At 36.1% G+C, this 142,273-nt stretch overlaps 12 protein-coding genes and 2 long non-coding RNA genes across 32 annotated transcripts in view; 8 read left to right on the forward strand and 6 right to left on the reverse strand.

The window, feature by feature from the left end:
- Window positions 1–351, reverse strand: part of vps18 (VPS18 core subunit of CORVET and HOPS complexes) — a 9,271-nt gene extending 8,920 nt beyond the window's left edge. The window contains exon 1 of one of the 3 annotated variants that reach the window (XM_077510469.1): window positions 153–351. The gene's annotated coding sequence lies outside the window, so the exon portion shown is untranslated. The other 2 variants (XM_077510467.1, XM_077510468.1) reach the window with 2 other exon arrangements.
- The window catches only part of rhov (ras homolog family member V), a 3,778-nt gene extending 19 nt beyond the window's left edge, over window positions 1–3,759 (forward strand). Inside the window, exons 1-3 of the mRNA XM_077510470.1 lie at window positions 1–295; window positions 978–1,036; window positions 1,799–3,759. The exon at window positions 1–295 is cut by the window's left edge and continues 19 nt beyond it. Of these exons, the coding sequence (XP_077366596.1) occupies window positions 91–295; window positions 978–1,036; window positions 1,799–2,245 (711 nt within the window). The 5' untranslated portion in view covers window positions 1–90 and the 3' untranslated portion in view covers window positions 2,246–3,759. The remainder of the gene's footprint in view (window positions 296–977; window positions 1,037–1,798) is intronic.
- An 8,596-nt stretch (window positions 3,760–12,355) lies between these two features.
- On the reverse strand, window positions 12,356–15,951 carry pigh (phosphatidylinositol glycan anchor biosynthesis, class H). Its single transcript, XM_077511463.1, has 4 exons — window positions 14,726–15,951; window positions 14,237–14,446; window positions 14,071–14,154; window positions 12,356–13,991 (listed from the first exon to the last, which is right to left on the reverse strand). The coding sequence occupies exons 1-4, from the start codon at window positions 14,900–14,902 to the stop codon at window positions 13,920–13,922; spliced, it is 543 nt and encodes a 180-aa protein (XP_077367589.1). The 5' UTR covers window positions 14,903–15,951; the 3' UTR covers window positions 12,356–13,919.
- On the forward strand, window positions 15,551–26,091 carry zfyve1 (zinc finger, FYVE domain containing 1). Its single transcript, XM_077511459.1, has 12 exons — window positions 15,551–16,852; window positions 16,915–17,158; window positions 18,981–19,241; window positions 19,311–19,525; window positions 20,453–20,559; window positions 21,828–21,936; window positions 21,995–22,092; window positions 22,185–22,302; window positions 22,379–22,549; window positions 23,764–23,944; window positions 24,009–24,122; window positions 24,194–26,091. The coding sequence occupies exons 1-12, from the start codon at window positions 16,364–16,366 to the stop codon at window positions 24,427–24,429; spliced, it is 2,343 nt and encodes a 780-aa protein (XP_077367585.1). The 5' UTR covers window positions 15,551–16,363; the 3' UTR covers window positions 24,430–26,091.
- wdr21 (WD repeat domain 21) lies at window positions 21,020–33,048 on the reverse strand. Of its 3 annotated transcripts, XR_013281391.1 has the most exons (15): window positions 32,595–33,048; window positions 32,412–32,500; window positions 32,164–32,321; window positions 32,009–32,091; window positions 30,407–30,488; window positions 30,195–30,341; window positions 29,988–30,037; window positions 28,975–29,045; window positions 28,767–28,859; window positions 28,583–28,683; window positions 28,339–28,503; window positions 28,160–28,274; window positions 26,517–26,800; window positions 24,148–24,401; window positions 21,020–22,546 (listed from the first exon to the last, which is right to left on the reverse strand). XR_013281391.1 is itself a non-coding variant. In XM_077511460.1 (13 exons), the coding sequence occupies exons 1-13, from the start codon at window positions 32,711–32,713 to the stop codon at window positions 26,586–26,588; spliced, it is 1,488 nt and encodes a 495-aa protein (XP_077367586.1). In that variant the 5' UTR covers window positions 32,714–33,047; the 3' UTR covers window positions 26,143–26,585. The 3 variants fall into 3 exon arrangements, 1 of the variants encoding a protein (XP_077367586.1); XR_013281392.1 differs by lacking the exon at window positions 24,148–24,401; XM_077511460.1 differs by lacking the exons at window positions 21,020–22,546; window positions 24,148–24,401 and having other exon boundaries at window positions 26,143–26,800; window positions 32,595–33,047.
- On the forward strand, window positions 32,837–50,042 carry dpf3 (double PHD fingers 3). 2 transcript variants are annotated; one of them, XM_077511461.1, is made up of 12 exons: window positions 32,837–33,759; window positions 39,314–39,474; window positions 41,478–41,585; window positions 43,625–43,758; window positions 43,879–43,974; window positions 44,153–44,225; window positions 45,203–45,244; window positions 47,323–47,463; window positions 47,570–47,698; window positions 48,564–48,676; window positions 48,750–48,831; window positions 49,013–50,042. In XM_077511461.1, exons 1-12 carry the CDS (start codon window positions 33,455–33,457, stop codon window positions 49,078–49,080), a joined length of 1,452 nt encoding a protein of 483 aa, XP_077367587.1. In that variant the 5' UTR covers window positions 32,837–33,454; the 3' UTR covers window positions 49,081–50,042. The 2 variants fall into 2 exon arrangements, with proteins under 2 accessions (XP_077367587.1, XP_077367588.1); XM_077511462.1 differs by lacking the exon at window positions 45,203–45,244 and having other exon boundaries at window positions 32,838–33,759.
- Window positions 50,043–50,784: 742 nt separating this feature from the next.
- Window positions 50,785–60,466, forward strand: ttc13 (tetratricopeptide repeat domain 13). 2 transcript variants are annotated; one of them, XM_077511075.1, is made up of 23 exons: window positions 50,785–51,036; window positions 52,044–52,138; window positions 52,219–52,294; window positions 52,377–52,447; window positions 52,546–52,611; window positions 53,142–53,234; window positions 53,363–53,479; window positions 53,668–53,778; window positions 53,953–54,035; window positions 54,118–54,259; window positions 54,867–55,041; window positions 55,120–55,276; window positions 55,471–55,601; window positions 55,693–55,825; window positions 55,914–56,006; window positions 56,091–56,174; window positions 56,945–57,029; window positions 57,111–57,220; window positions 58,010–58,145; window positions 58,571–58,650; window positions 58,852–58,930; window positions 59,009–59,088; window positions 59,171–60,466. In XM_077511075.1, exons 1-23 carry the CDS (start codon window positions 50,847–50,849, stop codon window positions 59,283–59,285), a joined length of 2,502 nt encoding a protein of 833 aa, XP_077367201.1. In that variant the 5' UTR covers window positions 50,785–50,846; the 3' UTR covers window positions 59,286–60,466. The 2 variants fall into 2 exon arrangements, with proteins under 2 accessions (XP_077367201.1, XP_077367202.1); XM_077511076.1 differs by having other exon boundaries at window positions 57,114–57,220.
- Window positions 60,467–61,377: 911 nt separating this feature from the next.
- On the forward strand, window positions 61,378–64,678 carry selenol (selenoprotein L). Its single transcript, XM_077511417.1, has 9 exons — window positions 61,378–61,619; window positions 61,825–61,903; window positions 62,004–62,057; window positions 62,418–62,463; window positions 62,553–62,683; window positions 62,884–62,998; window positions 63,085–63,207; window positions 63,408–63,545; window positions 64,020–64,678. The coding sequence occupies exons 1-9, from the start codon at window positions 61,514–61,516 to the stop codon at window positions 64,284–64,286; spliced, it is 1,059 nt and encodes a 352-aa protein (XP_077367543.1). The 5' UTR covers window positions 61,378–61,513; the 3' UTR covers window positions 64,287–64,678.
- An 831-nt stretch (window positions 64,679–65,509) lies between these two features.
- On the reverse strand, window positions 65,510–69,117 carry c21h1orf198 (chromosome 21 C1orf198 homolog). The gene is made up of 6 exons (XM_077511418.1): window positions 68,585–69,117; window positions 68,048–68,098; window positions 67,719–67,841; window positions 67,348–67,515; window positions 66,910–67,242; window positions 65,510–66,352 (listed from the first exon to the last, which is right to left on the reverse strand). Exons 1-6 carry the CDS (start codon window positions 68,888–68,890, stop codon window positions 66,296–66,298), a joined length of 1,038 nt encoding a protein of 345 aa, XP_077367544.1. The 5' UTR covers window positions 68,891–69,117; the 3' UTR covers window positions 65,510–66,295.
- On the forward strand, window positions 68,359–70,926 carry ost4 (oligosaccharyltransferase complex subunit 4 (non-catalytic)). Its single transcript, XM_077511419.1, has 4 exons — window positions 68,359–68,506; window positions 68,581–69,841; window positions 70,230–70,366; window positions 70,836–70,926. Exon 3 carries the CDS (start codon window positions 70,231–70,233, stop codon window positions 70,342–70,344), a length of 114 nt encoding a protein of 37 aa, XP_077367545.1. The 5' UTR covers window positions 68,359–68,506; window positions 68,581–69,841; window position 70,230; the 3' UTR covers window positions 70,345–70,366; window positions 70,836–70,926.
- Window positions 70,927–71,193: 267 nt separating this feature from the next.
- On the reverse strand, window positions 71,194–83,433 carry agbl5 (AGBL carboxypeptidase 5). 8 transcript variants are annotated; one of them, XM_077511407.1, is made up of 17 exons: window positions 83,335–83,429; window positions 82,034–82,159; window positions 80,776–81,035; window positions 80,212–80,383; window positions 79,972–80,138; window positions 78,313–78,490; window positions 78,008–78,186; window positions 77,377–77,905; window positions 77,091–77,260; window positions 76,887–77,022; window positions 76,568–76,785; window positions 75,400–75,596; window positions 75,106–75,309; window positions 73,438–73,562; window positions 73,298–73,350; window positions 72,862–72,965; window positions 71,194–72,642 (listed from the first exon to the last, which is right to left on the reverse strand). In XM_077511407.1, the coding sequence occupies exons 3-17, from the start codon at window positions 80,985–80,987 to the stop codon at window positions 72,563–72,565; spliced, it is 2,724 nt and encodes a 907-aa protein (XP_077367533.1). In that variant the 5' UTR covers window positions 80,988–81,035; window positions 82,034–82,159; window positions 83,335–83,429; the 3' UTR covers window positions 71,194–72,562. The 8 variants fall into 8 exon arrangements, with proteins under 8 accessions (XP_077367533.1, XP_077367534.1, XP_077367532.1 ...); XM_077511408.1 differs by lacking the exon at window positions 82,034–82,159 and having other exon boundaries at window positions 83,335–83,433; XM_077511406.1 differs by lacking the exon at window positions 83,335–83,429 and having other exon boundaries at window positions 82,034–82,539.
- On the forward strand, window positions 83,182–93,393 carry selenoi (selenoprotein I). Of its 3 annotated transcripts, none has more exons than XM_077511415.1 (10): window positions 83,182–83,757; window positions 86,103–86,171; window positions 87,474–87,582; window positions 87,678–87,752; window positions 87,827–88,089; window positions 88,173–88,281; window positions 90,030–90,078; window positions 90,162–90,342; window positions 90,462–90,644; window positions 91,988–93,393. In XM_077511415.1, exons 2-10 carry the CDS (start codon window positions 86,142–86,144, stop codon window positions 92,093–92,095), a joined length of 1,107 nt encoding a protein of 368 aa, XP_077367541.1. In that variant the 5' UTR covers window positions 83,182–83,757; window positions 86,103–86,141; the 3' UTR covers window positions 92,096–93,393. The 3 variants fall into 3 exon arrangements, with proteins under 3 accessions (XP_077367541.1, XP_077367542.1, XP_077367540.1); XM_077511414.1 differs by lacking the exon at window positions 83,182–83,757 and adding an exon at window positions 83,773–84,112; XM_077511416.1 differs by lacking the exons at window positions 83,182–83,757; window positions 90,462–90,644 and adding an exon at window positions 83,769–84,112.
- A 1,159-nt stretch (window positions 93,394–94,552) lies between these two features.
- LOC144010728 (uncharacterized) lies at window positions 94,553–102,189 on the forward strand. 2 transcript variants are annotated; one of them, XR_013281308.1, is made up of 4 exons: window positions 94,553–94,736; window positions 97,209–97,270; window positions 99,098–99,171; window positions 100,510–102,189. It is a non-coding gene; the product is annotated as an uncharacterized LOC144010728 (long non-coding RNA). The 2 variants fall into 2 exon arrangements; XR_013281307.1 differs by lacking the exon at window positions 94,553–94,736 and having other exon boundaries at window positions 95,714–97,270.
- LOC144010726 (uncharacterized) lies at window positions 100,339–102,246 on the reverse strand. Of its 3 annotated transcripts, XR_013281305.1 has the most exons (7): window positions 102,098–102,246; window positions 101,797–101,830; window positions 101,499–101,559; window positions 101,097–101,209; window positions 100,910–100,977; window positions 100,615–100,705; window positions 100,339–100,546 (listed from the first exon to the last, which is right to left on the reverse strand). It is a non-coding gene; the product is annotated as an uncharacterized LOC144010726 (long non-coding RNA). The 3 variants fall into 3 exon arrangements; XR_013281304.1 differs by having other exon boundaries at window positions 100,910–101,209; XR_013281306.1 differs by having other exon boundaries at window positions 100,910–101,263.
- Window positions 102,247–142,273: the final 40,027 nt, after the last annotated feature.

Raw genomic sequence — 142,273 nt, forward strand, 5'->3', positions numbered from 1 at the left:
TCCCTTTCGAGTCATTCCACAGAAGACAGCAAAGACACCTGATGGTGAGAATCGCGCCCGCGCGGTGAGAAGCAAAGTTTACGGCCCGACATGCCACCTCACATGGAGTACTTCTACCACGAGTCCCGCGTCTCCTCCGGTTGCGGACTGACCCGGGACGACGAGCTGGAGCCGGGCGTCGTCAGCTGCATGTTGGTGGGCGACGGCGCCGTGGGCAAGACCAGCATGATCGTCAGCTATACCTCCAACGGATATCCGGTGGACTACAAGCAGACCGGCTTCGACGTCTTCTCTGGTAAGATATTTATTAAAATGAACTCAAAATGAACTTAATTGGAACAACCATTTTATGTCATATATTTTCTCATAATACATTTATCCATTTAAATAATAATAATAGGAATAATGTGTAATATAAATGTAAAAATCCTCACATATAAGGAATACAAAATAATAAACATACATTTGTTTTGTATTCTTAGAACCATAACATTAAGTGGATCGCCAACTTTTTTTTTCTTTTCTTTTTTTTTTACAAAAGAACAGAAAATATTTCATCATCATCTATTAATTTGTATGAGTTAAATTAAACCAATAAATGGGGAAATGTTGGTTTGAAGGCTTAACTTTTGACTTTTTTTGTTTTGTTTTGTAATCACTCATTTCAGTCCTTTGCTATACTTTTGTTCCCCATTTATGTAACAATCAATCATCACCTTCATTTAATCAGAGAATAACCCATTGTGATTGAGGTCTCTTTGAATGGTGATCTCGCCAGGAAGGCGGAGCACATAATACTAATACATAAAAGAACACAGTATAGCTATATAAAATTATAGGGGGAAACGCTCTGTATGTATAAAAGAACACAGTACAACTACAAAGAGAAAACTGTCGATATACTACCATCCACCCAGAACTTCACATTTTAATTATGTACTGCATGAACTATAAATAGCATTACTGGTTTCCAACAGGTCAGGTCCAAGTGGATGGATCCCCAGTCAGAGTCCAGCTGGTGGACACTGCAGGACAGGTAAATCTAAGTTCCCTATTTTTTTCTATTTATTTTACTTTTTTTTTTTTTTTTTTTTTTTTTGTCAGACTCAAAAACAAAAAAATATATCTAAAAAAATGCATCCCCTTAAGAGTAGTCATTCACAATATGATAATATGATATAAATGGCCAATATGATAACTTTTTGATATATTCATCCAACCGACCATGGATTATTATCAACACAGTTGATAACTTCCCACCTTGGTTGTGTATCTATCATGAAAATCTTTCAGTCTCACATCGTTCTTTGCATGCTAACAATTTCCTCTTTGTGGCAAACAAAGAACTGTGTGTCAATTTGATTTAAATAGCTCCAATTCACAATAGCCACTGGAGCAGGTTATACGGCACGACTGCTGCTCATGGGTAGTAGTTGTTAAAACAGCTTAAAGTGACTTGACTTCCTCTTTAAGACGTGTGAAGTGTTTGTTTGTTTTTAGGATTACTGTAATGCACTTTGCTTTGGAGTCAGCCAGTCCTGCCTCAGTTATCCAAAATATTGTTTCTCGCCTCTTACCTGGAAGATGTAAGAGCACATAAGTCCTGCCCTCCCTCCACTGGATCCCTGTTTACATTAGAATGAATTTAAAGATTCTGCTATTTGTCTCCAAATTTCTAAATGGTCTCGCCCCGCCTTAGCTTGCTGAACTTCCATCACTACTCCATTTACAGTGGGTGCAATTTTGCTGTTGATGTTTGCCGACAATTACATTGACTCACATTCTTGCTGCCCTTCAGGAGGAGTTTGACGAGTTCCGATCGCTGTCCTATTCGCACACGGACGTCTTCTTGCTGTGCTTCAGCATGGTCAACCCCGCCTCCTTCCACAACATCACCAAGAAATGGGTGCCCGAGATCCGCGCCTGCAACCCCACCTCGCCCATCGTCCTGGTGGGCACTCAATCGGACCTCCTCCTCGACGTCAACGTGCTCATCGGCCTGGACCGCGCCAGCGTCAAGCCCGTGGCCAGCTCGCGGGCGCGAGGCATGGCGGAGAAAATCCGGGCGGCGGACTACGTGGAGTGCTCGTCGCTCACGCAGAAGAACTTGAAGGAGGCGTTCGACGCCGCCATCTTCGCCGCCATCAAGAACAAGGTGAGGCAGGCCAAGAAAAGACGGTCGTCGGACAGGCGCACCAAGGCCTTCTCCAGGTGCAGCTGGAAAAAATTCTTCTGCTTTGTCTGAGCCGACACAAGTTCTTAATTTATATGCAGCTTTGGTCTGTGGAAGTGACATTCAGGCAATGGCATCAGGAGAATGTTATGGAGCCCCACCGAGCGAGGACTGTTGTCTTGTTTACAACCACTTCAGCTCAGAATACGCAGTTATGTGAACCATTACGCTGACGATAGTTCTTCTGGTTGACTTGTTACACTGGAAAATGTGTAAATGAGTTACCTAGCTGCAAATTGTTACTGAATTTGCCCCGGAGTCAGAACCTATAGCTAACCTATGCTAACACAATAGCAAAGTAGTAATTCTTTCGTGTATGGAAACACTTCTAAAATAATAGGAAATCTTGAGGATCCCTAGTAATCATACCTCCTCTCACCCCATGCGAACTTACAGACTGTTCGGCCATTTTGTTGAAGGACAACATGCAAATGACATCGATTTGCATGCTCGTACGTGCGTGTGGTGAAACACAGAGGGCGTGAAGCCCGGTTTCAGCACACGGGCGTCAGTAAGCGCTGCTCTTTTGTTGTTTTTGTTTTAAACGCGAGAGCCTCCGCGTCAGGTTGCGGTGCAAAAAAGTGAGGTGCCACATTCTTACCGGAGTGCTAAAGGATGCTGCCCAGACTGGTTTTCGTGCCTCAATTACGCGACGGGGACTTTTTGCAATGTTGCGAAAAGGAACGCACGTACTGTATCGCATTGACTCAGTTTTAGGTTTGAAGAGCAAGAAGCAGGTTACAAAAGGTCAGTCAGCTTTGACCTTCAGCCATGTGATGGCTATCAGGCTAAATTCTGGAGATCACGGACTTCAAACAAATTTTTGTCACGGAGCATTAATAGTTACTCATCTCATCTATTATTTTGCCTTTATTTGATTTGTTGTTTGGTATTTTTAATTATAAACTGAGTTAAGTCATGGAAAAATGCAGTATTTATTTTTTAATTAATATTAAGGGATTTGTTAAACGTAAGGAAAAGGGCAATTTCATTTAACATGAAATGTGAAGTAAACACATTTTAAAACGCACAAATCTAAGCTTCCGATTGGTCTTCCAACAATTATTTTGATTACCACAAAAATAACCAAAAGCAAAACTTTTTTTTTTTTTTTTTGCATGCAATGAATTTTCTCTAAAATTCCTACTTTGCAAGAAATACAAGCGTTTTTTGTTTGTTTGTTTGTTTTTTGTTGTTTTTTTTAACAGCGCCTTTACAGATCTGGCGGGGCATTGCCCTACCTGCCCCTAATGCAAAAATGAGTCATATTTTGCACTCCAAATCTAATCATAACCTTACATGTATATATTATTGATCAGAACTGGACGTATATTATGCTTCTTGTGGAAGTGGTCCGAATGAATTGTGTTTTTTCAAACAATTGTTGACACGAAAGTGAATTTTCAATGTAAACGTTTTTTTTTGTATCACTTATGTGCGATTGTGCCTCACTCTCCTCTAACCCGTGTGTCTTGTTTTTTACATGTCAGAGCGATGTGACGCAAATAAATGAAATGCAAATTACAGCCTCTGTGTTATGTATATTTTTAGACTGAACAATTCACAGCCACCTGATAAGAGAAGCTCCTTTACATCCGGGGAAAACTTTATTTTTGGGGTGGGGGGGACCACAGGAACTGAGGCAGCGATTTCTGCTCTCCACGGGGAAGTGGCATAATCTCCCTAGGCCACAATAGCCACCTTTCCTGCACCGTCTCCCACCCCCAACCGCGTGATAATTAACCTGGGGCCTTCAGTCGGGCCCTGGTGAGGGGGTGATCCTTTCTAATGCGTGACCGCACCATGCTGGGATGGCTTTTTTGTGACTGATTGTGTCACTTGGAAAAGTCTCAAAATTAGATTAAGGAGGATCCACGAGGCATGGTGATTGATGATAATCATCCACAGAGAAGTGTCTGTGTTTGTGGGGAAGCCTCACCCACATGAGGTTGGAAAGGTGTGACCAGTGACGGGAAATGTTAAAAGAGTAATACATTGGTGGTTTTGCCCACAAATTATTTAAAAAAAAAAATTGGTATCCCTACGGTTAACAGGCATGTGAAAATAATTATCCAGGTGTGCCATACTGCAGTTACGTCACCAGGTAATGACATAATTAGCTTTAAATATACCGCCAAAGTGGTTAAATAGTTCTGAAGCGTGAGCTTGATTTTGCACTTCCATTTCTCTCCATCACGTGCGCACTCGCGGCTGACAATGAGGCGCTCTAAAGTGGCCACTCCAATGGACGATCCAAATGGAAGATGTGTTTTCAGGGTGTAAGCATAGCTAGCTAGCTAACTGCATAGGACAATCACGGCTGTTGGCCGTTAATGCTAACAGAGTAGCGCAAGCGCTTATACTGTATAATGGGGGGAATGGTGGAAAATTTAACGAGTGAAAAACAGTTTAATGCTGTAGCTCCACAGCATTAGTTTTCAGAAAACTTCCAAGCACATCCAATGTATATTTGAAACAAATCCCAGAAGTCACGTTCCAGGGTCTCTAAATACACAGTGTGCCTCTTCCATATTCTGTTCTCTCATTCGTGCTCTGCAGCACATTTGCTGTGAACATGTCGAACAGGAGGATAAAAAACAATACGTCAGATGTTTTCTATTAGTCACGCATCCATCATCGGTTACGAGGCAGTTCCCGTCTTAGTTGAACAACTGCTACCAGCAGGCCCCTAAATGATATTCAAAGAGAAGCACCCACACTAGTATTTGACTTTTGACCTTTTATCTATATTCTAATTGTGTTTTATTTTTATTGAAAACTGACTTATCGATGCAAGCTTGTTGACAGTGTCATTGGAGAATCTACACAATTGCTCTCTTCCTTGGTCCATGATGTTTTGGGGATTTTTTTTAAATTTATTTTTTGCTAGCTTTAAAAGCTCTCATTGGAACTTCAAGATTTCAGAACTTGACAAAAGGGTGTGAAGCACTCAATAAAAATGACCATTTAGACTTTTATCATTGCACTTTCCTAAAAGGAACACATTTAAGCTGTTTTCTAGTGTTAAGTGTATTTTTGAATGATTATACAGTATACGTTGTTGTGTTTAGATATGTTTAGAGCTGTTCCTGGTTACCCAAAAGACATGAACTTTTAAGTTTTACATTTGCTCCCTTACTGTACCCAACGTGGACCAGACCATGACCTTCAAACCAAGACGGACCACATTGTGATCATTATTTTTTTATGTTGCTTTTTAGAAGACTCACTTATATTACCAAAACTTCCATAACTCTTCTGTCCAGTTGATAATTTTAGATATCAAGGACTTGACAAGAACTGGAATGGAACATTTTTGTGTAGGACACTTTGAAGTGCTCATGGTTTATGTGAAGGTCAGCGGTGTGCTGACCCTCAGATGGTCAAGACCACTTCACAAATGCACTTCGTATTATTTATTAGGCTTCCCCCACCCCCCACCCCCATTCAAGCCATTTTACGGTCTACCGTTCAAAGCACGCATGCTTTACCAAACATCAAAAGGGGAAATTGTCATCTTTTGAATGTGTTCGTACAAGTGAGTGCCTTGTCGTTGTTGGACCAGTTTTAGGTTCTCTGCAACGCAGCTCAACTCTCTTTCTCATGGGTTAGTCATATTTTTCTCACCGGGGGCTGGTTCCTTTCTCAGGGTCTTCCAGGGTTTGTTTCAGGAGTCATCAACTGAGTCTTCCCCTGGCGGCCGGCCAGTTTCACTCTAGTGAAAAAGTTGGCAGGCAGGCCTGGAAATCAGCAGGTGCAGCGACACAGGTCTGCCTGGCTTTGTGGTTCTTAATGCCTTTCAAAAACCACCATTGTTACCTCTCCCAAACACAAATCCCAAGAGGTGAGGGGTTTAATATTCTAGCTGTTGATCTATTAATCTGCTCAAGCTCCTGCAAAAAAAAAAATAAATAGAATTTTGTTTACAAAACAGCACTGCATTGTATTATTTTTTTAAATTCTCTATAAAGTAAAATTACTGTACATAATAGATATAGAATTTATTCACTGTTTGAACCACAATGGTGTGAATATCCTTTTCCGCTTTTGGTCTGTTGGCGTTCCCACCAAGCAAACTGTCAGTTTCGGAGAAATGTCCCAGATTGCCAGTACCCAGCGGCAAACCCCCCCCCCCTCTTTTGTCACTTGCTATTGAGTAATACACATCATTTATTTGTGGGTGTGAAGTTCAGCATAGTCAAGCAATGGCACCAAACTCACCGAAAAGCATCTGTGGCAGGCTTTAACCTGCAACCAACCAAAGAGAGCATCAAAGTTCATAATCTTGTTTCACTGAAATGGTCAAACAAATTTTAATTTTTAATGAAAACACATCTTGCAGGGCATTTCTCTTTGTTTTATATCAACATTATGCAAATCAATTGTGGCCCATGAACCAGGAAATAGCCTGCTGGTTAACAAAAGGAAAATTAAACAATTGGGTCCCGCGGTTTTTGTTGTTGTTTTTGTTTGTTTTTTCTGAGTCACCATGGAAGCTTTCCACATGCACCAGAGTTCAGATTTTAGTTCCATCTATTTTTATATGGCTAGTGAAGAAATTGTGGACAAAGAAACAAATGTTGTTTGTTACTACACATTTTTTTTTCAACATGGAAAATTTCTTACTGTCCCAGAATTCAGATGTTCCAGTCTCATCCATTAATTCCTGTCAATTGCCAGTGAACCAGCAAGTACTCTATTAGCTAATGAATGGAAGCTAAATATAGCTACACAATTTTTACTTGACTTTTACAAAGCAAATCTATTTTTGATCACATTGCTGTAAGATGTTTTAGCCACTGTAAAAGTTGTTAGCATCTTATCAACACGCTCACAGGAAACATCAGACGGGCCATTCACTTGCAGATCAACGAATGCATTTCCTCTGCAGAGTAGAGATCAGTAGTGATCAAGGACCTTAGCACCTTTTCCTTTAAATGTAAAAAAATTAAAAAAAAGTGTGAAACTTTCGTGCTAGGATTGATGTGAATAATCCACATTATCAAGTGTGAGATACACAAAGGTTGTGGATTAAAAAGCAAAGGAGCGTCTCTTCTTGAGCTACAATAAACACAAAGATCCCTTTTGATTTTGAATGACGCATTACAAACAGTGGATTTGGAGTCAAAGATGAAATCGGTGCATTTAGCGTCCAGTCTCATTCCCAGATCGGTTACTGTGGGTTTGAAGTATGGCGTCAGAGCGCCCAGGTCAACATGACCTGGGGTGACATAACGAGGTCCAAATGACATGACCTCGGTCTTTTTAACTTAAAAAAAATAAAATAAACAACCAAAAGATTAAGAAATCCATGCCTTTATTTCCTCTGTACACACTAGAAGGTTTTGTTTTTGTTTTTCTTTTTTACAAAGTATGCATTATGGTGATTGAGTGGCATGTAATTTGTGTATAATCCACATAAGAATTAAATCAGATGACATGTTTTTTGATAATTGTAATTAATGAACATTTCTACTTGTACATTGCTATTTATTGTACTTTGTACATTTGTGTATTTGTCTTATGTGTCTAGTTTGTGATAGTGTCTTTTTTTTGCAAAAGTACAAGAGTGACTAACTACCGCAGAAAAATGTATGCAGTTTTACAGACAGTCAATTATGATGATTCAAATAACACTTACCATAATACTCGTGATTCTGTGGGAACTGGTGACAGTATTTTTTTTATTTTTTTTTGATGGCAAAAGGTTGATTGAAGGCGTAACCATGTCTGGGAATTAAGGGGGTGAGGTGTTCTCACACTGGTGGCATCAGCAGGTGAGAGTGGGGAAGATGGTGGTGGCGGGTGGGAGGACTTACAATGTTCCTGAAGTGTAGATGGGAATACAGATACAACATAATACCGACATTATTAGTATCACTATACAGTTAATTGATATAATAAATTGAAGACTATCGTGGATTTTAGCAACATCAGCAGCACGCCAGTAGCAGCCGATACTGTGATGGCTTCCCAGCACTTGTGCAAATAAGGTGTGTCTGGACTTGCTCTCGCATCGAGAGTGACTGTTGCCGCGTCGTCCGCTTTACTCACAACAAAATAAATCATCTCGTTCAGCCTGTTTGAGTCACCCTCACATGAGCGTCTTCATGGATGAGGGGGGAGCGGTATCGATACAAAATCAAGGATGAAGCCAGGTCTGAATGATGTCATGTCGTTTTTGGATTACATTGTATTGACCTGAGAGCTGTTTGTAATATTGTGTCCCTTTCAGCAAAATGATGTCAACAACAGCTCTCAGATGCCCTGCCTGTTATAACCACAATGACAAACTCTGTTAATTTTTTGACATGAGCTGCTGAAAGATGCTGGCAATGCAACCGGGGATTGTTTTGATGTACTGGTCCCAAAGTTATTTTTTTAATCAAGGTATTTGGCAAACTGTTTTCGATATTGTTGGACATAGCCTACTCAAAAATTCTGCTACACTCTAAAAAGAGAATTAGCGAACCAATTTAAGTAAGATCAGTATGATAATTATGAATGTATGAAATTTAATGGATTCACTTTGGATTACCATTGGATTAACTTAATCCAAGTGAATATATCACATTTAATGAACTCATAATTAATTAAACTTAATATATTCACTTTGTATTGACTTCAATCATGTGTTACCAATTGAAGCAATTTTTTTAAAGTTGGTCAACAATTCAATTTATAATCTATTATTGGTTCAACAATTCTCTTTTTAGTGTATGGATTGCAACACTATGCTTTGGTACAGCTGTTCTATTGTATACTATACTGTACTATATGCAGGTGTGCCTAAAGTTATGACTGGTGAGCGTTAAATGCTTGCATGATAAAGATCATTGTCGAGTATGAGGTGCTTTGTGATGAAAATGTCATTAGAAATGCTTTCGTCAAAATGTGTTGTAATATGTACAGTATTAAGTGGACGTTACATAAGAGAGATGTAAAGAGATATATAATATTTGCTTTAGGGAAGTAGTCAAACACCAAAATCAGTACTTAATTTACTCAGAACTGTACTGTATTGGAATAAACTTGACTACAGCTTGTGCATAAAGCATGTTATGTAATACCTTACATACCAGCATTCCCGAGTGAAGAACGTGGAGTACTTTTTACGAGATGACTGTGTGATGTTAGAATGTGGCCTTCATTGCAAAACTAAATCAATCGATTGATCTGACTTAATAAAATGAATCAGTCATTGTCTGAGTTATGTGAATTGATACCGCAAAGGCACATACCTCACTGGTGCTGCACAAACCGTACGTTACTTTTCATCATCATCATCATCATCGTTGTCATGATTAGAACGCATCTAACATGCATAGCGAGCGTGCGTCATCCGGCGGCGTGACTATGTTCAGGCATGACGGAAGACGTCACCGGCTTCCTAAAAGATCAACGTTAGATAAAGCTTCATCATGTTTGAATACAACAAACATAAGGCTAAGTTTAGCTAAGCGCAATAACTTAATAGCTAAAACTGATGAACTGCATTTGATTAAACCAAAAGTTGGCTGTTGTAAGGCTCTTCTGCCCCCCTCCTCTTCCTCCACTGATGACAAGCAGAACCGGTTAGTCTTCTTGCATCTTATCTGCTGCCAGCTGGTCTGACGGGAGGCGTCTCGCTTTGCTTACGTCTCGCAGGTGACACTGCGAGGGAGCGGCACATGCACTCATTGGCCCAAGATGCATTTAGACATTATTATCCAAAAATGTACTGAGGGAGTTATGTCTGAGCATCAAATAAACATTTTCCTTAAATGTTCTGCAGTTGAGCAAATAAGTCGCCCGCTCCGGAAAAATGCACAAGTTCTTGTGTTAAATCTTACGCTGACCTAATAAAATGGCCCGTGAGTGTCACTCAACACCGTGTACAAGGAATGACACATCATCTTTGTACACAAAAGGTGGAACAACTACTTCCTGTCCATCACTCAGCACAGGTGACGTCGCCTTAAAGCCAACAGTCTCATGACAGGACCGGTTCTACTTCGCCACCCGATGGGAATCGTGCGCGTTTCAGATTCAAATCCAAACTGACGGCGAGTTGCACCTGCCTGCCTGCGCGGACCGTTAAAACGCGGATACATTTCAACAAAAACCATGACTCACTTTTCCTCTGGCAACAATACTGATGACACTTAACACCACAAAAAAGGGATTGTGTTGTGTCAACAGTGCACGTGTATACATTTACAGGTGGTATATACAATTAAAAGTACAGCAGAGCCTTTAAGAGGCTAGTCCTTGCTGATTTGTGCCAATTTTTGATCATTGGAATGGATCATTCCTGTCAACATTGTAAAACTGTAAGAGTTGAACAATTTGACAAAAAAATAATAATAAAATAACTGCTCAGTGCAACATTTACAACAGTGAATGATAATGCTATAAAATGCACACAAGTGTCATTTGTTAATGCTATGGCTCCATCTGAATAACTCGGAAGAGGTTGTTTAAATCCAGGCAACAAGAGTAACAAAAGTATGTCACTAGCCGTGACGCTTGCTAGCCAGAGGCTGAGCTGCATTGTGCTTGTTTACAGAGTCAATGTGTTGTTAAAGGGCGAGGTAGTTACACTTTGTCATTTAACCTTACGTGCTCCTGTGGGAAACTTCTGAAAACATTGTTACACCTCCTCAACAAAAATATAAACACAATACTTTTGTTTTTGCTCCCATTTTTTTACGAAATTAACAGAAAGATCTAAAACTTTTCCCATACACCAGTCTAAATCTGTAATAGCGAGCACTTCTCCTTTGCCGAGATAATCCATCCCATCTCACAGGTCTGCCATATCAAGATTCTGATTAGACACCATGATTAGTGCGCAGGTGTGCCTTAGACTGCCCGCAATAAAAGGCCACTCTGAAAGGTGCAGTTTTGTTTTATTGGTATCTCGGCAAAGGAGAAGTGCTCACTATCACAGATTTAGACTGGTTTGTGAACAATATTTGAGAGAAATGCTGATATTGTGTATGTAGTAGAAATTTTAAATCTTTGAGTTCAGCAAAAAAAATAAAAAATGGGAGCAACAAGGGTTGCGTTCATATATTTTTTCTATATTTTAAGCAATGGCAGTGTGCTTGCTTCACATTTTGTTGTGGACATTTTAAAATAGTAAATGCAGATTTGTTTAGGACGGACTAGAATATTAACTTCAAAACGTATGGATGGCTGAGTGTATTCTAAACTAGGTGAACCACTTTGCGATTCCGCTCAGAGAAAAATGCCATAAAATAAAACTTACAAAACTTCCTCATCATCTTCTCTTCTTCATAGAACCTTCTGATCTGATCTGATGTGATCTTCCTTTGGGAAGAAGTGTAACACAAAAAAAAAGCTCAAAAAGACAGAAAAAGCAAAACGTCACTTTTTTTCTTTATCTAAAATTTCAACTATGACTATAAATAATTTAAAAACTTCAAGCAAATAACAAGACCAGTACTGATTTTTAGGGCTCAAGACAGTAATCGCCTGCGGACGAGAAAAGCTCTTATTCTCAAACGGATTTTCACTCTCGGGGATTCTTGCTCAGTATTTAAACACTATCATCTGTTACTGCTGTGTAGAGGTCCTGTTAAATTGGGGCCCCCAGGTGTTAGGGCCCACACCCAACTCCGAGGGGAGTCAGACAACCCCTCACCCGCTAAACAACATGCTTCTCACGCCGAGATTTCACACGTCCAGCAGGTGGTGACTGATGCTGTTCAAGGTTCAGCTACAGGTTGAGAAGATATTATAATTACTTTAAAACCCAATCTAATACTGTAAGGTAGAAAGTACAAGTAATGGGTGTGAAAAAGGAGTAACTTACAGTCCACACCTTTGCCTAGAGAAATCCATCGAAATGACCTATAATTTACACTACGCACCATTAGATGTAAGCCTCGAGGCCCATTCTGGTTCCCGGCTGTTTCGCACCTCCGAGGGGGGCACCATTACGCTGTCAGGGCTCGCTCTTCACAGGGCCATAACGCTTTTGCTGTTAAAAATCACACCTTGTTGCTTGTATTGTCGGATTTGGATGCCGGGGGTTCAAATGGAGGTCCAACTCAGGGGGCCGCAGATGGTGGGGGCGAGAAAATGAGGTAGGAGAGTAAAAACACAAGGTAGTGATGAAGACTGGGCCTAAAGACCTTGTTTAATATGAGCATTATGGTAAAATAATATAAACATTTTAATAAAGCTGTACTTTCTATATGAATGACATCGCAGTAAATAAACTCACAAAAGATTCAAGTTAGTGTGTGGTGCAATGCTGCCCCCTACTGCAGGAATAGGCATACAACAGCTCAGGCCTTGTTCTGGCATAGATGCAAAACTTTTTCATATTTTTTTCAAAATATTTAATAATTGTCATGAACACACGTGGAAAACGCGCCAATCTATAATTATATCTGTTATTGTTTCATTACAGTCGCTCAACAAAAAATGTGATTTATTTATAGATCTTGATGCTAAAATCTAAAAGGATTTATGTCTAAAAAGGCAAAACAATGCAAACAAAATAAAGATTCTACTACGATAACAAATGACTAACAGGACAGTTAGGTACATCTGTACAATCTAATAATCTTCAATTCCCTCTTAATGCCATATCCATTGCAGGTAATATGGTTGACCGACCCTTGACCTGTTTGGCAAAAGGGTCAATTGGATTAACAAATATGACATCACAGCACTATGTGCAAAGTGCAACAAGAGACGTTTTAGAATTTTGTTTCTAAAATAATAATAATAATAATACCACCATGTTTCATTTCTACATAAATTTTGGTCAAGTTATCATCTAGGTATGTCAACATTGATTACTGTAATGGAAGGGGTACATAATGTAGTGCAAGTGAATTCATGTCCGTAGACTATGTTCAGACTGCAGGCATATCTGACTCGAATCGGATTCGTCCTCAAATCCGATTTTTATGGCTGACTGTCCAGACTGTTTTTATTTAGCAAGTGTCCAAATCCGATCTGGCCCTGTTCAAACTGAGCCACATTATTGACCCATCTGACAGTTTGCTGTAGCAATGACGTCTAACGGAGGTATCATGTGACGTTCTTTGCCATTCCTCGCATGCGCGTTAAGCGGTTTTCTATTTTTCTTTTTTTTTTTTACGACCATCTGTCTATAGTTGGGGGGGGATTTTGCAGTGTATCCAAAAAAAAAAAAAAAAAAAAAAAAGGAAAATGCGCATTTTGGCGCTGGATAGGTTTGTAGTCACAAAAAAAGGGTGGTTGACAAAGTAAGATACGTTTGGGGAGACGAACAAACACGATTCTTTTTATAATTAATTAAAGAAAAAAAAAACATTAATGCAATTTTTTTTATATCGCTTTATTGATACTAGCTCTCAGTGTAACAACACACAAATCCGGTCTGAGTGTTTTCGAGCTTATCAGACGGAGACACATCCTGTCCAAATCGGATATGAATTTACCTCCGGCATGTGGTTTCAATCTGTCCCCCAAAAATCGGATTTCATGTGCTTTGTGACTGTTCAGGCTACAAATGAGCCATCCACTTTCAATCTGGATGGGCTAAAAATCGGATTTGGGCTGCCAGTCTGAACAGGCCTTAGTAACAGAGGAAACACATGGCAAAATCCACCTCTTATTATTAAATTAGTAAATAATATAGTCAATATAATAAAGAAGGATCTGGCCTGGCCGTATGTCCCTATCAGCACTTTGATAGAATCTCCTGACAGCTTTTGTACACTTTAATCAAGCAGTTCAGCCTTGGCTTTGAGCTCTGGAAGACAAAAAAAAAAATGTTGGATTACAATATCTGACAACTGTTTGTTAATGATCAGATACTGCTAAATTCTCACCTGAAACAACGGCACCACGCCTGACACATCATCAGGAGCTGAGGGGTCCTTCAGCAGTATGCAAAGGTAGTAGATGATTTGATGCTGCAATTAAAACAAACACTTAAGCTTTGCGTTATGAAGCGTGAAACGTGTCCCCCCCCCCAAAAAAATCATTTTTAATCACCATGTAAATGGCTTCATTGATGGCCACATCCTTGACTTGGCTCATCTCAATGAAGGTGCTCGTCTCCCGTCCCGACGCGTAGCTGGAGGACACCTGGATGCCCACCGAGCCGATAATGAGAATCGACTCGTGGTCCACCTTCACCAAGTGGATGTGCAGCATCATTCCCAAGAGGGTAAGCAGAATGGCACCAGTGAGCACGGCTGTGTTCTACAAGTAGAGGGAATATGGTGGGTGGATCAATCATTTTATATACAGAGGTTGGTATTGCTGTTCCAATACATGCCCCCAAAAATGGATACTAGGCCAGTTGTCTGTTAGTATCCTGGCGAGATGGAACTCCTTCCTCCACTTCAACATAGTTCATTGGCACCAAAATAGTGAGAGAATAACATACTCCACAACAAGCAGGACATGTGCACTCATACATTTCATAGGTAGGCAGTTTCTGGAAACGCCATTTTGTGAAGTTAATAATTCTATACTTACTTCTGTTAAGAAGAACACCGTATAGGCAGCTAACCAAACGGTGCATGTGTACGCCATCACCTTGCCAATGGACACTTTGGGCGAGCTGACAGTAAACTCCCGGCAAAAGCTGCAGTGCTTTTGACAGTCCAGAGATATTGGTTTTCCATGAATGTCCGTGTAGGCTTCATCTTCCATTTCCCTCACCAAAATAACTACAAAACAACTTAGAACTGAAGCTAGGGAGTAAGCATCAAGCTATAATTGGCAACCAAGGTCAGCAACAGTAAACGAATGTTTCTATTTTTTATCGTCACAATGGTTTAGCACAAGCAAGAACAATTTTTAAACGTGTTAATAAAGACGAGCAGTTGTAAAAAAACAAGGCAGATATACGTAACAACATTAAAATTAAGGCAATTGAGAGGAAAGACTGGCCAAGCACTGGGTATTTGCTGTGTTCACCTGGGCGTCCCAGCACGATCCAAGTCAGTGTCAAAATTATACAATTAAGTAACTATTTGTTAGTTACTAGCAACAAGCAGTTAACACACAATAATGAACTTAAAATGAACATGTCATGAACTTATTACTTATAGACTTATTAGATATAGACGAAAAGTTGCGTTACAAAACAACATCGACAATAATCCGGTGTATGCCATACTATGTAACAAGCACCCTCTTGATAGGTGGGACCGCAAAGCATTGTGGGAAAAAATGAAACCGTCTGATAAATAAAATTAAAATATCACGACTTAATTCAAAATTTATGACTATTATTACGAATAAAAAAAAAAAAAACATTTTTAAACATAACAACAATTAGGCAAGCACTGTAGTTGGTTTAGCTTAGCACCCGTCCTACATTTCCCAGTATGCATTGCTCCCCGATTGACTTCTCAACCCTGGATAAAAACAAGCCGATCAGCTGACGTAAAAACAACATCATCTCCTCCCGTGGTCTGACACAGCAAGCTAACTTTCTTGCCGAGGTTAGTACGTGGCGGCATCGGGGCGCCATGATACGTTATTATTAGCCAGCGTGCACTTTTAGACTGCTTTGAGGTAGCAGTTTAGTAATGTCGAGTCAGTCGTTGTCGGCTCGTACTGGTAACCGCCGCTAGGTCAGCCGACTGACACGAAGGTTGTTGTTTTCCTACACAAGTATGACTACATGTACTGCTAATTGTTATTAACGCAATATTCATTGAGTATATAAATAATCATGGTCACAGTAGACGGCGTTGAGCAGCTTGGCACTAACCCATTTAGATATTAACAAGGCAAAAAGATGCTGGATAGATGATAGCTTCAACAGTTTTTTGTTGTTTTTTTTTTGTCAACATTAAAGCATAAGATTTTTGGATAGATTTGACTACTTTTTGGGAGTATTGATTTTCTTAAGGTGCTCAGGGCATGATTGTGAGGTTGCTGGAGTAATCATTTCTTTTAACCATTTGGCCAAGAGAGAAGCAGAAGAAAGGATTAAAGCAAACATTGCAGATAGATAAAACACTAAGCAGAATCTGACTGGATGCTATGAAAGACAGTCCAGTCATTATTGTAGTGGAAATTTAGATTGCCAGAACTATTTTCTCAGTTTTTAGAAATTGTCAAGGTGTGCTGATAGTCTAGTATAGTCCTCCTTTGTCAACCATGAGTGGTCAAGGTCCAGCCGGAGATAAAGGCATGAACACACCACTAGTCTGTCAGGAGAGTTATGCCTGCGGTGGGTCCGACGAGGCCTCCTTCGAATGTGACGAGTGCAGCAGCCTTCAGTGCGCCCGCTGTGAGATGGAGCTCCACCGACAGGAGCGCATGAGGAACCACGACCGAGTTCGCATCGCCCCGGGCCATATCCCCTTCTGCGACTCGTGCAAAGGGGACGGCAGCGGCTCGGTCACAGCCGGGCGGCTGCGAGCGGTCGTGCGCTGCCAGGGATGCAAGATCAACCTGTGCTTGGACTGCCAGAAACGCACCCACAGTGGTGGGAACAAGAGGAAGCACCCTCTCACCCTGTACCCCCAGGTCAAAGATCCCCTGGAGAACAGCGTGAGCGCAGGGGAGTCCGAGCTGGACATCCTGAAAGACCAGCTGGACAAGGTGTGCAGCTTCCTGCTGGTGGACGAGAAAGAGGAGATGCAGGTGAGTTCTTTGACTCTCTTGATAGATGTGGAGGGACTGATTAATCTTGAGCGTTTTCCCAGGTGAAGAACGAAGAGGAGTTTGTGGACAGACTGGGATGCGACGCAGATGAGCTACTCAAGGTGGTCTCCATCTTTGGGAATACCGGCGAGGGGAAGTCGCACACGCTGAACCACACCTTTTTCCTCGGAAGGGAAGTGTTCAAAACATCCCCGACGCAGGAGTCCTGCACGGTGGGAGTGTGGGCCGCCATGGACCCGCTGCACCGTGTGGTCATCATTGACACGGAAGGACTGCTTGGAGCTGGTAAGATGTAAACATTATGACTTTATAACCCACTTCTGGTTAGGTCCAAAAGTATTTGGACACTTTTTGCCTTGATAGACCACCACAATGGATTAAGATGTAAGTGCATTGTGAACTTTTAGCACTGATCTGAATATATGACTTGATAGCTATTAGCCCATGCAAGCCATTGAAGTCACAGGGCGGCCATCTTGCTCATCCCATCTCGCGAGCATACTACTGTATAAACTACACCTACAGATGAGGCGGGTGGTCACTATTTTTTAACAAGTAAAAAAAATAAAATAAATAAATGGACGGTATGTCCTGCTTTGATGATGCCTTCATGTGGTATCGAAATTATGGTAAATACCAAATGTCGAGTAGAAAATTGCACGCGAACACCCCCTCGTATTTTCCACTGGAATTTATATTGATAGTTGATACCCGAGTTTCCGAGCTAAGAGAACTATTCAAGTTTCAAAATGGCGGACAGCGCAGAAGGATTCGTGAATGGCAAGAAATATTAAACACTTACGAGGGCGTTATCGTCCGCTAGCAGGTTGTTTTAGAAGCTACGCAATTACGTAGCATACACAATTCAATGTCCTGTCCTCTACAACTCATTATTTGCTGTAATTGTTCAGTTTTACGAGCAAACAGTACGTCAGCTTCCATGTCGATTTTTTTTTTTTTTTTTTGCGATAACAACATAAGCACATGAATAGAACTTGGTTGTAATTAGGAGGTCCATCTTTCCCATAGGATGTGAAGGAAGGGTGAAGACTCCCTTTTTCTTTTGTCGCTCAGTTCCTTAAACCCCAATATTAGATTTGGCAGAGGCATCTTTTGTTGAATTGCAGTTATAATTGTTTAATTTAAAATTTTTTACAAGTTTTCTCCTGTTAACATCATCAAATATTTAATTTATAGTCATGTATTTAAGGCAAGTTGTAAAATGAAGTCCTCTTGTTTACGTTTAGCAAATTTAAAACATCATAAACCATGCTGTTTCTACTAAGTGCAGTCTCGAATGTTGTCAAATTTTGATACTGTAAATAAGGGGTGTGAATTGCCTAGTACCTGACGATTCGATTCGTATCACGATTCACAGGTCACGATTCGATTCGATACCGATTAATCCCGATACGAATTTATAAGTCGATTGTTGCGATTTTTTTTCATTCAAATTTAGAAAATACTAATCAGTAAGCTTGTAGAGTTTAAGATTTATATGAAAATGTATTATTTATTTATCTGAAATTTCAGTCTTATAGAGGTTGTAATCTGTTTCATGTTTGAACAGCATTAAAATAAAATATTAAGGCTTAATGTTCCGTTCATATAACATTCTTCCATGCTCAAGGTGTGAATCCTAACCCGAAGTCAGACGTTTTGTTGAATATTTTTCCATTAAAAATGGAAGTTTAAAAATCGATTCACACACACAAAAAAAAGAAAAAAGAAAAAAAAAGGCAATGATGATAAGACGTTGAATCGGTAAGACTACCAAATGAATGAAATTATGAGCTCTTAAAAAAAAAATAAAGAAAGAAAGAAAAATAAAAATAACTATAGATTTTTTTTTTATTGAATCGATTCGAGAATCGCGCGATGTAGTATCGCGATATATCGCCGAATCGATTTTTTTTAACACCCCTACTGTAAATGTATACGATCGCATGCTGAGAAATGTTTCTTGGGAGGAGCAATATGGCGGCTTCAAAAGTCTTGGCCTATCGGCTATCCAGTCATATATGCAGATCAGTGACTTTTAAAGACAGGCCAAGCAATTATTTCCACATTGTAAATAAGTCATTATCACCTCTATTTTTTGACTCAGGATCCAGCCAGGGTCAACGAACCCGCCTCCTCCTCAAAGTCTTGGCCATCTCGGACCTCGTCATCTACCGGACGCGCGGCGACCGCCTCCACGACGACCTTTTCAAGTTCCTGGGCGACGCCTCCGAGGCCTACTTGAAGCACTTCGCCCGCGAGCTGAAGGCGACCACCACGCGCTGCGGCCTCGACGTTCCGCTGTCCACCCTGGGCCCCGCCGTCATCATCTTCCACGAGACTGTGCACACCAAGCTGTTGGGATCAGGTCGAGTACCAAAAACGAGGCGCTAAACCACAAACGCACGGCACTGATGTGACTTTTTGCAATCTGTAGACAAGCCGTCCGAGTCGGCAGACCGCCTGCTCCAGGAGCGCTTCAGGAAGCTGGCCTTGTTCCCCGAGGCCTTCAGCTCCATCCAGTACCGCGGGACTCGTACCTACAACCCACCCACGGACTTCAGCGGCCTGCAGCGTAGCCTGGAGCAGCAGCTGGACAACAACGCCACCCGCTCGCCCCGTTCCGCCGGCGTCATCTACAAGGCCCTGCAGGTACCTCTGCCAATAGAGCAGTGCAATTAATTGAAATTAATTATTTATTACACTCCAAAATTACAAAATCAGCATAAACGCAAAAAAAAAAAAAATTATAGTAATTTTTTAGTTAAATTTATACATTTGCACCTTTTTACCATTTTAAAATAACTAATTAAATACATTTTGTTTTATACAAAAGAAAATTGTATAATTATAGTTTTTCAAAGAATTTTGTCTTAATATTTTTTCATTTGTTTTTTATGTTTGAACATTTTCTTGTTCTGTACCAAAAAATAAATGATCATCCTACTGCACAGTGCACATGCTGCATGCACTCCAAGTTTCTGCCAACATAAATAAATCAATGTGTATTATTATAAATATATATTATTATAATTTCTGTTTGGTCCAAAAGCAACTTACATAATTATAGTGTTTATATTTTTTTAAATGCCTAATCATTTTCTTGTTTTATACCAAAAATTAAATAATCGTTTGAATAATCATGATTTCAATTATTGCCAAAATAATAGTGATTATTTTTTCCATAATATTTTTAAATATGTAAACATTTTCTTCTGTTGTACCAAAAAATAAATGATCGTCCTACTGCACATGCTGCACTCCAACTTCCTGTTTTTGCCAACATAAATAAATAAATATATTATAAATAAATAAAGAAAGAAATTATTATTATGAATATATATTATTATAAATTCTGCTTGGTCCCAAAGGAACTTACATAATTATAGTGTTTCTATTTTATTAAATGCCTAAACATTTTCTTGTTTTGTACCAAAAATTAAATAATCATTTGAATAATCGTGAATTATTGGCAAAAATAATCATGATTATTATTTTTTCCATAATTGAGTAGCCCTATCTGCCAAGGAGTGATGTTAGCCAGAGAGACTCATTTTGATGACTGTTGATTCCCTCCAGGCGCTGAGCGAGCGTTTCAGTGGCGATATTTGCGATGAACACTTGACCAGTAACTCCTTCTTTCCTGATGAGTACTTCACCTGCTCCTCCATTTGCCTAAGTTGTGGGTATGTACAGTCCAGTCATCTACTATTTACCAGCGACTGGGGCAGAGTTCTTCATTGTGTACCAAAAAATTAGGGCCCGACCGATATGCATTTTTTGAAGCCAATACCAATTATTGTCAGAAAATAATACAGACTGCCGATTATTTAAAAATGCATAAAATGAACCCCTTCCTCAATTCCTTTTCAATGGGTGCCGCTTATACACAAACTTTCGGTATTAAGATTTGAATGACAAGTTCATATAAAAAAAAAAATTTTTTTTTAAAAAGATCAAGGTCGTTTATATATTTTTACTTTGTGTTATTTTTACAAGTCTTGGGACTTACTGGGCTGACCTCGGACCTCGGGGATTGTATTTCGTGCCATGTCGTGTGGAAATGTGTGTTAAGATAAAAAAAAATAATAATAATAATCCTTGCGCGTTTGCATCCTTGAATTTTGAGAAAAGAAAATCGTTGAATGCTTGAAATATCAACTTTATAATATAATATAACTTCAAAGGACAATGACAAAATAAAAACAATAAGAAAGTGAAATAAGAATAGAATAAAATAATAGCAATTGAAAAAAACAATAGTGACTGTTCCTGTGCGTTTTGGCCTCTTGGGGGCAGTGTGGTGCCGTGCATCCATTGGCGTACACACTTAAAGTGAGTGCAAAAGAAAGTTGCAATTGAATTCTATTAAAATAACTAGTTTTTCACACATTGGGAAGAATTTGTGCCTTTGCGTATTGTTATCTCATCTGTGGGTATGCCTTCCCATAAGATTTGTATGTGGATATTCGTTATTTGAAGGAAAAACACTCCCAAAGTCGATGTTAACTTTCTGTTAACATATGCTAACTTCCTGTTAGCGCTTGGCTAGTAATGTTTTAAAACGGAAGCATATTTTGTATTTAAATATACAGCGGATGTAATTCTTAACATTATGTTTTTAGTTTTATTATTAACTCCAACTGTGGTGTCATTAAACAGCTTAAAGGATGCTTAAGGATAACAGAATAACATACGCTACACACTTGCGAGTTGATAATGCTACGCAAGCAAAATGGTGCATTCAGGGTACTTAGACAGCATCAGAAACTTCGGTTTTCTTTAACGTTTTAAGGGTGGCCAATAATCAGCCGATTATAAATTTAGCAGTTTTGTGGACCTTGCATAAAGATCACAAAAAAATACAAATAGGCTCCATAGAATAAAAAATGTAAATAGGTGTGTCTGGTTTTTTTTTGTGACTAATGATTTAAAAGTGAATCTTCACTTTTAGGTCCGGCTGCAAGAGAAGCATGAATCACCTCAAGGAGGGAGTGGAACACGAAGCCAAGCACCGATGCCGCTACTCGGCGCAGAACGACAACCGCATCTACACGTGCAAGGTGAGCGTTGTTCATGTTAAAAAAAGCATGCGAGCGTCTACATTGCTCAACTTTCCAGGCCTGCTACGAGGAAGGGAAGGAGGTGATCGTGGTGCCCAAGACGACGGCATCGTCGGACTCGCCGTGGTTCGGCTTGGCCGTCTACGCCTGGTCTGGGTGAGTAATGGGGAAATATTGCCAGTGCTTAGCACTGCTTACTGTTTAAGAATTTTTTCCAATACTCACCGTGATATTTCTTTTCACTTTAGATACGTCATCGAGTGTTCCAACTGTGGCGTAATTTATCGAAGCAGGCAGTACTGGTATGGAAACCAGGATCCGGTGGAAACGGTGGTCAGAACCGAGATCCAGCACATCTGGCCGGGGGTGAGGCCACACTCAACTCAAATGCGTTAGCCGGCGAGGAACGCGCCTTTGCTTGACGCGTTTGTTGTCGTTTCAGTCCGACGGCTTCCTAAAAGACAACCACAACGCCGCCCAGAGGCTGCTGGACGGAGTCAAGTACATCTCCCAGTCCGTGTCGGAGCTCAGCGTCAAGCCGGCCAAGGCGGTCACCTCCTGGCTGACTGACCAGATCGCACCAGCGTACTGGACGCCCAACTCCCTCATCCTGGTATGGACAGTGAAAAATGAAGTTAATAATTCTGTTTGAGAAACATTGAGTTTGGTGCTGAACACGTTGCATGTTTAAAATGTGCTAAAGAGGAAATTAAATTATTTTAAAAAAAAATAAAAAATAAAAATAGCAGCAATTTGATTCATTAGAAACAATTCTGTAGTAATCTGTTACGTTAAAATGTCTAAAATATAATTTATGAAATACAAATAGTTGATGAATGTGTTAATGTTAAATGAAAATGCATGAAATACATTTATAGACAAATTACATAGAACAAAAATATTTAATAAAAATTGATTAAATTTAGCAGTTGGGTATTTTTTGAAGGAAACATGGGTAATATATTTATATTTAATTATATAATTATATTTTTTATATAAATTCAGTTGTACAAACAATACAATTACAAGTGGAATTTAATTAAAAGTAAATCATCTTCTAATATTTGGACATGCATAATGTTAAAAAATGTGTAGTTATACAAATACAATCCTGAAGTTTTTTAGCATAATTAAAAGAAACATTTTAATTAGGGTTGGACAATAAATTTAATTAATTTGATAAATCGGCATTTTGAAAATGGAATGGTTGAACATTTGCTAAATCGTGAAATGAAATTTTGTCTTCTGGATTATTAATAGCTGTTGTTCTTATGTTCTATTACATCCAGATGTTATTGTGAGTTGTAATTTTGCTAACCATGAATGTTAAGTTTGTTTAAACTGATTTTGAATCAGTATACATTATTGTTGTCTGAACATTTTGCATAGGAATTATTTTTGAATAAATGACACCTTTTAACTACCGTAAATGTTTGTTGGGTTTATTAGATTAAAAATCGTAATTGTCCTGAATGATTTATTTTTTTGGGCCGTATCGCCAGCCCTCACTTTAATTTCAAAAAAAGAAAAAAACATCTGGCAGGTATATTGAAGATTGCGTGTGTACATTTTCCAGCATCAGATTATTTTGGCTTGTAATGCTTCTTGTAACCTCAAGGGGTCCATAACACTCCATTTTTATTGATGCCAATTCATCCGATTTAAAATGTTTTTGTTGTGGTTTAGCCTAACTATGAATGTATAATTGTGAATGCGTAAAAAGAAGTCGCTTTTTCCTGCTGTATGCATTCAAACTTAAAATTGGAACCACAAATTGGTCGTTTGTGTCCCTGTGACCAATTAATGTCATTGTTTTGCATCCACAAGAAATGCCACAAATGTGCGTTGGACTTCCAAGCAAACGACACCAAGCACCACTGCCGAGCATGCGGCGAGGGCTTCTGCGACGCCTGCTCTTCCAAAACCCGCCCGGTCCCGGAGAGAGGCTGGGGTCTGGCGCCCGTTCGCGTCTGTGACGCGTGCTTCCAGAACAGAGGAATCCCCACCGGTATGCAAATTTAGCATCACGTCCACCATATAATGCACGGCTGACGCGCGAGTGTCTGCTCTAGAACTCCTGGATGAGGCCTTGGAGGAGGAAGGCGGCACCCTGATAGCAAGGAAAGTCGGGGAGGCCGTTCAGAACACCTTCGGCGCAGTCGTCGGCGCCATCGACATACCGCTCGGTGAGAATTTTCCCCAAAAACTTACGGCGAAAAGATCCCCTTTGTGTTGTAAACCTCCGTGCGTCTGCCAGGTCTGGTGAAGGAAGCCGCCCGTCCCGCCTACTGGGTCCCGGACCAGGACATCCGCGCCTGCTGCGGCTGCCAGCGGGACTTCACGGCCTCTCGCCTCTCCATCCACCACTGCCGCGCCTGCGGTCAGGGCGTGTGCGAGGACTGCTCGCAGGAGCGGCGCGCCGTGCCCTCCCGGGGTTGGGATCACCCGGTCAGGGTCTGCAGCATCTGCAACCAGAAGTGCGGGGAACTCTAGCAGGACTTGAAAATCACGCGGACCACCTTTGTGTCTGGTTCTTCCAGTTGCGTTTTTGATGGCGTTTTGTGTTTTAAAACTGGTCAGTTAATGAAACTTGAATATCGTGAAGGAACTCGAGAGAACAGTTTTGGACTTTCTGCTCGAGAAGATCTAGATTGTTAGGAAAAACACAACTAAGTCCATCCATTCTGTTTCTATACTGTTTATCAGGGTCAGTTAGGGGGCTGAGAGACACACAACCATTCACAATTACAATTTAGTTGTCATGGTAAATCATGAAGGTGACTAAAACAGTACTGTGCAAAAGAAATTGTTAGTCATGATGAAATAACTTTACAGTGAACACCTACTGTGAACCTTGTGATTCAGCTATCCATATTTTGTCGCTGCTATGTGAAAAACATTTCTGTCCATTTCTTCCCCCAATTTTTTAAAATTATTTTTACGATTTTGTGATGGAACTGAATGCAGACATCCCAAAAATGTAAAAAAATAAAATAAAATAAAAAAAGGGGAAATTGAGAAAAAAAATGGACATGAGGGGAAAACACTTATCCATTTTCTTCCTCCATTTTTTTTATGTTTGTTTTTGCGATGAAACTGAATGCAGACCTCCCAAAATTGTAAAATAAATAAATAAATAAATAAATGGGAAAAAATGGACATGAGGGAAAAACACTTGTCCATTTTTACCCCCATTTTTTTATTTTTACGTTTTTGCGATGAAACTGAATGCAGACATCCCAAAAAGTGCATTTAAAAAAAAAAAAAAAAAAAAAGTAGTTTTCACACAGCAAGTGACAATTTGCTGTTTTTGTACTCAGGCCAAAGCAATAAAAGTATTTATTGCCATCTTGGTGCCAAGAAACTATTAACTGAAGTAAGTGAAGGAGCTTCATTTACAGTGTTCCCCTATTATTTTTTTCCAATGACCCTCTGCATTTTCAACAGAACTTAATAGGCTATTCAAATAAAAACATTTCACTATGTTTCTGATTTGAAAATGGCATTTATAGTGGTGGAACTCTTGAAAAATCAGACTTTTGCACAGTACTGTTTTTTTTGTTTTTTTTATGTTGGTAAGAAACCTTATGTCCTTGCCTATGCGCTTTTTTTAAGAACCATCCTAGTTCATTGTTATACCTTATACTGTAGATGCATTCCATTATATACAAAAACATTTAGCCCTATCCACTCTAATAACACCGAGAGCCTTTCGTAGTTTTTTTGTTTTATAAAGGCGGACATTAATAGAAAAGCCTTAAGACAAATTGAAATTGAATACAAACATATACATACAAAACACATTTATGTTTACACTGTTGGATGAACTTGTTAGCAATACGACATTGTTGAGGCTGGACCCTCAAAAACCTCACCTCACCTCTCACGAGCGAGATCTTGCAATGACTTGAAACTTAAGTGATGCAAAAAAAATACAAGTTGTGCCAGAAAAGTTCCAGGACAGGTGTCACAAAAGATATATTTCAACTATGCGCTTTCCCCTCCCTTTTCCACCTTCTTTCTCACCCCGCCTGTCTCTGAAATTCCCCCTGCCCCCTTATTTTTTGAAATCTGGATGACCAGCCCTGGAACATTTCTGAGAGGATTTATTTTTATTTTTTGGACACATCTTCAATATATCTGCCAAGGATACCATTTGCATGTGTGGATGGCATTTTCTGGGATTCATTTTGATGACAAAAAAAATATTTTTTCCACAACAGTTTAATGTCAGACGAAGCAGCTTTAACTTTGGTTTGTGAACACTTTACAACAACAAAAAAAAGAAACAAAGTGCTGTGTGTATATATTTTTTTTAAATGAACAAAGTTGAAGACAACACTAAAACAAGGGCACCATGCTCACGGCTTAAACAAATAACTTCTTTTGATTTGCTCATTCAAGTATAAATTGTAAAACTTTCAGTTATACTTCCTGTTGTAAAATAGAAAAAAAACTATTTCAAGGACTTCAAAATACAAAAAAATAAAAAATAAAAATAGCTCTCACCATATTGCACTGTGGTTCAACACCACTGCAAGCACAATAAAAAAAAAAAGATTTGTCAAATTACTACTCACTGTGTTCCTCCTATGTAGGCAGATGTAATTGTGCTGGTGTACCGAAAGAAGCGTCCCGTTCCGTCAGCTTTACTGCGGCTCGGTCTCATCTGTGTTGTAGGGGAAGTAGTAGAGGTCGTTTTTAACGGCCATCAGCAGGTCGGGGACGCCCGTGTGGCCGCCGAGGCGGGAGGAGAAGACCACGCTGGGGATGGCGCTGTTGGCGGCCGGGTGGGGTGACGGGATAGTCCTCAAAAGGTGGCCGTCCCGCAGGCTCCAGAACCTTGTGTAGCAGTCCTGACCCACTGTGGGCCATAAGAAGAATTTCATGAACATTTTTTTTATTTTATTTTTTAAACACAAATATCTGTGCATCTGGGCCCGGTTCTTCAAAACTCGTTTCTGCCTTCATGATGCCCGTTGAGCGCAAGAAAGTCTATCGAGGGCTTGACGTTGACATTGGCGATTATTCTAATGAAGTTACGCACACGCTACCGATTAACAGTAATGCAATGCCAAGTCTCATGCCGAGTCAAAAGACAAATAATAAAAATGTTTTTTAAAATTAGCTTGCCCATCATTTAGTAATAATCAAACAACACTGTAAATAGCGGCTAATTTAATTTAAATTAAATAATACAGTAATATTTTTTTAATTAAAAGGGACACTTGACTCATTAAACAATTTTCAGCAGTGACAAGTTCAGATTTTGTCCATAATGAATTTGATAACTTCATTATTTTCATGTAAAATGAAAAGTAATTTTTCTACTTGCTGTTGACTGATGATGACATCACCTGTGCTGAGGAAGCAGCTAACGGCCAATCCAAAACCTGTTTTTCTGGTTTTGGTCAGTAACCTGAGCCATGATTGGTCGTTACATACTTCCTCAGCACAGGTGATGTCATCATCAGGCGACAGCAAGTAGTAAAATTACTTTTTAAAGGTATTAATTGTACGTGAAAAATAATGATTTTACCACATTAATTATAGACAAAATATTCACTTTTTTACTGGCTCAATGAGTCAAGTATCCCTTTAATTTAAAACAGTAATTACAAATATTAGTAATAATTACAAATAGGTAGATTAAAAACTACACACATTAGATGTTAATATAACAACAAATAATTAAAAACTATTAAAAATATTACAAAAGAAAATAAAAATCAGTCAAAAAAAATATGAGAAACAAAATCAGACAAAAACATGCATTATATGCCACAAAAAATATTGACAAAAATATTACACAAAATATTAACGGAAAATACACACAGTAGAAAAAAATTATAATGAATTTAAAAAAATGTAATAAATAAAAATTGCTTCAACCCTTGATTGAATAATGTTTTCTTGGTCAGCAGAATGTTTTTTATTTTTTATTTTTTTTAGCTAGTGCCAGGGATCGTTTGGATAGTATCTATTCCACTTTCATTTGCTGACCCGGAAGTAAACAAAATGAGGAATTGTGGGCTATAACGGTGCTAACCAGTGACGTAAATGGCATGGTTAACTTTGACAGTGCTGTTCACAAACAGCCTGACTAACCATGTTTTCAACAACGCATATTTAACCGGCGGTTAGGGTTTAAACAGTGGTTAAAATAACAGAGAATTGAACAACCGGGCCCTGAAGTACAACATGCGAGTATCTTGTCCCCTACCAGCCAAAAGAAGCCCCTCAGTCTCGCTGACGTGGATGGGAAGGCGGGCATGCTCGTTGTAGTGGCCCCGGTACTCCTGGACTGGCTTCCTGGCCCGTATGTCCCACAACTTAATCTGGGAGATCACACAACTTGTGATGTTCCTTTGGTCAAGGTGTGATCAAAGCATGATTCCTGACCTGGCCCGACATGTCGGCAGCAAGCAGGTAGTTCTCGTCCCGCAGGATGCGCAGCGACGTGATGGCCGATTCTTGCCGAAAACTCGTCCCCTTGCGTCCGCTCGGCTCCCGTGCGTCGATGCTGAAAATCTCCCCTGACCGGCAGCCGTTGAACACCAAGGGGACCTGGCCCGGGTTACTTGTCATATTATAGAGACTTTTCCAGCTTTATGATTAAAAGTCATTAAAAGACGCCCAAACTCACCCCAACACAAAACCGCTGAGCCAAGACGTCACTGTCGATATTGACTTCTGTTTGTTTTTTGCCCGTGACGCCGTGTTGCAGGATCACCTTATGAGACAAACCTGCACAAAAAATAAAGGACAATTACACCTTCAATCGAGACATCTGACATGGACAAAAAGCATCGAGTATTTTTTACACTGACCCACACTAAACCACTTGTCAAACTGTGGAAGTTCACACCAAGCACAGCACCAGGCTGCGGGGATGTTAAAACGATATTGGGTCCCTGGCTGATCTGTGGATAGGAAGGGGACATTTCATTAGGTACATTACTCTGCTGTACACCACAATAAAGGGTAAGTTCGATGAGAGATAAAAAAAATAAAAAAAAAATAAAAACAATGATTAACCAGAGTCAGTGTTGCTGAAGAGCGAAGCTGGATACAAAGTGACAGAGAAATGCGGCTTGTCCAGGCACAGTCTGGACAATTCGGGCTTCAGTTAAGGAGATTAAGGAGCCTATGGACCGAAGCAAAACATATATGTGCATTATCTAGCCATCATTTTCTACAGCGCTTGTCCACGTTACAGTCTTATTAAATGCATAATAGATAAACACAGTTTTGCTCTAAAACAGCTATACGAATATGAAGTCCAAAATAAACACCAATCACTGATTAATAAACAGTAATCAGGGGGGGGAATGCTTTTGAAATACACTTTAATGCAAATTTAAAATGTATCCGATTAGTCAATTACTCAATTTAAAAAATATTCAATAGTGAAAGCATGAAAACAATATTTCAGGATTTTTTTTGTGGTAATAAATAGGGATATAACGATATCCAAACATCACGAGACACACACATTATTGTGTTTTGTACGTTACAGGCAACAATGAAAAATATAAAAATATATTATAAATTATATATATATATATATATATATATATATATATATATATATATATATATATATATATATATATATATATAGGCACTAACACAAGCATTACAATAAATTGATACATTTTTATTAATAAAATTTATAAATTAATAAATAAATTAATTAAATAAGAAATTAATAAATACAATAAATTGAGTCCCTACACATACTGACTCCCCTTCATCTGACCATTAGTGTGGATTTTAAACATAGAAGGGCCAAAACATGCCTTGTAAAAATTAAACTGCACTAAAAAAAAAACAACTAGCCACCAGAGGGTGCTAGAACTACACAAGTGAAAATCAACCCAACTTTTTGAAAAGATGTGCTGCTTTTAATATCGTGACATGACGACGACGATATATTGTGGCAGTTTTAATATCGTGATATCACAATATTGCCGTTATCGTTACATCCCTAGTAATGAATGGGGTTCACTGTACATTAAACATAAGGCAAAATCATCAACAGAGGATACAACACGTGAGAGTCTGGATAGTTGAACGAGGCCCAGCAGAGGGAATTCACCTGAAACACATGAATGAGGGTGTAAAAATACAAAACATTGCTCTTACTGACTATGGAAAATTAGGTACCACGACTTGAGGTTTTGATGTTGTCATCATCACGTGTTAGTTTGATTATTTTATCACCTCATTTCTCAGCAAAAAACGCATTCATTCACCTTGCAGCTGGTGACATAAGGGCTGTCAAACGCTTCCACGGATAGAGAGCCACTTTTTCTGCTTCTGCTGAAGCTCACGGAACCGTACTTGCAGCCCCCGTGAGACATGTCGCTGACAGCAAACACTTTCTCGCGGTTGGAGTTGGCCTGTGAGAGAAGAATGATGGCATTTTTTGGTTCGCCGCCGCGCTTGCTTCGGCGAGTTCACCGACCACGATGGTCCTGAAGTTGTCTGTGCTCTGGTGCTCCAACTTGTGCCGTCTCACGGCGCTGATCTTACCCTCGTGGACCTGCCTGAAAGTGTATTATTGTAACCCCTTTAAACTGATCATGTGTTTGTCAATTCGGGATAGACCGATTATCGGCCGGGCCGATTATCGGTGCCGATTCAATTCAATTCAATGAAAAAAAAAATTATTTCATTCTTAAAAAAAGAAATGAAAGGGGAAAGAAAGAAGTAAAACTTGTGGCATCTGCACCTGATCATAACATAAAATAAGATAAAAATGAAAAAATAACAACAATAATAATAATAATAATAATAATAGTAATAATCAACGCAAAATAAATGGCAATCAGTCGAGTTGTTGCTGTTTTGGTAACAAAAAAAAAACAAAAAAAAAACACACACACACACATTAAAAATAAGAAATTATGTTGGATAATGATTTTTGGAAAACTTTATTTACAGTAGAAAATTTTAGGGAACTATTTACTTGCTTAGTTTTTAATTTAGCTAAACACATGCTGATGACACTCACTGAAATTTGTGTTCTACTTTTTAAACAAAGCTGTCAATTCTTTACATTGTTTAAAATGAAAAGAAAAAGTACATTTTTAAAATTCTGATTGTCATGTGGCGTGTGGACCCGATTGGACTGGACTGTTCTCGGCGGTTTGGCCATGATATTCCTCGAGGGATGGTGTCGGTGCCCGGCGGCTGCGCCCACTCAGCCGCATGCCTGCACTAGCACGGTTTCTGATGGGGGAGTGTCGGGGTCATCCGACTGCTCCACCGGGCACCTGCGGTTGTGTTTTTTGCGCCAGGAAACAGTCAGCATTTTTCACAGCCCTTCTGCTCGGAGGAAAAGTCGGCGCCACTGGACAGTCTACGCTGGTGAGCTAGGATGGATGGCGGTGGAGCTAAGGACGCAAATGTCGCCGCTGGTGGTGTGGTGTTCGCGGGTCGTGGACTGGATGGAGGTTCGGTGCTTGGAGGAGAGGCAGTTTGGATGGGACTGGAAAATTGGACCATTCTTTTTGTGTGTATGGTGCTCATCAAGCGACTGCTTGTTTGTGAGCTAGCTTAGAAGCAAACTTAGCTTGTAGCAAACCTGTGTGATGTCATGCATGCTGAAATCACATCTCTGATCAACTGCTGAAAAGAGACTGATTCTGTCTTCATCTAAAAACTGCTTCAAACATCAAAGCGTATGGAAGCGGATGGAAGAATGTTGATTTGTTGTGATTGTATTGTATTGGTGTTAATGTTTTATGTTATGTTTTCGTTTTTTGTGTTCTGTAAAGCGCTTTGTGACAGTTCAGGCCGTTTGAAAGCGCTATATAAATAAACTTGAGTTGAGTTGAGTTGAGTTAACCGCTTGCTCCTCACAAGGGTTGCGGGGGTGCTGGAGCCTATCCCAGCTGGCTTCAGGCAGTAGGCGGGGTACACCCTGAACTGGTTGCCAGCCAATCGCAAACATTTCATACAAATTTACATAATGCTACAGCTTATGAGTGCAGTCTAAGTACAAACGTAGTCTTCACAGGCCAAAATTAAAATCCGAAACTGAGAATGAACAGCAACACAATACCTGTAGAAGGACACCTCAGGTAGCAGTCCAAGATGGCGTTTCTGTAGAAGCACGGAAGCGTTGAGGCCTGCCCTTGGTGCTTTCTAGAAGCAATATAACACATTTCACCTCGTTGGATAAGCTCCATAAGAATGGAAAGTACGCGGTGGTAATACTTTTGTGGGCTTGTCATCCTCCGCAAGCATTCTGGCTCTCTCTTTCTCCCGTTCTTTGTCCCTCAGCTGCTCTCGGGTCAGAGGGTTGCAGTTGTTGTGGCCCGGCAACAAGCGGAAGTATCGGTTCTTCTCTGGGTCAAAGTAGAAACCTGGCAGTTCTGATGATGAAAAAGAGTTTGGTTTTTGCTTGGAGTGTATCTCAAGTCAGGGATTACTCTTATGAGTACATTTAGATGCCCGGTACTGACCTGGAGCCGTGCTGCTGTCTGAGGAGGAAGATGAGCTGGCTTGGTTGTCAGATCTCCTAGACGAAGGACCTGCATCACCATGCCCATTCCTGTGAACACAAGATTTGCATAACAATTGCAACTGTTGCATTTTCAGCAAAACAGAAATTTCCAAGTACAAAAACTAGGCTTTCAACGCATCACCTGTCGTCCCACGACGGTCTCCACTGCCTTCCCCGGTACCGTCCACGTTCAGGGTGCCCAGTGTAACCTTGCTGTCGTCTTCGGACTCGTTGGCCCTCTTTCCAGTTCCACTTTTTCATTCCTGCACTTTGTTCCAACCACGTTAGACACCACGTTGTGGTTTGTTTTTATTGACACTCAATGCCACGACAACGTGTTCCAGCGTGGAGCTAGCTAGACTTTAGCCAAAGGTTGCGAGTTGTTGTGATTCTTGGCTAATTTAGCGGCAACGATAAACCTTAAGTGTCGAGTTTTATTTATATGTTGGTAAGCTACATGCCGTGTCAAAGAATTGGACGTTTTCGTAGTTTGAAGTAGTTTCCAAGCTTGAAAAACTAGCTTTCGAGCAACTGAGTTTCCGCCATTTGGTTCCGCCTTGAAATGATCGTCATTGGTTGGTCGTTCACAAGATATGTGACGTAAAGAGCTGTTATTGGTTGTTATTTTTCCTGCTGGCTTTTATTAGTACTAAAATGTCGATTTTGTTTTATTTTTATGTTAACTGTCAAATAATACTCAAATGTGTGGCAAATTATTACTATAATATATTCATCAAATTACTAACTATCGAATAGAGGGTATTGTTTTGGTTTTGACAATGACTGGTTGCCATTGGTCGATTGGGAACAATAGTAAATGACCTAACGCGCTCCCATTGGCTATTTTCTATATTGTAGATTTCAGGTTTTATCAGTTCGTTGTCCCAAAACAATATAAAGTGATATTTTATTGCTATCATATGCATCAATATTTTTTTTTATAGAATTATTCAGCATAGTGTGTTGTTGAGTTCATAAGTGAATCGCAAGGTGACCAAAAAAATGCAATGCTACTTATTTCAACAGTGTTACGTCCTAAAACGTAAAAATATAAAAAAAAATTATTATGTTTTACTTCTGTTGATTTTGACACCAATTCCGAGGCCGCGCCCACTGCCTCGACGACGCTGTTGTAGTGGTGGTTGCACACATTGGTTGTTCTTGTGGGTCAAACCGCACACTCCTCCTCCTCCTCCTCCTCCTCCTCATTTTTTTTTGGTCTCAAACTACATCGAGATTTGGAATACAGTATTACGTTCCAAGTCCTGCTGGAAAATGGCGACTGCAATCCAGAATCCCTTAAAATCGTAAGTAAACCTTTGTTATTTACATGCTTGTCGTTGCATGGGGAGCGATTGAGTGAATGCAAAAATGGGAGTGCGCGTGCTTTGCGAAAATCCAAATAACATATTTGAACGATGCTATTGTTGAGACCTGGCCATTCTGTGCACGCGTGTCTGCAGGTAATGTATTAGGCATGCGATTTGACGTATTTCGCAATGATGCGCGATGGAAATACAAATATGCATTCGTGCTTTTACATTCACTTTTACTTGAGAAAAAAACTTCTCCACATTACACTCAGATTCAAGCAAAAAACTTAAGTAATTACTGACAAATTTTGTACCACAATTTCAAACCGAGAGTGCTCCAATTAAGGCATCCATGTGTTTATTTACTGTTTTTGTATTTAGTGTTTTTGTATTTTACTAATTTTTACCTCGATAATTGCAGTTTTTAACAATACCAAATCACAGTGGCATGAATTTTTTTTTTCTAACGAGGTCATTTCAATATGTGGAAAATTAAAAAACAAAAACAAAATAAAAACAACAACAAAAAAAACTCAAATGAAAAAATGTACTCATTCGAAAATGTTTTTTTTATTTTTTTTATTTTTTTTTATTTATGACCATTTTATTACTTGAAGGGTAAGGTTTTGACCTTAGAGGATTCCTTAATTAAAAAAAAAAAAGAGACTCAGCTGTGGAAAATATATTGTAAAAATGCATTAGGATAAGAAAATAGGAAATTCAAGCAAACAATATTTTCTGTTGAATTCCACACATAACCGAAAAGACCTATCAAACATTAGGGGGAAAAAAAAGTGGATTTAAAAATAAAGTGCTTTCGAATAAGGCATCCTGTAATTAATAAAATTAAGTGTTTGTTTGTTTGTTTGTTTGTTTTTTTATCATAACAATGAGAATTTGAACATTTTGAGTTGCTGCATTCTTCCTTGAGTTGCTTTCGCTCTTTGACAATTTACAGAAATATTTTGGATGCAAGTAATCCGGTGTTGCAAGTGGTTAGCATGTCTGCCTCACATTCTAGGGATCCAGGTTTGAATCTCAATTGGAATGTTTAAGTCTACGCCAACTTCCTCCAACATTCTAAAAACATGCATGTTGGCTTCACCGATGAAGTCAGTGACTCCAAATTGTCCACAGGTGTGAATGTGAACGTTTGTCTATACAATGTGCCCTGCACATTGATTGATTGATTGGCTATGATTAGCTCACCTGAGACAGTAATGAGGGCAAACACGATGGATGGATGGATGGATGGATGGATGGATGGATGGATGGATGGATGGATGGATGGATGGATGGCCTAAGTACAGTTTAGTAATATTTAACTTTTCAGTAATACATTTGCATTTCATCTTTCAGTTCTTGTTTATCTAGGTTCAAAATGTCATGCCGACCAATCTTACTACATGATACTGGGAATGAGTCAATACGACATTATTTCATGGAGCATGTTTGTCTTAAACTCTTCACCACAAATGTTTGGATGGATCGCAGACTATTCGAAATCTTTCCTGCTTTCTCTCAACGCTCTTTTTTTTTTTTTTCCCCCCAGCAGTGCACTCTCTATTCTCAGTGTTATGTTCACTTTCCTGAATTCCTAAGTCAAAATGAATAGGGGCATGATGACGCAGACAGAGACATAAACAGGCTGCACGTTAGCACACCGATGGCGCTTTAAACTCTTGTGTTTCTTCAGAACAGCTTAGGCCACAAACAGTGTCGAGATACTGGATTGTGGTTGTTTTTGTTGTTGTGCATGTCCGAACAGCAGATTATTGAGCATCCTGGGCCATCTGTTGTCATAGGAGTAAGGGAGAACGACCAGGAGCTGATGCTGGGGTGCGGAGGACTTCCGCCAAATTGGAATAATCCTTATTTGCATCTGCACCTTCATTGATACAAAAACATTCATGTGATACAGACATCATGGCTTGGAATATTAATTTAAACACAAGTGGCGAAAGAATCTCGATCCTCCACAAGATTCCTTGTTGGAGATAATAACAGGAAGTGATCCAAAGGCCCTTGTGACGTTAGAACAGTCAAGCTTTAGGGGCAGCAATTTCTAGCATATTCAGTCATCATATTGGCTTTTTTATTGCCAAATGTTAACAGAGCCTTCTTTATTGTGAATATGGTGGTAGTCATTAGGGTTGTGCACTATTTATTTTTTATTTTTATTTTTTTACAGTGTCTTTGTTTAGTTCGTTGTGGCAGAGGAAATCATACTCCAAAGAATGTCTAGGATTCCTCTGAAAAAGCTAAAAAAAATAAAATTAAATTAAAACAAAAATCCAAATTGTATGATAATGTTGATTTAGTCTAAAAATTAAAACAAAACACCTGGCTGACCAATAGAAAGCTCAGAATACAATGATTGTTCTTGTTTTAGTCTAATCATTCAAATTTACAAAAACACCAAAAAAATTCCAAAATATATTTAAAAAAAATAATCTGCAAATGTTTTGATGTTGTTGCTGCTTTAATCTGAAATAAAAAAGCTGATGATAAACTCCAAAACCTAAAAATTTTGTCTTTTTTTTGCTTGTTTTACACCCCAAAAAATAAAGGTAAAAAAAAAACTTGCAATTTTTTTTTTTTACTGTACATTTTAATAATATAATGCGAAATATACAAAATAATATAAATATGCAATATCCCACAGTTGAAATATGATATGTGATTAAGCGTCCTTATCCTTACATTACATTACTTCCATGTCTGGATCAACGTTATTATTATAGATTTCTTTATTGTGTATGGGGGTTGGGCTCGGTGGGTTGTGTATTTTTTATTATGTGTTTGTTTTATATGTTGTGTCGCCATGTGCCCCTCCCCCATAACGGCGTGGTGGAGGCTCTGGGGGTGGGTTTGAGCTGTAAGGGGGGGGCTCAGTCTGGTTGCATGTACTACATACATACATAAATCACAACGAGGGAACCTTGCCCTCCATCCATCCATGCATCCATCTTTTCATCCATTTCACCCCAGCTGCATCGGGGACATTTTAAGCCATTCCCCATCAACCCCCTCCCTGATGTCCCTTCTAATCCCCCATCCACCTTTTCCCTTTTGTGTCTTTCTCCCCCCCGTGTGTGTGTGAGGGTGACACGGGTCGAAAGGGAACACGTGTGCCCCCCCCCGAGATATGTCAAACCCCCTCACCCGACCCAATTTATGCTATCTTACCCCCTCCCACTCCGCTCCTTCTCTGTTGCCTCTGCCTACAACCAGCCCTAAATGGTTGCATGAACCTCCACCATTCCCTCCTGTTTGTCAAGACACAAGCTTATACAGTTCCGGTTAATCGGCTCGTTTGCCGCCGAAACGGACTTGAAAGAGGAAGTAAACAGGAAGAGAGGTTAGTCTGGAGCCATTTTGGTGTTAAACATAATGTGATTTTTTATTTTATTTTTTTACTTTTCATGCTCTGACATTTGACATTTTTTTGTATTTGAATCTGTAGAATAAAACAAGAACTAAAAAAAAAAATGAATACATGTTTTCTTTTTATGAAAGTGCAACATCACTTGTTTGAACAGTATGAATTATTATGCTCGTAAAACAATTGTCATCGCTTTGACTCTTGGTTCAATGGATGCCGTATTAAACAATCTAGCAAGTTTGAGGTGCCGCTTTCCAGAAGTTGAGCCGCATTGTGTTTGTTTACAGAGTAAGATACAGTATATGGCTCGAGCACGTGGCGGTTTCACTTCCCGTAGCACCTGACAGTGATTTACCACGGCACTGATGAGTTTACCATTGATTCATTGCTGTTTCGGGAAAAGAGGAAGTCAAAATGCTCAAGTGAGGTACATGAATATAACATGTGGCAGACGAGGAAGATTTGGAATAATGAACCGACATTCACTCCACCTCCCGCTATCCAGCTCATATCAACTATGGAAAAACTATTTGGCAGTTATAACAGCTTCCACTCTTGTGGTGAAGACTTACCACACGATATTGCGACTGCCTCTGTGGGAATTTTGTGAGGTCAATCGACATGCCAGTTCATCCCAAAAGGTGTCTCGTTCGCTTCCTCTGCATCAAACTCATCCAAGTATGCCTTGGTGGGATAGAAAAACGCTTTTCCCAGATGGTTCCCGTGTTGTCCAGAATACCGTCTGATTCACGTTGGAACTGAAGCGGTACATTTACACTTCATGGTTCAAAGGATCTAATTCCACTTTTTGCTCTCAAGTGGCACAATTTAGTAAATGGGAAAAAAAGCATTTGTAATGGGATACCTTCCTTTTCCAAATGTGGGTAGAAATCTGATTTGAAAGAGTCCAACGTAAGGTTACATAAGCATCGTACAAAGAGGAAATACTGCCTTTTTTCCATTGAATATCATACGAACACACGTGACGGCACACACTTGTGGTGACTCGCTTATGTAAGAGCGCATGAAGTTGCCTGAGGAAGCAGTAGAAGGTGACCCAAAGTCAGGCGGAGGAGAAAATGAGCATTATTATCATTTCTCCAAGAGTTTGAAGAAATCCAAAATTGCACGTTAGTCAGAACGCGACATAGTCTTTCACTCACACTAACTTATACGGGCACAATAATAAAGGCAGAATTACAGAATTCAGATGAAAAACAGTTAGTATGACAGTAACTGTGTCTTTTTGCATTGTGTCACCTGTGGAAGTTGAGAAATAACGAGCCTATTTTGTCTAATACAAAGCGCTGACCTGTTTTCAAATTCAGGGCGTAAAAGTAAGAAGTCACCACTATAGTACACTGTAAAAAAGTGAGTAATATTTACTTGAAAACACTATAGGAAAGTTTTCTACTCAGAAAATCTGAGAACATTTTAGAAGAGGATTTAGGGAGAATTTAGGATTCATTTCTAAGTGGAGAAAAAAATGACAACTCCAAAATTAAAATTTACTTCAACATTTGCTGTAAAAACATGACACACAAAAACCGTGTAGCACATTAAAGTATACCTAATGCTTTTAAGTAAATGTAAATAACTGAAAAAAAATGTAGATATAATTGTGAAACCAAGGTAATATTTACAAGGGGAAAAAATATTTTTTATCAGTGTACGTTCGTCTTACTTCCCACCTCTTGTATTAGATGTTGATAGAGTACCTAATGAAGTGTCCACTGATCCCTCCCTCTCTCTTCTTCTTGACCCCCGCGCTCACCCTTCCATCCAAACAGTGAATATCTTTGTGAAATCCTCATGCGGGTCCTTGCCCAACTTGGCATTCTTTGCATATCTGCGCGAGACATCCACAGAGCCTCTTCAGATTGTTTGTGCACAAATACAAAGTCCTGCTTACATGCAGGCATCGCCATCCTTCTTTCATTTGCGGGTTGGAAGCACGGAATAGTTATCTAACGTTGATTATTCACGTCTTGAAGTCGTTTAGAAGGGGATGTAAAATCGTCAGTCAGTTGTTATCCTACAGTATTTTTGAGTGGCTTGTCATGTTTATTATAAGGCAGAAAAATGACACGGACGCACGTAAACAGAATATGTGTCACAATACGTGACACACCAGTGTTACTGACTGCGTGTCCTTCTGTCCAGGCTGGACGAGCAGTTCTACAAGGACGCCATCGAGCACTGCCGCAGCTACAACGCCCGCCTGCGCGCCGAGCGCAGCGTGCGGATGCCCTTCCTGGACTCGCAAACCGGCGTTGCCCAGAACAACTGCTACATCTGGATGGAGAAGTGTCAGCGCCAACCAGGTGAGGATTGAAGGAAATCACAAGGCTTGTCAAACTTCACCACTTTTCCTATGTTTATATTTCAGTGACCGGAGCTTAAAATGTTCACAATTTAATGTCAACATGTCTGGTACGGCGAAAATGATCGTAAAGTGGAAGTTTCAAACCAAAATAGCAGACTTCCTGTATCTTTTTGAGCATGGGTTCTAGAGGCTTTTTTGTGGGTCTACTCTTGATAGATATGCCTACCAAATTTCTAGTTGCAATTGGCTTTGGGGGCTGAGTTTTCGAAAACCTCCATAGGATGCTGCTGAGTCTATTGCCGGGGTCAGCAACGTTTACTGTGAAAAGAGCCATTTTAAGCCAAATAAATAACACACAAAAAGAAGCTATCTGAAGCTGCAAAACATTTGAACATAATGATTAACGAAACAGTGTTAGTATTAGCCTTATGTACTGAGAGTCCAACCAAAACAGAAAAATATGCAACATCCAATATTTTGAGATTCATTTTCTTCTACCTTTTGTCAAATTTCTGACATTTTTGGCAATTACCTCTCTTCTTCTGTTTTTAGATATTTTATGGCTATTTTTTATTTTACTTTTTATTTTATTTTTTATTTTTTTTGGGGGGGGGGGGGGGGCTCTGCCTTTTTGTGCTATCAATTTTCTGTTGTTTTTTTGGAGGGGGGGCAGTTTTGTAGACATTTAATGGTAATTTTTGGGATTTCTTCTTTTATTTTTTGACTTTTTTAGTTTGTTTTTTTTGTTTGTTTTTGCCTTTTTAAAAATCAATTTTTTGGGGGGCAATTCTAAAGACATTTTACGGTAATTTTCTTCCTTTTGTTTTTGGACATTTTATGGTTAGTTTTTGAATGTTTTCTTTTCTGCCTTCATTCAGTTCTCTGATATGTTTGATAATTTCATTGAATTTCATAATTGTCTGTTTTTCATCTTCCTTTTTGGACAGTTTTTTTTATTCACTTTTTAGACATGTTTAGGTAATTAAAAAAAACTTTTCATCTACCTTTTGTCTCTTTTTTTTGACAATTTAAAAATCTGGGCTCTGACATTTTGTGAATATATTTATATTTTTTTTAATGAATTCATTTAAATAATATTTTATGTAAAAAAAATATATGAAAAAAAATAATTATTTTTTACTATTTTTTTTTAGAGATCCTAAAGCAGGGGTTGCCAAGTTTGGTCCTCAAGACCCCCTATCCAGCCTGTTTTCCATGTCTCCCTCCTTCAGCGCAGCTGAATCTAATGATCAGCTATATCAACAAGCTTTGCAGAAGCCGGACAACGATCCTGATCATGAATCAGGTGTGTTAGTGGAGAGAAACATGGAAAACAGGCTGGATAGGGGCTCTCGAGGACCGAACTTGGCCACCCCTGTCCTAAAGGGACTTAAGAGCCACATGTGGCTACAGAGCCGCAGGTTGCAGACCGCTGGTCTATTGTTATATGGACAAAAATATCAGGACACAGGACCACTACAGGATGTTAAAATGGAAGAAAATAGTGCATATTCCTTTCAGAAATAAGCAAAGAGGACGCCATCTTTTTTGTATATTTCATGAGTTGTTCTGCACCTGTGTCGCACAAAATCCAACAGAACAGGAAGATTTGTGCTCCTTTTGCATCGAGCCGGACACAAATAGCCTGTCCTCCCTCCACGGCGCCGCGCCGGCCGCACCCTGCACTTTGCGGGCGGACCTGACGCACATTATATTGCATTTGAATCCTCTCCCGCCTCCTTTTCTTCACCCCTTTCTGCCCCGTGGAGACCAAAAATAAACCAACTCTCCATTCAAATCGTGACAAACAGCCTAAGTGGGATTTCCTGAAATATGTGGATCATTAGCCAGAACACTGAAATAATTGTGTGTGTCTTTAGGGCTCAATGGCAGTTTTGTTCCAATGCGAAGCTTGACAGTGCTTGTTAAAATTCTTCATGTGCCGTTGTGCACTCCCGTGTGCATTTCCCTTATACGTGTGTGCGTGCGTGTTTGTGCCAGGCAGGGTGTCGGGACAGATGTACGCTTACCCGGCGCGTTGCTGGCGAAAGAAGAGGCGACTCCACCCGCCCCTGGATCCCCAACTTCGCTTGTGTGAGCTTCGGCTAGGTAGGCAACACGCACACAAACACACACACAGGTGCATAATCAACACAATCATGTAATTCTTGTGTGTCCGGCTTAGAAATGATTCTGGTTTTCATCACTAACCACATTCATGTCAATGGGGACAACAACAAAATCAGCGCATGAGGGAAACCCAATAATATGATTGCAGTGTGTGTGTGTGGCTTCAAGGCTCACTATCGGACCATCTGGCTCTGGTTAGCCAGGTCTCCAGGTTCATTTTCTCTCCCCCGAATCAATGCCCCCTCTCACTGTTGTGTAGAAACACGCACAGACACACACACATGCACATACGCGACCACTGTGGTACAGAAGCCCCCTAACTGGGCCTCTAATCATTTGACCATGAGGCATTAGACTGTAAGAGAATCTTACGAAGTGTTTTTTTTTTGTTTTGTTTATTTTTTTTGTATGTATGCATTCCAGGAACCCGATAAGAGGGGAGGGAAGCCACTAAGGGCGAGTCTTTGTTTCTGATTTGCCGCCATTGTTTTTACTCCAGATGCAATGTAATACTGACTTCGAGGAGTTATTTTACAAACCAAAAAAAAAATTTGAAACATGTTGGGGAAAAAGTTGTGCACCGAGCCCCGATATCAATGACAACACACGGCGTGGAATGTGACTGCTCCCCTCACAGGATTTTTTTTCTTTTTTTTTTTTTAAGGAGGGCTTCATGTTTATTTAATACTTCCTGAGCAGCAGTGTGTGGTGTGTGTGCAAGAGTGAGAGGAGGTACATGTACAAGGACAACGTCAAATAGGTGGAAAGCTGAATTTGACTGGAGTACTTGTTTGGTGTTACGCGTTTGAGAGGAAATTGAGAGCAAGGTTATTATAGTTCATGAAAACGAACAAAAGAGTGAAATCTAAAAGTGAAAAAACATTTTTGTTCGTGAAATCTATTGAAAATTTGTGTTTAAAAAAATAACTGAAACAACATTGTCTGTTTACAAAAGAAATTAAAGAAATCTATTTACTCTTTAGCCTAAATTAACATAAGGCATGTCCCGATCACGTGATCGGAAACCGAGTTCCGATCACGTCATTTTCAACTGATCAGTATCGGGAGAAAATGATCGGGGTTTTCATTTTTGGTAATTTTGTTATTATTATTATTATTATTATTAGAGGGGCTACAAAGCAACAAAATCATCCTGAGGTAAATATTTTGTCAAACAAAATGTTTTATTTATTTTTATGTATTATTTTGTGCACTTCTGATGGCACCCCCCTGAAATTATTGGGATTGTTTTGTTAAAAAAAAAAAATACACAAAATTTGGACGTACTTTTTTTCTCCCTCCTTAATACTTTGCTGAGGAATCGGATCGGGACTCGTATCGGCAGATGCTCAAAATAAGGTGACTCAGACTCGGACTCGGGTGCAAAAAATCGTGATCGGGACATCCCTAATTAACATACATGATAAATATTATCTGACACAGAAGACAGAAAGTGTAAGTCACGAGGTTTCAATCACCTCACAAAAAAAAATAAAAATAAATAAACTTCTGTCCAAAAGCATTTGGTATTATCGTAACACTCTATTACAAATAACAACAAAGTAATCGTAACAAAATTAAGTGCAACGCCCGCCGTAAATCAATGATACATGCTCTCTTCTTAAAAATGTAAAGCACATTTTTTATTCTTTTTATTATAAATTATTTTTTATAAATGGTTCCTATCGTTAAATTGTTAATTTCTACGTATTAAGTACTTCATTGCTTCAATTCTATTAAATTCAATACTTTTCAAATTTGATGGACACATTATTTTATTCTTTTCTTAATTTACTTTTTTTTTTAAATTTCATTTAAAAAATGTCTTGTTTTAAAAATGGAGTATCACATTTTGTTATATTCTATCACAAGACAATATGTACTTTATTCTGTTAATAAATTAACTTTTATTTAACATTACTACAGTATTTCTATGTTAAATTTATTCTGTTTATTCTATAATAGCCATCTAAGAAAACAAAAAAAATCCAATTGCTGCTCACTTTCCTTTTCCTCAGAGGCCGAGCTGGCCCCCAAACGCGAGGGCCCCCCGGGGGAGGCCACAGCTCTAGAGGCCCTCCTCAGGAGCGACAACCTCTTGGAGAAGAAAAGCAACGTGTGCAAGGAAGAGGAGACTTTACTGGAAATACAGGTGATTATAAGTAATCATATTCTTGTCACACGTTAACATACACTACATTGTTTAACCCTTCGTCCCTTTTATGACCTGTTTTCACGTCTAAAGCTCTCTTCTTGCATGTTTCCTGCGTAGAGAGTGCTAGAGGCCGAGGAAAACGGTGACGCCTTTCAAGACGACGAAGACTTCGATGCGGATACGCCAAAGAGGAAGAACAGAAACAGAGGCAAAGTGAGTCAAACTACCCTCAGATCAGTATAGAACTTTTCTTGTACACTATTTGTCAATCTCTTCAGAAATAAATTTGTTGCGCTAACACTTTATAATCAGATAACATTAAATGCAATTTTCACTACCCTCAATTTTCGTTGATGTCTTTTTAACACAACGTGCTGTGTTTTCTTTACAGAACAAAGGCTCCAGTCGTAAGAAGACCGAAGTTGTCAGTGCGGATGACCAGGACAAACCTTACGTTTGTGACAGTAAGACGCCAAAACCAAATTCTAATTCTATCCTGTGCGTGTGCGTCGTACATACCCTAGATCAGGGGTGTCAAACTCATGTTAGCTCAGGGGCCGCATGAAGGAAAATATACTACCAAGTGGGCCGCATCGGTAAAATAACGGTATATAACTTAAAAACGTTATACGTTAACGTCAATTATATGCAGATTTTCGCTATTTGTGTACCAGTCCTAAATTACAGAGCTCAACTGTAATCATATTGTTCCAAAAAAATAATACAATTGCAAATGGAACGCGGCAACACTGAGTCCTAGACGTGTTAAATCTACCTGTATTGCATATATATTGTTCCCAGAATGCATTGCGTGGCGCAGTTAATGACGTTATAAGGACGCTAATCCTTATCATATCTATTTGTGTTACCAGTAATTGAATTTGTGTCGTATTTTACACGTTTTTCGGTCTATGATTAAAATAATAATAATTAAACAAACCATAACTTAAAGTTGTGTGTAAAATAATGACATCCAGGACAACAAGTTGCATTGCTCATCTGAGGACTGCTTGTGAAGTTACAAATTTTCTGTATGTTGATTGTGGCTGACTGATTAATTAGACATTACAATTTTTTTTTTTTACCTTTTTTTTTTTTTAATAAAATCGTCGCGTGGGCCGGATTAAACCACTTTGCGGGCCTGATCCGGCCCGCGGGCCTTATGTTTGACACCACTGCCCTAGATCATGGAATTGCTCTGTTTGTAATAAAAAGCCATTTAAATTCCCTTCAAGTCACTTCCTGTCACCTAGCATGAAGAGAGGCCGGGCTGTTTATGCGACCTGCCTCATAAGCATGCTCCTCTCCTACAGGAAGGATTGCAGATGCGGACTGATGAATGAACCTCTTTTGGGAAAAGCAAAATGAATGAATCCTGCCCGTCTTTTCTTTTTTCTTTTTTTTTCTTTTTTTTTTTGCTTGTGTGTCTCCTCTGTTCCAGATAGACACAAACAAAAGCATAACTCAAAAAAGGCTGAAGAAGGTATCTCTCCTCCAGTGTTCTTCCTGTGTGCTGTCACTAATGGCTTTTAAGGCTGAAAAAGCATGTCATTAACGCTTTTCAATGCTTTCTAAAAGGCATGCCGACGGGCTAACTGGCTGGCTTTGACGCACGCATGTTTTCCACAGATGTTGCCATTGTAGGGAAAGTTGTGACAATATTTGGACAAATTGCCGTTTACAGTGGATTAAAAAAAAAGTATACACACCCATGTTGAAATGTCAAGTTTTTGTCATGAATAAAAAAATGAAACCAGGAAAAAACATAACGTTGCAGGAGTGTCTTAGTATAAAAAATTGAAATCTCCCAAACACATTTGGGAAATTATGTTGTAGTACGATGAAACCAAGAATGAACTTTAATTTTAATTTAATTAATGTAATTATTTAGGATTTTTTAAATTTAATTATTTTAGTTGATTTGGTCATAACAATAAATATTTTTTAAAAACTTTTTTGGCATAAAACAAAGGTAGAGGTCATTTTGAACAGTCCATTTCCCAATCAGCGTTAAAACAATACCTTACGGCTTCTGGTGGAAGGCAAAACAAAATGTCAGGAAAAGCCTACTAGACCATCTGAACGTTATTTGTGGTAAATTTAAATGGTAGCAAGTGTAGACTGACTGCCATCTCATTTATTTATTGATTGATTTTTTATTTTATTTTTTATTTTTATTTTTTTATTTCATGGTAGAAAAAGTTTTGAAAAAAAATTTCGGTCTCATTTTGTTGTACCACAAGAGCCTAGCGTTTAAACAGGGGTGTGTAGACTTTTTATACCCACTGTAGTTCTGTAGCCTGCGACAAAATGGCTGCAGGACTATGATGGAAACTTCTACAATGGCTTCAGTACCCAATTGACATGCTTTCGATTAGACTTTCTTCTCTTAACAGATTTCCAGTTATTAATTAAAACGTTTGTAGCAAATACTGTAGTGCTTTTTTATTCATTTATTTTAGAAAAAAAAAAGTTTTGTATTAAATATTCTTAACATTGTGTATTTAGTTTTATGGTTAACTCCAACTGCGGTGTCATTAAAGGACGCTTAGAGACAACAGAATAGGCAAAATAACATACGCTACACACTTGCTAGTTGCTAATGCTACACAAGAAAAATGGTGCATTGAAGGTGCTTTCACAGCATTGGAAACGTCGTTTTTCTTCGATAATGGTAATAAATAGAATAATCATTTGGCCCAATTGGCCAATTGTTTTGGCAACTCATTTGCTCCCAATAACATGTAAATACGTTTTTTTTTATGTTTTAAGTGTCCCAAAGACGTATTTATACGTTTTTTTGTTTGTTTGTTTTTATGCTAGAGCATACAGAAGGCTTTGATGCAGCCTCTCAACTGCAAAGAACGGTTGCTAGAAATGGTAGTTATTACACAAACGGCCAGCAGGTGGCAGCAGAGCAAAGGAGATCAACCAGGGCCATCTAGAAAAAAAGCTCAATTACTTACAATTTTAAATAGATTTGTGAAAACTGATGAAATTTAGCACACTTCTAATGCTAATTGCTGCAAAACGGAAACAGATAGAAACATACCATTTTTTCCTGATGAAAAAAAGAGACTTTAATCTTTCTTTTAGTAGATTCCACGCTTTTATAGCAATAGAACACAATATTCTGTGGGCCTTGAAAAATCAATCCAATTCTAGTAAAACAGCCGGGAGCGAACAGGATTGCTTCTGTGAAAATGGCTGGGAGTGAATGAGTTAATCGGTCGGGCCCTATTTACAATGACATGTATATTATTGACTTAATGCCCACATGTGGGAAATGAAAGCCACAGTTAAATATTCGTAAAGTATTCCAGTAAACCCCTTTTTTGTATGTAAAATTTATATTAATTTTCTCATATTCACAACTTTCTTGTAGCACTTTTTCTCTTTTCGTCATGACCCTAACATCTTCTGTAGTTTTACAATATGACGTAAACTAACTTTTTTTTGTCCATTAAAGCAGTAATTACCAACAAGTCAGGCTTAATCATAGAAAAACTAATTATGAAGGCTCTCTAACGTAATGTTTCTTTGGTTCTTGTTGCTTTACAGTCTGCGGAAAGCGTTACAAGAACCGTCCTGGCCTGAGCTATCACTACACGCACACTCACCTGGCAGAGGAGGAAGGTGGCGACGAGGAGAAGGAGATTGAGCCGGCCCCGTCCCCCCCGCGACCCTCCGACAACCACAAACGTATTAAGCATTTAACTACGCAAACCAAGTTTCACCATGACGGAACATCATGTAATGGTTTACATAAGAGCTGCATCTTCCTAATGAGACTTGTTTGTCACTGTAGCTCAGAAGGGTCCTGATGGCATCATCATTCCCAATGACTACTGCGACTTCTGCCTGGGTGACCAGGACTCCAACAGGAAGACGGGCCAGGCCGAGGAGCTGGTGTCCTGCTCCGATTGCGGACGCTCCGGTAAATCTCAAAAGATTGCTGGTGCAAAAGTCAATAGGGTTTTTAACTTGAGCCACTGACAAAACAGTCAGAGCAACATCATGTTGTCAACAATTTGTCGCGCTAATTCATCTACACTTTGTTTTCTACACCTGATATTTATAATATTAGGCTAGCTAAAAATGTGGGGGAAAAAAGAAAGAAAAAAATTTACCCACCAAAAAAATATTAATATTATAATGAAAGTTGCTAACTAGTGCTAAAGCACTAGCTATACTGTAGCCACAGTAGTTGCTTCTTTGCTACTGCTAGCATAGATGCTAATGTGCTATAAAGTCATTATTTGACCAAATTTAATTTGTAATGACATTTACAGTAGGTTTATAGAGGTTGGTTGTTATCAGAGACATCTTGTCATTAGCAGTATTATGACAGAACCAAATGATTTATATTGTAATACAGGGAGTCCTCCAGTTAAGGCGCACTCGACTTAAAGCGTTTTGACTTTACAACGGCTACGCCCGGTCCGCCATTTTGGCCCCATCTGCCATTTTGGCTCCTCATCTGCCATATAGCTTGCAGTGTTTTCCCCTCGTCCGCTATTTAGCCCTTAGCTAGTGCTAGCGCTTGTACACTTTGTGGGAGTATCTTTGGCTTTTTCGCCTTTGCCTTTTTTTTTAATGGTAAGTTTACCATCTTTTTTTTAAAAATTTTTTTTTAATGTATTTTAGATTTTTTTATGCAAATTATTTTGATGTAAATATTGACTTTAATGGGGAAATTCGTGTTACATCGCTAGCGTAGGAACGGAACTCCGACATAACTCGAGGACTCTTTGTATTTGCATTAAATATACACGATTTCCTGATTTTCCACATATGCACAGGCCACCCGACATGTCTGCAGTTCACCGACAACATGATGCACGCCGTGAGGACTTACCAGTGGCAGTGCATTGAGTGCAAGTCCTGCAGCCTCTGCGGCACTTCAGAAAACGACGTACGTACACCTCAAAGGAATCATGTTATCTATTTGATGACATCCTATAATGGAATATGTGTGTCACACTCAGGATCAGCTGCTGTTCTGTGACGACTGCGACCGAGGTTACCACATGTACTGCCTCAAGCCGGCCATGACTCAACCTCCAGAAGGTTTTGGAATAAATAACTAGTGGATGCAAAATATTGTGAATGCTGAATCTGAACTGAAATGCTGTGCTGGTTACCGTAACATTAGTGAACATGCTCAGCATTTAATCATAATATTCTAGTAGGAGGTCTCATGCAAATCCTTTATAGGAGAATTCTAATAATATATATTTTGTGTCCACAGGGAGTTGGAGTTGTCACGTGTGTGTGGACCTGTTGAAGGACAAGGCCTCATCCTTTGGCGATGCATAATGCCAACTACTCTCACAGTGTACACACAGAATATCGTCTTTACATGCCTTCAATGGTCACTTCATTAGGTACAGATGTTAAATGGGATTCATCAAAAAAGAGAGAGAAGAAAATAACATAAACCTTTTCATGGCGTATCCTCCAAATGAATGAATTTTGACGCTGTATTCTGGCCACATTAGACGGCATAGGTGACTGTCACAATTAGCATCCCCCATCTGTCTAATACAGGAATCACCAGGGATACAGAGCGAGGCCTGCCACCACTAGTGAAAAAAACAAAAACAAAAAAAAAACGAGTAATTGATGCCCCCCGAAAAATGTTTAGGATGGTCTTTCTGTCAGCGCTATTTTACATCTCTGACGTAATTTCAACGTAGTTCTTTACTTGGCGTCGATATAGATCTTATGGCGCCGCCTTGTGGCAAATTGGGGCTGTTAGGCAACTTTCAAAATCCAGTTTCACCATTTTTTATCTGAATCATTAGACTGTGTCAGTGAGTGTGTACCTGCTGAAGTGTCCACAGTGTACATATGATTACACGGGCCCCTCTATACATACACACATACACAGAGTCCAGTGCATTTTTTTTTTTTTTTTAATTTGGATTGATTTTTTATTTTGTTTGTTTGTCTCTCTCTACCTCTCATGTAGCAGAGACCACCTTACGCTCATCGGTCTACCTCACGGCTCAAGCACGTCTCTTGATAACTCATTTCAATTTCCTTATTTTTTATTTTTATTTTTTAATGATCTCACTTAAACTGTACAATTCAACTGAAAAGTAGTAAATCTGTGAATGAGAATGTTTGTAAAAATGTATGTTGGTAAAGTGTTTTTTTTTCTTTTTTCTTTTTATTTTTTAACATTTCAACCTGTATGTAATTCATTTAATTTTGTTTTAAACTCAAGCCCTTGTGAAACAAAAATAAAATAAATGTCTTGTATATTTGACATGCTACAGAGAAGAATATTGTAAGTTACTTTTTTTTTTTTAATAAATTGGCAAGTAAAACAAAAAACAGAACAGGCATGAAAATGGTGAAAAATCAAGACACTTCTGTTTCCACTCTCAAACGCTGCGGATGTGTCTGTTAGATGGAAAAGACCTGAATTTATTTGTTTTATATATACATATATATATATATATATATATATATATATATATATATATATATATATATATTACGGAACAATACTTAAATAAGGGGGGACACACCACTAATGACCCGCATTACATGTTTTCGTTGTACAGTGTTCCCTCGTTTTCCGCTGGGGTTAGGTTCCAAAAAATACCCGCAATAAATGAAATCCGCGAAGTAGTTAGCTTTATGTTTTACAACTCTTATAAATGTTTTAAGGCTCTAAAATCCCCGACCGCACAATTTATACACTTTTCTCGTTGAGGCATTTACATGTTCTCACATTTCTCTCTTGTTCAAACATTGACAATGTTCAAACCTTCATAAATTTTATAAAATGGGTATATTACTGTAAAAAAAAATATATGCAAAATTGCACTTAAAAAAAAATCCGCGATACAGCGAGACCGCGAAAAGTGAACCGCGTTATAGCGAGGGAAGACTGTAAATGAATCTAAATTTACGTAAAATACACTCTAGTCCAGTAGGTGGCGGTAAGGCTGCTTGAGCGCGGGTTGCCCACGCCATTCAAATCCAATGAATCGACAAGAATAAAAAGAAGAGGTAGGGGGCGTGGCCTGCAGATCTCCGGACCGGTGGAAGTGCATGCACGGAGTAATTGCATGCACGCGCTCTCACCGCTCAACATGGAGCTTGCCAGCCGAACCGCGGTTCTCTCGCTGCTCTGCGGCTACCTGAGTCGAGTGGCGCTGGCTACCGAGTTCTTCTCTACGCTGACGCTATTCAACAGCGAGCTCCACAAGCAGGGGTGCAGCTCGACGTCTGACTGGGAAGACTACGCGGCGGACTGCGGTAAACGAAAAGGGGGGAATCCTGGGCAGCAAAGTGGTGTTTAAATTCTAAACGCCACGTCCTTCTACTCAACTTGCTAATGCTAACGTACCGTAGCTAGTGACCGCAATGCTTTTGACAGCCCGCCGGCGACCTATTTTTTTTCCTGTTCAGTCAAGTGTTTGAATGTTAAACAACTGGTTTGGTGTAAATGTTGAAAAAAATATACAAGTGGCAACCTGTTTAGATTTTACATTAATTCTAATTCCTCAACACAACTTTATAGACTGTACATAAAGTATCAGACATGAAAACAAACACAGTTAAAGTATTGAATGAATAATATAAAGGCTGTGAGTACAATCTAAAACAATTCCCATTCTACTGATTTTCTTTCTTATGGGTAATGAATTAAATACTTGTTTATTCGAGCTAAACGGCGAGCGGCAAGTCGACATACAAGACTCCTGTGGCAACATTTCCATGCTGTACTTGAGTATAAATTAGAGCTGTCAAACGATAAAATTTTTTCAGCTAGATTAATAGAGTTTTGATTAATCACGATTAATTGCTTAATTAAAGACTTTTTCTCAACATTTTTGGCCCGCCAAATTTAACGAGCACTTGTTCTGTTAATTATTTTGACATTTAATGCGATAAGGACATCTTCAACATTTTTTCCACATGCTCATCCTCCTCTTTTTCTAAATAGTTAACATGAACAAATATTCTGAATGTCATACGCAAACATTTATTAAATGCTTTACTTTAATGCATGTAGTTATGTTTATTGCTGAAACACAAGCTGTGCTACCTTTAACGTAATCATCTCCGTCAATATTAATAGTTAGTTCTGCATTAATACATAATTCATGTGATAATTTTTATGATTAATTAATTAGAGCTTTAACTTTGACAGCACTAGACTATAAATATTTGTACTTCGTTACTTCCTATGACTAAGAATAATGGTCTACTTTGTACAGCCCTTTGTTTGGGCCCTAAATGTCCAACACATGTTTCTTCAGAATCATCCATTTTGCAGCTGGACGATCCAAACTGCGAGGAGGGCAGCAACCAACCCTGCGAATCAGTTTACTCGCTCAACGCTGAGAAAATTTTTGTGAGATCAAGGACCAGAAAAATATTTCATACAGCATAAACGTATCATCTGATCTGGAAATGTTGTTTGTATTCTTATAGAATCAAGCCAAACTATTTATAGAGCAGAAGAAAATTCCCTACCCCGTCAAAAATGTCAACACAAATGAGGAACTCGGTACGTTGTCCGAATTGAGCCTCTTTTATATCCTGGTTATGCACCTACATCTTGTGTGCTTTTTTAATTTTTTTATTTTTAGCCATTGGCTACGTTCTGATCGGTAACGGCCTCTATGATGAAGCCATCAAACACTTCTCCCTCCTGCTGCAGGTACCTTCAAACATTGCAAAACGATCTCAAAATCTGAATGATGCTGCATGTGTTTTTGTTTTGTTTTGTTTTGTTTTGTTGTTGTTTTTTGGCTGCAGAGTGACCCCGAGCTGGTCAGCGCCATTTATGGCAGAGGGATCGCCTATGGCAAGAAAAGTCATCAGGTGAGCGACATAAAGTTGTTGAATGGCTGCCATTTGTGATTTTTTTTTTTTTTTTTTTTTTGTCATTTACATTCATTTATTATTAACTCATTTGCTCCCAAGGATGTATAAATATGTTCTATTTTAAATGTATTAAGTGTGCCAAAGACGTATTTATACGTTTTTTGTTTTTTTAATGCAAGAGCATACAGAACGCTCTGATGCAGCCTCTCAACTGCAGAGAAAGGGTGAAAAAATGGTGGTAATTACAAAAACGGCCAGCTGGTGGCAGCAGAGTGTAATAGATTAATCAGGGCCATGATGAAAACAAGCTTTTCCCAACAATTCTAATCAAATTTGTGAATAATGATGAAACTTAGCTATTTTCTAATGCTAATTGCTGCAATACAGAAACGAATAGAATATACTTTTTTCCCCTGATTATTATCATTATTATCATTATTATTATTATTATTATTATTATTATTATTATTATTATTACTACATCTGAAACCATTGTAACTGCTGTTGCTTTCCCCTGTGCTCGACAGGATATCAAAAATGCTGACCTGGCACTGTATGAGCTCACCAGAGTCATCACACTGGAACCCAACTGGCCTGAAGTGTACGAGCAGAGAGCAGAGGTTAGCTGCCACTACCCCATACGAAAACAAAAGATCCTGTTCCCTGACAAACAAAAAAACAAAAAAAACAACACACATTTAACCCAATGTTCAGCTATAACAACATTGCTGTGTCTGTCTATGTGTAGATTTTGTCTCCTCTGGGTCGCATCAGCGAGGCTTTGGCAGACCTGACCAAAGCCATCCAGCTGCAACCATCAGCTCGACTTTACAGACACAGAGGAACACTACTCTTTATCTCAGAGGTATGAAATATAATACACAGTGTGTTTATATAAGTGCCAGGTTGTGCAAATTGGTAGTAGGAACTTGCCTGATACCACCTAGTGTTTTTTATTCAGCAGAGAAAGTGATCCCTCCCACCACTGTTTTTTTTTTTTATCCAATATTTGTGTGTGTGTACATGCTGACTGTTGCCATTCACTTCTACCAGGACTACGTGGCGGCGGCGGAGGACTTCCAGCAGTCTTTGGAGCTGAAAAAGAATCAGCCTATCGCCATGCTTTACAAAGGCCTCACCTTCTTCCACAGAGGCATGCTCAAGGTGCTCTGTCAAATTTGGCAAAACTGTCTTAAACAGTTGTCCGTAGATCCTTCAATTTTTTTGTCTAAAAATAAAGACCCTCATTATGGTAAAAAAAAAAAAAAATGCTACTTAATCCTTAAATCCACCATTCATGGGTCCTAAAAGTGATGTCAAGCTCTGTTGCATCTTCAGGAGGCCATTGAGACTTTTAAAGAAGCGCTGAAGCTCAAGTCTGACTTCATAGACGCTTACAAGAGCCTGGGACAAGCCTACAGGTATATTAATTAACTTCCTTTTGTGCTTTTTTTGCTCGCACTTCTGTTCCACTCTAATTTTCCGTCCTTGCTGTCCCCGCAGAGAGTTGGGCGACTTTGAGGCGGCAATGGAAAGCTTCCAGAAGGCCCTGATGCTGAACCAGAACCACATCCAGTCCCTGCAGCTCCGAGGCATGATGCTCTACCACCACGGCTCCCTCCAGGAGGCCATCGGCAACTTTAAGGTGGACCCGCAACTACGAAGTGCACACGTTTACGCAAATGTGAAACGGCGCCATATAGATAAATGGGCGTGTCTTCTGTTTCAGATCTAGCGCGGCCATTTTGCAGGATCTTTGTGTGAAAGAGGCCCTGTCAAAATAAGATAAGATATCCTTTATTGATGCCCAGAGGAGACATTCGGGTGTTACAGGAGTTAAAATGCCTTTATTTTGATTTTGATTGTTTTTTTTTGGGGGGGTTGTACTTATGTGACATCCGTAACTTCAGTCGGTCCACACTTCATGCTTCTGATTACTCTCACAAGCGAGGAGTTAACGTACCACTTTCACACAGAGATTCCACAAAATGGTGGCATTAGAGCTTTATAAGAGTATCACAAATTTATTAGCCAGTGTCTTTCACACAACACAGTGGCTTGGCACCATATTTTTATTTTAGTCAGTGCTTTGGCCTGAGCACATAAACAGTGAACAGGTGAGTGAGTAATGGATGATTGGTTCCCTAATAAAGTCAAGAAATTACTAATATTTGGGGAAACATTGTACCCTTATACACAAACATACCTCTCATTTCCTTTCAAGACAAGTGAATGTTGTGTTTTCCCTTTAGAGGTGTCTGCAGCTGGAGCCGTACAACGAAGTGTGCCAGTACATGAAGGGCCTGAGTCACGTGGCCATGGGGCAGTTCTACGAGGGCATCAAAGCGCAGACCAAAGTCATGCTCAACGACCCACTGCTGGGACAGAAGGCCAGCTCCGAATACCTCAAAGTCAAATACCTCCGAGGTGGGCGCCGTCAATGCGGCAGTCTGACCTTCCAGATCATTTTGAGTAACGCTTGTGGTTTTTATTTCACCTGACCAGAGTACTCTCGCTACTTGCACTCCCACCTGGACGTCCCGGTCGCCGAGTATAACGTGGACCAGGACTTGCCGGGCAACTTTAAGAATCATTGGGCCAAGAATCTGCCATTTCTCATAGAAGACTACGAGGAGCAGCCCGGCCTACAGCCGCATATTAAGTATAACCCCCCCACCCCCCACCCCCCAAGTTTCTCAGTCCAGTACGTAAGTCCATGAATGGACAATGTAGTTTAAATTATCTTGATATAACATCTCCCACTCTTAATAAGCCTACATTTTGTGAATGTAGTTGCTTCTAGAATAAAACCAAATCTTGCATTCAGTCAGCTACTCTTCTATTCTTTCCTTTCAGGGATGTACTGCCGCAGAACTTTGAGTCCTACAGCGGTGACGTTCAGAAGCTCATCTGCACGGCCGACCACCTGGGGGCGATGATGCAGTACGACACGCCGGGCTTCTTGCCGAACAAGAGGATACACAGAGGTACCCAAAACGACCTCAATGAGCGCTCAGGCAGTGACATTTAAGAACAAATGAGATGAGGAAATAACAGTTTGTCCTTTGTTGTGTGCAGCCATGGGCCTGGCCACACTTGAGGTGATGCAGGCCATGCAGCGCACGTGGAGCAACGCCAAAGTACGCGTCAACGGCAAGACCAGGCAGATGCAGTGGAGGGACATGTTTGACATCGCCGTCAAGTGGAGGAGGTAGGAAGTCGAAATGAGGTTTGTAGGATTTCATTGTTTATGGGTGAGCTGGACTCTTATAACCTTTTTTTTTTTTCTCTGTCTGTAGGATTGCGGATCCTGACCAGCCGGTTCTGTGGTTAGACCAGATGCCTGCCAGGAGTCTCAGTCGTGGCTTCAACAATCACATCAACCTCATCAGGTGAAAGCAACACTTATTAACATCCCCTTCGATGCACTGTTTTCTCAAAAGCACCCCCCCCCCCCCCCCCCCTTCTTCCCTCAGGGGCCAGATTATCAACATCAGATACCTGGCCTACTTTGACAACATCCTGCACTTCATCAAAGACAGAATACTGGTCTACCACGGGTGCGCGCTCACGTCACAGATTTTATTAAAAATTCCATTGTTTACTTGCTTCAGCCTGAATCGGTGGTGTTAAATTTGCATATCTCTTTTCTTGATTTTGGAGAAAGGAAGCAAGGAAGGAGATTGTATTTTACAATTTTTAAAAATGTGCAGAATTTCACAGCTTACTTCATGTTAAAGATTAGATAGCTGTTGATATGAAAAGAAAAATGCACTCAGCTGTCACCAAAGGCTAACAAATGCTATTATACCATCTAGTGGCAGACAAATGACGGACACAAATTAATATCACACTTGTTTTTTATAGTACAGTACATCTTCTTAATTTTAACTCAATTTTATGAATTATGAAATTACTATATCAATGACTAATAGATGCAGCCATTTTTCTATTAGTTCAACATTTTTTTCCCACTTTTATGTTAACAAGAGTATGAAAACCTAGAAAAAAATATTTTATTGTACATTTAGAACAGATTTAAAAACTTGCGATTAATTGTGCGTTAACTATTGAAGTCATGCGATTAATTACAATCAAAAATTGTAATTGCCTGACAACCCTCATATTAGCTTTAAATTGTTTAGTTTGAACAATGTTTTAACTCCACACCTTAACAGTCTCACTGCAGTTATTTTCCTCTTAATTGTATAGTTATAACCTCCGTTTCGCTAAACTTTTTTTTTTTTTTTTATATTATTATTAACTTTGTGTATGGTTTGTGCTGTTTGCAGTTTAGCTATATGAACTTCTATCATTTGAATGTTACCAGGGCGTACAACCCTAAAGGGCTGGTAGAGGTCCGCCAGGCCCTGGAGAACGTAAACAAAGTGGAGGACCTTCTTCCTATAATGAAGGTAAAGATGAAAAGAGGGAAACGGTGGACCTGCGCAGTGTTGTCGTCATGCATTTGCAGCTCATGTGTTTGTTTCCTGAAGCAGTTTAACAGTAAAACCAGAGATGGCTTCACGGTCAACTCCAAAGTGCCGAGTATGAAGGACCCGGGCAAAGAGTACGACGGTTTCACTATCACCATCACGGGAGACAGGTGACAATATCATCATCATCATCATTAAACCCTCTTATTGCCATTTTTATGAAATTTCAGGACATGTAGCTAACAATTTTACTACACACATAAAAAACATGCAAGTGAATGACATATTCAACCAAAAGGTTACCAGTATTTCCAATTTCAATTTCAAAAAATTAACTCATTCACTGCCATTGACGGAAAAAGACGTCAAATGATACATTTTTGGGCTGGCAGTGAATGTGTTCAGGACAAATTGTGAATTTTGGTATTATTCCCCAAATCTTAACTCATTGGCTCCCAATAACGTGTAAATACGTTTTTTTTTGTTTTTTTTGTTTTTTTTTTGTTTTTTTTTATATATATATATTTTAAGTGTCCGGCCAGCAGGTGGCAGCAGAGCAAAGGAGGTCAACTTGGGCCATCTAGAAAAAAAAAGCTAAATTACATAGAATTTTAAATAGATTTGTGAAAACTGATGAAACTTAGCTCTCTTCTAATGCTAATTGCTGCAAAACGGAAAAAGATAGAAACATACTTTTTTTTCCCTGATGAAAGAAGAGACTTTAATTTTTCTTTTGACAGGTTCCATGCTTTTATAGCAATTGAACACAATATTCTGCTGGCCTTGCAAAATCAGTCAAAATTCAGTAAAACAGCCGGGAGCGAACGGGATTGTTTCTGTGAAAATGGCTGGGAGTGAATGAGTTAATAATTAAATTAATTACACATTATTTCCATTCTGTTATATTCACACGAAAGAAAGCCAAAATTGCAATCTAGTCGTTTTTTGCCATCGTCCAGGGTGGGCAACATGCTGTTCTCGGTTGAGACGCAGACGACAGAGGAGCGCACGCAGCAGTACCAGTCGGAGATCGAGTCCATCTACAGGGAGCTGACGACCAAAGGGAAGGTCTTCATGCTCTCCACTGAGTTTGCGGTGCGTTTCTTACAAGAATCAGCAGCAGCGTACAGTATATTATAGCATAAACACCTGTTACTGAGAGCTCAATCATATTGCATATTTAAAATAAAGTTTTCAAGTCTATCGGGACATTATTTTAGATGTTATTTTATTCCACATTGAAAGTTTTAGTAGTGTAGAAAGTACTATTTGCAAATATGAAAAGCGAACATATTAGATATTTAAAACTGATGTATTCAGAAAATGTTCAGTCTAAAAGTTCCTTTATAAATAAAATACGTAAACATGGTACTAAAAAAAAAAAAAAAAAAAGAACGATACGGTTGGTGAGCCCTCACCTGGTGTGACCGTTTTCACTTCAGTTCAACAATGTAAAACTTGTGAATTATTTTTTTTACTGTTGTTTTTCACCTGACCGAGACAACCTTTGCTCTTTTCAGGACGCCGACGCCGTGTGCAACTTGATCCTCTCGCTGGTTTATTACTTCTGCAACCTCATGCCACTTTCCAGAGGTTCCAGGTAATCATTACCGACAGCCGTCAAAACCTGTTAAAAAGAAATCAATTCAGTTTAGTCATTTGAATGAGTTGAGCGCCAAGGTCCAAACAGTTCACAGACTACGTAGATACATGATTTATATTCTCCATATGAAAAAGAAATCTGGACGTAGTCGTTTATGCAGCTGAGCACTACAGTTTGCATTTTCTTCTGTGTTGTCAGCGTGGTGGCCTACTCAGTCATGATGGGGGCAGTGATGGCCAGTGGGAATGAGGTCACTGGTCGGATCCCCAAAGGAAAGGTAGCAGAATTTATATATAATAAAATGATTTTTTTTTAATAATCAAAATGACTGGATTCAAATGTATTTTCTTGTAAGCTGGTGGACTTTGAGGCCATGACGACACCCAGTCCAGAGAGTTTTAGTAAAACAGCAAAGAGCTGGATGCACTTCAAAAGGTGAGCTGAACGAAATGTGCATTATAATAATAAGCGTCATGATAAAGTTTCTAAACTCTATTTTTGTTTTTCCACTCCAAAGTTTACCATCTTGGTACCAGAATCTGCCTTCTGTGGCCGAGACATTCCCGTCCATTAGGACCATGATCGAAGTCCTCAACGCAGACTCGACGTCACAATGTTCAAAGAAATCCTAGCACAAAACGCGCAAGAGTTTAGTTCAGGACACGTCTGGTCGAACAAATGGAATGACTGAGGATTCCCGATCAATAGCTGATAATCAAACAGAAGTTATATAGTGAAAATGGATTGTTATGGCCATACAAGTGTAAAAAAATAGGTTGACTACATTAGAGAAACAGCACAAAAGACTAAGGAGTTATGTCACATCTCATTTTTTTTAATTATAAAAGGCAGAAAAGAATTGGCAATGCGTAAAAAGCACAACATTCCATTCCTGCACACAGTCCAAACAATTTTTGTCAAATTCCAAATTGAACCACCTGTGCAATTGACTTTTGAGGTTTCACTATGTTGACGTTTTGTGTTGATTTGCGTTCTCAAAACGAAAAGCTGCAACACCTCTTCAATTTTGTAGCGAGAAAAAACAACAACAAAACGCAGCACAATTAGGTTTGAGTTCACAGCACATCTTATCTAAAAATTTGACAATCCAGTGGAAACAATCCTATTTTGGTTTGTTTGTGGTCACAACCGCACAAACACAAAGTGACTCACGCAAAAGAAGAAAAAGCACACCAGTAAAGCACATAATTTAAAACAGTTCTCCAAATACAGTACTTGAATGAAGTCTAATCTAAGGAAAAGTTGGAATGAATTGGTTGTCATGGAAAGATGAAAAATGTTTTGTGTTTGGACGACTTTAGGTGTGATTGTTAAATGAGGTTAAAAAATAAAATTCCAGTTTAATGGTCAACGTTTTTTAAAGTGATGTTTACACATATTCTACTTTGGGTTGGGGAAGCTTTTTCATAGTCTGGGACATACTAAATTATTGAACAAATCTGATCTAATAAAACGGTTCTCATTATTTACGGTGGCCATTTGCGGGTGAAAGGTTTTGCTAATAATTCCCAAGGTTTTATTTGGCCCTCTTGGAATCCCTTTTTAATTAAACAATTCTTGAAACTCATTATTTTTTGGGTCAAATTTCTGAGCTTACTTATGCTCATTTAACTTCGAAAAGCATTGCAACAGTTCTTTGAAGGGCTGGGTCGGGGGGGGGTCAACAAGATAAAAATCATTTTTGTTCAAAGTATCAACAGTTGTACCGGTTTTTTAAACAATTTCACTTGTGCAGAAACTTGCAGGGATTTTTGAGTGAATGTTTTCCAGCCAATAAACAGTTTGACCTGGATTGGTGTGTTCTTTGGCATCATTTTTTTAATTTATTTATTTTTTATTTGGGGAAATTGCTGGATGCACGGAATGTTCAAGCAAGCAAGATGATGTTTTACTGAATTGATTGCAAAAATAAATATGGCTTTAAAAATTGAATTGGTTCATCTTGAGTTAACTTGGTGGTGACATCGGGAAAAATCCCATTTGATGCTTGCTAATGTTATGATCTTATGGTGATGATCCAATACTATTAATTTCCTGCTAGCCTTCAGTCAGTGATGGAGGCTGTGATAAATTATGCAATTATTGATCTATTATATATACAATATTTCCGTACATACTTGCCTCTACTGTAATTGATGCTGTACTCCAAAATGGCCAAATCATGCTTTATTCAAGTGAATGACAAACTCCAAAATGTTATTGATCTATTTTTTTCTAAACAAATTTTTTTTTTATCCTTCTTAAAATTGCACAACATAATATAAAATACAAAATAAAAGTCTTACCCCCAATTACCACCTTGTAATAACCTTACAGTGAAAGAGACATTATTTGGAGATACTGTATATATTTTAATTACTTGTAGGCAAAAATACTGTAATATAAAAATTCAGTTTTTCAATCAAATGCCTCGCTTCTAACTTTTCACGTTAACGTGGATAAAATGAGGCTGAAAATTGTGATTGACATATTTTTTTCTGCTGAGTAAATATTCACCCAAAAAAGTGAAAAACACTGAAAATTATTAAATATTTTCTTTTCTTTTTCTTTTCTTTTTTTTTTTTTAAATCCGTAACTATCATAATAGACAACTGCGAAGAGTGGTGATCACAATACTGTATAAGGATTTTATTTTATTTTATTTTTTTAATAGATCGTAAAAGCAGTTCTCCTTCTCACCTATAGAGGCCACCAAATCCTGCCGTTAGCTCTGGGGAGTGGTGGTCACATGATTTGCAGGAAGTGCCTGCGTCTCACGTTTGTTTTGTCTGATTTACACGCGGAGTGAAGGAAGAGTAGTACTCAGTCTACTGGAGGCTCGAGAACAAGGCTGCCGGGCATGGAAGAAGACGTAATCCCGGAAGAGGAGAACCTCTCTGCGGCCTTGAAGCAGCTCGTCAGCCTGGGCAATGTGTTGCTACAGCAGGCCAAGGAAGATGCGAAGGGTAGGACGAATAAAATCGTTTAGGGCCGATAAATGTACTTATTCATGAACATGTTTAAAATGTTTTTGATGAAATTCATATAACGTAGTAAAAGTCACAATTTAGCTCATTTAGCACCGAAAATATGAAACTGATTTTTTTGTTATTTTAATTTTGTTTTCCACTAACACGTCCAAAGAAATACAATTTCTGTGTTCTCTTCCAGTATCAATGGAGGACTTTGTCCCATACAAAATAGCCACTTTGTTGGGCTTGGTCGCAGCCGGAGCAGATTTCTACAAGAGGTAAGCTTCATTTTCTGATGTGGTGAAAAGTAATTTTAAAAAACAAAACAGTGGTATTTGTACATTAAAATTAATGGTGCGTTTTCTTGCTGTTGTGCAGTATCGGAGTGAAAAAGAAGAGCGAAGCTGAGGCCGCCTGGCAGAAGTTGTATCGGTAAATTAAATTGAACACACAAATCAAAGGTTGCAGACATGTGATTATTTTAATATGTTAATGACCTACTGCGTGCCAGGTTAAATTGTCACCGACTCACCTTGATAAAATTTATTAACCTACAGGTTTTGAAGGAGACATATTATGCTTTTTTTTTTTTCAAACACTCAAAAAATTAAATAATTAAAGTTCTGTTTCTTGGTCTGTTATCATGAAATGAAATGCTTTGAATTTGTTTGGTTTGACATTTTCAGCACATATTGGTTGAACTCCAAATTGTGTTGCAGTTACACTCTGGAGGTTCCAATGTATTTGAAATAATCAACCATCCAAAGTGATGAGTTATTTGTGTTTTCACAGACATGCAGCAGTGAGAGAGCAGGTGGAGGAGCTCCTACAGCTTCAGGTTAATACCAGAAAATGCACACTTTTTTTTTTGTGTTTTTTTGTACCGCTGCTTGTTTGAACATCGCCTGTGTGTATGTGTCTGCACAGCACGAATGGGACTCCTTCCTTGAGCATGTGGACCGAAGTCTTCAGTCATCGTGTGCTCCAGTGACTCCAAGAGGACAACCGGCGGACATCTTTAACCCTGAAACTTTGTTGACTGATGGACGCAGTGGAAAGTTAGCACATCCTTCTTAAATCTGAAGCTACATTAGTTAACCAAATTAGCCAGCGAGGCAGTACAGAACTGTCCATTTTGTCTATGAATCTAGCTCTTTGCTTGCTAGTATTTGCTAACCAGTTTCCTTGTGTTAGCTTGTTTTTTAGCCTGTGAGTGTGCGCATAAATAACTTTAAATGTGTTTATGTTGCGTTTGAAGGAGCGTCACCCTGGATCAATACCGTTCACCAGGTCAGAAGCTTCTGTTGGTTCTCATCAGACACTTTGGATGACTGCCGTGACGCGACCACGTGGCCGAGCTGGAGGGCAACCTGGTTAATTAGCCCGGAAATCAACAAATAAACATGAGAAATGTGATTAATATGAAATGTTTTTAATATATTTTTCCTGTGGTCTGCAGGCTGCTCTGGAGGCTCGGTCCGTGAAGGTCGTGGTGGTGTCTTTCGGCGCACTGGAGGGGGCTCGTTTGTGGCTGCAGCAGACGAAATGCTCCTTGGACTTAGTACTGGATCCGCACAGGAAGGTTCGCAAGCCATCACAAATCATCTTGCTGTTACCAGAATTTGATTACAGTTAGGGCTGGGTGATCACTGTAATCAAGCTTTGTTAGCGTTTATACAAATTTTCGTTTATCTCTGTCTGTGGTTAAAAACATTACTGCACTGCGTCCTCTAACATTACTGCAAACAGACAGGAGCTAAATAGTTGTCTTGTTGGTCTTAGATCTACCGAAGCTTTGGGTTGATCTCATCCTGCGCCAAAGTCCTGAACTTTGACTCCATGCTCAGGTATTCTGAGTACCAAGCTGCCAACAGAGAGTTCCCAGAATTCCCCATGCACATGCTGGAGGACATCTACCAGGTACCGAAGATGCTAGCTGAGTTTGTTTGGGTTTTATCTGACTCTTGCGGCAGTTAGCCAGCTAGCTTTGGTAGCCAGTTGGCCTCACTTTGCCTGTTTTCTACTTAACTTATCCTAGTGATTTTGTTAGGCTAGTTAATGCCTTTTAGCCAGACAGGTATTATCTAGTGAACCACAGCTAGTCAGTTATGTACAGTTGTTCTGTTTTACTGTAGTTAGCTAGGTTTTAAGCATAATTTGACAGTTAGTCAAACAGTTAGTCGGTTATTCTGTTAGCATACTTGCTTCAGTTCATCTTTCATCAAGGTAAAGTTAGATTTTAGCTAGGTATTTGTAAGCCACTCAGCTACATTTAGCCGGTTCGACCTAGATCTCCTAAACGACAGTTAACCAATTACCGTAGATACAGCTAGCCAGTTAGGTATTTTTAAGCCAGGCAATGTTAAATGCTCAATAATACATATATCTTTCCAGCTGGGAGGTGACTTTCTGCTCAGTGATACCAAAAAAGTCCTCCTGTCCCACCCCAGCAAGTATCCGATGGACCGCCCCACTCTCAACGACATCCTGCGAACGGCATCCGGCTCGACCGAGATAGTAGCGCAGGAAGTTAGCGGTAGTGGCTCTCCGATGCACGCCCATGACGTCACGCCTCGAACTCACGACCCCGTGAAGAGGTGCGACCGATGCCAAGCTGTGCGGACAGGCCGCCCGCTCGTTGCTCTCAGATCCTTGCTGTAAATTCAACAAGAATTATTTTGAAAGCCATTTGAGCTCTATATCCTTAAGTGCAAGGTCCATGTACTAATACACTGTTTGTACTCACTAGTAGGACAACAACATGTTGCTATTGTAGTGAGGCTAACTAAGCTTAATTGTAAAGAGTGTTTAATATGTTTTTACACTTGTGTAAAAAAGGAATATTTTAAAAAGAAGTTGTAGGACGCAAATTGCCTTTGCAATTTGTCACTTTAGACTGTGAAGAACTCCTTCGAATCACAATATCAATCTGGCTGGCGAGGTTAGTGTGTTCCCAGTCATAAAAAAATAAAGCTGTGGTAGCGGTTAAATTCCTTTTCACACTAGTGATATGTAAAACATGGATCAAGCAATTATTAAAGGTGATAGTTGGACCCAGGAGCAAATTATTTCTCCCTCCGTCATCAACTTCTTTTACCTGCTGCTAGTTTAAATTTACCTCATTGACATTGAGAGAAATTTTCACCCACGTTGCCTGAAAAAAAAAAAAAAAAAAAGTGTGTTCCCTTGCTGTTAGACGACAAACATAATATTTGCAGACTGTCAAACTTCGAATGATATAAATAATTTTTAAAACCGTGTTGCCATTTGTGATTGAACGTTTAGTGGAAGAAGGTGACCGTTCAGTCAAGTACACACACCGGCTACATAATTTGTTGATTTTGATAATTAAACTTGCTTGTTCCCAGAGGATCTTACAGTAGAAATTGAGAGAGTAACATGGTGACATAGTAGTTGGCATGTCTGTGACCCGCAGTTGTGAGTTTCTGGGTTGCATTCTCAGTTCAGGTCTTCCTGTGGCGAGTTTGTGTGTTATTCCCATGCTCACTAGTCACATTATTCCAAAAGCATTAATTGAAGACTCGAAATTATCCATACCTCTGATTTTGTTCCCCCCTCCGGGAGTATTTGCCAGCACATACTGTACAATCATTATCCCAAGAGTCTTAGGACATCTCTATGATGTATCGTTCAATTTTATGTGAGAGGTCCTAGACTTTGGAGACTGAAGCTTCCTAAGGAACAATGTATTAAATGTTAAAACAATGTGCATGCGAGACCAAAGGTAAGTGCATCCTGTTCCGGCTGAAATTTTTTTTAATAACGACGTCCAAAAAATGCTTGAAATGAAGACTGACACAAACTTCCCAAAAAGCTATGGTGGATGTTGTCTGTGAGCAACTTTGACAGTAAAAACAAAAATGCACTATTTCCTCACTTTATTGTAATGTGCGACTTCAAAATCACAGAATACAAGGCGAGCACACATGCATGGTAGTCCTGCAAACCAGTGCATTAATATCAGTAAAATAGTTCTCTAAGTGGCATTTACGACACGTCGCAACACTGCCTTGCATATCACTCAGATGATGTGACGTGATGCTAACTCGCGTGTGATTGGTCGACACAAGGCTACAAAAGTACCTGATAAACACTCATCCAAAGATGATAGATGTAACAGTTAAATGTGGGCTACAAATAGCAATAAAAAAAGCCACAAAGTTGTTTACTATGCTGTTGCCATGACTACGTTAGCTAATATTTTGGCCCACAAGAAAGAAAATGTGATAAGATTTTCCACATTTGTTCATTAGAAAGAAATTGGCTCTCAATAGATGAGAGAAGGCGTTAGCATCTAGCTAACAAACAGCAAAGGCTTTACAGCATTTTTACATGCACTAGCAATAAGCAATTATTGTGCTAGTTAGCTAATTCCTAAACAAACGCTTCAATTATTGAACTTCAAGAGAAAACTCGCTAATGACTGTCAAAACGGTGACGCTCGCTAACACCAATCATGCGAACAGATGCTGATGGAATTGGCAGGGCAAAAGTTCCGAAAAGGAGTCTAGAGGACAGGCAGTGTTAAGCGAGAAGTGTTCAAAACAACAAACCAAAAACGGGGCAAAATTGGGGCATGTGATTGGATGATGAGAATGTCGGTGAAGCGGAGATGACGTCACCCGGTGGCCCCATCTTCACTGCCAGGTTTACCAGTTGTCCAGGAAGTCGAATCCTGTCTTCAGGATGTTGTTGCCGCTGTTGTGCTGCAAGTGATTCAAATGATTAGCATTATTTCGGTTTGGATATAAATAAAGCTTCTTTTTATACCACTTTTCAAGCAAAGATTTCACTTGGTCTTCTAAGTTTGAAGCCGGAGAAAGTCTGGTGAGAAAATAACGTTTGTTGGAAGCTAACATTGGTTTTCTTTGTCTGAAACTGCCTTTAAAAGCTAACATTGACCGCAAACGGACGTGGACTTCAGAAGCTAAAATGTGAAGCTAACGTTAAGAGAGAAACCTGGAGATAAAATTAAATGCTCAACTTAAGCTTAACATTCAAGGCAATATTGGAAGCTAACTTTGGAGCTAATGTCAGAAAATGTTTGTTTTTATTTGCTTTAATTTCAGAAGCTAGCATTGGAAGCAAACTTTGAAGCTAACAAACGGGTTTAAGGTGATGTGAGACGCTAACATTGGAGGCAATGTTGGAAGCTAAAATTGAACCTAACATTAGAGGTAATGTTGAAGTAATGCTACTTGGTTTCTTACTGAAAGAGTATAAAGTATAGAAATAAAAATGGAATTGTTGCATTCAAGTTCACCTGGGAAAAGACAGGACTGGCAGGCGAGGCGACATCCTCTCTTTCCTTGGGAGTGGGGCTCTTGAGAAGTGGGCTGGGAGTGGGGAAGACCTCATCTACGGTGTAGCTGACAACCGGCAGAGTGCTCTGCGACCTCTCCCAACCCGCCACCGACGACGGGACGCTGAGCGGAGGCACGGGGCTTGGCGAAATAGAGATGGCGGCCGGGACTGGGGGTGCGGTGATGATGGGAGGCTGTGGCGCGGGAGGCTTGGGCGCCCGTTGCTTGGCCGGCCTGGATAGTACGAGAGGGTGGGGGTCCGGTTCCGGTTCTTTGGCAGGGAAAGATGTTTCCTGTGGGAAAATTATACAACATTTGAACTATAAGATTTTCTTTCTTTTTTTTAAACAAACTCAGATTTCTTTCCCTCGTTTTTCACAGCTTGTGCAATGTCTCACCTGGCGCAGGTACGAGGGGAGCGACTTCTCTCCTTTTTCCAGGGACTTGATCTGACTGGGCGTCAGTGACTGGAAGTCGGCTTGCTCGCCTTCCAGTCGCGAACGCTCGGCGCTGATCTTCCAAAAAGCAGACTCTTCCTCGGGACGTCTGCTCTCGCTCACCGACACCTTGGTAAAACACAACATATGACCGAGTCAGCAGTCTGTTGCGGCATGCGCCAACCCACTTTTGCTTTTGTTTCTTGTTTTGTTTTTTGTTTTTAAGTAGAGATGCTTTTTAAGAGAATAAACACTATTTTACTCTAAAAGTTTGATATCTTGAAAAGAATGCTGTCATTTGCATTAACTATTTATGAAAACCCATTCAGTACCTTGGCTCCGGCTCCACCCTTGCCAGTTTGAGCGGCGTGAGGGGTCTTTCCGGCTTTGGTGTCCCCTTGAGAGGTGGAAATTCCCTGGTCGGGGCCTGGTGTCAAGCTGAATTCCAGCTGGCTCTGAAATACGACGACAAGGCTCTAAGGTGTCAAAAAGTAATTCCCCATCCTTTTTAAGTTTACCTGTAAAGGCTATAATGTCGTATTCTACATTCATCATCAAATCTTTAAAATGTTATGGCAAGTATAAACAATTGTACAATATATACATAAATGTGCAATAATGTAATCCATAGTTTACCCTAATTGTGGTATATCACGTTTACCTTGGTTTCCCATGAGAAGGGGGCTGAATGCTCATCTTGCCATGTAATATCCTGAACACAAACGAGTAAACACTATTTAATTTCACATGTCATTTTAGTCCACACGTTATTAAAGGTCTTGACTGTGAAGATGCTGTAAATAGGTAGACCTGAAATATTTAACACATTTCTTTTAATTTGAAGACACTGCACAAAATCCATACGAACAAAACACTTATTGTTATATCAACTTGTTACTTTCGATGACCGATCAGTACGTTTTTGTTGGCTGAAAACAAAAACGTCGGCGGTACGTGACGTCACTAGAAAACAGGAATATTTATGCACTCAATTCTCGGAAAGCACTACAAACTTGCAAACTCACTACACTAAATAGTGAACTAGTGACTTGGAGTGATTTTTAAACAAAGCCAAACATCCAAGGCAGAGAAGTATTTTTCCACTGTTACGTGGCTAAAGGTTAGCAATGCAGCTAACATCGCCTAAACTGTTTAATTCTTGCTGTTCTTAATTCCCACGTTGACATTTTCTAGGCACCTCTTCCCCAAAATGGACGATCTTCTGTCCGGTCTGTATGAGGAGCTTGGGGTAGCAGACCACTTCCTCCCGGTCCACCCGGTGCATCGCATATCGGGCTCGGATGTGCGGGTCCATCATCCAGTTGTCGATGGCGTTGTCCTGCTCTTGCGGTGACATCGTTTCCCATGTCGAGCCGTGGTTGTTTTTTATTTTCTCCCGCTCCTGCATGATCTTCTTGGCCATAGAGTTGATGGATGAGAAATATTGGAATTTCTTGTCATCCATGGTGTGGGCCTCGAGCCCCGCAACCGACGCGGCCGCCATCTTGAATGTCTTCCAGCTGTTTTTTGTTGTGGGAAGGGTTAACGTCAGTGTTGCCAGTTAGGATTATCGTACCATAAACTCAAAATTATCTTATTTTGATTGAAATTATCGTACACCCATTATAACCAAAATACAGTGATTCGCGACAGTCAAATATAGTCGTTCTTGTGTTTAAAAGCGCTCGCCGCTCACAGGCACTGGATTCGTTGCGAGTTAACGTCACTGATCTGTGTATATTACTGGCTAGTCAGGCCAAGAGATTTGAAGCCGCGAGGCCGCCATATTACTACTACCAAGAAAAGAAACGTTCCTCCGTATACAATCCTATACATTTACAGTACATTTGAGACAGTACTTAGTTGAAACAGCATGATATATGTTTTAAAATTGTTAAACGTAAACAAAGAATTTGTTAAATAATTAGAACTGTAATTCAAAAAATGCCTCTGCCAGATCTAAGATTGGGGTCTAAGGAACAAAATAAAAACTAACAAAAGAAAAAGGGGTGTTCAAAGCAACACATTTAAAAAAAAAAAAAAAAACATTAATTCAGCCAACAGCTCGGTGTTGCAACAAGGGAAAAGGCTTACTGTCTAAGCCCGCAACAGGTTTCAGCCAAATGGCGAAGTGGGCCTGGCTTTCCCATTTTTTTCATTTTTTATTTTTTTATTTTTTTAAACTAACACTCAGTTTGGTTTTCCTGTACCCCACGAATGTTCGTGTTGTTACTGTTGCTTGGACCTCATGGACACTGTGCAACCGAACAGTACATCAGTTTGTCATTAGTATATGAGATTTACGAGGTTCTGGAACGCGACATTTAGCCGGAATAACGAGACGTGTCTTTCCGCTTAAACCGGAAGAGATTAAAGCGGTCGACTTCTCCGAGCTCGCCATAAAACAGTCACATTTCTTAAAAAAAAAAAAAAAAAAATCAATTGAAGAGATAACGTAAGTATTCGCATTATTCAACAAACTTACTACTACCTTTTATTTTCTTATTTGGTCCGTGTGTTGATACCTTGCTTGTTTAACGTCTATTGCTGCTTAGATATTACTAGCCTTAACGAACATTTTGAGCATTTAGTTTTTGTTTTTTTTAGACGTTGTGGTTGTCAAATGCGATACAGACTCGTATTATATTCACATTCTTCATACCGTCTTTGTTTCTTCCATTCTTTACTTATCCTTTCGTCTTTACTCCCATACTGTCCTCCATCGCTTTCTAGCACTTAGTTAAAAAAAAAAAGAGAGAGAGAAAAAAAAAGTTGTTTCTATTTTTGTTCCATGCTTTATATCAATGTGCTGTCTATGATCTGATGTTGTTTTTCCTCGACAGAATGGTGACAGACGTGCAGTTGGCCATCTTCGCCAACATGCTTGGCGTTTCCCTTTTCCTGTTGGTGGTGCTATACCACTACGTGGCCGTCAATAACCCCAAGAAGCAGGACTAAAACTCGGTCGCACCATGGGCAGGTGAGTGCAGTCTCAGTAGCCATCGACAACACGTCATAGTAGGAAGGACATAGAAAAAGGTTGGTGACTGATGCTCAGGAGAGCCGGGTGACACCTGAATGTTAATTGTCAAATCAGATTAAACTGATGTCACTTTGTTATGGGAATGGTGGGAAGGCAACTCTTATGATCCAAAGCATTCCACATCATGTCGAACATGATGTAGGCAGTGTTTTGGAATTGATTGCATAACTGCTGATTACTCTGGATCACCAGAAAAATCAAGGTATTCTGTGGAAAGACTATGGAGAACAAAATAAACAACTCATGATCCAAAGCACATCACGTGCTATATATATAGAGGCAGTGTTATGTCACTATTATGTATAATGTAATGACAGTGTCAGTTTATTTTTGTTTCCAAATCAGTGTGGCGCTCTATGAATGAAAGCACTCGGTTGTAATGGCACCAATTTTTTTCACTCTACAGATGGAAATCACCACCGCAACCACCTCCCAGGAAACCAAAACATTCCCCCGAATGATTTTTTTTTTTTCAATAAAACATGCTAAAAAGCTTCCTTTACTCTACATTTATCTGTAATCATGTTTTGCGCAGCATTTCCCAAATATTGAACCAAGGCACACATTTTAGAAAAATCATCTCTCCTCAAGGTTAATTATGTGCTTTGTAGTGGAAGAGCTTGTAATTATTGTTGTCAACCGTATCAATTTACATAAATGTTTTAGTACCTGTAAATACTTTACAGACCAATTAAGTAAAATCGAATGACTCCTGTCCATTTAGTGTACAATGCAGTCACAGTAAAATAACAACATACACGTGATGGTGACAGAATACTTTTATAGCATAATATTTAACACATTGGTCCAAAGAGAAGACATTACATGTGACGTGGCTTTATTAAACTTAATCATAGGAGGACGAACAAAGTTCAAGCAAGCATCTAAAACTTATTTGAAAGTTTTCGGCGGTTGTTGGTCGAACGGAACGCCGAAATCTATGAAAACACGCAATCTGCTATACAACATCCAACATGTATATGTATAAAGGAGCAGCATCAAAGTGAATTCTTCTTATAGGCAACATCTTACAGAATGAGGTTAGTTAACAAGGTGCTCGTTAGTCAAACGTGTGCGCGATATCTTGACTTATGAGTTTGACCAAGCGCGTAACTCAGTTGAAATTAATTGAAATGTCAATCCGTTCCAGTCTCCAAGGAAAACACGTTTTGATACATATTTGACAAACTAAACTATTTTTAATTTATTAAAAAAAAAAAAAAAAAAAAGTCATTACTGCATTAGTGCGCTTTTGAAGGGGTGTGGCCTAGTGAGTCGGGTTGGCCCAACTTGGTCAGTTCGTCTGCATATGAGCACTGGGTGAGAGCTGCGGCCTGTAGCTACTCCTTACGTGTGTATATTATGAATATAAAGATATCCAATGATTTTGTTTGGTCTCATAACAACACTAAAGATATGAATTGATTTTTATATAATATGGATTTACAGTCCTTTAGTATTTAACTTTACAGAGAAAAGGTGGTTAAACTCGGCATATTTTCTGTCATTTTTTAGGTGGGGCGTTGGTTTCAATGTCGTTATCTTTAACGTGCTTTTAAAAAAACAAAACAAAAAAACAAACAAATGACTTACAGATTTTGAAAGAGCTTAATTTTGGCCAATTAAATTGGCTGGTCTTAAAAATAAACTTTAAAATGTTGAAAGTGTGGCTCTCCTTCCACACATGATGGCATTCTAAACATCTTGAGTGCTTTTTTTGTTTTTGTTTCCATTCGAGCAGCATCTTATCTGAAGCTCACTTGCAAAACAAAGCAAAAATAATAATAAATCAACCTAGCAATTTATTGCTTGTAACTAGAAAAACTCGGGGCACTCATAACTCAAGGTACCAGTGTATTTGTATGTGTGCGGGTGTCACAGTATAGCGTTTTGTGAAGGTACAGAAATGTGATATGAAGGTAATCTCCACTTGCTTATACACTGGTGAAGGCACTTGGACCTGACAACAATACGATTGCACTCAATAATATGGATATATACAACACTCACTGGCCACTTAATTAGGAACAGGTGAATCAGCTCTCGGTTTCAGAGTTAGGATTATTTTTCTGATGCGTCAACCCACGGATTGTTGAGGAAATATGCATTTCCCAGATGTCGGCACAGGGGGCGCTATTTCACAACACGGCCTCGGCCGGTAGTCCTCTTGAGAGATTTACTCGTCTTTTGCTTACTTCGCTCTTCATCCGCTACTGCAGGGCACAAAAAAAACACACAAAAAAACAACATCACCACCACCTTAAATGAAAGGCATTATTATACACAAGTTATAAAGGAAAAAAACAAAAGTGGTCACTGCAATAGCTACCAGGGGTGTAATGAAAGGGGACACTCAACTGCAATTATGTTATAATGGTGTATTTCCCACGACTGGTCATCATGCTATCAAACCATGAGGATCACGATGTTACCTTGAATGATTCCATTTGGGCGGCTTTTACCGAGACGCACTCCGGCACCGTCGGACGCCCCCGCCTTCTTGTTGCGTACGCCTACATGTGGTTGTATCTCGCACCTGCGTGGACGACAAAGTTAAGTCAACGACGGTCCGACATACATTTTGAAGTTGACCTAAATTTTGCCGTGCATTTTGATTCTTGACATTTGTTTTAGGGTCATCAGCATAAGGAGACTGGAAGAACCACAGAAAGGTGTAGACATTGTGAATTTTGCCATTCAGCTCGTTAGAGAACAGCAAAAAAAAAAAAAAAAAGTAAAGGTCAAATTAAGTTCGCCTGTGGAGGTACTAAGTAAGGCATTTTAGGTTCATCCTGAAATTTCACCCAATATCCAAACCTTTTTGTGAGTAGTGTAATAAAGACAACAAAACCACATTTTGTGACTCACTTGCTAATTTTGACCGAGGCCAGGATGTGCTCAGGCCCACACTCTTTAGTCGTCTATGACAGACGGAGACAAAAAATAAAAACTCAATCAAAAAACATGCAATTTACATATCAATTTAAATGTATACAATGGAGGCTGACCGTTGCGGTGACACGGTGGCCGGCGTTTCGGTTTCCTCTTCCGCTTCGTCCGGTACGGGCGGGTAAAACTGGTTTGGACCAGGCCTCAGATGAGCCTGCACGGAAGTCTGCACTGCCCAGACCTGCTAAGCACACACGTAAAGTCAAAAGCCAACAAAGTGGGAGTCAGATGCTTCGCAAACATGTGATCTTTATTTTGTTGATGATTAGCACAAATGAACATTCCAGTCATCTGTTAGTGACGATTAGCACCACACAGAGGAAAAGGCACAAAACTGTTTTACGTTATGTTAAAAAGTGTTGAGTCCAAGTAGCTATTTGGAAAATTCAATAACAAGCTTAGCTAACAAGTCCCACAATGTAGTGTATGCCTGTAAGATGGCTGCCCGCTCCCGTGTCTTTGTCCCATACTCACATCACTACATTTTACTTAGATCCGGATGTCTAAACTTTTAACTGTAGACTACAAAAATAGAAGCGGCCCAACTTCATCTGATGTTTATAACCAATTCCATATGCTATACATCAACGACATACACTAAGATGACAAACACCATTACAATTTCAACATGGATTTATCGAAGCTAAATCCTAACTAAGACAAAACAAAAACTGTATATCTAAATGCATATGTTTTAAAGCAAAATATGACATTACAAATAGAACCCAGCATTTAACATAAACATAACTTCTTATATTAGTGCAATTTAAATAGCTGCTTTCCCAAACAATCACACAGCACTTTATAGACAGTGGGCTACAGTATGGACGACAGGCTAATTTAGCATGTATGCTAAGCTAACAATGTCAACATTGACACAAAAGAGGCCACAAAATACAAATAAGTACTTAGTTATAATGAATAAAAATGTATTGTTTCTGTTACAGTATATGAAACATGTACAACCATTATTTTTAACATTATAAGTTTGTGTTGTTACTTGAACCAACCTGCCAAACAACAAAGTTTATTTTTAGACGGTAACAGTCAATCAAGTAAAATAAAAAAAAAAAAGGTTTACAATTTGCAAAAAAACGTTAATTCAGTCACAAGAGCTCGGGTAGCTCAAGGTCTTACTACTACTACTACTACTACTACTACTACTACTAAAATAATGCAGCACTTCCTATTTGAAAGAAAATCTCAAGTGCTTTAGATGTAAATAGTAAATCCACAACTTAAAAAAAAAAATCTGTTGAAATGTCTCAATTAAAATATTTTTTTTCAAATGCTTACTGTATCCTCATATATCACTACTTCAAAATTCTAACATTTCAGTCAATAAAATATTGATTCAAGTTTTCACACGCCTTGAAATATTAAATTTTACGTCCCGCTGCTCAAAAATGAACACTCAACATGTTCATTAAAGGTTGTGTTTTGTATTTGCATTTTCAAGTAGTGTTGGTCCTTAGTTAGCTGCTAGTAGATGGTTATCTACTAATATGGTAGTTAGCACCAGTGACGATGGGAACAGTAGAGAACGTTAAATGATTAATAACTGACTCAATAATTTAGTCCTTGGTTTCCCTAGCGGGGGAGTTGTTGGTAGGCGGTGACCCCTGCAGGAAGCGTGGGCCGAGCTTGGAGGTCAGCCCGGGTCGGGGCAGCGCCTGCAAGGGAGGGCAGGAGTGCAGACAGGCTCAGGGACCGGAGGGAGTACACACCTGCCATGCTTGACGAGACCGCCGTCGCCGCGCACACCGACGACGCCGAAGACGAGGAGGAGGAGGAACGGGGGGGCGAGGGTGGCGGAGGCGGGTGGGCAGGTGCGTGGCTGTTGCCGGGGGGACGCAGGACGGCGCGGTGGTGGTGAGGAGGCGGGCGTCTCTTCTCCGCAGTTTTGGTGTCTACGGGGACAGACACACCTGCTGACAAACATGCGGGAGTGGAATGGAGGTGGGGTGGGCATGCTGGGGGCCGTGCAATTTGTCATTCAAGAGACAAGAAAACAAACGTACCTTTTACGGGGCCAGCGGACTTGGAGCCTCGACCCCCGCCGCCGCCGTGTTTCTGCGGGTGCGCCCGCGGCGGGGGGCACACGAAATTGAAGCTCGGCGTGTTGGGCGTCTTGGGGGAGGGCGTCGGGCTGTTGCTGCTCGGGCTGTTGCAGCGCACCCGTTCGAAGGACCCCTCGGGCGGCGGGCCGCTCAGACCGCTGCCACACCATCACCCACACATACGGGTTTTAAAAGTGTGTACAACATTTTGGCTGTGTTCAGAATAACTCCCAATTCACTATTTTAAAAAAAATATATTTTTTTTTAAACGCATTTGCTCCCAAGCACATATAAATACGTTCTATTTTAAATGTTTTGTGTCCCAAAGATGTATTTCTACGTTTTTTGTTTTTTTTTATGCTAGAGCATACAGAAGGTTTTGATGTGGCCTCTGAACTGCAGAAAACGGGTGAAGCAATGGTAGTTATTACAAACACGACCAGCAGGTGGCAGCAGAGTATAAGAGATCAACCAGGGTTGAAAAGTAGCTGATTTCCCCACAATTCTAAGCCGTTTTGTCAATAACAATAGAGCTTAGCTATATTCTAATGCTAATTGCTACAAATTGGAAACAGATAGAAATGTACTTTCTCTTTTCTGATGAAAGAAGAGACTAATGTTTGTTTTGGTAGGTTCCATGTTTTTTTTATAGCAATACAGCACAATATGCTGCGGGCCTTGCAAAATCATCAACATCCAGTAAAACAGCAGGGATTGAAGATGGTTGCTTCAGTGAAAATGGCTGAGAGTGAATGAGTTAATTATTCTCAAAAAAATTTAGCGCTGACAAACTTGTGCTCTACATTTTTATCATTAATATCAGAAAAATGAGTTGAAATGTGAAAATGTAAAGTTGATTCACAGATTTCACAGATTTCTGCTTACCATAACATAAATGCTATTTTCAATTAGCCTGCCTATGGAATTCACAATATCTGTTAGCATTAAGCTAAACTGTCGCACATTGGTCTAGAATAGAAAATTAAAATGTATTTGTTGTAATATTTATTACACAAGGTCCACCAGCTGATACTGTTTTTCATTTGATGAGTGAACTACATACATACATACATAAACATAAAAAAACATAAATGACGCAGAGTTGGGAATTAATTGTGCAAAAACTCACTTGAGTAAGGTCTTGGGCGGCGACGCCTTTCCGTGGGGATGTGCCTTGTTGTTTGGCGGGAGGGCGCTGATGTGGAAGCTCGGGGACTTGGTGCTCCGGACGTGCTTGAGCACCCACGCCCGCAGGTTGCCCAGGCAGTTGTGCTCCGACAGCACCAGACGCGGCCACGGGTTGCACTCGGCCATGTCGAGTGCCGAAATGGCCACGGCGCGCCCCACCTGGTGGAGGCGACAGTCGCAAATAAACCATGAATTAATATGAAAGAGTTTTTTAAAATCAGTTTTTTGTCATAATGCTACACGAGCGCCACCTACTGTACCTGTTCGAAGATTTCCGGAGTGTACTTGATTGGGAACATAGGCATCAGAGGGGGCGTGGCCCGCCCGTTGTCATGGCACGCCGCTGGGATGGGGTTCAGAGCCTTTCCCGTGTTGTAGTTGCACTCTAACGTGTAGCTACCACAACATCGAAGACATACTAATTTTGTTAACTAAATGATTATGACGTCATCCATGTTTTTTACCTGTGCAGAATGCCGATGGCTTTGTGAACGGCGACCCGTCCGCTGCCTTCCTTCGATTGGCCGTCGCGTTTGTCCCTCGCGTACATGTTCTTCTCAGAGAAGTTGCAACCCAGGAAGTCAAAATGTGGCGAGTTGATGGCGATCAGCCTCGGGTATAGCACGTTCTCCACCTGTGCACACAAGAAGGACCACAACACTTGGCTCCAAATATCGGTTTGGCCCCCAAAAAATATCGGCCTCTCTGTACTTTACAATAAAAATGGGCTCGGAAAAATGTTTCATTTACCTGCTGGCTCTCATCAGGCAGACTGTTTCCATACATGAAGCAGCCCCGCTTGGAGGCGTGTCCGTGCAAGTCCACATAATAGGCCACTCCCCCATCCTTTGGCGCAATGAATTCCTGCTCCTTTTCTTTTGCGTCCAGTAGTGTTGCTGGTCCTTCTTTAGGTGGCTTCGGTGCCCCGTCTGGCGGCACGGCGGTCGTGGCGATCTCAGAGGAGCTGCTGACGTCGCAGCCGTTCTCGTCCGTCACCATGGTGACCACCGGCTGCGGGGGAGTCGCGTCTTTCGCTGCGTTGCGTTGGTTCAGGCTGACTTCCAGGGCGGTGAGGGCAGGAACCTCGTGCTGACCGGCGGCCTCACTGGGCTGAAGGGGAGGAGCTTGTGATGGGCGCGCACTTGGTTGCGCTTTGTGCGCGGTGCGGTTGTGCAAGTGGTGGTACAGCAGCAGTGATTTGGCGGCGTAGATGGACGGGTGCAGCTCGGGGCTGGGATTCATGTACTGCCTGTTCAGGTTCAAGCCCCGTGAATCGGTCCTCCACATCAAAAACAACAGGTTTTACTTTATGAAATCACTTTCACATGACCAATTTCAGCATAAAACTACAACCCATTGCCGTTTGGTTCATTCTTCTGACCTGTAGTGGCCTCGCACGACGCCGTCCGGGTTGAGCATGGGGATGAGTTTAAAGACGAACATGTTTCTGAGCGTGTGAGCTCGTGGGTCATCTTTCCGCAGGATGAAATCCAGGAAGCCGTTGAAGACAAAGGAAGATGGCGTCTCTCCGGGGTGCACGCGGCTGCTTAGGAAGAACACCTGATAGCAGGCATATTGAAAAGTCACGATAAAAATGGGAGTGTTGCGAAGGGGTAGGATGGAGCAATACAATCATACAACAGGCCACAAATGGTCCGGACATTTGGCACCTCTACATATTTGTACCTTTTTGTTGTCAAAGCAGTGAGGTCGAGGCATGTCAGCGCTGGGGAAGAGGTGCGGTAGCCGAGGCTCATGCTCGTCCCGCATGCCGTTGCAGTTGGTCACAGTGAGGAGGTCCACACGGTTGCCGTCAAGGGAGCGGCATAGCAGCTCACGCCGGTAGTACACCTCGCTTGGGGGGCTGATACGCACACACGGGACATCCGGACCATTTTTCTTATCTCAAAACATTTCAGACATTTTTCCTAAACTTACATCTTTGAAAAGGCAGTTTCAGAAACTATGACTTTCGTCACAAAATATACAAAAATATTGTTTTGTAAAATTAAAGAGATACTTTACTTATTTAGCCATTTTTAATATATTTATAAATTTTATATTTTCATTATTTTTCATGTACAATTAGTACCTTTAAAACACATTTGGCAACTTGCTTTCGACTGAAAATGACATCACAGGGGCTCAGGTAACCAATCACAGCTCAGCTTGTGAATGTCACATGACCAAACCTACAAAACAGGGTGAGCTGATTGGTTACCTGAGCACTTGTTATGTCATTTTCAGTTGACAGCAAGTTGCCAGATGTGTTTTTAAAGGTACTAATTGTACGTGAAAAATAATGAAAGTATCAAATTAATTATAGACAAAATATTAACTTTTTATTGCTATAATGGGCTAAATAAGTGAAGTATCACTTTAAAACTTTTAAAACTGGGAAAAAAATATCAAACTACATCTTAATTCTCTTTTTTTTTTTTTGTAAAATTGACTCGAATTGACAAAAAATAAAAAATAAACTTTTTTTGTCCAAAACATAATCAGGAGGGACGAAATAGAACTTCCTTTACTCTGACAGGACTTTTTAAACCAATATTTCTCAATGAATTTACGATACTTCCTCTCAAAATTACAACTATTTTCTTTTTTTAATTGTAAAAAGACATTATTTATTAAAAAAAAAAAAAATCTCATTCAACATTTTTTTGATCAACATTTTTTCCCATACAAAATATTACAACTTTTTTTTTTCTAATTCATGTTTTTTTTCCTCAAAAGCATTACAAACACAAAACTGGATTTTTTTTATTTATTTTTTTAATTTTTTTTAAGGAAAACCATGAGTTTGTGAACTTTAAGAACTACATCAATTTTTTTTTCGGGGGCAGGGGGTAGGTGGCATTTTAACTTGTAATAAATAATGTAGATATACATTAATTTCACAAAAGTATATATTACTTCTGCTGATATTACTTTCTATTTATTGATTTTTGGTCAAAAATTACAATCTTAATTTAATAGTTATTTATTTTGTGATGTAATTGTTTCCCACGCAAAATAATACAAACACACAAAACCAACTTTTTTTTTTTTTTTTTTTTTTTTTTTAAAGAAAACTAACTTTTTTTTCTCCCAAGATTTTCTTTTTTTGTAAATTATGACTTCACTTGAAAAAAAATTCTTAAAATGACATTCTCCATCCATCCATCCACCGCTTATTCCTCACAAGGGGCGTGGGGGGAGCTGGCGCCTATCTCAGCTGGCTCTGGGCAGTAGGGGGGGGGGACACTCTGGACTGGTTGCCAGACAATCGCAGAAAAGTACATTCTATATTTTTCTTTTCCTTTTTTTTTTTTTTTTAAGTTCTGAGTTTGATGTGTTTACCTGGCGGGGCCGAGCTGTGCGGAGTCGCGGTGGCTGTCGTCCAGCCGCTGCAGCATCTCCTGGCAGTCGGCGTACGAGAAAGGGAAGCAGAAGGAGAAGAAGGTGGTGGCTCCTCGAACCTCCAGCAGACGGTGAGTGAAAGACAGGATGAATTGGTTGCGAACAATCTGAGGAATGAAAAGCGCAAAAGCCGTGTTAGTAATATTAATAATGTGAGTATTTGGTAGCCGTGTTTGGTACCTCAGTGATGGGTCTGTCTCGGACCCGCTCCCACTTGTCTTTCCCGGGGAAAGTCCGTACGAGGGGTGCCATGCCTTGACTGTAAAGCTTCCTCTGGTTGTTCATGTTCATCACATTGATCTTTAGCAGCCTTCCAGGCGCCGCGCCATACACGCTGAAGTGAAACCACGACCTCAAACGTACACAAAAATATTTATTGAACAAATATAACAGATGTCTTTCACAAAATTACAACATTGTCATACTACAATTATATTTTTTCTCTCTTAAAATTACAACTTTTTACCAACAAATTAATTTTATTAGTGTCATGACTTTATTCAGATGGATTGTAGCTAAGATTTTGACTTTTTACAAAAATATTGAGATTTTTTCCTGAAATACATTTTTGGGGAGTGAAATATACCATTTTGTAACAAAATAACATCTAAAAAATAGTATGATTAAAACAATTTAATTTACATTTATGTCTTGAAATATTACACCTGTTTTGTGGTAACTTTATAACATTTTCCTGTAATTTTCCCACTTAATTTACCATATAACTTTATTGAGTCTAGTCACCTGTTGCCGTTCTCCTGTTCTGTGCCGGCGCAGTCGGGCTGCGTCCACACGTTGAACTCGTAGTCGGGAAAGTTGGAGGTGGAAGTGGCCCCCCCAGGAGGAGGGCCATCATTAAAGGGAATCGGCGTGCCCTTGTGCACCTTCTCCACACGGGCCAGGTTGCCCGAGTCGAACTTGGAGCTGAACACGATGTTGCCAAAGCGAACCTCCATGGCCGAGAGGGCACTTTCCTCCTAGTACGCGTTCACATGCCACAAAACCTGATGAACCCGATCAAAAAAATACAGAAAAGGAAAGTAAATGGATGTTCCAGAAGGAATACGCTTTGAGGATTGACCTTGACGTATGACACAGTATAGAAACCTTTTTACAAGTACCACCTCAAAAAAAGATTAGCTCTCCAAGTGTCTGCAGAATGACCAACATTAAAATACAGTAGGCCAAATATTTAAGTGATTCAATTGCATACCACTAGAGGGAGCCCACGTGCCACTAGTACCATAGTACCATCCATCAGTTACTGCATTTTCCATCCATCCATTTTCTTAGACGCTTATCCTCACAAGGGTCGAGGGGGTGCTGGAGCCTATCCCAGCTGGCTTCAGGCAGTAGGCGGGCTGAACTGGTTGCCAGTCAACTGCAGGGCAACTGCACTTTTAATTTTTTGTAAAAACTTTTTCTTGCTCATTAAATTATGTTTGTAAAGCATCAGCTATACTATTTAAATTTTTCCAGCATTACTTTTGAAATGTTGCAGGGTTCTTCTCTCAGAATAAATTGCAGCATAATTTGTTGCAATTTTACAACTTTTTTTTGTAGTTATTACTGTTACTCATATTACACACACTTACTTGCAAAATACAGGTTTTCTTGCATTAAAAAAGGCATTTCTGTTAAATGATTGTAAAATTCTCAAAATCTTTCTTCGGGGCGTACAATTGTATCGTTTTCCCAACATCATTCTAAAATTATAATGATTTTATTTGGACTATTTCGATGTTTTTTTTTTCTTTTCTCATTTTAAACTAACTGTGACAAAGACAAACTTAAAACATTTCTAACATGCATTTTTTATGCTATTTGATCATACTTTGAATCAGTGTGTGGGCGTAACTATATAAACAGATAACAGCGACACCCAGAGGCAGGAGAGAAAACTGCGACCAAGACCAAATAATAAATGACACATTTAACTGTTACCTGTGGCCTAAATGTATGAAAATGTGATTTTTGAAAGTGTGATTTTTTTCGAACTAACCAGTTCATATTTATCCACGAGGAGACAAAAATGGCTCAAGTTCGGTCCCACCGCCGCCACCACGACGAACAGCTGACCCACAAAACAGGCTCAGGCATCGGGGATGGGGATTTCAAGCACCTCGCGCTGTCACATCCGCCAGGCAGGAGGAAAAGAGGGTTTGATTTTCATCCAGTCAGAGTATTAAACATTCTACATGGATGCAACGTTCACGTTGTTTGGTTCCTGAACGCCACCTTGACGTTACTAAGCCACAGGGGACAATTTAGCTACCGAATTAGCGGTCGTTGCTAGGAAGAAAAGACGGTCGCTTCGCTCCAAAATTCACAGCGTGTCTTCTCCTTGCTGGATATTAGCTCGAACGTATCCTGGGAGCAGCATTACTAAATGTCGACCTTATTGATTATGCCTTCGATCGAAATCTGTATGCTTTGATATCATGTCGCCGTCTTTCTTTTTTCCCCCTTTTAACTCTTCAGTTGGTCGCTATGCATGAAGCGTTCAAAGAACTCATGAAAATATCAAGACTTCTATGATGCGTTCACTGACCTCATGTATTTGTGTTATTGTTCCCTCAAAAAACATTTTAAAACTACATTAATTCCTCACCATGTCACTCTTTTCTTTTTGCTGGTTCGCTTTTTGCTGGTTCGCTGTAGCAACAATTGTTGCTATATCGCGGAATTTTGCGGTTCAAGTGTTACTGCAAGTGCAAACTCATCTAGAATTAGGCACGAGTCAGGAGTAACGACCAAATCTGATCAAGACAACGAATGAGTCAAGTCAAGTTTGATAACATTTCACATATATATATATATATATATATATATATATATATATATATATATATATATATATATATATATATATATATATATATATATATATATATATATATATATATATATATATATATATATATATATATATATATATATATATATAGTTTGTGTCCTCGTGGTGCAACTAGATTTTGCATCCCGGTAGGGCGTGTGACGTATTAGTGACGTAACCTATTATTTTCCATTTTTTTCCCCCACAGAGCTCCTGTTTTTATCAATGCGCGGACGTGTGTTGCGTTCATAGACATCATGGAAATATGATAACTTTTAAGGTCGGCAATGAAGCGTTCATGTGTTTTTGTTAAAACAAATACGCGGGTTTAAGTCCGGACTCGTTAACCGTGTTTATGTTTATGACTGTAGCGAAATATTGATTATTTTACGTTGTTGTTTTAAATCATTTTGTTATTTTGAGTTCGTATGTTTTGATAAGTTTGGGCTATTTAAAATTGTGCTCACCTTTGTCAGGGGAAGTTTTTCATGTCAGGATCTAGATAGGGTGGGGGTCATCGATATTCTAGTCTGTTGTTAACCAACGTGACAGTTTCCTCTGATGTGACCACGTTTAGTGACGTTACGAGCCACACGCGAAAACGTTGCACTGTGTGAAGGTCGGTTACCATGGTAACTAGAGTGACACTCTTCGGCCACGCAACTCTGCGCTGGATACCGCTTACTCGTTCTCGATGTTATTCTGTAGCCAAAATGAATTAAATATTAATGGAGTCTGCATGTTGTCTTTTGCGGTTGTTTCTTTCCTGCGGATAAAAAGCCATAAGGAAAAGAAGGATTTGAGCAAGTGTTTGTTTAAAAGGTGTAAATCGAAATGGTAACCCTTCGCATTAATCAGCAAGAAGTAGCTCTCAAAATGAATTCAAAAAGGTTGGTGAGTGGTGAGCGTTGCAAGTTGCAACAGAAATGAATGGGTTACTATGGTCATCCGGGCTACAGGTGTCGCTAGTGAGCTCAACTCACTGGTGAGGTGTCGCCCTCTTTCTAAGGAGGAGCGGCCACCGAGTGTTCCGATCTCACGTCATGTCAGCCGGCGTGACCAACGGCGGCTCCGCTCTATGATCACTTAACGTCGCCTCGGCCGCTGAACTTGAACCTGGGACGTTCGCCCGGCACAATTTAATCGTTATTTGTTGCATCACGTCGCGCGACGGGTTGTTCCACGATGGCTTTTCTCTACGAATACGTCACGCAGGAGCAACTCGCTGGCTTCGACAGATACAAGGTAGCATGCTAAGTAGCTAGCCCCTAAATGTGTATCTATCTATGCATGCATTCATGGAGTGGGTTTAACTCAGCTCGCAAACTGCAACATCTAGACATAGCCGTTTGTGCAACTATTCCATAGCCATGATATCGAGCTTCACTTTTGGACACCATTCTGTCAATATGTGACCCTTTTAACAGCAGTAAATGCTCTACCCTAATTGTCATTCATTCACCCTGAAATGTTTCCCAGTGACCTACTTTTACTTTTTATTATGTGAAGCACATTGAGTACATTGTGTCTCAAAATTGAAAAATGCCTAAAATCCAAACCTAAAAACATTCAATGGTTCAAATTTAAGCTGTCTCTACAAAATTTTTAAAAATAAATAGAATAAATTTAGGCAGTGGATATTTTGCCGTGACAACATCCTGGAAAACATGCCCAAAATGTTTTTTGAAGGATCATGTGGCAATCTTGAAATAAGTGAGTCAGTCCAAGTCTTATGGGACAGTGGCGATGGTGTTCTCGTTTGGGTTTGAAACAGTCCAGAGAATTGTATGTGTTGCCACCAAGTTTGCGCAGGCTTCTGCTGAAATAAGTCTGTGACAAGTGAAGTAAAACAGCATAATGGTGAAGTCAGGCCAAAACCCTCAAATTAAAATTATTACTACATTTTATAATGTTTAATTGTGGGTATAAGCATTCCCACATGTTATTGTGATTTTTATTTTCCACACTTTTTCTGTGTAACAACTCTCACATAATACTTCCGATTTACACCGTTAAAATTTGAACTTGCTTCAAAAATGTACACCCCCGTGGTATATATCTTCTGATTTCACATTGCTTACAGTATTCGCACAATTTAACGTTAGATATCAACTTATCCCCATTCATTTTCAATGGAACAAACATTGAAAGTCCCACTTTCTACGCCCACTTCCATACGTACAACTTATCATACATATGTCTGATACTGGTCAGTGAAGCAGTTGGTAAAGTGCATTGTCCAGTAACCAGGAGGTTGCGGGCTCGAATCCCACCATTGTAGGCTACATTGAAAATATATCCATGGCGTTTATGCTAAGTGATATACATGTATACTACTAACTACTGACTACCTTATCCATTTAACTGAAATGATTAAATGCATGTTAGCTTTCAGCATCAGATGACACTTTTCAAAATAAATATGCTATTTAGCGATAACTTTACAAGTGAAGTTAGCTCAGTGCTTAGAGCAATTGCCTTCCACGGCAGAGTACCCGGGTTCAAAACCCCACTTGGACAACATTTGAGTACTTTAGTAATTTATCTTTCAATTTACTTCATAAACACATTCATTTAAATCTTAGCATTCAGCTTTTCAGCATTCCTGCACAATTTCTGCAAAAATTGCACTTTGTCTAGTTTAATAAATTAACATAAATCTATACTGTTGGTGTTAATTTTATAAATGGACTTTCCTCCCCCGACATTGAAATGTTACGTTTCCCCTAAAATATGTTGCCCGTTTTGCTTTTTAACCGCCACACTTTTTGACTTAACAGAAAAGCCTGTGGGCTGAGGAGCAAATGCTTCTTTAAACTTTTTTTTTTTTTTTTTTTTTTTTTTTTAAACAATTGAGATATTGTGAGTTAGTGCTGAAATTTGAGCTTGTATGTACGATCACGTGGCACCGTGCGGTTTCCTCATCCTTCCTGCTGCCTTCTGTAATTAGCATAATGTTACCACAATTCACATCTTCAGGTTGTAATGTAAAAGTTATTTCTTGACTATTTCCGTTTCAAAATCTACTTGTAAAGCTTCTCTTTGTAGATGAAGTCTACTGAATTGTCAACTGGGTCATTAAGAAAAAAAAAGCTATAAATTGCTGTTATGTCAGAGACGAGATGACTACTACACAATGAAATAAATCCTAGGCAACCACAATGTGTATTTGTGTGTGCATGTCACAGTGACAAATTACACTGATAATGTCCTGTGATGTGTTGTGTGTTTGCAGTACAGCGCGGTGGACTCCAATCCGTTGTCTGTCTATGTCATGCACCCTTTCTGGAACTTTGTGGTGAAGGTGAGAAACTAAAATTGCGTGTACGTTTCGACATCTACTGACACTTCTGTGACACACCTTCATAATGTTGCATCATGTCCTATATAGCATTTGTCAAATATGGCCTCCCCTGTCTAACTGGGTGCATGTAATTAGCTTTCTTATGACATCTTATGCAATCATGTGTGGCACTCGATATCTTGTACACACCACCTGTGTGGCATTTGTACAGATCATTTAAAGAGACAACAGAATTTAAACTGAAAATTTGAAAATATGATGCAAAAAATGCCTACAAAATTTACATGGCAAACACTTTAAGTAACAATGATAATATTTACTAAGGCTGGTTATAAAAAAAAAAAAAATCAAATAATATGAAATCGAGTTCCCTTTCGAGGAACTTACTTCAATCTTACTGTTTTCTTGAAGTTTACTGTTCACATGATTTTAAAAGTATTTTACATTTTATGAATGAGTTGTTGCACTTTAAGCCAACTCAGAATCTTTTCAATTTATATGTACAATTATTTAATCAGATTTCTGAAAATATTTCCATCACATCCGTGTTGATGTTTGTGTAACACTTAATTTAATTTGGAATTTAATGTTTGTGGAGTTTTTACCATGTCCTTTAGGGGTGTGAATTGCCTAGTACCTGACGATTCGATTCGTATCACGATTCACAGGTCACGATTCGATTCGATACCGATTAATCCCGATACGAATTTATAAGTCGATTGTTGCGATTTTTTTCATTCAAATTTAGAAAATACTAATCAGTAAGCTTGTAGAGTGTAAGATTTATATGAAAATGTATTATTTATTTATCTGAAATTTCAGACTTATAGAGGTTGTAATCTGTTTCATGTTTGAACAGCATTAAAATAAAATATTAAGGCTTAATGTTCCGTTCATATAACATTCTTCCATGCTCAAGGTGTGAATCCTAAAAAAAAAAAAAAAAAAATCAAAAAACAAATCGATTCTGCCGTTTATTGAATCGATTCGAGAATCGCGCGATGTAGTATCGCGATATATCGCCGAATTGATTTTTTTTAACACCCCTAATGTCCTTGATATTTAAGAAGAATTGACGTTCCATAATTAATCAATATTGGATTGAACTGAATTGAATCAAATCGAGAGAAATTAAAAATCGACTCGAACTGAACTCTTGTGAATCGAAGTTGAAACAATTGAGGAAATTAGAATTGATACCCAGCCCTAATTTTTTACTAAGTTGCTAATATTATTGAGTTATTTTAATAATTAATTATTCATTATCCTTTTGGTAAAAGATCCTTTTGTCTTTCATTTTAGTTTCTTCCGAAGTGGTTGGCTCCGAACCTCATCACCTTCACCGGCTTCATGTTCCTGGTGGTCAACTTCCTCATGTTGGCCGTCTACGATTACGACTTTGACGCCTCAGGTGTGTTTACATGTAACAATGGTCATGCCAGGTCACATGATCTCATAACACACATTTCAAGAACGTAGCAGCAACCTTATCGTGTGTGGTTTCAGCTGTCGGTCATGCGCACGTGCCTAGCTGGGTTTGGGTGACGGCGGGGATCTTCAACTTCCTGGCCTACACGCTCGGTGAGCGACCGCGTTGGCGTCGCCTCGTCCTACGTTTGTTTCCTCCCACGCATCATGACACAGCTTCTTTGCAGACGGCGTGGACGGCAAGCAGGCGCGCCGCACCAGCTCCTCCACGCCACTGGGGGAGCTGTTTGACCACGGGCTGGACAGCTGGGCCTGCATCTTCTTCGTGGCCACCGTCTACTCCATATTTGGGCGCGGTGCCACCGGCGTGGGCGTGGCCACGCTTTACTACATCCTTTGGGTGGTGCTGTTCTCCTTCATTTTGTCGCACTGGGAGAAGTACAACACGGGGGTGCTTTTCCTGCCGTGGGGCTACGACATCAGCCAAGTGGTGAGCGTGACAACATTTCATATCACACCAAAATGATCCTGGAAGTTGCCATTTGAAACCCGAGTCATGTTTTTCATTTCAAGACCATCTCTCTGGTTTACGTGGTGACGGCGGTGGTGGGCGTGGAAACCTGGTACCAGCCTGTCCTGTTCCACTTCCTCTACAGAGACCTTTTCACCTTCATGATTGTTGGTAAGACGCATTACTACATAAAACACAACATTATTATGTTTATATTACAACTGCATCCAATTAACCCATTGAGGTTTATTCAAGCACAAAAAGTATTTGCAGCACTTCATATAAAACCCAGTGATGGAATGTATGAAAAATAAAATCCAAGAAATCACATTCATAATTTCCTAATAAGAATAGGCCGATATTAGATTGACAGTTAGATTTATAAAAATAAAAAATAAAAAATAAAAAGCGATATCACAATGTTCAAATTATAGCTTGTATATAAAAACTGCATTTTTTCTTCATTAATGCATTCACTCCCAGCCATTTTGACAGAAGCAACCCCCTTCTCTCCCGGCTGTTTTACTGGATTTTGACTCATTTTGCAAGGCCCACAGAATATTGTGTTCTATTGCTATAAAAACATGGAACCTACCAAAAGAAAGATTAGAGCCTCTTCTATCATCAGTAAAGAAAGTATATTTCTATCTGTTTCTGTTTTGCAGAAATTAGCGCTAGAATATAGCTAAGTTTAATCATTATTCCCAAATCTTTTTTTAAAACAGTGGAAAGGAGCCTTTAGCAACATGGCCTTGGTTAATCTCTTATACTCTGCTGCCACCTTCTGGCCATTTTTGTAGTAACTACCATTGCTTCAGTCATTCTCTCCAGTTCAGAGGCTGCATCAAAGCTTTATGTATGCTCTACACTCTAGCATAAAAAAAACAACAAAAAAAAAAAAACATAAATACATCTTTGGGAGCAAATGAGTTAATCACAAGGTATTTGATTTTTAAACAAAATAGAGTATTCGGTACATTTACATCATACATCATGTTAAGTTTAAATAAATAAACTAGAGCTACAAGCAGCCATTGAAAGGGAAGTCACCCATAAACATTTATTGACAATAATATGTTATATGTGACCTCACTAGTCTAAACATGACATTCTAGTTAATATTACATTTGTGGAATATGAGTTATGCAGCAAAATCCAGCCATTTTCAGCCAACTCACCTGTTTGCTCAAGCTGTGCTGTAATTGGTTGTTACCTGACACCTAAGCAACTGTGATGTCATTTTCACTCAACAGCAAGTGGCAAAATGGCTGCCTTCTGATATTGATCAAAACTGCGGGGTTTTGCTGCTTAACTCATATTCCACTAATGCAATATTAACCAAATACTGTATTTAGACTAGTGGGACTGCATAGAAGATATTATTGTCAAAATTTTTTGGGGGGGTTTGACTTCCACTTTAGGGGCCCTTGCATCCCTTGGCAACATTGGGGTATTTGCACATTAGAGTACTTTGCACATAGGACAAGAACCCTCTTTTGTTTTTTGGGGGGTCAGGTCTTCTATGTGTGCACAGCCAAGGTGTAGACCAAAAACAGGATCATTTATCTTTACAAACAGCTCGTCGTCACCGCAACAGCGTGCTAGGAAATTGTTTGTTTATTGAACATATAAACCAGTAGCAGAAATATTGGAATTCATTAAAAAAATAAATGTAAAGGAACATTTTACATACATAGTCATTATTAAGCACAGTTTACATGTTCAAAAGGGAGTAGGAAGAAGTAAAAAAAAATAAAATGAAACACCCAGTAAATTTAGATAAAACTTTCAACCAGGGGTGCTTTGCTTAAAATAAAATTTTTAAAAAAATATCTAAATGTTTTGCCAGGCCTAACATAGAAACAATATAGAAACACTCTCTTGCGTTCACCCTTCAACTCTGGTTTAATGATTTTCAGCCTGTTCCTTCATGGTGACGTTACCCATGAGCCTCTACAACGTCCTCAGGTAGGTTTTGTTGTTTGCTGTCGCCGCTAATCAGCAAGTAGTTCTCCCGTGAGCGTGACTTTTTTTTTTTTTTTTTGGCTCAGGGCGTACCGCAGCAATTCTCTGAAGCACGGCAGCGTGTACGAGGCCTTCCTGCCCTTCCTGTCGCCCGTGCTCCTCTTTGTCCTGTCCACCGTTTGGGTGCTCTTCTCTCCGTCCAACATCCTGGAGCTGCAGCCCAGGCTCTACTACCTCATGGTGGGCACGGCCTTCGCCAATGTCACGGTGGGTTTCTTCCACGATCATTCTTGACCTTGGCCAACTGTCCCTCTCAAACAAATCAAACGGGATTTTTACCTTGGCACTTAAAAGTTCAAATCTTGCAATTTGCGTGCATTTTGCAGTGCAAGCTGATCGTGTGCCAAATGAGCAACACGCGCTGCCAGGCGCTGAGCTGGCTGCTGCTGCTGCCCATGGCCGCCGTGGTGACGCTGGCCGTGTCGGGCCTGGCGCCCGACGAGACGCTGCTGCTGCACTTGTGGACGGCCGCCGTGGTGCTGGCGCACATACACTACGGCGTGTCGGTGGTGAGAGCACGCGCGCACGCACTATAGTTGTGACAATTAGACTTGAGTTTGGAACGTAGTGTATTTGTATATTCGTCAATTTTTCATTTAAATTTAACATCGCTGTGAAAGACAAAGTATTTGTTTTATGACAGGTATTTAATATATGGACTGTAGTATTTGTGGTGGATATGCACCTTTTAAGGGGTGTGGCCTAGTGAGTGATGTCATGAGTTGGACTCCAGCTAGCTGATTATAGTTTAGCATGAGATATGAGCCCATAGGGAGTTTGCTTGTTGTTGTTGTCATTATTGGCAAGTCTCCAGTTGTTGTGAGCGAGCCTTATTTTGCTCAGGTAGAGAGTCATTATATGGCAAGTATTAATGTATTATACTTTGTGGAGGGTCATTATATGGCAAGTGGTCAGTTGTCAGGGTCATTATTTGGCAAATGTAAATTTTTTATACTTTGTTGATTGTCATTACTTTGCATGCGTTGTTTCTCATCTATTATACTATGTGGAGGGTCATTATATGGCAAGTGTATGCCATTAGTTGGCATTGGCAAGTAGGGGTGGGAACCTGTGGGTACCTTACGATACGCTATGCGATACAAGGATAACGATTATCTCACGATATGACGATACCACAATTATCGATGTATTGCTCAGGTAATAAATCCACGATAATCTACGATAGAACTAATCTAATAATAATAATAATAATTTTATTATTATTATTATTATTATTAACAATCAATAAATAATAAAATAAATAATAAATACATAATAATAAAAATAATTCATATTATAATGTTAATAAAAATAATATAAATAATTATAAATATAATGAAACTACATAATATAATATATATGTGTGTATATATATATATATATATATATATATATATATATATATATATATATATATATATATATAATTTAAAAAACTAAGCTAAATAGTTTTCTTCGCCAAAGACTATTTCCCCGCTTTATCGCGATATCGATATATCGTCACACTCCTTTTGGTGATGAATTATACTTGGTTGATGGTTATTATTTGGCAAGTGTTGATTTAATGTATTGTACTTTGTGGCGGGTCATTTCTTTTGGCAAGTGTTCTAAATTTTACTTTGTGGATGGTATTTATTTATTTATTTATTTTTTTGTCAAGTCTCCAGTTGTCATATGAGATCATACGAGTTTGGGGTCATTATTTGGCAAGTGTTCATGTATTACATTTGTGGTGATCATTATTTGGCAAGTGTTGATGTATTATATTTTGTGTATGGTCATTATTGGGCAAGTGTTGGAAAGTTTTAAAGCAACATGTCGTCAATAATTTTCCTTCCTTGTGTTGTTGCAGGTCCAACAACTCAGCGGCCATTTTGGCATCCGGGCCTTCTCCCTGAAGAAGCCCAGCAGTGACTGACAGGACGACGAACGAATCGGCTTGAAAGGAGCAGAGGTCTAGACTCCCCCCGGCAACCCTTTTGTCTCTGCTCAACGACACGGCACTCTCGTCACCGTGGCAACCGTATCCTCTCCATCCAGCGAGGGACGCCCCAAAGGACACACACACAGGCACGCACACACGCACAGCCACCCAACTTGGTTTCTTTTTGTGATTTGGGGGGCTCCAGGGGCTCCGGCTTACCTCACTGGAGGGTTGGTGCACTGTGACAAGCCATTGAGGTGTGTTTCCTACGGAAATGTGACCCATTAAAGGGCTGGGGAGCTAATACACACATATACACACTGTCTGCTTTCAGGCAGACACACACATTATGGTATTATGAATGTATAATCATATTAATAATAAGCCTTGACGAAAACAGCACATTGTCAATGGAATTTTCAGGACGCCAAAGTTTTATTCCACTCTTTAATTCATGATTTCGTTGACAAGGAATTGTTTGGAAGTAGACCTGAGTAATGGATACTGCGCCGTGGTTATTTTTTTATTCCACTTGGCGCTGGTGGCAACCCGACGCGGATGATGCAGAGGCAGTGTCGTGTCTTTCACGCCGATTCGTTCTTTTTCGTCATTGTCGTTGTGGGGTTTTGTTGCCGCGGCGACGGCAGCCGCTTGAATGAAGAGTGTGCCCCAAAAGCCACGCAACGGAGCGGGCTCACTCTGAGGGGAGCGAGCCCACGCCGCCCGGCCTCTTTTGTTGTTTTTACATATATAAAACAAAAACTTTATCATGGTAACGTGTGACTGTGTTGTCAGCGATCGTGTGCGTCCGTCTAATCTGCAGCTCGGCTAGTAATGCCTGGTGAATGAGTGTTGAGGGAAAGCCTGCATGCGTTTCAAGCACATAACATGTCGAGGAAGCTCAAGTCTGTGTGCTATTTATGTCTGTCTTTTATTATTTCTTACGGTTATTAACGTATGTAATGATGCACATTGTTAGTCTGTAATAGTGTGTTTGTATGTGTTGGGAATCTCGAAAAGGAAAGATTACACAAGATGAACACAATTGAGTCTATATAGTGAAGTTTAACATGAGCGAGTGTGATCAATACATGGCTGATTTGTGTGGTGCTATTCACACTCCATAATGTCATTTAAAAATGTCTATGAAAGTGATTTTTTTTTTTTAATTGACCACTGGACACCACTATTTTTTTTTTTTTTTTTTAATTAAAACATGGAGGAAAAAATGCCTGCAATGCTTTATACTCCTGATCAGTTCCTGAAAATATCTGTAAATGCTTCTCAAAATGGAAGTGTTGGACTTCATAAAAATAAACACTTTAAAATGTCAATATTTTTTTTTTTTTTAATTTAATTGACTTTTGCAATCAATGGTTTGTATTATTTAGAAATTATGAGGCCGCATTACCCGAGAAAGTCGGCTGATGGCGCTGTAGATCTACAACCTGTGAGTTCATTGTCACCATTTACTAAACTAATGGGATCATCACTGGGCAAGTGTGCAGGAATCAAACCTTGTAATGGGTCATTATTTCATGTATTGTGAGGGGTCCTTATTTGGTAGGTTTTCAGGGATTAAACCTAAATTACATTAAATTAGTTACGATTTGGCAAGTGTTGAAAGTACTGAGTGGACGGAGCAGATAAACCTGCCGTCACATGCACTTGAACCTGATGGGGTAATGTTGCTTAGTCTAGTGTCTAACAGCTTCAGGTTGTGTTACGTTGGGATGTTTTGTGCGCTGCTGACCCTCTTTGGTTTAACGTCAAGGCTAAGTTCACCAAGATGACCTCCAGGGGCCAATGTGACCTCTGCACACACTCCCAGGTGACACTCAATTATGAATGAGCGTCATTAGAAATCAGACACGCACATACATGATCGTGGAGTAACATCATCCACTTGAATGAATAAGTAGCACACCTGTTGGGACATCAATTATACACGAGCCACCTCATTAGGTACACTCGCATATTTTGCTTCCAATGCTCAGCTTTGATTAGTCCGAAAACATGAATTGGCAACGTGATGGAGGGGTCTACAATTTGTCATCATTGCTACTCTAGGGTCATATGGGCCCACACACTTCCTCACCAGATTGTCATGCGTTGACGTGTGCTGGTTAGTAAATAAGATTTTGCTAGGTATGATGTATTGTAAATGTTTACTATTTTGGTTCTGTATGCCATGTTCTGGTTGAAGGAGGAAAAATACAGGCATTTAAAAAAAACACGTTGGTAACCCCTGGTTTGTGCGAATGAGTAATTTAAAAAGTTTAAACATTAAATTCTGGATATACCATTCGACACATAGTAATGACAAATATACCCTCTGGTTCGTTATTCGCTACGGTACTTTTTTATTATTTTGGCTAGTTAGCTAGCTGCGACCCGGAAGTTAAACACCTACCCTCTGGTTCGTTATTCGCTACGGTACTTTTGATTATTTTGGCTAGTTAGCTAGCTGCGACCCGGAAGTTAAACACCACCGACCGGAAAAATAATTTATGAATTGTTTGTCTTGGCCTTTGTTACAAGCAAATTAGCAATAAGTAATTTTTGGATTGTTTACATGCACAGAGGCGTCTACAATAAAGGAATACTGTCTCCACGTCGGCCGCTGCCCGTCTACCTGCACGCCAGCTGAAGAAAAGTGGCGACATGTTGTGAAAAGGTAACTCGTGCTCAACTTCTCCACGTGTTCACTGCATGGTCCTCCAAAATTGTATTGTTTTTTTTTTGTTTAAAAAGAACCATCGACTTATATTTAGCGTGCCCTCAGTTGACTCGATTAGATCAAAACATTTAGGTGCGTTTACGCAATCTAATGAGAAACGATACTAAATTGTCCAAAGTAAACTGTTAATTGGTCTACTTGTCAAAAAACGAGAAACTGTGAGGTAATAATAAATACAAAAAATAACACAGCAGGATTAAAGAAAATCCAGTTTTGAGCATTGTTGTGTTACGTGACGTTATGTCGAATATTTATGAATGGAGAAAGCTATCTAGTTTTTTTTTACCCGAGTACAATTCACGGTCTGTTTTTTTTTTTTTGCGGTCTGTGTTTCCAAAGGGGTCGCCATTGTAGAGTGACGTAACATTGTAGTCCGTAGGTGAATTCGTTTTTTCCCCCCCGACTTCGCAAGTGGAATTTCCGACTTGTATGGGGAGAGATTGACTCAAAAATACAATCACACAAATAAATTCGTGATTTTCACGTGTTTTTCAGATCCACAAATATTTTCATGATTTTCACGTTTTTCATATCCACAAACATGTTAGTGATTTTCACGTGTTTTTTCGATCCACATTTTCTTCATTTTCACACGTTTTCAGATGCACAGATATATCCGCGATTTTAACGTTTTTTTTTATTTTGTGTGTGCATTTTCCATTACTTTTGCTTGCGAGTTGTCGAAAGTGCGTTTGTGGATCGTCGCGCACGCTAATTTATTTTCCACACTGTTGCTGTCTCCATTGAACGAGAACAAGCAGTTACTCGTTTAAAATTAGATAGTGAAAAACAGAAATCAAGTCTTTATCTAACCTTCCAATTAGGTGTTTATTTTGCACAAGTCGCGAAACAAAATGCGAGTTTAGTTTGTTTCCCTTCATTGAGCTTGTTATGCTTTCACGCGAAAGACTCTTCTTCTGCTGTTAAATTTTCTTCTTCTACGTAAACAGCATCTCTGATCTGTATATATTACTGGATATCCAATAGCCCAAGCCTACTCGGCATTTCAAAATTGGAGAACATTTCAGACAGTACGTTGTGGAAAGAGGATGATTTATGTTGTTTTGAATGCGATAAACATAAACAACAGGACGACATTTTGCAACTTGCCTTAAATTCTTGATGTATATATTAGATCCAGAATGATGTTTATAGGATGAAACTTGTTTTTTAATAAAAAAAAAAAATACAACTGTAATTCAACAAAAGATGCCTCTGCCAAATTTAATATTGGGCTCTAAAGAACTTAGCGATAAAAGAAAAAGGGGCTAAGTTTCTTCCTGTAAACATCATTCATATATACATATTTAATGTATTTAAGTATGGTTATAAAATGTCTGAAGTCTTGTTGTTTATGTTTAACAAATTTAAAACATAAATCGTCCTCTTTCTAAGTAATGTCTCAAATGCTCTCCAATTTCGATAAATGGATGGGCTCGTATGCCGAGTAGTCTTGGTCTATTGGCTATCCAGTAATATATACAGATCAGAGCTGTTGCTTAGTGACGTAGAAGAAGAAAATTTAACAGCAGAAGAGTGTCTTTGTAGTGAAAGCAAAACAAGCTCAATGGAAACAAACTAAGGTCGCATTTTGTTTCGCGACTTGTGCAAAATAAACATAATGGAAAGTCAGTCAGATAAGGACTTGATTTCTGTTTTTCAGTGTCCAATTTTAAACAAGAAACGGCTCGTTCTCTTTCAGTGGAGACAGCAACACTGCCTCCCTGTGGACGGAAGAGGAATGGGCCTTAGACACGTGACTATCTGAGGGCGTGCGTGCGTGAAAATCTCGAAACAGCGTTTGTCTAAAAAAAAAAAATAAATAACTGCGCTTGCGCGATGATCCACAAACATACTTTCGACAACTGGCAAGAAAAAGGCATGGAAAATGCACACACAACATTTATAAAGACACGTGAAAATCGCGAAATATTGTGTATCTCAAAAACACGTGAAAAATCAGGAATTTATTTGTGTGAATACTTTTGAGACAAATCCCTCCCCGTACACACTTCCTGGTTTGAACTCTGAAAAGTCCGACCGTCCCCGAATGCAGCACAAGTTCCAGGGGGCGGGGCCGCAGCGGTTGGCGAGGGCGCGGTCTTGTGCGGGTGATGGGCGTGAGAAGGGTGGAGTCAGCAGAGCGGAGGGGGCGGGTGGAGTAGTGGCTTAGGTTGGAAGGTACTGACCTGCTTGCTCACTGCATGTATCACTTGCATTCTATGAAAAATCACCAACTGACATTCTGTCGTCAAAACTTCACTAATATAACATTTAGGAAGTAGTTACGCAAATATATAAGAGTATTTCAAGTGTATGAAAACCAAGTGTTTTATGCAAATTAGCAGCTATGATATGCAAATGAGCATTACTCACTGCTTCCGTTTCTGTTTTCATGCCCGGATTGAGGCCATTTGGGACATGGATGGGTCTGCGCACAACCATGCAACTGGAAATCTGCTTTTAGACAGGTGCGTGAACTTTTTTTTTTAAACAGAGTATGCCATGCTGTGTGCTTGAGGAGGTGTGTCTGATGCCACTTAGCCATTTGTCAGTGCACTTGACGTATGCTTGATGTACTTGACGCACACCAGAACAACATTCAATGCTTCTGAACATGTGCTTTAAAATAAATAAACAAATAAATAAATAAATTTAGAAAATCCCATTGGTGTGGCCAAAATAAATTATTTAGAAAATATAAACAACTTTCAACAAAATTAAAAACTTCTTTTCAAATGTAATTGAAAAAATCAATTATGTTGCCTACTTGTTAAAATAAATACTATTTGTACAAAAATCTTCAAAGCACATGACCATGAGCATTGAATGATGTACTTGTCTGATTCCACACGCGGCAGTGTTGTGCAGTAGCTGAATTGGGTTTGGCCTACAGAGAGATGGTTTAGCCAGATGTTTTCTGGTTGCGCTCATGTACCTAATGACTTTCCAAAATGGTCACATTCTTAGGTACACCCTAGTTGTTGTCTTGACTAATGTATACAGCTTATGATAGTGGGTAGGGCTGCACGATATTGGAAAAACATGCGATATGCGAAATACTTGCTGAACATAGCGATATCGATATTATTGCGATATTTAACATGTACCTAACGAAATGTCATTTTTATTACCTAATGAAAGAAAAACATTTTTCATGTGGCAAAATAAGCAACCTTTATGTAATCTTAGTTAATTAATTGTAATTATGTCTTGATAATTTTCAACTATTGAATGACGATGCACATTTTAGTTCATCTGACTGGTCAAATTTATATAAAAAGCATAAAATTCCATATAAAACTTATTGCATGCCTTTGCGATATGCATATTGCAAGGGCCAATGTCGCGATATCGATATTTTTTCGATATATTGTGCAGCCCTAATATTGGGTAGATAAGTCATGAGGTGTCAGTCGAGAGCCCTCAAGTGTACCTAATCAAGTGTCCAAATATTGGGCACACTCTCCGTCTTATTTCTTGACTATGTGGACATAGTCTGTTGACAGATAGTTCATGTCCACAAATGTCATGTTGTTCCATGTGGTCTGTGAACTTCAAATGCATGTAGAATTTGCTAAAAATTGTTGTTGTGCTTTTGCTCATGATTCTACATGCTAATCTTTAACCATTTTAACTGAGGCACTTTAATGCCAATTTGGTGTCATTACTCAGTCTTTTTTTTTTTTTTTTTTTGAGCTAGGTAGCATTGGAATTAGCTGTGATGCCGAAGTGTTGTGAGTAGGGGTGTGAATTGCCTAGTACCTGACGATTCGATCCGTATCACGATTCATAGGTCACGATTCGATTCGATACCGATTAATCCCGATATGAATTTACAAGTCGATTTTTTTATTTTTTTTACTCAGTTTAGAAATTACCATTCAGTAAACTTGTACATGTACACTGTAAGATTTGTATGAAAATGTTTTATTTATTGATCTCAAACTTCAGTGTTATAACTGTGAGTCACTGTATTTAACAAATAGGTTTAGGTAACCTTTTTCATGTTAGAACAGCATTGAAATAAAATATTCAGGCTTAATGTTCAATTAATATAGCATTCTTCCATGCTTAAGGTGTGAAAGTTAGACATTTTGTTGAATATTTTTTCATCAAAAATGCATGTTAAAAAATCGATTCGGCTGCCTAATGAATCGATTCGAGAATTGCGTGCGTAGTATCGCGATATATTGCCGAATCGATTTTTTATTTATTTATTTTTTTAACACCCCTAGTTGTGAGTACTTTGATGTGAATGAGCATCACTGACTCCTTTTGTTTTTGTTTCCTGACAGGATGAAGGAAGTCTTGGACGAACACACAGCCGACAGACTCAAGACGTCAGGACGTGCAAGCTGCTTTTGGACAGGTGTGTGCGCGATTTGAAAGCAAATGTGTGCTTGAGGTATGTGAAGTCACTAAGCCATTTCCCAGTGCGTTTTAACACAGACACACTAGAACATCATTCAATGCTCGTGAACATGTGCTTTATAAAATGACACTGTTGTGCCCAAATGTTTGAAAATATGTGGCAAAGTAACAGTAACATTTTTTTAAATGAATCAATGGATGTTATTTTTGTGTCCACATGTGAAAATATATATATTTTTTAAATCTTCCGCACATGTCCAGAAGCATTGAATGATGTTCTTGTGTGTTTGTTGGGTTTTGGCCCGTGACATCACACGCACACGTGCTGCTGTTTCCATGTACTGCCTGTCAACCAGTGTTTGTAACTTGAGTCCAACATTATTGCTGTCCATAAAACTGCTTGTCTGAAGTCAAATATATTTTTTCAAATGGAATGAGTGTCTCCGTGTTTTATTTTCAACTGCACTGTGACGTTTCATATTGTGAATATTTGTTAGTGTCGTGCGTTCAGGCGGTTGTATTCTCAGGGCCTTGAATGGATTGCAAGTGGATTTGTTCATGTTGTCCTTGAAGACGTTTGGCCTCGCGTCCGAGCTGGCTTTCTCTGTTCATTCTCAAGGCCAGATGGCGGGATTTTCAGAATGAATCGAGGAAGCCTGCTCGGACCAGAGGTCAAAACATCTTTAAGAACAACCTGAACAATCCACTTGCAATCTATTTAAGGTCCGAAAAATAGTTTCTTGCTTCTATTAAGCTTCAACATGCAAATGAATGTCAGAGCTCCACCTACTTCAGGGAAAAGTCCTAATTAATTTGCATATCTGACCACTCCCACCCAGAATCAACCAATTGATGGGCTGCATGCAAATTAATTTGCATAGCCACGCCCACTTTGCCAACTCCAGAAGGAAATATCGCCTCATTTGCATAGCCACACCCACTTATGCAAATCACCAGATGGTGTAATTTGCATAAACCCCACCCACATATGGAGCCAACCAATCAGATTCTGGCATTTACACCAATTGGATTGCTTCCTGCTCATTAATTTGCATAACCCCACCTACTATGCAACTTAGCCACACCCCTTTATTTTACAAGATACTTTTTATGAAAGTTTTAAGGTTTGATTTTGTAATGTTGCAAAAGAAGAGTTCATAAAAGATGCAATTTGTCAACTTTATTTTATTTTTTTGCAGCATACATAAATTGCAAAAAGACAACTGGAAAAAACAAAACACAAACTAAAAAAATTAGTTAAAAATAAGAACTAAAAGGGGGGGGGAAACAAACACCTACAAGCTGGATTACTTAATTGCCGTCTCCTTGTCAACAGGTTAAATTGTGAGCCAGCAGGAGTAGATCGTGTGGACCTAAAACAAAATGACATCAGTGAATCAAGTCAACTTATGTAGCAAATGTTGAAATGTGATGAACCCACCAGCACAGAAGGGGATCTGACAACTTGGGTTTTGGGACAAAAATCACTCACGCAGCTGCATCACCAGGAAGCCCGCCATGTTCCGCAGCGCCTGTGGCAGAACATTGGAAGACAAAGGAGAAGCTTGCAGAGTCGACAACATTCAAAGCTTACAGTCAATTCCTTCAAGCTGACTGCATCAATGAAGTACCAAGAACAAGTGTTGGACAGTCACTGCCTGGTGAAGTGGACTTAACAGAAGTCTTAAGTGCTTTTATTTATTTGGATACAGCAAATATGACAATCTGAAACCCACCAGTGAGGAAGAGGCCCTGTGAGTTGTTTCTGGACTGTCAGTGATGACGCAGCTGCATTCACAGGAAGCTGACCATGAGGAAAACATTGACGTGACATGCATTGACAAAGTACTCGAACCAATCCAGCTTCTATTTCAGTTTATTAACTTGTCAACAATCAAAAACAGCCAAAAAAAAAAAATTCACCGCAATTAAGACGATGTACAGGTGCACGTTTGTCCTTTTTCCCCCCTACAGGTGGAGGATCTTGGTTGCCAGGCAGTTTCTCCATGATGACCACTTCAAGACAGGAAGCCTCCCTAAAATAAAAAAAAAAAAAGTGGTGGTGAACTTCTCCGGGGCTTTGGCACCACCTAGTGGACATAAGCAGAAGAAAACCAACTTAACGTGTCAGCAGTACAAAGGTAGAGTGAAGCGCAGTTCAATGCAGATTTGAGGCAACTACAAAAAGACGGGTGTTCAAATATGTTCAAAGATTCGTTAGCCATTTTGTTTTGCAGCATACTCAAAAACAGCGACGCAACCCTCCTTCAGTCGTCTTCACCGAGTGCTGAAACTAAAACACATTTTAGCGTGTTTGAGTCTCACCAGTGACGAGAAAAGGGCTGAACTGGACACAGCGTCAATGGCCTGCGGCATGCTGGCTGGGCTGAAAGACACGGTGACGTTACATAGTTAGCTTCGAAACATGCAGGCACATTTACCCATAAAAAGAGCAAAAATAAATAAATAAAAGGTTCATTAAGCCATGGCCAAAAAGATAGACTAAGTCAACAATTTTATTTCAAGCGGAGTCCATTCGCTTCAAGATGCAAGCCTGTGGACAAATTAAAAGAATAAGGCCTGATTCTCATTTTAAGTTAATGTACAAACGCTGGCAACCTACCTTCTGCCAAACTGCTCTTGCTCTTCTCCAGACGCTGGAAAGGGGAAAAAAAGTACGTAGTAGGTCAAGATCTTCCGTTTCCAAGTTGTGTTTAATAACTACAAGTTTCAAATAAGTAAATTACTTACCGCGAGCATTTATTGCCAAATAAATGCGTTTGTGTCATTTTAGAACGCAGTTCACGTTAATTGACCGATTGAGCAAACATTTCAGCTAGCAGGCTAACAACTTGTTTGCATGCTGAAAAAGTGAACATTTTAAAAGTTAGATCTACGGGTATAAGAAGAATATTTAAACAAACCTCCTGTCAAAGCCTTTAGTCATCTTGTCGAGATGAGCGGAGAACAGCAGGCGGAAGATGTCAATGTGATTCTGCCAGGTTGGTGAAGAAAAGAGAGTTGCTCGGTCAATTAGTCACAGCTTATATAGGTTTTTGGTACTGACGTCATCACGTGCTTTTTTCCCCCAAAAAACTTTATTTAACCAAGAGCAAAAAAACAAAAACAAAAAAAGTCTTTAAACTGCATAAACAGAAAATCTTGATGAAATCAGGTTCACGACTTGATGTAGGGATCGAACCCAGCTCCTCTGATCCGGAAACCGTGTCACTACCCATTCGGCCAAACTGATCTGTCTCCGCTTTTCTTTTTGGTCGTACTTATGGTATAGAGTGACAAATGGCATTAGGACCTATACTCACCGATTCTATGAATAGAACCGAAAACCTTCAATTTCTCAAAGCCCAGATGGTCAAGTGGTGTACGACTTTGCATTCAGTTCACTTGTTCTCGTGTTCGAGCCTCTTTTTCGGCAACCTTTATGTTTGTTAGTTCGAGGCTGCACAAGCGAGTATCGCACCAAGATCTCTTGAACCGGAGGCGAAGTTTTATACCATTCGGCCATCATGAATGAAAGTTCTCGTCGTTTAATCATATGTATTTGTAGGACATCCACACGAGGTTATGAACCCAACATATGCGATAAGATCCAGCATAACGTATGCTTAAGGTGGCCGAGTGGTCTACAACCTCGATTTCGGTGTTGACAGGTCCGGGTTCGATTCCACATCCTCTCTGCATTTTATAGAAATAATTTGTCAAATTATTGAAAACGAGGGTTACAGCGGGAATCGAACTCAGTACCACTGGCACTGAAGTCGTTGTCTTATCCCATCTGCCATCTGTTCACAGTACGCTCGACAAAAATTAGTCAAGGTGATGTGTAAGAATAGGGTGACTGAATTTGGAGTGTTGGTTTGCTCAGTGGCACCCTCAGCCTTCGCTCCTCCCCACCAGCTTGCTTACTTACACCTATCCACATCCTGGTAGTCAGCTATGTAATCTACTCAAGTACGAATCCAACTATTGTTTTATATATTTAACAGCTCACGAAAAAGTCAACCTTATTCCCACCCTGAATGTAGCTACTCCAAGCATCCACAGGAGGGCAGTATTGCTTCGTATCTCTTCTCCGTTTTCCTCTAAACTTTTACCACGACTTCGATTGACCACCCACACGGTCTCAAATATTCTTGTGCTGTTGTTGTTGTTGTTTTTTAAATATATTTCCTTGGCTGTTTTATTAAAGATGCGCGTTGTATAACGGCACGTATGTTTTCACATTATTGAACAATTACAAACGAACCGAAAAACAGACAGGACGGCACGGCAGATGACTGGTTAGCACGCCCGCCTCCCACTACTGAGGACTCGGGTTCGAATCCAGACTCCGGCCTTCCTGGGTGGAGTTTTCATGTTCTCACCGTACCTGCGTGGGTCTTCTCCCACATTCCAAAGACAGCATGGCAGGTTGGGCACTCCAAATTGTCCCTAGGTGTGGATGGCTGTTTGTCTCTGTGTGCCCTGTGATAGGCTGGCAACCAGTTCATGGTGTACCCTGCCCATAACCCCTGCAACCCTTGTGAGGAGTAAGCGATTAAGAAAATGGATGGATGGATGAAAAACAGATACAGTACACTAACCATGTTGTGCGCCATCTAACTAGGGACATGTAGTACTGCACCCAAGCCACTAATTTCTATGGGGAGGACTTTTCCCCCCACAACTTTTGAACCCAAACGCATTGAGCAGTGTTTCTCAACCCTCGGTCCTTGGTGTTTTCCATGTCTCCATATTCGAAAGCAGGTGAGGATCATTATCAGGCTTCTCCGGAGCTTGCTGTTGAGCTGATGTTGGAATGACATGCTTTGGGAAAAGTGTCGGTAAACACAAACCACACCACATCTGGATAGATCAAATATTTTTTTATTTGCACAAAACCGATCCGAAAAAGTGCATGAGGTGAACACAGAACACTTGAAGAAGAAGAAGAAAAAAAAAAGTTAAGATGACATTTTGTCTGCTTTCAATGAATAAATACATAAGTCTTGCGATCCAGTGCTCATCAGCAAGTTTAAAGTCTTCAAAAGTCTGGTTGTTTTTTTAATCAAATTTAAAACGCCTTACTATACATGGTCGTTTTCTTAGGGGGGAACCCCCCCCCCCCCGCCTTACTATACATGTTAGTTTTTTTTAACAAAATAAAAACGCCTTACTGTACATGGTCGTTTTTTTGGGGGGGGGGAAACCCCCCGCCTTACTATACATGGTCGTTTTTTTAATGAAATAAAAAATGCCTTACTATACATGGTCGTTTTTTTAACAAAATAAAAAACGCCTTACTATACATGGTCGTTTTTTTAACAAAATAAAAAACGCCTTACTATACATGGTCGTTTTTTTAATGAAATAAAAAACGCCTTACTATACATGGTCGTTTTTTTTAATGAAATTAAAAACGCCTTACTATACATGGTCGTTTTTTTTAATGAAATAAAAAACGCCTTACTATACATGGTCGTTTTTTAACAAAATAAAAAAAGCCTTACTATACATGGTCGTTTTTTTAACAAAATAAAAAACGCAATACTATACATGGGCGTTTTTTTTTTTTTAATGAAATAAAAAACGCCTTACTATACATGGTCGTTTTTTTTTTTAATGAAATAAAAAACGCCTTACTATACATGGTCGTTTTTTTAATGAAATAAAAAACGCCTTACTATACATGGTCATTTTTTAATGAAATAAAAAACGCCTTACTATACATGGTCGTTTTTTTTCATCAAATAAAAAACGCCTTACTATACATGGTCGTTTTTTTAACAAAATAAGAAACGCCTTACTATACATGGTCGTTTTTTTAACAAAATAAAAAACGCCTTACTATACATGGTCGTTTTTTTAATGAAATAAAAAACGCCTTACTATACATGGTGTTTTTTTTAATGAAATAAAAAACGCCTTACTATACATGGTCGTTTTTTTAATGAAATTAAAAACGCCTTACTATACATGGTCGTTTTTTTTTTTTATGAAATAAAAAACGCCTTACTATACATGGTGTTTTTTTTAATGAAATAAAAAACGCCTTACTATACATGGTCGTTTTTTTTCATCAAATAAAAAACGCCTTACTATACATGGTCGTTTTTTTAACAAAATAAGAAACGCCTTACTATACATGGTCGTTTTTTTAACAAAATAAAAAACGCCTTACTATACATGGTCGTTTTTTTAATGAAATAAAAAACGCCTTACTATACATGGTGTTTTTTTTAATGAAATAAAAAACGCCTTACTATACATGGTCGTTTTTTTAATGAAATTAAAAACGCCTTACTATACATGGTCGTTTTTTTTTTTAATGAAATAAAAAACGCCTTACTATACATGGTGTTTTTTTTAATGAAATAAAAAACGCCTTACTATACATGGTCGTTTTTTTAACAAAATAAAAAACGCCTTACTATACATGGTCGTTTTTTTAACAAAATAAAAAACGCCTTACTATACATGGTCGTTTTTTTTTTTTAATGAAATAAAAAACGCCTTACTATACATGGTGTTTTTTTTTAATGAAATAAAAAGCACCTTACTATACATGGTCGTTTTTTTAACAAAATAAAAAACGCAATACTATACATGGGCGTTTTTTTTTTTAATGAAATAAAAAACGCCTTACTATACATGGTCGTTTTTTTTTTTAATGAAATAAAAAACGCCTTACTATACATGGTCGTTTTTTTGATGAAATAGAAAACGCCTTACTATACATGGTCGTTTTTTTTTTTAATGAAATAAAAAACGCCTTACTATACATGGTCGTTTTTTTTTTTAATGAAATAAAAAACGCCTTACTATACATGGTCGTTTTTTTGATGAAATAGAAAACGCCTTACTATACATGGTCATTTTTTAATGAAATAAAAAAACGCCTTACTATACATGGTCGTTTTTTTAATCAAATAAAAAACGCCTTACTATACATGGTCGTTTTTTTTAACAAAATAAAAAACGCCTTACTATACATGGTCGTTTTTTTAACAAAATAAAAAACGCCTTACTATACATGGTCGTTTTTTTAATCAAATAAAAAACGCCTTACTATACATGGTCGTTTTTTTAATCAAATAAAAAACGCCTTACTATACATGGTCGTTTTTTTAACAAAATAAAAAACGCCTTACTATACATGGTCGTTTTTTTTAATGAAATAAAAAACGCCTTACTATACATGGTCGTTTTTTTAACAAAATAAAAAAAGCCTTACTATACATGGTCGTTTTTTTAACAAAATAAAAAACGCAATACTATACATGGGCGTTTTTTTTTTTTTAATGAAATAAAAAACGCCTTACTATACATGGTCGTTTTTTTTTTTAATGAAATAAAAAACGCCTTACTATACATGGTGTTTTTTTTAATGAAATAAAAAACGCCTTACTATACATGGTCGTTTTTTTAATGAAATAAAAAACGCCTTACTATACATGGTCATTTTTTAATGAAATAAAAAACGCCTTACTATACATGGTCGTTTTTTTTTTTAATGAAATTAAAAACGCCTTACTATACATGGTCGTTTTTTTTTTAATGAAATAAAAAACGCCTTACTATACATGGTGGTTTTTTTAATGAAATAAAAAACGCCTTACTATACATGGTCGTTTTTTTAACAAAATAAAAAACGCCTTACTATACATGGTCGTTTTTTTAACAAAATAAAAAACGCCTTACTATACATGGTCGTTTTTTTAACAAAATAAAAAACGCCTTACTATACATGGTCGTTTTTTTAACAAAATAAAAAACGCAATACTATACATGGGCGTTTTTTTTTTTAATGAAATAAAAAACGCCTTACTATACATGGTCGTTTTTTTTTTTAATGAAATAAAAAACGCCTTACTATACATGGTCGTTTTTTTGATGAAATAGAAAACGCCTTACTATACATGGTCATTTTTTAATGAAATAAAAAAACGCCTTACTATACATGGTCGTTTTTTTAATGAAATAAAAAACGCCTTACTATACATGGTCGTTTTTTTTTTAATGAAATAAAAAACGCCTTACTATACATGGTGTTTTTTTTAATGAAATAAAAAACGCCTTACTATACATGGTCGTTTTTTTTCATCAAATAAAAAACGCCTTACTATACATGGTCGTTTTTTTAATCAAATAAAAAACGCCTTACTATACATGGTCGTTTTTTTAATCAAATAAAAAACGCCTTACAATACATGGTCGTTTTTTTAATCAAATAAAAAACGCCTTACTATACATGGTCGTTTTTTTAATCAAATAAAAAACGCCTTACTATACATGGTCGTCTTTTTAATCAAATAAAAAACGCCTTACAATACATGGTCGTTTTTTTAATCAAATAAAAAACGCCTTACTATACATGGTCGTTTTTTTAATCAAATAAAAAACGCCTTACTATACATGGTCGTTTTTTTCATCAAATAAAAAACGCCTTACTATACATGGTCGCTTTTTTTCATCAAATAAAAAACGCCTTACTATACATGGTCGTTTTTTTAATCAAATAAAAAACGCCTTACTATACATGGTCGTTTTTTTAATCAAATAAAAAACGCCTTACAATACATGGTCGTTTTTTTAATCAAATAAAAAACGCCTTACTATACATGGTCGTTTTTTTAATCAAATAAAAAACGCCTTACTATACATGGTCGTTTTTTTAACAAAATAAAAAACGCCTTACTATACATGGTCGTTTTTTTAACAAAATAAAAAACGCCTTACTATACATGGTCGTTTTTTTAATCAAATAAAAAACGCCTTACTATACATGGTCGTTTTTTTAATCAAATAAAAAACGCCTTACTATACATGGTCGTTTTTTTAACAAAATAAAAAACGCCTTACTATACATGGTCGTTTTTTTTAATGAAATAAAAAACGCCTTACTATACATGGTCGTTTTTTTAACAAAATAAAAAAAGCCTTACTATACATGGTCGTTTTTTTAACAAAATAAAAAACGCAATACTATACATGGGCGTTTTTTTTTTTTAATGAAATAAAAAACGCCTTACTATACATGGTCGTTTTTTTTTTTTAATGAAATAAAAAACGCCTTACTATACATGGTGTTTTTTTTAATGAAATAAAAAACGCCTTACTATACATGGTCGTTTTTTTAATGAAATAAAAAACGCCTTACTATACATGGTCATTTTTTAATGAAATAAAAAACGCCTTACTATACATGGTCGTTTTTTTAACAAAATAAAAAACGCCTTACTATACATGGTCGTTTTTTTAATGAAATAAAAAACGCCTTACTATACATGGTCGTTTTTTTAACGAAATAAAAAACGCCTTACTATACATGGTCGTTTTTTTTAATGAAATAAAAAACGCCTTACTATACATGGTCGTTTTTTTAATCAAATAAAAAACGCCTTACTATACATGGTCGTTTTTTTAGCAAAATAAAAAACGCCTTACTATACATGGTCGTTTTTTTAATGAAATAAAAAACGCCTTACTATACATGGTCGTTTTTTTTTATCAAATAAAAAACGCCTTACTATACATGGTCGTTTTTTTAACAAAATAAAAAACGCCTTACTATACATGGTCGTTTTTTTAACAAAATAAAAAACGCCTTATTATACATGGCCGTTTTTTTTTTTAATGAAATAAAAAACGCCTTACTATACATGGTCATTTTTTAATGAAATAAAAAACGCCTTACTATACATGGTCGTTTTTTTAATCAAATAAAAAACGCCTTATTATACATGGTCGTTTTTTTAATGAAATAAAAAGCGCCTTCCTATACATGGTCGTTTTTTTTAATGAAATAAAAAACGCCTTACGATACATGGTCGTTTTTTTTTAACAAAATAAAAAAAGCCTTACTATACATGGTCGTTTTTTTAACAAAATAAAAAACGCAATACTATACATGGGCGTTTTTTTTTTTTAATGAAATAAAAAAACGCCTTACTATACATGGTCGTTTTTTTTTTTAATGAAATAAAAAACGCCTTACTATACATGGTCGTTTTTTTTTTTAATGAAATAAAAAACGCCTTACTATACATGGTCGTTTTTTTAATGAAATAAAAAACGCCTTACTATACATGGTCATTTTTTAATGAAATAAAAAACGCCTTACTATACATGGTCGTTTTTTTTCATCAAATAAAAAACGCCTTACTATACATGGTCATTTTTTAATGAAATAAAAAAAAGCCTTACTATACATGGTCGTTTTTTTAACAAAATAAAAAACGCAATACTATACATGGGCGTTTTTTTTTTAAATGAAATAAAAAACACCTTACTATACATGGTCGTTTTTTTAATGAAATAAAAAACGCCTTACTATACATGGTCGTTTTTTTTCATCAAATAAAAAACGCCTTACTATACATGGTCGTTTTTTTAACAAAATAAAAAACGCCTTACTATACATGGTCGTTTTTTTAACAAAATAAAAAACGCCTTACTATACATGGTCGTTTTTTTAATGAAATAAAAAACGCCTTACTATACATGGTCGTTTTTTTAATGAAATAAAAAACGCCTTACTATACATGGTCGTTTTTTTAACAAAATAAAAAACGCCTTACTATACATGGTCGTTTTTTTTAATGAAATAAAAAACGCCTTACTATACATGGTCGTTTTTTTTTTAAATGAAATAAAAAACGCCTTACTATACATGGTCGTTTTTTTAATGAAATAAAAAACGCCTTACTATACATGGTCATTTTTTAATGAAATAAAAAACGCCTTACTATACATGGTCGTTTTTTTTCATCAAATAAAAAACGCCTTACTATACATGGTCGTTTTTTTAACAAAATAAGAAACGCCTTACTATACATGGTCGTTTTTTTAACAAAATAAAAAACGCCTTACTATACATGGTCGTTTTTTTAATCAAATAAAAAACGCCTTACAATACATGGTCGTTTTTTTAATCAAATAAAAAACGCCTTACTATACATGGTCGTTTTTTTAATCAAATAAAAAACGCCTTACTATACATGGTCGTCTTTTTAATCAAATAAAAAACGCCTTACAATACATGGTCGTTTTTTTAATCAAATAAAAAACGCCTTACTATACATGGTCGTTTTTTTAATCAAATAAAAAACACCTTACTATACATGGTCGTTTTTTTAATGAAATAAAAAACGCCTTACTATACATGGTCGTTTTTTTTCATCAAATAAAAAACGCCTTACTATACATGGTCGTTTTTTTAACAAAATAAAAAACGCCTTACTATACATGGTCGTTTTTTTAACAAAATAAAAAACGCCTTACTATACATGGTCGTTTTTTTAATGAAATAAAAAACGCCTTACTATACATGGTCGTTTTTTTAACAAAATAAAAAACGCCTTACTATACATGGTCGTTTTTTTTAATGAAATAAAAAACGCCTTACTATACATGGTCGTTTTTTTTTTTAAATGAAATAAAAAACGCCTTACTATACATGGTCGTTTTTTTAATGAAATAAAAAACGCCTTACTATACATGGTCATTTTTTAATGAAATAAAAAACGCCTTACTATACATGGTCGTTTTTTTTCATCAAAAAACGCCTTACTATACATGGTCGTTTTTTTAACAAAATAAGAAACGCCTTACTATACATGGTCGTTTTTTTAACAAAATAAAAAACGCCTTACTATACATGGTCGTTTTTTTAATCAAATAAAAAACGCCTTACTATACATGGTCGTTTTTTTAACAAAATAAAAAACGCCTTACTATACATGGTCGTTTTTTTTAATGAAATAAAAAACGCCTTACTATACATGGTCGTTTTTTTAACAAAATAAAAAAAGCCTTACTATACATGGTTGTTTTTTTAACAAAATAAAAAACGCAATACTATACATGGGCGTTTTTTTTTTTTTAATGAAATAAAAAACGCCTTACTATACATGGTCGTTTTTTTTTTTTAATGAAATAAAAAACGCCTTACTATACATGGTCGTTTTTTTGATGAAATAGAAAACGCCTTACTATACATGGTCATTTTTTAATGAAATAAAAAACGCCTTACTATACATGGTCATTTTTTAATGAAATAAAAAACGCCTTACTATACATGGTCGTTTTTTTTTTTTAATGAAATAAAAAACGCCTTACTATACATGGTGATTTTTTTAATGAAATAAAAAACGCCTTACTATACATGGTCGTTTTTTTAATGAAATAAAAAACGCCTTACTATACATGGTCATTTTTTAATGAAATAAAAAACGCCTTACTATACATGGTCGTTTTTTTAACAAAATAAAAAACGCCTTACTATACATGGTCGTTTTTTTAATGAAATAAAAAACGCCTTACTATACATGGTCGTTTTTTTAACGAAATAAAAAACGCCTTACTATACATGGTCGTTTTTTTAATGAAATAAAAAACGCCTTACTATACATGGTCGTTTTTTTAATCAAATAAAAAACGCCTTACTATACATGGTCGTTTTTTTAACAAAATAAAAAACGCCTTACTATACATGGTCGTTTTTTTAATGAAATAAAAAACGCCTTACTATACATGGTCGTTTTTTTTTATCAAATAAAAAACGCCTTACTATACATGGTCGTTTTTTTAACAAAATAAAAAACGCCTTACTATACATGGTCGTTTTTTTAACAAAATAAAAAACGCCTTATTATACATGGCCGTTTTTTTTTTTAATGAAATAAAAAACGCCTTACTATACATGGTGTTTTTTTTAATGAAATAAAAAACGCCTTACTATACATGGTCATTTTTTAATGAAATAAAAAACGCCTTACTATACATGGTCGTTTTTTTAATCAAATAAAAAACGCCTTATTATACATGGTCGTTTTTTTAATGAAATAAAAAGCGCCTTCCTATACATGGTCGTTTTTTTTAATGAAATAAAAAACGCCTTACGATACATGGTCGTTTTTTTTAACAAAATAAAAAAAGCCTTACTATACATGGTCGTTTTTTTAACAAAATAAAAAACGCAATACTATACATGGGCGTTTTTTTTTTTAATGAAATAAAAAAACGCCTTACTATACATGGTCGTTTTTTTTTTTAATGAAATAAAAAACGCCTTACTATACATGGTCGTTTTTTTTTTTAATGAAATAAAAAACGCCTTACTATACATGGTCATTTTTTAATGAAATAAAAAACGCCTTACTATACATGGTCGTTTTTTTTCATCAAATAAAAAACGCCTTACTATACATGGTCATTTTTTAATGAAATAAAAAACGCCTTACTATACATGGTCATTTTTTAATGAAATAAAAAACGCCTTACTATACATGGTCGTTTTTTTTCATCAAATAAAAAACGCCTTACTATACATGGTCATTTTTTAATGAAATAAAAAAAAGCCTTACTATACATGGTCGTTTTTTTAACAAAATAAAAAACGCAATACTATACATGGGCGTTTTTTTTTTAAATGAAATAAAAAACACCTTACTATACATGGTCGTTTTTTTTCATCAAATAAAAAACGCCTTACTATACATGGTCGTTTTTTTAACAAAATAAAAAACGCCTTACTATACATGGTCGTTTTTTTAACAAAATAAAAAACGCCTTACTATACATGGTCGTTTTTTTAATGAAATAAAAAACGCCTTACTATACATGGTCGTTTTTTTAATGAAATAAAAAACGCCTTACTATACATGGTCGTTTTTTTAACAAAATAAAAAACGCCTTACTATACATGGTCGTTTTTTTTAATGAAATAAAAAACGCCTTACTATACATGTTTTTTTTTTTTTTTAAATGAAATAAAAAACGCCTTACTATACATGGTCGTTTTTTTAATGAAATAAAAAACGCCTTACTATACATGGTCATTTTTTAATGAAATAAAAAACGCCTTACTATACATGGTCGTTTTTTTTCATCAAATAAAAAACGCCTTACTATACATGGTCGTTTTTTTAACAAAATAAGAAACGCCTTACTATACATGGTCGTTTTTTTAACAAAATAAAAAACGCCTTACTATACATGGTCGTTTTTTTAATCAAATAAAAAACGCCTTACAATACATGGTCGTTTTTTTAATCAAATAAAAAACGCCTTACTATACATGGTCGTTTTTTTAATCAAATAAAAAACGCCTTATTATACATGGTCGTCTTTTTAATCAAATAAAAAACGCCTTACAATACATGGTCGTTTTTTTAATCAAATAAAAAACGCCTTACTATACATGGTCGTTTTTTTAATCAAATAAAAAACGCCTTACTATACATGGTCGTTTTTTTAATCAAATAAAAAACACCTTACTATACATGGTCGTTTTTTTAATGAAATAAAAAACGCCTTACTATACATGGTCGTTTTTTTTCATCAAATAAAAAACGCCTTACTATACATGGTCGTTTTTTTAATGAAATAAAAAACGCCTTACTATACATGGTCGTTTTTTTTGGGGGGGGGGAAACCACCGCCTTACTATACATGGTCGTTTTTTTAACAAAATAAAAAACGCCTTACTATACATGGTCGTTTTTTTAACAAAATAAAAAACGCCTTACTATACATGGTCGTTTTTTTAACAAAATAAAAAACGCCTTACTATACATGGTCGTTTTTTTAATGAAATAAAAAACGCCTTACTATACATGGCGTTTTTTTTAATGAAATAAAAAACGCCTTACTATACATGGTCGTTTTTTTAATGAAATTAAAAACGCCTTACTATACATGGTCGTTTTTTTTTAATGAAATAAAAAACGCCTTACTATACATGGTCGTTTTTTAACAAAATAAAAAAAGCCTTACTATACATGGTCGTTTTTTTAACAAAATAAAAAACGCAATACTATACATGGGCGTTTTTTTTTTTAATGAAATAAAAAATGCCTTACTATAAATGGTCGTTTTTTTAACAAAATAAAAAACGCCTTACTATACATGGTCGTTTTTTTAACAAAATAAAAAACGCCTTACTATACATGGTCGTTTTTTTAACAAAATAAAAAACGCCTTACTATACATGGTCGTTTTTTTTTTTAACAAAATAAAAAACGCCTTACTATACATGGTCGGTTTTTTTTTTAATGAAATAAAAAACGCCTTACTATACATGGTGTTTTTTTTAATGAAATAAAAAACGCCTTACTATACATGGTCGTTTTTTTAATGAAATAAAAAACGCCTTACTATACATGGTCGTTTTTTTAATCAAATAAAAAACGCCTTACTATACATGGTCGTTTTTTTAATCAAATAAAAAACGCCTTACTATATACATGGTCGTTTTTTTAATCAAATAAACAACGCCTTACAATACATGGTCGTTTTTTTAATCAAATAAAAAACGCCTTACTATACATGGTCGTTTTTTTAATCAAATAAAAAACGCCTTACTATACATGGTCGTTTTTTTAATCAAATAAAAAACGCCTTACTATACATGGTCGTTTTTTTAACAAAATAAAAAACGCCTTACTATACATGGTCGTTTTTTTAATGAAATAAAAAACGCCTTACTATACATGGTCGTTTTTTTAATCAAATAAAAAACGCCTTACTATAAATGGTCGTTTTTTTTAACAAAATAAAAAACGCCTTACTATAAATGGTCGTTTTTTTAACAAAATAAAAAACGCCTTACTATACATGGTCGTTTTTTTAACAAAATAAAAAACGCCTTACTATACATGGTCGTTTTTTTTTTAATGAAATAAAAAACGCCTTACTATACATGGTGTTTTTTTTAATGAAATAAAAAACGCCTTACTATACATGGTCGTTTTTTTAATGAAATAAAAAACGCCTTACTATACATGGTCGTTTTTTTAATCAAATAAAAAACGCCTTACTATACATGGTCGTTTTTTTAACAAAATAAAAAACGCCTTACTATACATGGTCGTTTTTTTAATCAAATAAAAAACGCCTTACTATACATGGTCGTTTTTTTAATCAAATAAAAAACGCCTTACTATAAATGGTCGTTTTTTTTAACAAAATAAAAAACGCCTTACTATAAATGGTCGTTTTTTTAACAAAATAAAAAACGCCTTACTATACATGGTCGTTTTTTTTTTTAATGAAATAAAAAACGCCTTACTATACATGGTGTTTTTTTTAATGAAATAAAAAACGCCTTACTATACATGGTCGTTTTTTTAATGAAATAAAAAACGCCTTACTATACATGGTCGTTTTTTTAATCAAATAAAAAACGCCTTACTATACATGGTCGTTTTTTTTCATCAAATAAAAAACGCCTTACTATACATGGTCGTTTTTTTAATCAAATAAAAAACGCCTTACTATACATGGTCGTTTTTTTAATCAAATAAAAAACGCCTTACAATACATGGTCGTTTTTTTAATCAAATAAAAAACGCCTTACTATACATGGTCGTTTTTTTAATCAAATAAAAAACGCCTTACTATACATGGTCGTCTTTTTAATCAAATAAAAAACGCCTTACAATACATGGTCGTTTTTTTAATCAAATAAAAAACGCCTTACTATACATGGTCGTTTTTTTAATCAAATAAAAAACGCCTTACTATACATGGTCGTTTTTTTAATCAAATAAAAAACGCCTTACTATACATGGTCGTTTTTTTTCATCAAATAAAAAACGCCTTACTATACATGGTCGTTTTTTTAATCAAATAAAAAACGCCTTACAATACATGGTCGTTTTTTTAATCAAATAAAAAACGCCTTACTATACATGGTCGTTTTTTTAATCAAATAAAAAACGCCTTACTATACATGGTCGTTTTTTTAACAAAATAAAAAACGCCTTACTATACATGGTCGTTTTTTTAACAAAATAAAAAACGCCTTACTATACATGGTCGGTTTTTTTTTGGGGGGGGGGGGGGGAAACCCCCGCCTTACTATACATGGTCGTTTTTTTAACAAAATAAAAAACGGCTTACTATACATGGTCGTTTTTTTAACAAAATAAAAAACGCCTTACTATACATGGTCGTTTTTTTAACAAAATAAAAAACGCCTTACTATACATGGTCGTTTTTTTAATGAAATAAAAAACGCCTTACTATACATGGCGTTTTTTTTAATGAAATAAAAAACGCCTTACTATACATGGTCGTTTTTTTAATGAAATTAAAAACGCCTTACTATACATGGTCGTTTTTTTTTAATGAAATAAAAAACGCCTTACTATACATGGTCGTTTTTTTAATGAAATTAAAAACGCCTTACTATACATGGTCGTTTTTTAACAAAATAAAAAAAGCCTTACTATACATGGTCGTTTTTTTAACAAAATAAAAAACGCAATACTATACATGGGCGTTTTTTTTTTTAATGAAATAAAAAATGCCTTACTATACATGGTCGTTTTTTTAACAAAATAAAAAACGCCTTACTATACATGGTCGTTTTTTTAATGAAATAAAAAACGCCTTACTATACATGGTCGTTTTTTTTTGGGGGGGGGGGGGGGGGGGGGGTTGGGGGGGGGAAACCCCCGCCTTACTATACATGGTCGTTTTTTTTTTTGGGGGGGGGGGGGGGAAACCCCCGCCTTACTATACATGGTCGTTTTTTTTAACAAAATAAAAAACGCCTTACTATACATGGTCGTTTTTTTAACAAAATAAAAAACGCCTTACTATACATGGTCGTTTTTTTTCATCAAATAAAAAATGCCTTACTATACATGGTCGTTTTTTTTTTTTAATGAAATAAAAAACGCCTTACTATACATGGTCGTTTTTTTTCATCAAATAAAAAACGCCTTACTATACATGGTCGTTTTTTTAACAAAATAAGAAACGCCTTACTATACATGGTCGTTTTTTTAACAAAATAAAAAACGCCTTACTATACATGGTCGTTTTTTTAATGAAATAAAAAACGCCTTACTATACATGGTCGTTTTTTTCTGGGGGGGGGGGGGGGGGGTTGGGGGGGGGAAACCCCCGCCTTACTATACATGGTCGTTTTTTTAACAAAATAAAAAACGCCTTACTATACATGGTCGTTTTTTTAACAAAATAAAAAACGCCTTACTATACATGGTCGTTTTTTTAACAAAATAAAAAACGCCTTACTATACATGGTCGTTTTTTTAATGAAATAAAAAACGCCTTACTATACATGGCGTTTTTTTTAATGAAATAAAAAACGCCTTACTATACATGGTCGTTTTTTTAATGAAATTAAAAACGCCTTACTATACATGGTCGTTTTTTTTTAATGAAATAAAAAACGCCTTACTATACATGGTCGTTTTTTAACAAAATAAAAAAAGCCTTACTATACATGGTCGTTTTTTTAACAAAATAAAAAACGCAATACTATACATGGGCGTTTTTTTTTTTAATGAAATAAAAAATGCCTTACTATAAATGGTCGTTTTTTTAACAAAATAAAAAACGCCTTACTATACATGGTCGTTTTTTTAACAAAATAAAAAACGCCTTACTATACATGGTCGTTTTTTTAACAAAATAAAAAACGCCTTACTATACATGGTCGTTTTTTTTTTTAATGAAATAAAAAACGCCTTACTATACATGGTCGTTTTTTTTTCATCAAATAAAAAACGCCTTACTATACATGGTCGTTTTTTTAATCAAATAAAAAACGCCTTACTATACATGGTCGTTTTTTTAATCAAATAAAAAACGCCTTACAATACATGGTCGTTTTTTTAATCAAATAAAAAACGCCTTACTATACATGGTCGTTTTTTTAATCAAATAAAAAACGCCTTACTATACATGGTCGTTTTTTTAATCAAATAAAAAACGCCTTACTATACATGGTCGTTTTTTTAATCAAATAAAAAACGCCTTACTATACATGGTCGTTTTTTTAACAAAATAAAAAACGCCTTACTATACATGGTCGTTTTTTTAATGAAATAAAAAACGCCTTACTATACATGGTCGTTTTTTTAATCAAATAAAAAACGCCTTACTATAAATGGTCGTTTTTTTTAACAAAATAAAAAACGCCTTACTATAAATGGTCGTTTTTTTAACAAAATAAAAAACGCCTTACTATACATGGTCGTTTTTTTTTTTAATGAAATAAAAAACGCCTTACTATACATGGTGTTTTTTTTAATGAAATAAAAAACGCCTTACTATACATGGTCGTTTTTTTAATCAAATAAAAAACGCCTTACTATACATGGTCGTTTTTTTTCATCAAATAAAAAACGCCTTACTATACATGGTCGTTTTTTTAATCAAATAAAAAACGCCTTACTATACATGGTCGTTTTTTTAATCAAATAAAAAACGCCTTACAATACATGGTCGTTTTTTTAATCAAATAAAAAACGCCTTACTATACATGGTCGTTTTTTTAATCAAATAAAAAACGCCTTACTATACATGGTCGTCTTTTTAATCAAATAAAAAACGCCTTACAATACATGGTCGTTTTTTTAATCAAATAAAAAACGCCTTACTATACATGGTCGTTTTTTTAATCAAATAAAAAACGCCTTACTATACATGGTCGTTTTTTTAATCAAATAAAAAACGCCTTACTATACATGGTCGTTTTTTTTCATCAAATAAAAAACGCCTTACTATACATGGTCGTTTTTTTAATCAAATAAAAAACGCCTTACTATACATGGTCGTTTTTTTAATCAAATAAAAAACGCCTTACAATACATGGTCGTTTTTTTAATCAAATAAAAAACGCCTTACTATACATGGTCGTTTTTTTAATCAAATAAAAAACGCCTTACTATACATGGTCGTTTTTTTAACAAAATAAAAAACGCCTTACTATACATGGTCGTTTTTTTAACAAAATAAAAAACGCCTTACTATACATGGTCGTTTTTTTAATCAAATAAAAAACGCCTTACTATACATGGTCGTTTTTTTAATCAAATAAAAAACGCCTTACTATACATGGTCGTTTTTTTAACAAAATAAAAAACGCCTTACTATACATGGTCGTTTTTTTAATGAAATAAAAAACGCCTTACTATACATGGTCGTTTTTTTAACAAAATAAAAAACGCCTTACTATACATGGTCGTTTTTTTAACAAAATAAAAAACGCCTTACTATACATGGTCGTTTTTTTTTTTAATGAAATAAAAAACGCCTTACTATACATGGTGTTTTTTTTAATGAAATAAAAAACGCCTTACTATACATGGTCGTTTTTTTAATCAAATTAAAAACGCCTTACTATACATGGTCGTTTTTTTAATGAAATAAAAAACGCCTTACTATACATGGTCGTTTTTTTTAATGAAATAAAAAACGCCTTACTATACATGGTCGTTTTTTTAACAAAATAAAAAAAGCCTTACTATACATGGTCGTTTTTTTAACAAAATAAAAAACGCAATACTATACATGGGCGTTTTTTTTTTTAATGAAATAAAAAACGCCTTACTATACATGGTCGTTTTTTTTTTTAATGAAATAAAAAACGCCTTACTACATGGTGTTTTTTTTAATGAAATAAAAAACGCCTTACTATACATGGTCGTTTTTTTAATGAAATAAAAAACGCCTTACTATACATGGTCATTTTTTAATGAAATAAAAAACGCCTTACTATACATGGTCGTTTTTTAAACAAAATAAAAAACGCCTTACTATACATGGTCGTTTTTTTAATGAAATAAAAAACGCCTTACTATACATGGTCGTTTTTTTAACGAAATAAAAAACGCCTTACTATACATGGTCGTTTTTTTAATGAAATAAAAAACGCCTTACTATACATGGTCGTTTTTTTAATCAAATAAAAAACGCCTTACTATACATGGTCGTTTTTTTAACAAAATAAAAAACGCCTTACTATACATGGTCGTTTTTTTAATGAAATAAAAAACGCCTTACTATACATGGTCGTTTTTTTTATCAAATAAAAAACGCCTTACTATACATGGTCGTTTTTTTAACAAAATAAAAAACGCCTTACTATACATGGTCGTTTTTTTTATCAAATAAAAAACGCCTTACTATACATGGTCGTTTTTTTAACAAAATAAAAAACGCCTTATTATACATGGTCGTTTTTTTAACAAAATAAAAAACGCCTTATTATACATGGCCGTTTTTTTTTTTAATGAAATAAAAAACGCCTTACTATACATGGTGTTTTTTTTAATGAAATAAAAAACGCCTTACTATACATGGTCATTTTTTAATGAAATAAAAAACGCCTTACTATACATGGTCGTTTTTTTAATCAAATAAAAAACGCCTTATTATACATGGTCGTTTTTTTAATGAAATAAAAAGCGCCTTCCTATACATGGTCGTTTTTTTTAATGAAATAAAAAACGCCTTACTATACATGGTCGTTTTTTTAACAAAATAAAAAAAGCCTTACTATACATGGTCGTTTTTTTAACAAAATAAAAAACGCAATACTATACATGGGCGTTTTTTTTTTTAATGAAATAAAAAAACGCAATAATATACATGGGCGTTTTTTTTTTTAATGAAATAAAAAACGCCTTACTATACATGGTCGTTTTTTTTTTTAATGAAATAAAAAACGCCTTACTATACATGGTGTTTTTTTTAATGAAATAAAAAACGCCTTACTATACATGGTCGTTTTTTTAATGAAATAAAAAACGCCTTACTATACATGGTCATTTTTTAATGAAATAAAAAACGCCTTACTATACATGGTCGTTTTTTAAACAAAATAAAAAACGCCTTACTATACATGGTCGTTTTTTAAATGAAATAAAAAACGCCTTACTATACATGGTCGTTTTTTTAACGAAATAAAAAACGCCTTACTATACATGGTCGTTTTTTTAATGAAATAAAAAACGCCTTACTATACATGGTCGTTTTTTTAATCAAATAAAAAACGCCTTACTATACATGGTCGTTTTTTTAACAAAATAAAAAACGCCTTACTATACATGGTCGTTTTTTTAATGAAATAAAAAACGCCTTACTATACATGGTCGTTTTTTTTATCAAATAAAAAACGCCTTACTATACATGGTCGTTTTTTTAACAAAATAAAAAACGCCTTACTATACATGGTCGTTTTTTTTATCAAATAAAAAACGCCTTACTATACATGGTCGTTTTTTTAACAAAATAAAAAACGCCTTACTATACATGGTCGTTTTTTTAACAAAATAAAAAACGCCTTATTATACATGGCCGTTTTTTTTTTTAATGAAATAAAAAACGCCTTACTATACATGGTGTTTTTTTTAATGAAATAAAAAACGCCTTACTATACATGGTCATTTTTTAATGAAATAAAAAACGCCTTACTATACATGGTCGTTTTTTTAATCAAATAAAAAACGCCTTATTATACATGGTCGTTTTTTTAATGAAATAAAAAGCGCTTTCCTATACATGGTCGTTTTTTTTAATGAAATAAAAAACGCCTTACTATACATGGTCGTTTTTTTAACAAAATAAAAAAAGCCTTACTATACATGGTCGTTTTTTTAACAAAATAAAAAACGCAATACTATACATGGGCGTTTTTTTTTTAATGAAATAAAAAAACGCCTTACTATACATGGTCGTTTTTTTTTTTAATGAAATAAAAAACGCCTTACTATACATGGTCGTTTTTTTTTTTAATGAAATAAAAAACGCCTTACTATACATGGTCATTTTTTAATGAAATAAAAAACGCCTTACTATACATGGTCGTTTTTTTTCATCAAATAAAAAACGCCTTACTATACATGGTCATTTTTTAATGAAATAAAAAAAAGCCTTACTATACATGGTCGTTTTTTTAACAAAATAAAAAACGCAATACTATACATGGGCGTTTTTTTTTTAAATGAAATAAAAAACACCTTACTATACATGGTCGTTTTTTTAATGAAATAAAAAACGCCTTACTATACATGGTCGTTTTTTTTCATCAAATAAAAAACGCCTTACTATACATGGTCGTTTTTTTAACAAAATAAAAAACGCCTTACTATACATGGTCGTTTTTTTAACAAAATAAAAAACGCCTTACTATACATGGTCGTTTTTTTAATGAAATAAAAAACGCCTTACTATACATGGTCGTTTTTTTAATGAAATAAAAAACGCCTTACTATACATGGTCGTTTTTTTAACAAAATAAAAAACGCCTTACTATACATGGTCGTTTTTTTTAATGAAATAAAAAACGCCTTACTATACATGGTCGTTTTTTTTTTTAATGAAATAAAAAACGCCTTACTATACATGGTCGTTTTTTTAATGAAATAAAAAACGCCTTACTATACATGGTCATTTTTTAATGAAATAAAAAACGCCTTACTATACATGGTCGTTTTTTTTCATCAAATAAAAAACGCCTTACTATACATGGTCGTTTTTTTAACAAAATAAAAAACGCCTTACTATACATGGTCGTTTTTTTAACAAAATAAAAAACGCCTTACTATACATGGTCGTTTTTTTAATGAAATAAAAAACGCCTTACTATACATGGTCGTTTTTTTAATGAAATAAAAAACGCCTTACTATACATGGTCGTTTTTTTAACAAAATAAAAAACGCCTTACTATACATGGTCGTTTTTTTTAATGAAATAAAAAACGCCTTACTATACATGGTCGTTTTTTTTTTTAATGAAATAAAAAACGCCTTACTATACATGGTCGTTTTTTTAATGAAATAAAAAACGCCTTACTATACATGGTCATTTTTTAATGAAATAAAAAACGCCTTACTATACATGGTCGTTTTTTTTCATCAAATAAAAAACGCCTTACTATACATGGTCGTTTTTTTAACAAAATAAGAAACGCCTTACTATACATGGTCGTTTTTTTAATGAAATAAAAAACGCCTTACTATACATGGTCGTTTTTTTGGGGGGGGGGGGGGGGGGGGGGAAACCCCCGCCTTACTATACATGGTCGTTTTTTTAATCAAATAAAAAACGCCTTACTATAAATGGTCGTTTTTTTAACAAAATAAAAAACGCCTTACTATAAATGGTCGTTTTTTTAACAAAATAAAAAACGCCTTACTATACATGGTCATTTTTTTAACAAAATAAAAAACGCCTTACTATACATGGTCGTTTTTTTAACAAAATAAAAAACGCCTTACTATACATGGTCGTTTTTTTAATGAAATAAAAAACGCCTTACTATACATGGTCGTTTTTTTTTTTAATGAAATAAAAAACGCCTTACTATGGTCGTTTTTTTAATGAAATAAAAAACGCCTTACTATACATGGTCGTTTTTTTTCATCAAATAAAAAACGCCTTACTATACATGGTCGTTTTTTTAATCAAATAAAAAACGCCTTACTATACATGGTCGTTCTTTTAATGAAATAGAAAACGCCTTACTATACATGGTCGTTTTTTTAATGAAATAAAAAACGCCTTACTATACATGGTCATTTTTTAATGAAATAAAAAACGCCTTACTATACATGGTCGTTTTTTTTCATCAAATAAAAAACGCCTTACTATACATGGTCGTTTTTTTTTAACAAAATAAAAAACGCCTTACTATACATGGTCGTTTTTTTAATGAAATAAAAAACGCCTTACTATACATGGTCGTTTTTAAAAAAAATTAAAAACGCCTTACTATACATGGTCGTTTTTTTAATCAAATAAAAAACGCCTTACTATACATGGTCGTTTTTTTAATCAAATAAAAAACGCCTTACTATACATGGTCGTTTTTTTAATCAAATAAAAAACGCCTTACTATACATGGTCGTTTTTAAAAAAAATTAGAAACGCCTTACTATACATGGTCGTTTTTTTAATCAAATAAAAAACGCTTTACTATACATGGTCGTTTTTTTTAATGAAATAAAAAACGCCTTACTATACATGGTCGTTTTTTTAACAAAATAAAAAACGCCTTACTATACATGGTCGTTTTTTTAATGAAATAAAAAATGCCTTACTATACATGGTCGTTTTTTTAACAAAATAAAAAAAGCCTTACTATACATGGTCGTTTTTTTTAACAAAATAAAAAACGCAATACTATACATGGGCGTTTTTTTTTTTTAATGAAATAAAAAACGCCTTACTATACATGGTCGTTTTTTTTTTTAATGAAATAAAAAACGCCTTACTATACATGGTCATTTTTTAATGAAATAAAAAACGCCTTACTATACATGGTCGTTTTTTTAATGAAATAAAAAACGCCTTACTATACATGGTCGTTTTTTTAATGAAATAAAAAACGCCTTACCAACATTGGTCGTTTTTTTAACAAAATAAAAAACGCCTTACTATACATGGTCGTTTTTAAAAAAAATTAAAAACGCCTTACTATACATGGTCGTTTTTTTAACAAAATAAAAAACGCCTTACTATACATGGTCGTTTTTTTAATGAAATAAAAAACGCCTTACTATACATGGTCGTTTTTTTAATCAAATAAAAAACGCCTTACAATACATGGTCGTTTTTTTAATCAAATAAAAAACGCCTTACTATACATGGTCGTTTTTTTAATCAAATAAAAAACGCCTTACTATACATGGTCGTTTTTTTAATCAAATAAAAAACGCCTTACTATACATGGTCGTTTTTTTAATCAAATAAAAAACGCCTTACTATACATGGTCGTTTTTTTTCATCAAATAAAAAACACCTTACTATACATGGTCGTTTTTTTAATCAAATAAAAAACGCCTTACTATACATGGTCGTTTTTTTAATCAAATAAAAAACGCCTTACAATACATGGTCGTTTTTTTAATCAAATAAAAAACGCCTTACTATACATGGTCGTTTTTTTAATCAAATAAAAAACGCCTTACTATACATGGTCGTTTTTTTAATCAAATAAAAAACGCCTTACTATACATGGTCGTTTTTTTAACAAAATAAAAAACGCCTTACTATACATGGTCGTTTTTTTAATGAAATAAAAAACGCCTTACTATACATGGTCGTTTTTTTAATCAAATAAAAAACGCCTTACTATAAATGGTCGTTTTTTTAACAAAATAAAAAACGCCTTACTATACATGGTCGTTTTTTTAACAAAATAAAAAACGCCTTACTATACATGGTCGTTTTTTTAACAAAATAATAAACGCCTTACTATACATGGTCGTTTTTTTTTTTAATGAAATAAAAAACGCCTTACTATACATGGTGTTTTTTTTAAATGAAATAAAAAGCACCTTACTATACATGGTCGTTTTTTTAACAAAATAAAAAACGCAATACTATACATGGGCGTTTTTTTTTTTAATGAAATAAAAAACGCCTTACTATACATGGTCGTTTTTTTTTTTAATGAAATAAAAAACGCCTTACTATACATGGTCGTTTTTTTGATGAAATAGAAAACGCCTTACTATACATAGTCATTTTTTAATGAAATAAAAAACGCCTTACTATACATGGTCGTGTTTTTAATGAAATAAAAAACGCCTTACTATACATGGTCGTTTTTTTAATGAAATAAAAAACGCCTTACTATACATGGTCGTTTTTTTAATCAAATAAAAAACGCCTTACTATAAATGGTCGTTTTTTTTAACAAAATAAAAAACGCCTTACTATAAATGGTCGTTTTTTTAACAAAATAAAAAACGCCTTACTATACATGGTCGTTTTTTTAACAAAATAAAAAACGCCTTACTATACATGGTCGTTTTTTTAACAAAATAAAAAACGCCTTACTATACATGGTCGTTTTTTTTTTTAATGAAATAAAAAACGCCTTACTATACATGGTGTTTTTTTTAATGAAATAAAAAACGCCTTACTATACATGGTCGTTTTTTTAATGAAATAAAAAACGCCTTACTATACATGGTCGTTTTTTTTTCATCAAATAAAAAACGCCTTACTATACATGGTCGTTTTTTTAATCAAATAAAAAACGCCTTACTATACATGGTCGTTTTTTTAATGAAATAAAAAACGCCTTACTATACATGGTCGTTTTTTTAATGAAATAAAAAACGCCTTACCAACATTGGTCGTTTTTTTAACAAAATAAAAAACGCCTTACTATACATGGTCGTTTTTAAAAAAAATTAAAAACGCCTTACTATACATGGTCGTTTTTTTAACAAAATAAAAAACGCCTTACTATACATGGTCGTTTTTTTAATGAAATAAAAAACGCCTTACTATACATGGTCGTTTTTTTAATCAAATAAAAAACGCCTTACAATACATGGTCGTTTTTTTAATCAAATAAAAAACGCCTTACTATACATGGTCGTTTTTTTAATCAAATAAAAAACGCCTTACTATACATGGTCGTTTTTTTAATCAAATAAAAAACGCCTTACTATACATGGTCGTTTTTTTAATCAAATAAAAAACGCCTTACTATACATGGTCGTTTTTTTTCATCAAATAAAAAACACCTTACTATACATGGTCGTTTTTTTAATCAAATAAAAAACGCCTTACTATACATGGTCGTTTTTTTAATCAAATAAAAAACGCCTTACAATACATGGTCGTTTTTTTAATCAAATAAAAAACGCCTTACTATACATGGTCGTTTTTTTAATCAAATAAAAAACGCCTTACTATACATGGTCGTTTTTTTAATCAAATAAAAAACGCCTTACTATACATGGTCGTTTTTTTAACAAAATAAAAAACGCCTTACTATACATGGTCGTTTTTTTAATGAAATAAAAAACGCCTTACTATACATGGTCGTTTTTTTAATCAAATAAAAAACGCCTTACTATAAATGGTCGTTTTTTTAACAAAATAAAAAACGCCTTACTATACATGGTCGTTTTTTTAACAAAATAAAAAACGCCTTACTATACATGGTCGTTTTTTTAACAAAATAATAAACGCCTTACTATACATGGTCGTTTTTTTTTTTAATGAAATAAAAAACGCCTTACTATACATGGTGTTTTTTTTAAATGAAATAAAAAGCACCTTACTATACATGGTCGTTTTTTTAACAAAATAAAAAACGCAATACTATACATGGGCGTTTTTTTTTTTAATGAAATAAAAAACGCCTTACTATACATGGTCGTTTTTTTTTTTAATGAAATAAAAAACGCCTTACTATACATGGTCGTTTTTTTGATGAAATAGAAAACGCCTTACTATACATAGTCATTTTTTAATGAAATAAAAAACGCCTTACTATACATGGTCGTGTTTTTAATGAAATAAAAAACGCCTTACTATACATGGTCGTTTTTTTAATGAAATAAAAAACGCCTTACTATACATGGTCGTTTTTTTAATCAAATAAAAAACGCCTTACTATAAATGGTCGTTTTTTTTAACAAAATAAAAAACGCCTTACTATAAATGGTCGTTTTTTTAACAAAATAAAAAACGCCTTACTATACATGGTCGTTTTTTTAACAAAATAAAAAACGCCTTACTATACATGGTCGTTTTTTTAACAAAATAAAAAACGCCTTACTATACATGGTCGTTTTTTTTTTTAATGAAATAAAAAACGCCTTACTATACATGGTGTTTTTTTTAATGAAATAAAAAACGCCTTACTATACATGGTCGTTTTTTTAATGAAATAAAAAACGCCTTACTATACATGGTCGTTTTTTTTTCATCAAATAAAAAACGCCTTACTATACATGGTCGTTTTTTTAATCAAATAAAAAACGCCTTACTATACATGGTCGTTTTTTTAATCAAATAAAAAACGCCTTACAATACATGGTCGTTTTTTTAATCAAATAAAAAACGCCTTACTATACATGGTCGTTTTTTTAATCAAATAAAAAACGCCTTACTATACATGGTCGTTTTTTTAATCAAATAAAAAACGCCTTACTATACATGGTCGTTTTTTTAATCAAATAAAAAACGCCTTACTATACATGGTCGTTTTTTTAATCAAATAAAAAACGCCTTACTATAAATGGTCGTTTTTTTTAACAAAATAAAAAACGCCTTACTATAAATGGTCGTTTTTTTAACAAAATAAAAAACGCCTTACTATACATGGTCGTTTTTTTAACAAAATAAAAAACGCCTTACTATACATGGTCGTTTTTTTAACAAAATAAAAAACGCCTTACTATAAATGGTCGTTTTTTTAACAAAATAAAAAACGCCTTACTATACATGGTCGTTTTTTTAACAAAATAAAAAACGCCTTACTATACATGGTCGTTTTTTTAACAAAATAAAAAACGCCTTACTATACATGGTCGTTTTTTTTTTTAATGAAATAAAAAACGCCTTACTATACATGGTGTTTTTTTTAATGAAATAAAAAACGCCTTACTATACATGGTCGTTTTTTTAATGAAATAAAAAACGCCTTACAATACATGGTCGTTTTTTTAATCAAATAAAAAACGCCTTACTATACATGGTCGTTTTTTTAATCAAATAAAAAACGCCTTACTATACATGGTCGTTTTTTTAATCAAATAAAAAACGCCTTACTATACATGGTCGTTTTTTTAATCAAATAAAAAACGCCTTACTATACATGGTCGTTTTTTTAATCAAATAAAAAACGCCTTACTATAAATGGTCGTTTTTTTTAACAAAATAAAAAACGCCTTACTATAAATGGTCGTTTTTTTAACAAAATAAAAAACGCCTTACTATACATGGTCGTTTTTTTAACAAAATAAAAAACGCCTTACTATACATGGTCGTTTTTTTAACAAAATAAAAAACGCCTTACTATACATGGTCGTTTTTTTTTTTAATGAAATAAAAAACGCCTTACTATACATGGTGTTTTTTTTAATCAAATAAAAAACGCCTTACTATACATGGTCGTTTTTTTAATGAAATAAAAAACGCCTTACTATACATGGTCGTTTTTTTAATCAAATAAAAAACGCCTTACTATAAATGGTCGTTTTTTTTAACAAAATAAAAAACGCCTTACTATAAATGGTCGTTTTTTTAACAAAATAAAAAACGCCTTACTATACATGGTGGTTTTTTTAACAAAATAAAAAACGCCTTACTATACATGGTCGTTTTTTTAACAAAATAAAAAACGCCTTACTATACATGGTCGTTTTTTTTTTTAATGAAATAAAAAACGCCTTATAATACATGGTGTTTTTTTTAATGAAATAAAAAACGCCTTACTATACATGGTCGTTTTTTTAATGAAATAAAAAACGCCTTACTATACATGGTCGTTTTTTTAATGAAATAAAAAACGCCTTACTATACATGGTCGTTTTTTTTTCATCAAATAAAAAACGCCTTACTATACATGGTCGTTTTTTTAATCAAATAAAAAACGCCTTACAATACATGGTCGTTTTTTTAATCAAATAAAAAACGCCTTACTATATATACATGGTCGTTTTTTTAATCAAATAAAAAACGCCTTACTATACATGGTCGTCTTTTTAATCAAATAAAAAACGCCTTACTATACATGGTCGTTTTTTTAATCAAATAAAAAACGCCTTACTATACATGGTCGTTTTTTTAATCAAATAAAAAACGCCTTACTATACATGGTCGTTTTTTTTCATCAAATAAAAAACGCCTTACTATACATGGTCGTTTTTTTAATCAAATAAAAAACGCCTTACTATACATGGTCGTTTTTTTAATCAAAAAAAAAAACGCCTTACAATACATGGTCGTTTTTTTAATCAAATAAAAAACGCCTTACTATACATGGTCGTTTTTTTAATCAAATAAAAAACGCCTTACTATACATGGTCGTTTTTTTTAATGAAATAAAAAACGCCTTACTATACATGGTCGTTTTTTTAACAAAATAAAAAACGCCTTACTATACATGGTCGTTTTTTTAATCAAATAAAAAACGCCTTACTATACATGGTCGTTTTTTTAACAAAATAAAAAAACGCCTTACTATACATGGTCGTTTTTTTAATGAAATAAAAAACGCCTTACTATACATGGTCGTTTTTTTAACAAAATAAAAAACGCCTTACTATACATGGTCGTTTTTTTAACAAAATAAAAAACGCCTTACTATACATGGTCGGTTTTTTTTTTAATGAAATAAAAAACGCCTTACTATACATGGTGTTTTTTTTAATGAAATAAAAAACGCCTTACTATACATGGTCGTTTTTTTAATCAAATTAAAAACGCCTTACTATACATGGTCGTTTTTTTTAATGAAATAAAAAACGCCTTACTATACATGGTCGTTTTTTTAACAAAATAAAAAAAGCCTTACTATACATGGTCGTTTTTTTAACAAAATAAAAAACGCAATACTATACATGGGCGTTTTTTTTTTTAAATGAAATAAAAAACGCCTTACTATACATGGTCGTTTTTTTTTTAATGAAATAAAAACCGCCTTACTATACATGGTGTTTTTTTTAATGAAATAAAAAACGCCTTACTATACATGGTCGTTTTTTTAATGAAATAAAAAACGCCTTACTATACATGGTCATTTTTTAATGAAATAAAAAACGCCTTACTATACATGGTCGTTTTTTTAACAAAATAAAAAACGCCTTACTATACATGGTCGTTTTTTTAATGAAATAAAAAACGCCTTACTATACATGGTCGTTTTTTTAATCAAATAAAAAACGCCTTACTATACATGGTCGTTTTTTTAACAAAATAAAAAACGCCTTACTATACATGGTCGTTTTTTTAATGAAATAAAAAACGCCTTACTATACATGGTCGTTTTTTTTATCAAATAAAAAACGCCTTACTATACATGGTCGTTTTTTTTTTTAATGAAATAAAAAACGCCTTACTATACATGGTCGTTTTTTTAACAAAATAAAAAACGCCTTATTATACATGGCCGTTTTTTTTTTTAATGAAATAAAAAACGCCTTACTATACATGGTGTTTTTTTTAATGAAATAAAAAACGCCTTACTATACATGGTCATTTTTTAATGAAATAAAAAACGCCTTACTATACATGTTCGTTTTTTTAATCAAATAAAAAACGCCTTATTATACATGGTCGTTTTTTTAATGAAATAAAAAGCGCCTTCCTATACATGGTCGTTTTTTTTAATGAAATAAAAAACGCCTTACTATACATGGTCGTTTTTTTAACAAAATAAAAAAAGCCTTACTATACATGGTCGTTTTTTTAACAAAATAAAAAACGCAATACTATACATGGGCGTTTTTTTTTTTATGAAATAAAAAACGCCTTACTATACATGGTCGTTTTTTTTTTTAATGAAATAAAAAACGCCTTACTATACATGGTCGTTCTTTTTTTTTAATGAAATAAAAAACGCCTTACTATACATGGTCGTTTTTTTAATGAAATAAAAAACGCCTTACTATACATGGTCATTTTTTAATGAAATAAAAAACGCCTTACTATACATGGTCGTTTTTTTTCATCAAATAAAAAACGCCTTACTATACATGGTCGTTTTTTTTAACAAAATAAAAAACGCCTTACTATACATGGTCGTTTTTTTAATGAAATAAAAAACGCCTTACTATACATGGTCGTTTTTTTAATCAAATAAAAAACGCCTTACTATACATGGTCGTTTTTTTAATCAAATAAAAAACGCCTTACTATACGTGGTCGTTTTTAAAAAAAATTAAAAACGCCTTACTATACATGGTCATTTTTTAATGAAATAAAAAACGCCTTACTATACATGGTCGTTTTTTTAATGAAATAAAAAACGCCTTACTATACATGGTCGTTTTTTTAATGAAATAAAAAACGCCTTACCAACATTGGTCGTTTTTTTAACAAAATAAAAAACGCCTTACTATACATGGTCGTTTTTCTAATGAAATAAAAAACGCCTTACTATACATGGTCGTTTTTTTAATCAAATAAAAAACGCCTTACAATACATGGTCGTTTTTTTAATCAAATAAAAAACGCCTTACTATACATGGTCGTTTTTTTAATCAAATAAAAAACGCCTTACTATACATGGTAGTTTTTTTAATCAAATAAAAAACGCCTTACTATACATGGTCGTTTTTTTTTAACAAATAAAAAACGCCTTACTATACATGGTCGTTTTTTTAATCAAATAAAAAACGCCTTACTATACATGGTCGTTTTTTTAATCAAATAAAAAACGCCTTACAATACATGGTCGTTTTTTTAATCAAATAAAAAACGCCTTACTATACATGGTCGTTTTTTTAATCAAATAAAAAACGCCTTACTATACATGGTCGTTTTTTTAACAAAATAAAAAACGCCTTACTATACATGGTCGTTTTTTTAATGAAATAAAAAACGCCTTACTATACATGGTCGTTTTTTTAATCAAATAAAAAACGCCTTACTATACATGGTCATTTTTTAATGAAATAAAAAACGCCTAACTATACATGGTCGTTTTTTTTCATCAAATAAAAAACGCCTTACTATACATGGTCGTTTTTTTTAACAAAATAAAAAACGCCTTACTATACATGGTCGTTTTTAAAAAAAATTAAAAACGCCTTACTATACATGGTCGTTTTTTTAATCAAATAAAAAACGCCTTACTATACATGGTCGTTTTTTTAATCAAATAAAAAACGCCTTACTATACATGGTCGTTTTTTTAATCAAATAAAAAACGCCTTACTATACATGGTCGTTTTTAAAAAAAATTAAAAACGCCTTACTATACATGGTCGTTTTTTTAATGAAATAAAAAACGCCTTACTATACATGGTCGTTTTTTTAATCAAATAAAAAACGCCTTACTATACATGGTCGTTTTTTTAATCAAATAAAAAACGCCTTACAATACATGGTCGTTTTTTTAATCAAATAAAAAACGCCTTACAATACATGGTCGTTTTTTTAATCAAATAAAAAACGCCTTACTATACATGGTCGTTTTTTTAATCAAATAAAAAACGCCTTACTATACATGGTCGTTTTTTTAACAAAATAAAAAACGCCTTACTATACATGGTCGTTTTTTTTAATGAAATAAAAAACGCCTTACTATACATGGTCGTTTTTTTAACAAAATAAAAAACGCCTTACTATACATGGTCGTTTTTTTAATGAAATAAAAAACGCCTTACTATACATGGTCGTTTTTTTAACAAAATAAAAAAAGCCTTACTATACATGGTCGTTTTTTTAACAAAATAAAAAACGCAATACTATACATGGGCGTTTTTTTTTTTTAATGAAATAAAAAACGCCTTACTATACATGGTCGTTTTTTTTTTTAATGAAATAAAAAACGCCTTACTATACATGGTCATTTTTTAATGAAATAAAAAACGCCTTACTATACATGGTCGTTTTTTTAATGAAATAAAAAACGCCTTACCAACATTGGTCGTTTTTTTAACAAAATAAAAAACGCCTTACTATACATGGTCGTTTTAAAAAAAAATTAAAAACGCCTTACTATACATGGTCGTTTTTTTAACAAAATAAAAAACGCCTTACTATACATGGTCGTTTTTTTAATGAAATAAAAAACGCCTTACTATACATGGTCGTTTTTTTAATCAAATAAAAAACGCCTTACTATACATGGTCGTTTTTTTAATCAAATAAAAAACGCCTTACAATACATGGTCGTTTTTTTAATCAAATAAAAAACGCCTTACTATACATGGTCGTTTTTTTAACAAAATAAAAAACGCCTTACTATACATGGTCGTTTTTTTAATGAAATAAAAAACGCCTTACTATACATGGTCGTTTTTTTAATCAAATAAAAAACGCCTTACTATAAATGGTCGTTTTTTTAACAAAATAAAAAACGCCTTACTATAAATGGTCGTTTTTTTAACAAAATAAAAAACGCCTTACTATACATGGTCGTTTTTTTAACAAAATAAAAAACGCCTTACTATACATGGTCGTTTTTTTAACAAAATAAAAAAAGCCTTACTATACATGGTCGTTTTTTTAACAAAATAAAAAACGCAATACTATACATGGGCGTTTTTTTTTTTTAATGAAATAAAAAACGCCTTACTATACATGGTCGTTTTTTTTTTTAATGAAATAAAAAACGCCTTACTATACATGGTCATTTTTTAATGAAATAAAAAACGCCTTACTATACATGGTCGTTTTTTTAATGAAATAAAAAACGCCTTACTATACATGGTCATTTTTTTAATGAAATAAAAAACGCCTTACCAACATTGGTCGTTTTTTTAACAAAATAAAAAACGCCTTACTATACATGGTCGTTTTAAAAAAAAATTAAAAACGCCTTACTATACATGGTCGTTTTTTTAACAAAATAAAAAACGCCTTACTATACATGGTCGTTTTTTTAATGAAATAAAAAACGCCTTACTATACATGGTCGTTTTTTTAATCAAATAAAAAACGCCTTACTATACATGGTCGTTTTTTTAATCAAATAAAAAACGCCTTACAATACATGGTCGTTTTTTTAATCAAATAAAAAACGCCTTACTATACATGGTCGTTTTTTTAACAAAATAAAAAACGCCTTACTATACATGGTCGTTTTTTTAATGAAATAAAAAACGCCTTACTATACATGGTCGTTTTTTTAATCAAATAAAAAACGCCTTACTATAAATGGTCGTTTTTTTAACAAAATAAAAAACGCCTTACTATAAATGGTCGTTTTTTTAACAAAATAAAAAACGCCTTACTATACATGGTCGTTTTTTTAATGAAATAAAAAACGCCTTACTATACATGGTCGTTTTTTTTTTTAATGAAATAAAAAACGCCTTACTATACATGGTCGTTTTTTTTTATCAAATAAAAAACGCCTTACTATACATGGTCGTTTTTTTTAACAAAATAAAAAACGCCTTACTATACATGGTCGTTTTTTTAATCAAATAAAAAACGCCTTACTATACGTGGTCGTTTTTAAAAAAAATTAAAAACGCCTTACTATACATGGTCGTTTTTTTAATCAAATAAAAAACGCCTTACTATACATGGTCGTTTTTTTAATCAAATAAAAAACGCCTTACTATACGTGGTCGTTTTTAAAAAAAATTAAAAACGCCTTACTATACATGGTCATTTTTTAATGAAATAAAAAACGCCTTACTATACATGGTCGTTTTTTTAATGAAATAAAAAACGCCTTACTATAAATGGTCGTTTTTTTAATGAAATAAAAAACGCCTTACCAACATTGGTCGTTTTTTTAACAAAATAAAAAACGCCTTACTATACATGGTCGTTTTAAAAAAAAAATAAAAACGCCTTACTATACATGGTCGTTTTTTTAACAAAATAAAAAACGCCTTACTATACATGGTCGTTTTTTTAATGAAATAAAAAACGCCTTACTATACATGGTCGTTTTTTTAATCAAATAAAAAACGCCTTACAATACATGGTCGTTTTTTTAATCAAATAAAAAACGCCTTACTATACATGGTCGTTTTTTTAATCAAATAAAAAACGCCTTACTATACATGGTCGTTTTTTTAATCAAATAAAAAACGCCTTACTATACATGGTCGTTTTTTTAATGAAATAAAAAACGCCTTACTATACATGGTCGTTTTTTTAACAAAATAAAAAACGCCTTACTATACATGGTCGTTTTTTTAATGAAATAAAAAACGCCTTACTATACATGGTCGTTTTTTTAACAAAATAAAAAAAGCCTTACTATACATGGTCGTTTTTTTAACAAAATAAAAAACGCAATACTATACATGGGCGTTTTTTTTTTTTAATGAAATAAAAAACGCCTTACTATACATGGTCGTTTTTTTTTTTAATGAAATAAAAAACGCCTTACTATACATGGTCATTTTTTAATGAAATAAAAAACGCCTTACTATACATGGTCGTTTTTTTAATGAAATAAAAAACGCCTTACTATACATGGTCGTTTTTTTAATGAAATAAAAAACGCCTTACCAACATTGGTCGTTTTTTTAACAAAATAAAAAACGCCTTACTATACATGGTCGTTTTTTTTAATGAAATAAAAAACGCCTTACTATACATGGTCGTTTTTTTAACGAAATAAAAAACGCCTTACTATACATGGTCGTTTTTTTTAACGAAATAAAAAACGCCTTACTATACATGGTCGTTTTTTTAACAAAATAAAAAACGCCTTACTATACATGGTCGTTTTTTTTTAATGAAATAAAAAACGCCTTACTATACATGGTCGTTTTTTTTTTTAATGAAATAAAAAACGCCTTACTATACATGGTCGTTTTTTTAATGAAATAAAAAACGCCTTCCTATACATGGTCGTTTTTTTAACAAAATAAAAAAACGCCTTACTATACATGGTCGTTTTTTTTAACAAAATAAAAAAACGCCTTACTATACATGGTCGTTTTTTTTTTTTAACAAAATAAAAAAAGCCTTACTATACAGGGTCGTTTTTTTAATCAAATAAAAAACGCCTTACTATACATGGTCGTTTTTTTTTTTAATGAAATAAAAAACGCCTTACTATACATGGTCGTTTTTTTTAATGAAATAAAAAACGCCGTACTATACATGGTCGTTTTTTTTAACAAAATAAAAAACGCCTTACTATACATGGTCATTTTTTTTTTTTATGAAATAAAAAACGCCTTACTATACATGGTCGTTTTTTTAACAAAATAAAAAACGCCTTACTATACATGGTCGTTTTTTTTTTAATGAAATAAAAAACGCCTTACTATGGTCGTTTTTTTAATGAAATAAAAAACGCCTTACTATACATGGTCGTTTTTTTAATCAAATAAAAAATGCCTTACTATACATGGTCGTTTTTTTAACAAAATAAAAAACGCCTTACTATACATGGTGTTTTTTTTAATGAAATAAAAAACGCCTTACTATACATGGTGGTTTTTTTAACAAAATAAAAAACGCCTTACTATAAATGGTCGTTTTTTTAACAAAATAAAAAACGCCTTACTATACATGGTCGTTTTTTTAACAAAATAAAAAACGCCTTACTATACATGGTCGTTTTTTTAACAAAATAAAAAACGCCTTACTATACATGGTCGTTTTTTTTCATCAAATAAAAAACGCCTTACTATACATGGTCGTTTTTTTTTTTAATGCAATAAAAAACGCCTTACTATACATGGTCGTTTTTTTTCATCAAATAAAAAACGCCTTACTATACATGGTCGTTTTTTTAATGAAATAAAAAACGCCTTACTATACATGGTCGGTTTTTTTTTTAATGAAATAAAAAACGCCTTACTATACATGGTGGTTTTTTTAATGCAATAAAAAACGCCTTACTATACATGGTCGTTTTTTTAATGAAATAAAAAACGCCTTACTATACATGGTCGTTTTTTTTTTTAATGCAATAAAAAACGCCTTACTATACATGGTCGTTTTTTTTCATCAAATAAAAAACGCCTTACTATACATGGTCGGTTTTTTTTTTAATGCAATAAAAAACGCCTTACTATACATGGTCGTTTTTTTAATGAAATAAAAAACGCCTTACTATACATGGTCGTTTTTTTAACAAAATAAAAAACGCCTTACTATACATGGTCGTTTTTTTTTAATGAAATAAAAAACGCCTTACTATACATGGTGGTTTTTTTAACGAAATAAAAAACGCCTTACTATACATGGTCGTTTTTTTTAACAAAATAAAAAACGCCTTACTATACATGGTCGTTTTTTTAATCAAATAAAAAACGCCTTACTATACATGGTCGTTTTTTTAATCAAATAAAAAACGCCTTACTATACATGGTCGTTTTTTTAATCAAATAAAAAACGCCTTACTATACATGGTCGTTTTTTTAATCAAATAAAAAACGCCTTACTATACATGGTCGTTTTTTTAATCAAATAAAAAACGCCTTACTATACATGGTCGTTTTTTTAATCAAATAAAAAACGCCTTACTATACATGGTCGTTTTTTTAATCAAATAAAAAACGGCTTACTATACATGGTCGTTTTTTTAATCAAATAAAAAACGCCTTACTATACATGGTCATTTTTTTAACAAAATAAAAAACGCCTTACTATACATGGTCGTTTTTTTAATCAAATAAAAAACGCCTTGGTCGTTTTTTTAACAAAATAAAAAACGCCTTATATACATGGTCGTTTTTTTAATCAAATAAAAAACGCCTTACTATACATGGTCGTTTTTTTTAACAAAATAAAAAACGCCTTCCTATACATGGTCGTTTTTTTAACAAAATAAAAAACGACTTACTATACATGGTCGTTTTTTTAACAAAATAAAAAACGCCTTACTATACATGGTCGTGTTTTTAACAAAATAAAAAACGCCTTACTATACATGGTCGTTTTTTTTAACAAAATAAAAAACGCCTTCCTATACATGGTCGTTTTTTAACAAAATAAAAAACGCCTTACTATACATGGTCATTTTTTTAATCAAATAAAAAACGCCTTACTATCCATGGTCGTTTTTTTTTTTAATGAAATAAAAAACGCCTTACTATACATGGTCGTTTTTTTTTTTAATGAAATAAAAAAAGCCTTACTACACATGGTCATTTTTTTAATCAAATAAAAAACGCCTTACTATACATGGTCGTTTTTTTAACAAAATAAAAAACGCCTTACTATACATGGTCGTTTTTTTAACAAAATAAAAAACGCCTTACTATACATGGTCGTTTTTTTTCATCAAATAAAAAACGCCTTACTATACATGGTCGTTTTTTTTTTAATGCAATAAAAAACGCCTTACTATACATGGTCGTTTTTTTTCATCAAATAAAAAACGCCTTACTATACATGGTCGTTTTTTTAATGAAATAAAAAACGCCTTACTATACATGGTCGTTTTTTTTTTTAATGCAATAAAAAACGCCTTACTATACATGGTCGTTTTTTTTCATCAAATAAAAAACGCCTTACTATACATGGTCGTTTTTTTTTTTAATGCAATAAAAAACGCCTTACTATACATGGTCGTTTTTTTTTTTTAATGCAATAAAAAACGCCTTACTATACATGGTCGTTTTTTTAATGAAATAAAAAACGCCTTACTATACATGGTCGTTTTTTTTTTTAATGAAATAAAAAACGCCTTACTATACATGGTCGTTTTTTTAATGAAATAAAAAACGCCTTCCTATACATGGTCGTTTTTTTAACAAAATAAAAAAACGCCTTACTATACATGGTCGTTTTTTTTTTTTAACAAAATAAAAAAAGCCTTACTATACAGGGTCGTTTTTTTAATCAAATAAAAAACGCCTTACTATACATGGTCGTTTTTTTTAACAAAATAAAAAACGCCTTACTATACATGGTCGTTTTTTTTAACAAAATAAAAAACGCCTTACTATACATGGTCATTTTTTTTTTTAATGAAATAAAAAACGCCTTACTATACATGGTCGTTTTTTTAATGAAATAAAAAACGCCTTACTATACATGGTCGTTTTTTTTAACAAAATAAAAAACGCCTTACTATACATGGTCGTTTTTTTAATGAAATAAAAAACGCCTTACTATACATGGTCGTTTAACGAAATTAAAAACGCCTTACTATACATGGTCGTTTTTTTAATCAAATAAAAAACGCCTTACTCTACATGGTCGTTTTTTTAATGAAATAAAAAACGCCTTACTATACATGGTCGTTTTTTTAATCAAATAAAAAACGCCTTACTATACATGGTCGTTTTTTTAATCAAATAAAAAACGCCTTACTATACATGGTCGTTTTTTTTAACGAAATAAAAAACGCCTTACTATACATGGTCGTTTTTTTAACAAAATAAAAAACGCCTTACTATACATGGTCGTTTTTTTAACAAAATAAAAAACGCCTTACTATACATGGTCGTTTTTTTTTAATGAAATAAAAAACGCCTTCCTATACATGGTCGTTTTTTTAACAAAATAAAAAAACGCCTTACTATACATGGTCGTTTTTTTAACAAAATAAAAAACGCCTTACTATACATGGTCATTTTTTTAATCAAATAAAAAACGCCTTACTATCCATGGTCGTTTTTTTTTTAATGAAATAAAAAACGCCTTACTATACATGGTCGTTTTTTTTTTTAATGAAATAAAAAAAGCCTTACTACACATGGTCATTTTTTTAATCAAATAAAAAACGCCTTACTATACATGGTCGTTTTTTTAACAAAATAAAAAACGCCTTACTATACATGGTCGTTTTTTTAACAAAATAAAAAACGCCTTACTATACATGGTCGTTTTTTTTTAATGAAATAAAAAACGCCTTACTATACATGGTCGTTTTTTTTAACAAAATAAAAAACGCCTTACTATACATGGTCATTTGTTTTTTTAATGAAATAAAAAACGCCTTACTATACATGGTCGTTTTTTTAATGAAATAAAAAACGCCTTACTATACATGGTCGTTTTTTTTAACAAAATAAAAAACGCCTTACTATACATGGTCGTTTTTTTAATGAAATAAAAAACGCCTTACTATACATGGTCGTTTTTTTTAACAAAATAAAAAACGCCTTACTATACATGGTCGTTTTTTTAATGAAATAAAAAACGCCTTACTATACATGGTCGTTTTTTTAATCAAATAAAAAACGCCTTACTCTACATGGTCGTTTTTTTAATGAAATAAAAAACGCCTTACTATACATGGTCGTTTTTTTAATCAAATAAAAAACGCCTTACTATACATGGTCGTTTTTTTTAACGAAATAAAAAACGCCTTACTATACATGGTCGTTTTTTTAACAAAATAAAAAACGCCTTACTATACATGGTCGTTTTTTTAACAAAATAAAAAACGCCTTACTATACATGGTCGTTTTTTTTTAATGAAATAAAAAACGCCTTCCTATACATGGTCGTTTTTTTAACAAAATAAAAAAACGCCTTACTATACATGGTCGTTTTTTTAACAAAATAAAAAACGCCTTACTATACATGGTCATTTTTTTAATCAAATAAAAAACGCCTTACTATCCATGGTCGTTTTTTTTTTTTAATGAAATAAAAAACGCCTTACTATACATGGTCGTTTTTTTTTTTAATGAAATAAAAAAAGCCTTACTACACATGGTCATTTTTTTAATCAAATAAAAAACGCCTTACTATACATGGTCGTTTTTTTAACAAAATAAAAAACGCCTTACTATACATGGTCGTTTTTTTAACAAAATAAAAAACGCCTTACTATACATGGTCGTTTTTTTTCATCAAATAAAAAACGCCTTACTATACATGGTCGTTTTTTTTTTTAATGCAATAAAAAACGCCTTACTATACATGGTCGTTTTTTTTCATCAAATAAAAAACGCCTTACTATACATGGTCGTTTTTTTAATGAAATAAAAAACGCCTTACTATACATGGTCGTTTTTTTTTTTAATGCAATAAAAAACGCCTTACTATACATGGTCGTTTTTTTTCATCAAATAAAAAACGGCTTACTATACATGGTCGTTTTTTTTTTTAATGCAATAAAAAACGCCTTACTATACATGGTCGTTTTTTTTTTTTTAATGCAATAAAAAACGCCTTACTATACATGGTCGTTTTTTTAATGAAATAAAAAACGCCTTACTATACATGGTCGTTTTTTTTTTTAATGAAATAAAAAACGCCTTACTATACATGGTCGTTTTTTTAATGAAATAAAAAACGCCTTCCTATACATGGTCGTTTTTTTAACAAAATAAAAAAACGCCTTACTATACATGGTCGTTTTTTTTAACAAAATAAAAAAACGCCTTACTATACATGGTCGTTTTTTTTTTTTAACAAAATAAAAAAAGCCTTACTATACAGGGTCGTTTTTTTAATCAAATAAAAAACGCCTTACTATACATGGTCGTTTTTTTTTTTAATGAAATAAAAAACGCCTTACTATACATGGTCGTTTTTTTTAATGAAATAAAAAACGCCTTACTATACATGGTCGTTTTTTTTAACAAAATAAAAAACGCCTTACTATACATGGTCATTTTTTTTTTTAATGAAATAAAAAACGCCTTACTATACATGGTCGTTTTTTTTTTTAATGAAATAAAAAACGCCTTACTATACTGGTCGTTTTTTTTAATGAAATAAAAAACGCCTTACTATACATGGTCGTTTTTTTTAACAAAATAAAAAACGCCTTACTATACATGGTCGTTTTTTTAATGAAATAAAAAACGCCTTACTATACATGGTCGTTTAACGAAATTAAAAACGCCTTACTATACATGGTCGTTTTTTTAATCAAATAAAAAACGCCTTACTCTACATGGTCGTTTTTTTAATGAAATAAAAAACGCCTTACTATACATGGTCGTTTTTTTAATCAAATAAAAAACGC

Source organism: Festucalex cinctus, chromosome 21, assembly GCF_051991245.1.
Source record: "Festucalex cinctus isolate MCC-2025b chromosome 21, RoL_Fcin_1.0, whole genome shotgun sequence".
Taxonomy (NCBI): domain Eukaryota; kingdom Metazoa; phylum Chordata; class Actinopteri; order Syngnathiformes; family Syngnathidae; genus Festucalex; species Festucalex cinctus.

What these genes read in the sequence shown, in the direction of transcription:
- pigh (XM_077511463.1), bottom strand. Translation starts at nt 14,902, where the DNA reads ATGGAAGATGAAGCCTACACGGACATTCATGGAAAACCAATATCTCTG. An exon ending in CGGTGTTCTTCTTAACAGAA is followed by an intron (nt 14,447 to 14,725) that starts GTAAGTATAGAA and finishes CTCTACTTGTAG; the next exon opens with AACACAGCCGTGCTCACTGG. An exon ending in GCGTGGTGCCGTTGTTTCAG is followed by an intron (nt 13,992 to 14,070) that starts GTGAGAATTTAG and finishes TTTGTCTTCCAG; the next exon opens with AGCTCAAAGCCAAGGCTGAA.
- zfyve1 (XM_077511459.1), top strand. Translation starts at nt 16,364, where the DNA reads ATGAGTGGTCAAGGTCCAGCCGGAGATAAAGGCATGAACACACCACTA. An exon ending in GGAAGGACTGCTTGGAGCTG is followed by an intron (nt 17,159 to 18,980) that starts GTAAGATGTAAA and finishes TTTTTGACTCAG; the next exon opens with GATCCAGCCAGGGTCAACGA. An exon ending in GAACAGAGGAATCCCCACCG is followed by an intron (nt 23,945 to 24,008) that starts GTATGCAAATTT and finishes TGTCTGCTCTAG; the next exon opens with AACTCCTGGATGAGGCCTTG.
- wdr21 (XM_077511460.1), bottom strand. Translation starts at nt 32,713, where the DNA reads ATGAAAAAGTGGAACTGGAAAGAGGGCCAACGAGTCCGAAGACGACAG. An exon ending in CTTATGTCACCAGCTGCAAG is followed by an intron (nt 30,038 to 30,194) that starts GTGAATGAATGC and finishes CATGTGTTTCAG; the next exon opens with GTGAATTCCCTCTGCTGGGC. An exon ending in CTGCCGACATGTCGGGCCAG is followed by an intron (nt 28,275 to 28,338) that starts GTCAGGAATCAT and finishes GTGATCTCCCAG; the next exon opens with ATTAAGTTGTGGGACATACG.
- dpf3 (XM_077511461.1), top strand. Translation starts at nt 33,455, where the DNA reads ATGCAATGCTACTTATTTCAACAGTGTTACGTCCTAAAACGTAAAAAT. An exon ending in CTCAAAAAAGGCTGAAGAAG is followed by an intron (nt 45,245 to 47,322) that starts GTATCTCTCCTC and finishes GTTGCTTTACAG; the next exon opens with TCTGCGGAAAGCGTTACAAG. An exon ending in CATGACTCAACCTCCAGAAG is followed by an intron (nt 48,832 to 49,012) that starts GTTTTGGAATAA and finishes TTGTGTCCACAG; the next exon opens with GGAGTTGGAGTTGTCACGTG.
- ttc13 (XM_077511075.1), top strand. Translation starts at nt 50,847, where the DNA reads ATGCACGCGCTCTCACCGCTCAACATGGAGCTTGCCAGCCGAACCGCG. An exon ending in TGTACGAGCAGAGAGCAGAG is followed by an intron (nt 53,235 to 53,362) that starts GTTAGCTGCCAC and finishes GTCTATGTGTAG; the next exon opens with ATTTTGTCTCCTCTGGGTCG. An exon ending in ATCGCCGTCAAGTGGAGGAG is followed by an intron (nt 55,826 to 55,913) that starts GTAGGAAGTCGA and finishes CTCTGTCTGTAG; the next exon opens with GATTGCGGATCCTGACCAGC.
- c21h1orf198 (XM_077511418.1), bottom strand. Translation starts at nt 68,890, where the DNA reads ATGGCGGCCGCGTCGGTTGCGGGGCTCGAGGCCCACACCATGGATGAC. An exon ending in AGGGTGGAGCCGGAGCCAAG is followed by an intron (nt 67,516 to 67,718) that starts GTACTGAATGGG and finishes TGTTTTACCAAG; the next exon opens with GTGTCGGTGAGCGAGAGCAG. An exon ending in CCAGTCCTGTCTTTTCCCAG is followed by an intron (nt 66,353 to 66,909) that starts GTGAACTTGAAT and finishes AATCACTTGCAG; the next exon opens with CACAACAGCGGCAACAACAT.
- ost4 (XM_077511419.1), top strand. Translation starts at nt 70,231, where the DNA reads ATGGTGACAGACGTGCAGTTGGCCATCTTCGCCAACATGCTTGGCGTT.
- agbl5 (XM_077511408.1), bottom strand. Translation starts at nt 80,987, where the DNA reads ATGGAGGTTCGCTTTGGCAACATCGTGTTCAGCTCCAAGTTCGACTCG. An exon ending in GCACAGCTCGGCCCCGCCAG is followed by an intron (nt 78,491 to 79,971) that starts GTAAACACATCA and finishes TGTGCGTATCAG; the next exon opens with CCCCCCAAGCGAGGTGTACT. An exon ending in CCCAAATGGAATCATTCAAG is followed by an intron (nt 72,643 to 72,861) that starts GTAACATCGTGA and finishes TGTGCCCTGCAG; the next exon opens with TAGCGGATGAAGAGCGAAGT.